This window comes from Cygnus olor, chromosome 7 (genome assembly GCF_009769625.2).
Source record: "Cygnus olor isolate bCygOlo1 chromosome 7, bCygOlo1.pri.v2, whole genome shotgun sequence".
NCBI lineage: Eukaryota > Metazoa > Chordata > Aves > Anseriformes > Anatidae > Cygnus > Cygnus olor.
In genome coordinates, this window is record NC_049175.1 from 16,431,922 (window position 1) to 16,576,100 (window position 144,179).

The following is a 144,179-nucleotide window of genomic DNA, read 5'->3' on the forward strand; positions in this document are numbered from 1 at the left end:
TCTTGCTGTGCCCCTGGGAGCAGGGTCTGGCCCCAGCATCTCCAAGACCCCTTCTGCACCATACTGCCTCTATGCCTCTCACTAGCTTTTCCCATCCAGATTTTCCCCTGGGCACAGGAGCAAAGTGTGGGGAGGAGGACAGGAAGATGCTGACGCGTGTGGTTGGATTTCAGTTTGGACACAATCCAGAAAGGAGCACCAAATATTAGTAAACAGTGAAGGAAACATTTCCGTGTTTGGTGATAACTCCACTTCTCTACGGCAGCAAGCTTCAGTGGTTTTTCCACTAGAAAAAAAGACCTGCTCAGTTGCTCTGCTTAAACTGGAGCAGCTCAGAGCCTGAACACCTTCAGATCCCAGCCATCAAACTCGTTTCTCTCTCCCTTGGGACACATCAGCAACTCCTGATGATGTGCAGGGAGCCAAGTCCTGCAGAGCAGAGGGTGCATGCTCTCGTCCAGGGGCTTACAGGACCCTGCAGCTGTCTCCAGCATCACTATAATGATCCAGGCTGAAAAGGAAAGGATCAAGATGGTTGGCCTATTTTGCTTCTTGAAAGAAGATTATGAAGCAGTTTTCTTGCCATGTGCTAAAGAGGGAATTATTGCATGCCAATGAGATCTTTAAAGCAATGAAAAAGGGCCTAACTAGTCCTGGAGGTTCAAGCTACACCACCTGTAAGGTTAGAAACGAGACCCAGGAGTGATTCAAGCACTGAAACAGGCAACTGAATGATGTTTCACAATTTCTCAACGTTCTCAGGTCAACCCTGGAAGCTTTTCTGAGAAGAATAGCCACTAATCTTGCAAAAACTAGAGGAAGTATAATGGCAAATGATTTTTGGAAAACTGAATTGATGGCTCCTAGCACAGAGAAGTAAGCCCTATGTTTCTAGACTCTTCACTGACTTCCCCTCAACAAGATCAAATTTAGGTCAGTGGATGGTACGGGGTCCTTGGTGGTATATGTTCACAGACCAGTTTTGGAAGACCTCAGCTAGGCACATGTCCCACACAGGCCCTGATGGATGTTGATGGGATGGAGGTGTCCCCAGCGTCAAGAAGAGCAAAACTGAGAGGATGAGGGTCAAAATGAGACTTGAAAACAATTTTTAATGAGACAGCCTCTATACTGGACAAAATGCTTGCCTGACCAACAAGGAACTGCAAATATAAATGACAAGAAGGAAGAAGCAGCAGGATTTGCCTGGTTTTATGCTAAAGTTTATGAGATGGTGTGAGAAATTGTATGACATAATAGTCTTTCTTGACTTGAAATGTCTCATCTTAGCATAGCTTATTAGCATGTCTATGGCTTAGCATCGCTAACTCTGTAATTTCAATGTGTTCTCCAAATAACTGATTTGTATAGCACTTAATATACTGACAGGAACTGGTTTGAGTCAGAGAAGTGATGTTTAAGGTAAAAATTCTTATTTAGGTAAATTGTGAGAGCTGGACCACTCTGGTTGTCCAGTCATGTGGCTGCTTATCCACACGTCAGCTTGCGGATTTGAGGCCAGAGAGCAGCAAAGTGGCATGTTCCACAGGTAAAGCAGTACCCGGGTACCAGCTCAGAGCAGTACAGAAGATTGGGAAGGTAAAAAGCACACTAGTAAAACATCATCAATGAAATCTGCAATAATAATTATCAAATGCTAATGTACCCTACCTCTTACACTAATTTGCTTTACGTGCTGCCTTATCCAGCTTTTTACCCAATAGTGTATATTATGAAAAACTAAAGACACACATTGAGTTGCTCTTTGTCTTTCTCAGATATTTGCAAGTTATAGCAGACAAGAATGAGAAGGGAGGGCAGCATGGCATGATGCTGATGAAGCAGGGAGAGTTTATGCTGGGCAAGCTCTCCTGGTCCTCTCTTAAGCATACTACATTTTGTTAGGATTAGGGTTAAGATTAGGGTAAGCAATGCTTTCATAGTATGACAGGTAGATTTACTCTAGATGGGACCTATGGAGGTCTCAAGTCCAGCTCCTGGTCAGATCAGGGCTAAATCCAAAGTTAGCCCTGAGTGAGGTTGCTTTGTAAATTGTCCACCTGAGCTTGTCTTCACTTCTGTTTTAAATGTTCCTTTTCATTTTACAGGTTGATTGTCTTGCAGCTGTGATCTGAAAGAGCAACAGGGGGTACTGTGGCCATATTTCATTTCATTTCATTTCATTTCATGTGGCTTTCCCAGTCTTGTGAGGAGTCCTGTCCACGCAAGAGAGCAGCTAGAGAAAGGAAGAAGATGACTGAATGTTTTCTGGTTAAATGAGTCCTACAAGTCAGGAGGGAGAAGACAGCGAACGACGTTGTCTTGCAAGGAATTAGCTTAGTGAAATAAACATCTGACCTTGTCCAAAAGCGAGGCAAAAGCCATAGATCATCTTGTGGTGGAGAAGATGGGTGGCAATTCTGAGTGCTACTTGGCAGTGAAGAAGTTACTGGATCTTTTTGGAGAACTGTCCTGAGACTACTGAAGTTCCTGGAAGGCCTTCTATTATCCCAGCAATTGAAGATGCTTCCTTCTTTCTGATTGTAAGCATTTCACCTAGCAGTGCAGTTACAGTGGAAAGCCTTGGTAAGTGGAAACCAGTAGTACGCTTGTAGATGGATCCCACCCAGATGAACCCATGCTAGTCCTAGGAAGGACCTTTGCAACATAAGTAACCTGGCGGAGACATATAGGCCAGTAGGAGCCTTGTTCAGCAGGTTAGGGAAGGTTTCAACCCTTCTTGTTTCTCCATAGCGGGTTTAGATGACCAAAGTCATCAGGAAGGGGTTCAACTCATAAGGTGGAAGGTAGAAGCTTACTGGGCTATGGAGCTAGGCTTCTTCAGGTGAGAGGAATCACCTCAAATATACACTACATCTCTGGTGATGCTAAACGATATGCATGTGAGGTCCTCGCTGACCCATCAGTGTTAGCTGTTTTGGTTCCTGTGGATTATCCACCTGTTGGGTCAACCACACTGATACACTGGCCATGATGCAATTATCAACAGTCGTTAATAGTAATTACTCCACTGTTATTGTTACTACTAATAGTGATAATAGTAATAACAGTAGCAATAATGGCACACTGCCATTATTAAAGGTGCTACTGACAGCCACCTTTGTGGCTGTTGCACGTATGGCTCCTGAGAGACCTCTGGGCTGGAGAGAGGGATTGTTTTGCCCAGTGATGAACAACATAAAAAGGATAAAGCACACAGCTTCCAAAAGAAAGGGCTCAGCTCTGCACGCATGGCTGGCTGAGATGTCTGGAAGAAAGACTTCAAACTGACACACATGGTATCTATCAGCAGGATGGAAGGATTTTTCCTTTGCAGTTATTGCTCCATCCCTACATGCACTGTCAATACGAACAACTCTGGGGTGGTATACATGTGAGCTCTGCTTGCTTGCTGACAGTTACACTTTTCTCCATCCAGGATGTATTCAGGTGCGTTATCAGACAGTTTTACCCCAGGCTGCTGGACTGGGTTGCATTTCATTTTTCAAGAAGGAGGGAAGGGAGCTACTGAATCTAATTACAAGCCAAAAAAATTGTACATCGGCTATTAAGGACAAAGTACACCACCGGGACCCACAATGTGCCTCTCTCCGATGTTTACCACCAGGTGTATAAGATTAGTGATGGTTTAGAAGATGCCATCAATGCTGCTAACAAATGACACGTCCCTTTGGGAACTACTGTCTCCAGTGAGATGACATCATGCAGATCACCTCCAGCTTTTGCCATTTGAACCTCCTTCCTACACCCTTGTCCTACTTTTTCTGGTTTATAAAGATAAAGGGCTTTGGGTACAGAGAAACTGCTAGAATAGCAGCTCTCCCCCACCCCACCTCCCGAAAATACAGCTCCTTCCTACTCCTTTGGAGGCTGGCTCCATCCCGCAGGATGCCTTCACAGAGTGTGGGACTGCCAGAGCCCCTGCAGCTGCCTGGTCCGCCTTATACTTCAGCTGGGTCGATGCATCTGGATGCCTTTTTATGCCTTTCCCTAATGTCAATGTTTTTGCTTTTTTATAAATCACAAATAAAGAGGAGTGTGGCACCTGAAGTCTCAGCAGTGCCCGAGAAGTGACACTTCTCTGTGGTTTTATTTCAACAGCCTACACGCTGCTGTCAACGTGGCCACCACCAAGGTGGAATTAGATGAAATACTGCAATATAGCAATTAATGGACAGATGCCCGTTACCTCCTTCATTTCTGGGTCTGGGTTGGCCAAGTGGGGCAGGACCCATGCCATGGGTCAGGGTGCTCTGAGTCACCCTCCAAACTGCATCTGGAGTGCCGCAGAGTGAAAGAGATGGATGCAATTTGGGGTTTGCACGGGTGGGCAGAGCACAAACAGCATCACCTGGAAGTAGCAGCCTAAGTAGATTAAGAACAATTCACACGTGTAATGGGTTAGACTCCCAGTTTCCCTTCTGTGGCTTTTCGTAATGCAAGAAATACCTGCAGGCTGTCTTAGCCCTTAGTGTGTTCTGGTTCAAGTATGTTTTGTTTGCTGTCCTCACTTGGTTGGCGTTGGGAGACATTGATGTTGGGAGGTGGAAACACCTTCTCATCCTGGGCATCCTTCATCCTAGGAGCAAGGGATTTTGAGTGTGCAAGCTGGCTGCCCTGAAGGATGTCCGCAGGACTGTTTTTATCACAAACCACCAAAAATCAACCCAGAACGTGTGGACTGGTTGGGGAGAGAAAAGCCCTGCTGACCACCCCACTCTGGATGGGTCCAAGCAGGGTTTTGGGAAGGAGACAGAAAACACAGCGCCCACAAGGGAGTAAATCCAGAAGGGAAATGTGGCTTCCAGAAGCTGGCCCTATTCACCAATCCAGAGACATGGAGCTAACACAGCCCAAGGAAATTCCTCACACAGCCTCCCCGCAGCTGCGGCTGGCCAGGGAAGCCGATGCTTGGATTTACGGAGCTTTGCTGTTCGCAGATTCCTCTTTCACAGAGCTCACCTCTGGTTCACCTGGCAGAAGATAAGTTTGCCAGTGCATTTCAATGAGGTTTGCAAACAGTTTTTACCCATCTGCTCCGCTTGTTGGGCTTAAACGCAGCTAACAAAAATGCACTAAGGCATAGATGGAGCCTGGCTCTTTTGCTAGCAATGGTCAACTGGGAATAAGAGCTACTTCTTTATAGCAGATGTGTAGCTCAAAGTTCACCATAAGTGCATTCATATCGAGAGCTCAGCGCACATTGTTCTGCAAGAAAACTAGGTTTAGCCCTTCAAGAGACTACAGAACAACTGATTTCATTATTCAAAGAATAAAGTGAGTGACAGAGAGCCAAAATTAACCCTCTGGTCACTCTCCTAGTGGGGATTTGTTTAATACCCTTGGGTTTTGGATGTATGTTTTGCTCATCTGTACTCACCAAGGGATGTGGAAAATCTGGGCATGCCATCCAGTGTCCCGTCTCTGCTTTTCTCACTAGTACATGAGCTAAGTATCATATTCCTTCAAAAGTCACTCATTGTGCTAAGGCCAGGTGGAGCACCACGCTCCACCACCAAGTCCTTTGTGTTTATGCTGCATCAGTGCATGCTGCTGGGGGTTTTCATCTACAAATAGGACCTCCAGGGAAAACCAAAGCAACAAATCATGCTTTTTTTTTCTTTTTTTTTTTTTCTTTTTTAAATTACCCATGCAGGAATGAATCATTTTCATAGACCAAATTAAAAAGTAATACTTGCAGGCAAGTAGAGCAAGAGGAGAAGTACCATGAGAAACAGGTATTCTTAGATGTCTTTGAGGAAAGAAAAGAAATATAAGACATGGATTACTTTCCTACAACTGCTAGCAAACAAAACCCTTCAACTTGTAGCTCTTTGCTAATTGTTTGGTCCCAAAGCATGGCAGCTGCCCCCAGGACTGTGAGAGCAGACGAGGCTGAACACCCTGGTGTTTAACAGTACCAGTGACTGGGAGGAAGGGGGTTTGGCTCCTGGGGGGATGGATGCATGCACCGCCATAGCATGGGCCTTGCAGGATGAGGCCCACCTGGCTTCATCTTGCTGGCTAGCCACGGCACTGCGATGCCAGCAACAACACTGGTAAGTCACGGTCCCTCCTGTATGCAGCCATGCACCTCCACTCGGGGTGAACGGGGTGGGGGGCAGGTACCTTTGCAGCGCAGGAGGGGCGCAGGGAGCAGACAGGTCCCTTGCATTTGTTGTCACTGTTTGCAGCACATGGTCCTGGAGATGCAAGTGCAAGGAGCCCTTTTGCATGGCAAAACATCTGGAAGTCACCTCCAGCCAAGTTCTGGTTAGAAAACCTGATTTTCTCCCTAACCCAGAGCTGTTACATTCTACAACCTCTCCCCCGCCCCCCCCGCCCCCCCCCAAATCCTCCAGCCAGGGGACACTGCCTTAAATCCTGGATCATGATACATTAAGGGTTTTGTTTATACCTGCTCCAGTCCTTTGTGGTTCACTTTCCCAAGCCGATCTCCAAAACTCTTTTACATAAAAGGAGAGCAGGCTTTGCAGTGCCCAGGTGTGCTAAGAGAGACAGAAAGGGTGCAGGGTGCTGACACGCTGTGTTTTGGACCACAGCTGCTCCACCAGCTCTGTAGAAATAGCACTTAGAATGCACAGCCTTTAACACATCTGCGAGTAGCTTGAGAACAAAAATCCTGCAGTAGATCTCTTTGTACCAGTGACGAAACTCAGTGAGACCCAGTTTCTTCTGCAATGGGGAACAGCCACACACACATTTACCGCTCACCCAGTGGCAAACTGAGAGTCTACGTTTCACCAGGTTTTGGGGAGCTGGGCTGGGATTTTCTGTGCACTGACAAGCTGGTGAATGAGGAGGGCTGATCTCATCCCCTTCCCCTCTGCCGCAGTGAGGAAAGCATCTGCCAGGGCAGAGGCTGTGACCTATATTCTGGTGCTGATCATCACTTGTCAGCACTTCTTTTTTTTGGGCTGAAAAAGGCAGAGGATGGCCAAATTTGCAGAGCTCCATGCATGTGCTGTGAGCATCAATCCCACGACCCAAAATGCACCAGGGAAACGAGACCTCAGCCCTTGCAGCAAAGCGTGCTTTGCTTTAAAGATCTTGACGTGTGTGATCTCCTGGAGGAGAGATCTGAGCGGCGATAGTGCTGAGAAAGGAAGGATGTTTCGGCACTGGCACAGGTGAGGGAGGAGGTGCCATTCGGTTTGGCAGGAACCCTGTGCCGAAAAGATAATTTCAAACTGAGCTGTGGTTTACCGCAGCGTCCTCGTGACTGGCGGGGTGCTCGGTGGCCAGCACAGCAGGGAACAGGCTCACTTTCCCACAGCCAGGGTGCGAGCAGGCACACACATGCCCAAGTGATGCTCGCCTGCGCAGCTCCACCGGATCCCCCAGATCTTTGGAGCCATCAGAGAGGAGGGTGAAAGCCACAAGTTGCTCAATGCACGAGGCTTATCCTTGCTGGGTTTCCATTTATTTTCTTCCATGTGAGGAACATTTCTCAGCCCTTTCTGAAATGAAATCCGGACCCACCTTGGGCTGGATTCAGAGTTCTGTCCTGCAATGGCTGCATCCCAAGCTGCCCTCATGGGGGTCATGCTTGGCAAGGACCCATTTGGTGTCCTGTGGCTGCACTGGGAAACACACCAGCAGTATCACCACCACCTGGCCTGGAAGGTGCAACCTAAGTATCATTTAAGCAAAATCTTGACGCGGCTCATACTGAGGCCATGTGGTGAGACAGGCGGAGTGGCAGCAGGCGGCTCTGGGATTTGGGGGTTTCAGCTCTGCCTTGCAAAGCAGCTTACAAACAGCATGTCCAAGCTGGAGCGTGGATTAGAGGCAAAAAATCATCTCTGTCCCCGCAGAATCTTGGCATGCCGGATCAACGCGCTCACTTGTCAGCTCAGAAAGTGCCCTTGTCCCACCGAGAGCTCCAGGGCTCCTGACCCCTGCATCAGCCTCCTGGTTGTGCTGCATTTTGCAGCATGGAACAGCCAAGCAAAATATCCCAAGGGCAGGAAGACCATGAGCAAATCCTGGCCTCTGCGAAAGCAGGTCTTGCTCCAGTGGCTTTGGCTGAAGGGATGTTTCACAGCTCAGCGCTATGGGAACCCACCAGGTATGTTCATCTGGGAAGTGCCTCCCATCTGCAGTCACCTTTTAAAAATAAAACAACAAAAACCACAAAGAAACAACAACTAAAACAACCAACCAAAAAAATCCTAAGTCAACCTCAATTTATTTTCATACGCTTGCACAAAAAATACAGCCTGGTTCATTAGAGACATGCAGTTTGTGAACCGAGGAGCCGGGCACCTATCACCTCTTCCTAGCTCTTTTTAGAAATGGGCTATGTTCCTACAGACTGCATCCATCACTGCATCTTTATATCTTCCCCAGGGGTGCGCAGTGTGTTTTACAGATCTGGGAGAATTATTCTAACTAACAGCCACCTCTGTTAGGTGCAGGCACAGTCACAAGAAGACATTTACTTTTCAGCCTGGCAGAGGCAGCCCTGCACAGAGCAGCTGGGATAGAGTTGCCCCTGCAGTGAGCAAGGTGTGGGGACATGTCCACTGGCCATGGCAGAGTCCTGTCCTTCAGGAGGTCTTCAGAAGGGGCTTACAGGTTTGGGCTACTGAACGCATCCACAGCTTCTCACCTGAGAACTAGCCCAGCCTAGAGCTGAATATTTTGCCCCCAAGGCTCACCTCTTCCCACCACAACTCCTATGGTGGGGGCTATCTGCTCCCATCATCTACCCACTCATGGGACACCAGACAAGCAGATCCGTCCTTGCTGGAACTGCAGGTGTAAAGCTGGGAGCAATGGAAGCTCTTTAAGCATGCCATTAACACCACTTTTTGGGGACAGGCTTTGTGGCACTGGTGGGCTCAGCCAAGTGATGTTCGCTGGGTGGAACTTAAAGCAACTGTGAGTTAAAAGGCTTCAAGCATTTATGACCCAGTCTTTCCCTGTGATGAGGAAGACAATAAAGCTGAAATCCTTTAATTCAGCTGAAGTATTTGGGCTACTGGAAGGATACGTTTTGATAGATTGGCACGCTATTGGGAATGCTGGGAGCAATTAGCCTTTGCTGCTCATCTTGATTCAAGTTCAGTCAGGATTCTGGCCTTAAAATCTCTGAATCTGTGATTTGTTTATTATTGGGTATTTTGAAGTCTAATAATGACCAAAGCTGTAAGATTGCTGAAAGGATGCGGTCAGAAACATCTCCACTTATCTACCATTTGTGGTATTTAAGTCCGCCTCTTTTACCAGAGCACTGTGAATGCATCATTACTCCTTGAAGCATGCCTCTTTATGAGGCAGCTAGAGGAACAATGCAGCATTGGGTCAAAGATGGCTTATTTTCTGTTTTCTGCATGTCACACACTTTTCAGGATTGATCTTTATTTGGATTTTCAGTAGTTTGGCTCAATTCCATTCAAAATTGAAGGAGGGGAAGGAAGTGCAAGTTTAGTGTGGTTTAATGCAAAATCTCTGTGTATTAAGGCTTGGATGAAAGGATATTGGCGGGATGGGTCCCCACAAACCATCACCATCATCACCACCAGCAACAGCTGGCCCCACTGTCATGGTGGCACCTTCCAGAGGAACTGTGTACCCAGTGGTAAACCCTCTTGTATGTTCCAGTACCACAGAATAAATGTTTTTCCTTTGGCAACCAATTCCTGGAGGATGCCTAGGCCTGGATGGAAGCTGAGGAGCAAATCTGCAAAAATGTGGCTTGGTTGGTTTTGTATGCCATCCTTAGTGAGCTATGGTTCATTAATTAAGGTTTTCCAGCACTGCAAAATCAAACTGCTTCAGCTTGGACTTTGGTTGCTTCTGAGCTCTCACTAGATCAAGCCAATACTAAATTCCTCACCAGATTAGATTTATTCCATGACCATGTGGCTCTTCTTGGCTACCTTCATCCTTGCAAGACAGGAGTTCATGTGTTCTTGTAAAAAATTTGTGCACATAAATGCTCACCACTCTTTCCTGTTTCTGAGCAACACGCAGTGATGGAAACCTAAGGGTTTGGAGCTGATTGATGCCTACACAATAATAAAATGTAGTTTTAAATTTGGGTTCTGCAAGGAAAGAAGAAATAAATCAATGAAACCAGCTGGTGGTGTCATGAAATATCCTTCAAAGATATTTTTAAAATTAACTTAAACCTTAAACTTTGGTGTCACTTAAAATACTCTATTAGAAATGGTCATATGCAGCAGTAAACTACTGTGTTCAGTTGCCAAGAATGCAGGATGTTAGATTTTTGTGAAATGTGAGGATTTAAGAAAGAGAGGCTTAACTGTACTTCTTTAGTGGATGCAGGGTTAAAATTTTACCTGCTGTAAATAATATTTTGATAATTTTAGTGCTGGAGTACAGAGAGGTGCTGAACTTGTGACGCATGACCGATGAGGAAGGGCAAGTTAAAATCAAATTTAGAATAAATGATTTGTTAATTTTAAGCACTTTCAAAATTAATTTCCCAGAAACACTGTTTTGCAGCTTAGAAATACTTGAAACTGTGACAGATAGTATTTTCAACACAATTATACTTGCTGTTTATTATTTTAGGATTTCAAATCAAATTCCTTGTTCATTCATTCACACGTGTATTTATGTACTTCCCTAGATCTGCCCCCGTATTTCTACATCAGTTTCACAAAAAAAAGTAAAAAAAAAAAAAGTAAAAAAAAGTAAAAAAAAAAAAAGTAAAAAAAAAGTAAAAAAAAAAAAAGTATAGAGCTTCCAGAATTCACCTTGCTTTCAAACCGACTGTTTACTTTAAGTGAGTTTTTATGGAGGCAATGATTTAACTCTAAGCCAGAAATGTCCGCAGTTTTCTTATTAACATGCTGCCATGGAATACACGTCAATTACCTCCCCTCCTCCTCCTCCTTTGCCAGAGAAAGCAGCTAACCCACCTTCCACCTTGGCTGCTCCTACCTGACTGCTCACTCACCTGGAGGGAGGAAAAAGCTGCTCCTCATGCAAGGCAGCAGAGAGCCGTAATACACTAGTGACTCTCCAACCTGGCAAATACTGAACTATTTAAAGTGCATCTCTTTTCTTGGCTGGCATGCTTTACTGTGTTAAACTCGTGTTACGGTCCAGATGTCAAGGTAAGTCCCAAGATGCCTTTGGTACAGCAGCCCTATTTCTATGAGAGCATTAGAAACATGGACAGTGTCTATTTCACCTTTTCTCCATCCTTTCTTCTTCCAGCACTGCTGGGCTGATGTTGCTTGGACCACAGCCAACACAGGTACCATCGTTTCAGTGGCACATCATTTCCAGCAGCAGCATCAAGCTGTTGAAATAAATGAGCTCTTCCACCACCCTGCAAACGGGGCTCCAGAACACTGTAGGTTAAGAGAGCTGGGTGGCAGAGAACTACAATCCCTCACTTAAAGTTTCCCATACTTGGAGAAATAGACTTTGAGTAGATGTTGTTAGACTTTGTGTAGGCCATCCAACTTGAGAAGCATAGCAAGGCATGCCCCATCACTGATTCACCATGGCCACACCTGTGACCACTGCTGATCTGCACTGACAGAAATGACCACGTGTCTATGACACCTCTGCGATCAATCACACGTGTTCCTTCTTGTCATGTCCAGAGCTCCAAATACTCAGAACAGCTGTGAACTTTGTAGCTCCATGGGTTTTTATGCTCCTTTAGGTTGGGCTCTTTTCCTTGACATAATTTTCGTATGCTGTAAAAGCATCAGGAGATCTGACAAGGCTGCTGGAACTTAGTGGCTCTGACTGGAGATTTCAAGCAAAGTAACCACTCATAAAGCACAGATCCTAGAAAATTCAATTAAGTTCCATTCCAAGAATTATTACAATATACCAATAAATCTTCCTCTATTACTTTATTAATTTCTGCAAGATAGAGGCTAGTGGTGTTAATACTAAACTAGAATGCAATCCGTCATAGTTAAATCCATCATAAATCTACACTATGTTTAGCAGATAACTGAAATTGTTATAAATGAGACTTCACAGCCTCTGCAAGACTCATGGCAGAATCTATGCAGCCATCAAAGTTGGAACAAGTAAATCCATCGCCCCCACAAATCAGGAGAGGCTGAGTATGAAGAATCATGTGTCCCGGACAATTGGGCACAGATTTTGTAACCTGAAAAAGAAAAGCATATAGGAGATGGAAAAGAAAGTTATTTTATTTACCTGAATTCCATGCCAGAAAGAACAGTATTACAGAGAAACGAGCCTTCATATGAAGCACTCCTTCCATCCAGATCTTAGTTTCTAGCATTAACAATCGAAGTGCTGTAGTAAAATATTTATCTTGTGGATTTAAATAATTAGAATAAAGCTTTCCTGCATATGGAAATTTTACAGCCCTGTCCCGTCTTATTCTCAATCTGTTGTAGAAGAAATAAAGCCTGATCCTGGACAGAGGAGGAGTGGAGATCTCTAAGCCAAAAGGAATGATGGTTACTTCCGACTTATCAATCAATTCCACTCTTGACCAAGATCTTGACCTGCTGGCCTCATGGCCTGAACTGTTGTTAGTACACATAAAATCAATACACTGAGTAAACAGAAATTCTGGGGAATTTGACTACTATGTTTCTATAGATGTTGGCTTTATTTGCTTTCTCTCAAGTTGAACTAACCGGGGTTTTGCTGTCCTTCATCATCTGAGAATACAGCTGCAGGAAAATGTGCAACTGTTAATACAGCTAAGATATTTAATCCAAATAAACCAAGTCCTATGCTCTCTAAACTCACAAAAAGGGCAAGCACAGGAACCAGGCACTAACAGCACCACGTTGGAAATCCGGCCAAGCACGTGGGCCAAATCTTGTGGTCCTACAAGAGCCACCACTCATGACACAGCAGCACAGAAAAGCCAGTGGATTTTTATATTATCCCAGGGAGCTCTCTTGATTTAGGATCACTGTGATGCCATGCCATGACTTAATGGACAGCAGGTCAGTAACAATGAACCACAGATAAGCCAACAGAGACTCACATAATCTGCCTCTGTTCCTTTTCCCTATGTATTTACTCTCTGTTGGTTCTTCTGAGATCCGTCGGGTGGGATGGCAGGGCTGGAGAAGGAAGAGGAGCCTGCCATTTCTGAGAGAGCCTGCAACGCAATCAGCTTGACCAGATGACCTTCCCAGATGGGAAGTGAGGTGGACTTCAGAGGAATGACTGTCATGATGACCTGTCTGTGCTCCATGCATACATCTTGGGACTACCCACGTGGACTCTAGCTCTCCTGCGCTGATCTCCTCTTTTATCAGAGTAGAGTAGCACAAAAGCTTTTTAGATATCACCAGAGATACAATCAACATTTTGTAAATAACATGATGACAAGTTCTGAACAAGCTTGCTTTGATAAATATTTAATGTCATTCTCAATGCATGAACCGTATTTATTTAAAAAATAATATTCCAGGCACTATACCCTTGATTAAACTTGTATTTGTGGAGTGGCTTTTCTAAAATTTAACAGACTTCACTTTACCAATATCTATTAACCTGAAGCTACATCTAACTCATGGAGAAAAGATCTCTTTTCAGTATTGTACTTTATGACAAATTTCAATGTGTGTCAAACAGCAGAGTAAACGCACAAAGCACTTGTGTTTTAACCATGCTTTGCTGTGTCACATGCCGTTCTCAACTGTTTCAAACCTATGTACAAAGACCAAATGTCCACATTGTACCAAGTCAGTACATCCTAGAGCAGCACTGATGTATCTCAGAAAGGAGGTAAGTAGCAGGAGCAGCACTGGTAAGCATGACACCAAAGCAGGGTCAGTCAGAGAAAAAAAAGGATGAGAAGATGATGGAGAGCTTGACAATGTAGTGATAAGGGGAGGAAGGTGGGAATTATGACAAAAGGAATGACAAAACAAGATCCATAAGGATGAAATGTTGAAATAGAAGAAAAATATCTAGAATGACAGAGAGAGAGGGAAAAAAGAAGCATAACAATAGAGTAGAAACAGAGATCAAACCACAGAGATCATATAGCATGATATGGAGAATGCAATTTTCTTTCCATCACTCCTTTATTTTCTTCCTTATTTTTGGTCCAAAGATATGTTTTGGATTCCTGTGCAGTAAACCGTTACTGTGTCCCATTGTCCAAGCATTAGCTCCAGTGAACGAGATCTGGAGTCCAAGATATCTTGTTGAGCCCAGGCGATTTTTCCATTGACTCACATGCAGATTACCATTGGCAAGAAAAAGACCCATAGCCTGAGAGCTGCCATGGAGATCAGTGCAGTACCAAAAATGATTCTCACTAAAAAAGTATTAGTTTTAGCCTGCACACATATGCATATGTAGAGAGGAAATGTGAGACGTAATGCACAGGTGTACATTGCCAACAGCAGACACTGAGTCTAACCAAGTCTAACCAAAAATTCCCAGACAGCCATAAACGCAGGGGAACAAGAAGCCAGCAGAATGGATCCATCCTCCCAGCAGCAGGAGGGTCACAAACATGGACAAGGAAGACACGCAGCATTACAGGAACTGAAAGTAGCAGGGGGCTGAATTCTAGCCACTGCCATGCTTCTAGTTGACTTTTCCAAGAACACATCATCTGCCAAACACCCACATTTATGTTACTGGCTGTACTGTGTGTTACCAGAGTGTTAGCATCTTCTTTAAAGGATGAAAGTACCTGAAATGAATTTGTAGCCAGTTGTGATCCATTCATTCATCTATTACTCAAGTTGATGGAGGAGTCTAGCTGTGTACTGTCATTCTGGCAAGAGATCTTCTTTCTCTAACTTTACATCAGCAGCTAATTTATGCCTACAATTTTCTAATAGATCGAGGGCACAGAGCACAAACAATGAAGAAAGGTTTAGCAGAAAAAGGCTTCTAGAGTGTTCTTCCGCCTTTAATACCCAATGCTTTTTCAATGCTGGCTGTACTAAACAGTTTCTGATTTGTCATATTGATCAAAGGATCGATACTTTCACATCTCAGACTGCATCTCTTTGCCTGTGTGGCAAGACTATGCTCAATATAGTAATATTATACAATAATAGTAATATAGGAGTAATCATAGATAGAGTGACTGGGAAGAGGACTGATTCTGTCCCTTCTTCGCGTTCCTCTAAAGGTGCTGTCCAAAATGAATTCCAAATTACCTTCAGCTACATGGCCCAGCCTGTTCCATCTCCAACCTTGGAAGACTTCAAGGCTCAGCTAGACAAAGCTACGGTGGAGCTTGATCCAGTGTTGCCAACAATTCTGCTTTGAGCAAAAGGTTGGACTAGAGACCTGAAGAGATCCTTTTGAAGGTCTTCTCTAAAGAGGTCCAATTTCTGTGATTCAGTGTTCTGCCAATCTCACTTATAAAGTGACTCTGTCAAAGGAACATGGTGGCTGGAAAGCTGCTGGCTCTGAATGCTAATAGTGTCTTAGTGCAATTAAAGCAGGGGATACAGAATTGCAGCTGTGCTGCTAAGTAGTGTCAGTAGAAGTTTGGAAGTCCTAATCCCTCATCTGCCATGGATAATTGTAATGTCTGTGCTTTAATCCCAGGATTGTGTTTGGCGATGTGAAGGATGCTACAGATGGATTTAATTAACAAGCAGGATAAATCCAGTCTGAAGGAGTCAGGGGAAAGATGCACCCATCTTATCAGTTCCCTTTGCTTCCGTGGCAACATCTTATTATAATTGAAAGTACAGATAGCTTTAAGAGAAAAAGGGAGCTCTGTCTCAGATATTTAATTTAGGCAGGGATTATTTTATAGGGTCCCCATCTGGCGATAGAGATCTCTTGTTGAGATAACTGATCTGACCTACGCTAACTTATTTGCAACCTAAGGTATGCCCACATTCACCCACCGAGTTAAAGATTGGTGATAATTCTTCCTGTAACACAGACATAAAACACAAGCAGATGCTGAAATAGGTGATTTTGATTAGTAGCAGCATAGTATAGTAGGCAACAATGGCAGAAGAAAGTGGGAAGAACTGTAAGTTGTACAGTGTTTTGGTCTTTGAGAAAATAACAGATAATTGTCCAGTAATATGATGTCTGAATCTAATTTTTAAATAGGGGAACCAGGATGCATGATTTAGAAAGATGACAAATTTGAAGCAATTGTGGAAAATAAGATTTCATTCCTGTTCCAACTACCTCTAAAAGATGAAGCAATAGGTATAAATTTATAATAAATGTTCTCTGACCATAAGGAAAGAAATTAATTTGCTATGATTCAGGAAGCATAGGTCTTTGATGAAATATTATTTTAATATGAGGAATCTAAAACATCACATTATACATTAAGATCATCTTTATACGTCAACTGATAACAAATACTATGTACTGAGAAGTGATTTGCAAACTACCAATACCTAACTCACAGAAAAATAAACTTTGTGCTAATGAGACCAGGTTCTTAGATTGGACGCAGATCAAGGGGTATGAGCAGACTTCACAGCAGTCATCTAGAGTAACTTTTCCAGACTTCATAAAATGAAAAATTTTTAGGGAACTGCTTTACGTAAATATTTTGCATCAACTTCCACATTCAATTTCACCAGTGTAATTTAACTTAAGAGGCTTTGGGTAAACATGTAGATACACTCCAATACTTGAGGAAATTGCCAACAATTTCCTTGGATTTTTAAGAGAAGTCTGTAAAATATAAACATTTTGCTATTATTACCCTTAGGTAGTTTACTTTAGAATACTTATTGTATAGCATACTGTTAAATTGAACTGGGCCAAATAAAATAATAACAAATTTGGAGTATGTCCAAACACAAGAACTTCTGCTACTCTGTGGTAGGGTGGGAATTTTGCTAATAATATCACATACTTTCGGATGCAGAAGAGACAGACTTAGTCATATTTTTAAATACCAACAAAAATCCCAGCGAAGCATGTGGGATTTACTTCCTTCCTGTGCACTGCTCCCATTCCTATTTATCAGGAGTGTTGCATAACCAAACACTAAGCCAGGTCCACTATGTGAAAAGATTACTAGAAATGGTCTGGCTGTACCTGGCCAGCCTTGAATGCTGCTCAAGGCTACGTGGAGGAATGCAATAAGGATATCGAATGACTATATTCTTTCTTCTTGCTCCCTGAGGATGAAAACCACTGGATTGTAGGATCTCCTGTTTCTTGTGATGCCCTCTAAGTCTGTACTACGGCATTACCCAAGTGGCACCCTCCCAGCCGCTTGTTCGCCCATGGGTTACCTGTGAGTATCTCCATTTCTGACACTTGACACTAGCTGGTTTGGGCAGGGATGGCACAACGCTTTCCAGGTGGCTGAGAATTAACTGCTGTACCTCTGCAGGGTCTGAATCCAGGTGCTCACTCCCAAATGTCACAGTTGTATGAACTACAACTGAAGGTCCAATTTCAGGAGACTCTGGAATAAAGAAGAAAGATACTTTTGAAAGATTACTCATTAATATTTGCCTTCCCTTGATACTGCCCATTGTGCCTCTAGCCTAGAAGTCACTAAGAATCTGCAGCACCACCCTGTTCTTCCAGCTGCAAAAACACAAGGAATAACAACACAAGCTGTTCACGAGAAGTACAACGAAGAAATCCAGGCTTTTTGAAGAATTTGCAGTGGTTTTCTCATTGCAGTAATCCTGTATGTTCCTAGAGGAACCCCAAGGTACTCCCACACCCCACAGCTAGCAGCTGGAGGAAGCAGTGTATGAAGTGAATACACTGGAAGCAAACTCTTCCTTTCCCCCAGAGGTCTGACATTGGCACAAAGGCTTAAAAGACATCAGGGTGGCAAGGAAGAGACAGTGACAACAGGACAGAGAGTCAGCATGACTGTATGCCCTTGCAAGTACCATGAAATGGCTGCCAAGAACTCGGGAGATCCAGCTGGCAAGCTGGCCAAATCCTGGCCTGGCTTCAAACCAGTCTGGCAAACAAAGTGCCACCGGACTCCTGCTGTAAACCGGGCTTGAAACTCAGCAACAAATTAAGGCACTGGATGATGTTTTGTTTTGTTTTGTTTTGAGATGAAAATGAAACTCCAAAATGACGATTTGAAATTTTAACTCAGAATTTTGATTTTTTAAACATTTCCTTTAAAAGGGTGCAAATGGGCAGGAGAAGGTGCGCCATGCTCTGAGTGCTGCCATGTCGCTGCCCACTTTCCTGCTCTACTCCCTACCAGCCAGCAGCAGCCACACAACTCAATTTTCACCAGGAGACTTCCAACCTGCCTGCAATTAAGCTTTGTGATGGAGCCAATGCATAAACAACTGAAAGCCTGTTGGTACAGTCCACCGCTTGTGCATGACCCGTTCCCCTGTGTGCTCTGCTCTTGCCCCATGCCTTACTCCTCTTGGGTCTGCTGCAGGTCATGGGAGCAATCAGGACCAGCAGGTGAGGACAACAATGCTGCAGGAGACCAAGGCATTACATGGGGCAAATGCCAGCATCATCTCTTTTGCCACTCAGCACAATCAAGTCATACAGAAAGTATCTTGTAAACAGCAGCTAGATATATCTGCAGTTACCAGGACACAGAGGAAGCAACCTTTCATGAACAACAATGAAGAAATTATCTCAGACACCTTTAATGGGACAATCTCTACAAGACAGACATACTAGAGTCGTGCACATGGAATCATCAGGAGATGAAAATGATCCTTAAGGCAAAGGACAAAAAAAAAGAAGTGTTTGCTGCATTATTGTGAAAAACATCTGCTCACTCCATAATTGGTTGCATATTGGCCATGCAACACAATTTACATAGTTGAAAGGCTACAATAAAGCTAATACTTTACTTTCAGGGATGGGGAGAGGGGAAACAGAAGCCAGGGCAGGTTGGCTTGATAAAATAGTGCTTCCTCTTGGCCTGCCCACATGAACCCAATTTTAGTTTTGTTGCTCTAGCAACTTCCAGGACATCAGCATGTGGTCTACAAGCAAGCATGTCTACATGCAAGTTTTGGGGAGCATTAAAGCTTCAACACAACTTCTCTCCTCGGGCAAATACGTGCAAGTGAGCAAAAGTCAAAGAAAGTAATTTCTCCCTTAAAAATACACCTAGCTGCAGCACAGAGGGAGGAAGCAAAGGCAGTTCAAGTGCTATTGCTAATCCCAGCAGACCTGGAGATAGCTGGGATTAGCAATAGCTTTGTTATTGCTGGGGTAGGTAGTTTATGGGTTCTCTGTAGGGAGCTACTTCTGTCCACACCAGAGTGTTGGCTTGTCACCTTGCAGACTTGCTCATTCATGCTACAGTCCCTGTATCTTCCCGTTTTCATGGATCTCCTTTATAAGATCCAGACAGATACCTCCTGCACTGTGAGCAGAGTGGGAACATGATGTCAGTCATGGCCATGACTGCATGTGTCTTCCTCTAGTCGAAACTCCTTGATATTTAAAAACATGTCAAATCATCTATCTTTCCACCAATAAAATCGAATGAAAATAACACAAGGGCATGAGGACAGCCAATAAGAGAATTTCCCTATAATACGGGATTTTAAGGCTTGGTGATTTCCCTGTGCCAAGGCACTATGAAGACCCAGCAGATCCTTGTGTTAGTCCTTCCTGCTGGGACTGTTCCACTTTGAATGAGCCAGGTGCATTTGGAGAAGCAAGGGCATGACCCGGATTCTGCTGTATTTCAGCTGAGGGACTGAATTCACAAAGCTGGTAGTTAAATTAAGTGATTCCCTCTCACCCCACTAACCAGAAACACCCTCCTTTGGAAAGCAGAAAGCCTTTTCCAGCTAAACCTTTGTTTGAACTACCACATATTCTTAGAAAATATACTTGTTTCAGCAAATGAGCATTTTCTGACCAACGAATCCACATGGGAAGAGGCAGTTGAACACTTTCCAACCAGTTCTGGCCATTGCATATCAGGCTTGATCAAAATCTTTATGTTTAATTTGTCAGTGAGGATATACAGGCCTCCTCCTTCAAGAAGACAGCATATTCCAGCTTTTAAAAGCAACATAAATTTCCTTCTCTGGAAAACTTTGGGCTGATCATTTCAGATTACACTACTGAGGCACAGCAGGACCAAGTCCCAGCATCACAGCTTGAATGAAAGTGATGGCTTTCGCTTCAACTGGAAGGATCCCTTCATTGAGTCTCTTTCTTGGGTGGGCTGGCTCAGCCAATGCTTACTCTTGAGAACTGGGAAAATGTGGAAAAATGGGTAGGGAGCTGTTTCCTGGTTGTGGTCAGGAACGCACTGTGAGGCCACATCTGAAAGCACCAAGCCATGGTGCTGCCTTTTCTTAACATTCTCTTTTTCCAAGTGAGGCACTTGAAAAAGCAGATCACTTCCTCAATTCGGCTTACAGGCTCTACTTTCAGCAAGTACTGCATCTCTTTTCCTGGGTGGTTTCCTGAAGCGTCCAGAGACTTTTAGTTTGTTTCCTATCTTAACAGAAAAAATAACTTAAATAAGTCTTAGCCATCGGGGGTGAAAAGGCCCATGATCTCCACATGAGACGGATTTGGGATGAGGCAGAGCAGATCTGGGGACTAAGACTGTATAGTGAAACAAGGTCTACCCTTGCCTAGAAACAGAGACTCAACCAAAGAAAGCATCTTCTTCCCCAAGCTCTGATGAACTGATTGCCTGAGTCTAACATCCAGCCTTAGGCTCGTCTTCCAGAGATTCCTCCTGCCGCCCCCAAGCCTGGTTTCGTAGGCTAGAACAGGACATACTTCTGTTCACATCAGCTTTTCCAAATGTCTGGAAAATCCACGGGAATGCTACTCAGTCTGTCCTTCTCATTTTCAGATGGAAAACAGGTATTCTAAATCTGACATTTCTACGCAGAGACTGTCAGGGACAGAAGACCAAGTGGGGAAGCCTATGGGGTACCTTGGGATTTATTAGAGTGCACATGGTATTTGGCAAATTCTTCCACGCGAACTTGGTAAAAAGGCTCATTAAAAGATGTCTAAGCATTTTAATAACATAAATATTCATTGCTTGCTGTGACTTGTTGTAGCCAATGATTCTTGGACAGGGCCTGCTTCTTCCAAATCTCTCATCTCTTCCATAGCATGTACAAAACAAGTTTCAGGAGAACAGGCAGTTCGCTGAGTTTTTAATTCCTCCTTCAAGCTACTCATAACTTGGAGAGCTTCCAGAGGCCACTGAGTCACAGCCTTCCAGTATTGAAATACGCAGACTGCAGGGATCAAGTTTAGCCTCAAGCCCTTTTCTTTCTTTCCTTTTTTTCTTTTTTTTTTTTTTCCTACAAAAATGCTGGCCAACAGAAAAGTTTAAAATAGATTTTTCCCTGAAAGCCATGGGGGTATCTCAGCTTTGATACCTTAGAGCTCTCACATCAGGTATGAATGACTGTTCATCTGTCGCAGGAGTAAAACTGGCACTTTCTTCCCAGTGTGTTTAGATCAGGCTGCAACAGCTAGTTAAAAAACCAAGGTTTCTGGCAGGACTTTTCCATGAGATTTTAATTTTCTTTATTTGTGGCAAGATGCGAGCAGTCTATGGCCATGCTAGCAGATGATGAAGTAGCATGCGAGATGTAGCAAGCCAGAGAACTCTCAGCAAAGTGAGGGGTAATGATCTGAAGGCAAATGGAAGCAGCATAAAAGCTTTCATCTGCTCCCAGTTCTCCCCCCTCTCATCCCAGCTGCACGGCAATTAATCCGATCAGTTGATGTGGTGGAAGGCATAAGACACTGGGTAGATCAGAGCGAGAGTGAGACAGCAGAGTTGGCTGGAGCTTATGCCTACTTAACTAGCAAGCAGCTCTTCAGCCAGTGTTGGCAGAGTCCTCGCCATCCGGAGTTGCTGAGGGATCCCATCAAAAACTCAGCTGCAGCAAGCTTGTGCCTGGTGCTCCTTCGTCTGCTGCACGGTCAGCCCAACGGGGTGTGCGCCTGCCCCAGCCACTCTGGCGTGCCTCCACTCGCTCACAGCAGGAGGAAAGGGACTTTACTTGCACAGACCCCCCTGAGGTCGCAGTCAGGGAGGGGAGTGCTGGCAACATCTCGTGCAGCTGCAGTGACTTGTGCCCCAAGTTCAGACTCTACTCTTCCCTATGGCATGTGGAAGATGGAGCGCAAATACTACAGGTTTTACTTTGTTTTGGTGTTGGTTTTCTTCTTTTCAGCGTGAATTTCTTTTGCTCTGCTGCATCACACAGGACCAACACCAAGAGATGAAAAGTGAAGAACATAAGGATAAACACTTTCATGCTTCCATGTAAACAGAAAAGCACTGTGTGATCTTTGGCATATTGCCCTATCCAGCCAGCATCCTGTCTGTGACAGTGAAGTTGTCACAGAAGTGACTACGTCCCTGCCTGGCCCCGCAGCAATGCTGGGGCTGTATGGAACTTGCAGATTCTGAAGCTGCTGGCTCATGGGGATGAGGAGAGGGGCAGAGCCAGCCTCTGATGTGGGATCCAGATTTAACAAAACCTTCCTCCTTGGGATATCTTGGCCACCTCGTTTTGGTTGCCATCACAGCCTACCTGCAGTCATTCTGAGCAGCTTGCAGGGCTGAACAGAGTAGTAGGAATGAAGAACAACTCTCTTTTTTTTTGTCTCAAAGTCAAAGTATGAAGCTCCACCAGTCCCCCAGAAGTCAAAGACATTAGGGGAGACACTGAAGCACTTGTGACCAAAATACAGCTGCACTATCAGCCTGACTAGCAGTATTTTCTCCTCTTAGCAAGTCTGAAACCATATCCATGGAAAAGGAGAAGGGATGAATTGAAAAGAAAAGAAAAGAAAAGAAAAGAAAAGAAAAGAAAAGAAAAGAAAAGAAAAGAAAAGAAAAGAAAAGAAAAGAAAAGAAAAGAAAAGAAAAGAAAAGAAAGGAGATGAACAAATAAGTGAGGAATTGAAAAGTGAGGATCTATCTGCATCTTCCACATTCTAAAGGTTACAGAGAAGACAGAGACAGACTTTCTTTAAAAGTCCAAAGCAAAAGGACATGAGCCTATGGGCACAACTGCAACAAGAGAAAATCCAACAGGACATGAGGAAGCAGCACTTCCCCGTGTGAGTGGGACTTCCCTGGCCCCAGGCAGCGTGGGGTCTCCATCCTGAGGGACAGCTCTGACTCACCTCGACATGGCCCTAAGCAACCAGGGAGTAGAAGATTGTTGAGCCTGGTGGGACTGTGAAATCTCTGAAACCAGATGAGGAAGGGCACCAACATGTAGTAGTGTGAAGTACAAACTGCCACAGGTAGAGGACGTATCAGCTATCTGGAAGGGGTGTCAAGGACAGGAAGCATGAAAGAAATTAAAGCTCATCACCCACTGCATTTCAGCCAGTTGTAACAGTGAATTAAGCACTAGCAGTCTGTCTGTTTTGAACTCTCTGAGGGAAGCTGGTGTTCCTCCACAACCTGGAGATGAGGGGATGGGTATTTGTTTGGCTAGCAAGCAGGAGAGGAAGGCCATCAGCTTCTTGATATTTCTGGACTGTCTCCACACTCTTCATCAATTCCCAGCTGGAGAAAACAAAGGCTATGGAAAGAAAAAGAAGAACCGACTGCTGACAGAGAGAATTTATGCAGTATTAAGCCTGCTAGGAGTATAATCATCCAGAAAAATATTGGGGCTAATAAAAGATGCTCTGGAGAAGAGGACAGAAAACAGAGCCCAGTGCCACTCCCCCACCACAGTGCTTGTGGCTTGTGGGTCAAGAACATCTGGGGTTAGAAAGGTGGCTTCTAGATTTGAATAACACAGTTAATGCAGATAAGATGGAAGAGCACAGTATCCTGGGTGAAGCTGCTCAGCAAAGCTGCTCAGGCTAGAAGCATAGCTGTCACTATTATGATAGGATAAAAGACTTGTGGGCCAAGTCCCTGCACTCACTCTGTACTGCAGGATGGTGACAATACGAATAGCCTGTGGTGCCAAGTCCTCCCACAGAGACCTTGTTCTGCCCTGGGAAACATTCACGTGATATTAAGGGCATCAAGACAGCTCCTGCAGTGGCCATGTCCTCCTTACCATCAGTGTCAGGGAAGGAAGGGGTTTAAGATTAAAAGGGACACAGATTAAAAGTTTGCTGAGAAAAACAAAACAAAACAAAACATAAACATCCCAATAAAACAAAGCCACACAACTTCTCAGAGAAAACCCAACGTGGATTATGTTGTCCACCAAAATCTTCTCCCTTGCAAAATACAAAAGCTACTTCTGTGCTGTGTACTTGGTGAATCCATGCCTAAGTCAGGGTTCAGAGTCCCTAAATTCAAAAGACATTTTAGAGATATAGTGCAATTAGCTGTGATCCCTGGGATCAACAGAGGCCTGAAGCTGAATGTTTCTTTAGCTTAGAGAACATTCTCACAGCCTGAAAGTTGTAGGATCCACTTGGCAAATGGTCAGCACAGCTATGTATATTGTTCTGGGAGTGTGATGGGTCAATAAGCAACCACAGTAGGGGAGGATTCAGTGGGTAACATGGATTTCAAGGCTTCAGGAAGAGGGCAGAGCACGGTGCTCCTGGGACTATTTTAATGGTAGAAGGTAACTTGAGAAGCATCTGCCTGCCCTTGAGACCACCAGTGGAGACTTGGCACAGACAGAGAGCAGCAGATACCACTTCTCTTGCCATCTCCTAAGAAAGCAGAAGCCAACTGCATTTGTCCAAACAACAAAATTCCAGGAGTGAAAATCATGTCTGCAGGCCATCAGGGAGCATGTCTCACAGCTACTGAGCTAAAAGACTTTGAAGCAAGAAACCCTGAACCATAATGGACACAGCTGCTCTCAGTATCCAGCAAGGTGCCAAGGACGGGGCACTCCGAGAGGCTGTCCAGCCTCATGCCTAGAAGTGGTTGGGGTAGCCTGGGACCAAAGCACACTTGAGAGTGTGAGGCAGCATGTGCTGCAGTTGGTTGGACTTGCATCCCAGTTAATGTATTGGTATGTTCAGTAAATAATCACCAGAACAGTCTGCCTCAGAACCAAAGGATTTAGGTAGGGAGGGACCTCTGGAGGTCTCTAGCCCAACCTCTTGCTGAAAACAGGGCCAGCTTCAAAGTCATACTGTATTGCTACAGTTCCAGGGCTCAGCTGAATGGCTGGGAACTCTTCCAGCACTGGCATGAACAGCACATTGCTCCTTCCTAGGGGATCTACAGATGTCGGTCTACAACCTAGTCTGCAGAAAAGATCTGTGTATGGATGCGATAGGCACACATCTTCCACAGGAATGCTTTCTTCCTTCCTAGAGGAACAGTGTCAAGTATTTTTCTCATGTTCCTGCCCAGTGACGCAAAACCTAGTCAGAACAGATATCAATAAAAAACAAAACTTGTTTGCTTCCTGCCCCTAAGGAATTTTTAATTTGCCTGGGGGGATGTGCTTTGCTATCCAAAATCCATTCTGATTCTATATAACATGAGGGGAAGGGAAAGGGTTTTATCACTGCCGTGTCAAACAAACCCTAAAAGCTAGGCTGTGAAAAAGTGCATGGAAATATTGTTGGTCAGTGCAGAGAGCAGCAGACAAGCTGGGCTCCTCCAGACAGGCCGGAGTGGTATCCCTGCTCCCTGGGAAGGACCAGCAGGATGAGTTTCTCTGACGGAAGAGAAGTCTACACGCAAGCCTCATAAAACCAGAACCAAAATGAAAAAAGAATAGTGAATAATTTCAGCACACCTAGAAAATAAGCAAGAGAGATGGAGATTTCCTTTCAAAATGCCACACTGCTGTTTTGCAAAAGAGAGAGATTCCTGAGTTATCCTTAGCAGTTTTCATGGTTTGTATGGCCACTTATTCTCCATGCTGAATCTGCTGTAATTCGCAAGGCACAGTTTGGAAGACTTCCTGTAAAGAACAGCATATATTATATTCAGAAATTCAGCATTTCATTAGACTTACAGATCGTTTCTGATTAGTTTTCTAAAAACAAGCAGGGTAGGCAGGGGATTACAAAGCAATTGGCCATGTAATGAGGGTAAAAACCTAAATAACTCTTTAACTCTACCAAACTCATATTTTGGTACTGAGAAGATAAAGGAATCTTTATTTTAAATTTAAAAAGGATACTCAGGAATTACACTGATCCTGAAAACCTATAAAATAAATCTTCCCTCTAAATTATATGACCTCACAATCCTTATGCAAAAGAAGTAAAGGAACTGCTTCCATTTTTGTGTGTCATCTATCTTTAGTCCTTCAACTGTAAAGAGATGCAAAGACTGCAGTATTACAGAAATGAGGCTTGAAATAATTTATACTGAAGAATTCCCACCGTTCCCCCGACCAGTTATAAATATTGATGGAGTGTTTAAAGCAGCCAATCACACAAATATTTAATATTCATACATACTGCACAGGGAATTCAACATACACTTCTTGTAGGCTCTTCCTTACGCAACTTTTGAGCACATTACATCTGTGGATGGAGACACAGTTTTACGATCAGCTGCTGAGATCCTCAGCTGATGCAAAAAGCCTTCCTTCTCAGAGGCCTGGTAATGGCTTATAATGCTCCAAATTACACTGGTAATGGCAGCATCAGAGAAACAGCTTTGTTACTGATTCCTCTGCATAAACTGGGAAGAAAACAGATGTCACCCACAGCTATCAGTAAGGAACTAGTCAGGGTCATGACAAAGCCAACTGATGGCAGCACTCAAACTGCAGCCACCTCTGAAAGACAGGTGCAGCCATCCTGCAAAGCCAGCCCTGGGCTCTCTGTGCTGCAGGGAAGAAAGGCAGGGGAAAGGGCTTGTATTTCTGGAGAATTACAGACCTGCCACTCTGCCCAGCCATTTGAAACTCACCACCTCTGGTAATAAACTGATCTTGCTGAGGATGTGCCACACTACCCTGTACGCTGAGGATGTACTCCTGATAAGCACTGCAGTCACATCTGATGTGCAGCAAAGCTAATTTTCATCTTAAGACTGAAGCAATGGAGGGAGGGATGCAGGCAGGCACATAAGAAATACACACCACTGAATATACAGGGACATTCATGCATTAAGCTGCTGGCTCTTTAGGAAGGATCACTGTCCCAAAAAAGCTCAGCTGCTTCACCCAGGACACTGAACTCCAATGTAAATCTTAGTCTGAGCATTTCTGATTTCTCTTGCTAACACTGACATTTTCATTGTTACCATCATCTTCCTCAGATGAACCAAGGTTGAAGAATGGAGGAATGGGGTAATGATGAGTGAGTGGAACATTGTGCTAAAAGATCAGCAATGGCACTGAAAAAACAGTGAGTGAAAAAAGTTGTTGCCGTTCCTCTTATTGAAATGTTCTGGAGGTCAGTCAGAAGCATGGAAAGAAAAAAAAAAAGATGCAAAATACTTGTGTATGTGCTAAAACAAACCTTAAGGAACTTTACATTCAAGTTGTCTGGCTGAAGCACTCCATACGAATAAGTAAATTTCATGTTCAGTACCCCTTGCCCAAGTTGTCTAATAGTGTTTGAGTGCCTGAGTCTGTGTATTTCCATTAAGAGCAGAGCCGTGCATGGGTTTGAAGAAAAGTGAATCATTTGGTGACTGCTCTTGCTTCTTCTCTTGATTGCTGCATTTCTGTATCTCAGCATATCCTTACTGAGCATGATACAGGCATGCTTTCCAATCCTCCTTTGCTCAGCTGGAATGCTCACAGCCACAGATACTGCTCCAGCTAACATGCACTGCTCTCTCACCCTAGTACTACTTTTCCTGGAACAAAGTTCAGATCTGCAAAATGCAAGTTCACCAAGAAAGACAGTACAGTCAAGGCGTCTGGTTGACTGTTTATATGTCACAAGGAGGAGGGCCTTACGGGAGAGAAATCATCTTCAGTTGCTGGCCCCAGTTTGTTCCAATTTGCTCTTCTTGGAAAAATTCACTTGTATAAACAGATCTCTCCCATGATATGAGGGAAATCTCAGTGAGAAAGGTATGTGTCAACACTGATGTTCTAGTAGTTTCTAGGTAGTTGTTAGTGATATGTCCAAATACTCTGGTTGAATTTCCTTTGGAACCATCAAAGATACTGCAGATAGCTATTTGATAATTTAATTATAATTACATATTCATTGCTCTCAGTGCTGGTGCTTTGAACCCACAGAATTGATCAGGTGAGGAAAGGATGGGTGATTTTCTCCCTTGGGCTGTGTCCTCCTCTTCTGCACAGCTAGAATCAGGTAGCTGGGATGGACAATACCAGTAAGTGCTGTTAACCATCAGGTACTTCCCATTTAACACAACAGTGGAGATATTATCTTAGATGTAAGAAAATCTCCAGCTGCACATTGTCAGTAATAAGGAGACAATGCCAGAGAAAAAATCACTTTGCATCTGGCTTTTCTTACTCTCTTTTTTATGTGTTCACTATTGGCCCTTGCAGGAAGAAGCATATCAGAATGGATGCATCTTTGTTTTGGCCACTTCAGACATTTCTTCATTTTCCGTCTTTTCAGACCAATAGGCCAAAGTCTTTGTAGAAACAATAAAAGCAGGCTTTCACAGTGGTGAGTTTATTCATCTCTGCAACAACTTTGCTCCCAGCATAAACTGCTGTTTCTGGAGGCACTTCAGGAGTTACTGGCACCCATCTGCAAAGAGGGGCACATCTGGAAGAGCTGATTTGAACCACAATATCACCACAACGCGGAAGAGCACAAGGTCCTGTGTCTGTCAAAAGACAGCCCCATGCAACAAACCATTCTGAAAAGATTCTTCTACAAGTTATGGTGGATCCACCATTGTATTTAAGCCACCAATGATGGCGAATCACATCATGAGAAGCACAGCCAGCAGATCTCAATTATTTATCAACCCTCTCTACTTGGCACCCACAGAGATGTACCTGCAGTGCTGTGTCCAAATAGTCCCTATCCCCTGCAGTGAATGAGGATGTGGAGCACTGAAAAAAAACAAAATGTGAAGAGCTCCCAAGGGCTGGAGCACGCAGCCTAGAAGGAGACATGATGAAGGGAGCTGGGCTTGTTGGACCTGGTTGGGGCAGGCTGAGGGAGCAAGGGATCTAAGAGCAGCTGCATTGGGTTTACATGGGGAGGGTTTGGTAGCAGGAGGGCTGCAGGGGTGGCCTTTGTGAGAATAGACAAGGAGATCTCCATGTTAGAGAAGAACCAGCTCCACCCATCTTCAAAATGGACCCATCACTGGCCAGAGCTGTGCCACTGAGCGATGTTGGTTGTGCCTCTGGGAGAGCAGATTAAAGGCTTAAAAACATTGTGCAATAGCACAATGCTGGGAGGGACGAGTGAGAAAATGTGAGAGAAACAGCCCTGCGGACACCAAGGTCAGTGCAAAAAGATGGCAGGAGATGCTCCAAGCACGAGAGCAGCAGTTCCCCTGTGGCCTGTGGAGAGGCCTCTGGTGGAGCAGGCTGTCCCCCTGCAGCCCATGGGTCCCATGGCAGAGCACATCTCCACGCTGCAGCCTGTGAGGGAGCCCACAGTGGAGCAGGTTCGTGGCCAGAGCTGCATCCCATGGGGGACCTATGCTGGAGCAGTCCTGTGCTGAAGGGTTGCACCCTGTGGTACAGGCCCATACTGGAACAGTTCAGGAAGGACTGCATCCAGTGGAGGGACCCTACAGTGGAGCATGAAGTTTAACAAAGGAAAATGTGAAGCCCTGCAACTGAAAGGGGGCTGGCCCATGCAACACTATGTGCTGAGACTAAGGGAACAGAAAGCAGCTCTGCAGACAAGGACTTGTTGTCCACATGGTTCAGAAGTCATCAGTGTGCCTTTGCAGTAGTAGTACTGCAGCCTCACTACATCTCCATCCCTGAAGATATTCAAAGGCCAGGGCCTTGAGCAACATAATCTAACTTTGCAGTTGGATCTAACTTCAAACCTTGAGGGGAGGTAGGACCAGACAATCTCCAGTGGACCCTTCCAACGTGACTCACTGCAATTCTGACTGGCAGGGGCAATCGACACAAGCTGCAATATCCACAGGCTGGCCCTTGGGAAGTTTAGACTGCAGATGAAGAAACACCTCTTTCCCCAGTGGAGGTGCAGCCCTGGGAAAGGTGCCCAGAGATGTGGGGTATCTGCATCCTGCTTTTTAAACAAAAAACTCAGCTAGACGAGGTGCAGCTGCTCTGACGTTGTGTTGGCATGGTCCTGCTCTGAGTGGGAGAAGAGATTGCTCTCATCATGTGTACCCAACACCTGAAACAGTGCGCGTGTTTGGATATAAGGGTGACAGGCAAGGTTTGCAGTGCCCTGCCAACAGGTACTAACACCACTGGTGTTTATGGACTACAGTGAATCCTGACTGAACAGGGAAGACTAGAAACAGAAGTTTTCTAGGTCTAACTTGAAACATGCTTTAGCACAGTGAATTTCATAATGTGTAAAAACTATCCCTTGTATTAAGCAGCATAAGATTATGGAAATCTTTCCTTAGTCTGTGGCAGTGCATCACAGTACTTCTTAGGTCACTCCAAAGGTGGAGAGATTTTCACCCCCACTTCACTAATGTGGCTAAACTTGGTAACCATCACAATGTGAGCAAGTAATAGAATTGGGAAGAATTTTAAGTTCCTAACTTACTTGATTAAACTCAAATGCTAGCAGATATTCCTGAGATACTCTATGCCAACACACTTACCAGACTGTTTAGTATATGAAATACGTTTAATAAATAAAACATATAGCTATTTCACTGCCATCTTCCAGAAACAGATGAGAAGCGTCTGAGTTGTGGGATGTTCTCCAAGCTTTACCGAGCAGCTGTACAACATGCAGCCATTTCAAGGATTTTCCGTCATTATAAAAGCAAACTAGCTAACTGTGAATTAGACCGAACAGCCTCAATTATATAACTTGTTACTACTTCCAAACATGCTTAGTGGAAAGAACAGGAGTTGTAAAGTAATAGATGACGGGAGATAAATTGGCATGTGTGTGAATCAATGTTTAAACAAAGGAACTCCAGTTCTTTCTTGGAATAGCAACATTTTGATGTTTTGAATCCCCTGACACTGGTTTCATAAATGCAGTAACGTAAACCATGTGCTGGGTGGTGATTTTCTGAGGACCTTCCCCTTTTCATTGTGTATTTTATTACAGGCCAAATGTGACATTAATTGCTATCCACTGCAGCTTGGAGTTAAATACTTGCTCTGTTCAGAATAGCAACACTCAATTAAACAGCATTTTTCATGATCTATACCCTCTATTGTCACTGTCTTTAAGGGAAATAATGGGAGCACTGACCTATATTGCGTTTCTTATTATCGATGGAGATGAAGCGTATGCAGGGATTATCGGTGATGTACTTTGCAGCCCAGGGGACATCAATACACACACCAGCTTCATAAAAAAGTCCCAGAGCGTAGCGGGAGGAGTAGCTTGTAGCTTCCAGTTGCTGCTTTTGCCTTTGATTAATTACTGTGGAAAAAACGAAACAAAAAACAAAACAAAACAAAACAAAAACAACACAAATCAGACAATTCCTTTTCTCTCAGAATGCTAAATGTATGAATCCTGTGGTTAAGCTTACTCCTTCCTGAATATGTCCAGGCTGCTAAAACAAAGAATCTAATACTAAGCCTAGTGTTTTGCAATACTTTTTCTGGGACACCTCTTCATGAAGTTTTAATGGCACATTATGTAACGTAGCCCCTTCATGTGCAACCCTCCCCCGTCTGTTGGTGGTTGGTTGGTTGGTTGGTGGAATCTCTCCACTAGTCACCTCTGATTAGAAACTTTGATGATAGGTGACTTTTTCTCAAATCTTTCCTCAAAAGGTGAATAAATATTTCTTGGTGGGAGTAAGAGATCACAGTTTGCCCCTAGTACATAAAGTGAATGATTGTACGATTTCACATATCAAAAAAAATCATAGAATCATAGAATCATAGAATATCCCGAGTTGGAAGGGACCCATAAGGATCATCAAGTCCAACTCCTGGCACCACACAGGTCTGCCCAAAAGTTTAGACCATGTGACTAAGCGCACAGTCCAATCGCTTCTTAAATTCAGACAGGCTTGATGCAGTGACTACTTCACTGGGGAGCCTGTTCCAGTGTGCAACCACCCTCTCGGTGAAGAACCTCTTCCTGATGTCTAGCCTAAACCTCCCCTGCCTCAGCTTGACACCATTCCCGCGGGTCCTGTCACCGGTGACTAAGGAGAATAGATCAGCGCCTTCCCCTCCACTCCCTCTCTTGAGGAAGCTGTAGACCACGATGAGGTCTCCCCTCAGCCTCCTCTTTTCCAGGCTGAACAGAACATAGGAACTCCTGAATTTCTGGGAAAAATAGTCACCCTGCAATTTCTATGTTGCAATTCAAATGGATGAAAAAATCTCTACAGCATAGCACTTTAGCACTATATTCTTGGATTATAGTGAAATATCCAGACTATTAGCATATTAGTGATTGAAAACAAGTGAAGAATTTATCCTAAATATATATATATATAACACAGTATCTATCAGTGGGGACAACCCAAGAAACTCTCAGAAAGGAGAAGACCTCACAAAGGGTTCAAAGCGAAGTCCAGTTACTTCAGCTGAAAGCATTTTAAGGTAGTTAAGAAAATTTCAGAGCAATTATGAATCCATTTCTTCATGTGATTAACTCTCCTATCTTCTAATTACAGTAAGATATGCTTTTTGCCTCAATTTTCTAATCTCCATAAAACACTGCCCAGAGTAGTTTTATCCCCACTGTGCATTCAAATACTCTTTTATTTCATGCCAAAGAAGAACACATCAGTTTGACCAATCGTGGATTTAGGTACCACATCTCTCTTTGTACTACAACATGGATGGCCAAAGCATCTGAGAGCTGGAATAGCAGAGGCAAGGACAACATCATGGAAGTCTCATACTCATATATGCAACTACAAACCCTATCGGCTTGTATAGAGATTCAATATCGAGAAGCAAAAGAACACCAATCAAAGTGCTTAATTTGATGTGAAATTTAGCCAAGCCTGGCATGATGAATGTGTTGTATGATGAAATTAACAGCTGATGGCTATATCCACTGGTGCACTTCTGACAGGCAGCAGACCACATATGGAATGCATCAGGGATCAGCCCTATCGTGATCAGGGCTCTCGTGAAAATGTCTGTACTCCCGAACAACGGCTACGTGCATTGAGGCCCTACTTCAAGGACGCGGTCAAGCATTGCTTGTTGGTGGGAAGTAGAGAGTAATTTCTTTCCTCTGTGCTTCCACATGGCCTTTGCTTTTTCCTTTTTCCTTTTTTTTCCTGTTTCCGCTTTCCCTTTGGTTAAATTATCTAATTAATAATAATGTTCTCTTAATAATTATTTTTCCCTTAATTAAATTATCCTTATCTCAACCTGTGAGTTGTTTCTTTCCTTTTCTTCTTCCCCTCCTTTTCTGAGGAGGGGGAGTGAGAGAGCAGTTGTGGTGGAGTTTAGCTGCCTAGCAAGGTAAAACCATCACACCTGGAGAAAAGGAGGCTGCTCAGGGAAGCAGTTGAGTCACCATCCCTGGAGATATTCAAAAGACATGTAGATGTGGTGCTTAGGGACAGGGGTTAGTGGTACACTTGACAGTGCTAGGTTAACAGTTGGACTTGATGATCTTAGAGGTCTTTTCCAACCTAAATGATTCTATGATTCTGAAGTCCCATGCTGGGTAACTAACATGGTCCTCCAGGGGGACTCCATCCTTGGGTACTGCTGCAACTTGCCAGCACCTTGAGCAACCAGCTGGAGCTGCAAGGGTGGCCATGCTGGGAGCAAGTTGGCCTGGAGACCCCCACCCTGGAGCTTCCAGCTGGAGCCTGGTGTGACTGCATATCTTGCCCATGCCACAGGCACCTCCATGTGACGACAACTGACACGCATCAAAGAAAAATACTGGCATGACTGACCTTGCTGTCACGACTAATTCTGCTGCTCAAAACTTGTAACTGGGAAAGCTTCATCGCATACTATGCCAGCACGTTTTTTCTCTGGAAACTGATACTTCCTGCTGTGCCAAGGTGAGACTCTAGGAACCACAGCCATAAATCAAACCTCTGCGTTTGGAGCCGTAACGTAGGGACTCCTGAGTCATGCCATGCCTGCCAGGGGCAGGCATCCAACAATGCTGGCATAGTGTTTTCCTGTGGGATGCACATCTGAGAATACATTCATTCACATTGAGAAGTCCTTGCAACAACTGCCACTGAATTTAAAGCCTACACACCACTGGTCTGCATCAAGGTCCATTCCCACTGCTACTGGTGTGCTCGCTTCTCAAGCAGCATCAAGGCTGCCTGGGTCTGGACTCTCTTTACCACTGTAGAAAACATGGCAGGGGTCTGGCTTCTGTTTTAACATGCAGGGGCTGTGTTTATACTAGTAAATGTAAAGAGACTGTTCTCCAGCACCTGATAGCAAACTCAAGGGTGCAGCCATCTCAAACTGGGATGGCCACATCCCAGCTTCAAGTTTGCTAGCACAGACACTTGAACAGAGCATATCATAGAATTACAGAATCATAGAGTCATAGTCATAGAGTCATAGAATGGCTCGGGTTGAAAGGGACCTCAAAGACCACCTGGTTCCAACCCCCTGCCATAGGCAGGGACGCCACCCACTAGATCAGGTTGCTCAGGGCCTCATCTAACCCAGCCTAAAACACCTCCAGGGATGGGGCATCCACCACCTCTCCGGGCAACCTGTGCCAGTGCCTCACCACCCTCTGAGGGAAGAATTTCCTCCCAACCTCTAATCTAAATCTCCCCTCTTTTAGTTTAAAACCATTCCCCCTTGTCCTGTCATTATCTGCCCGAGCAAAAAGTTGCTCTCCACCTTTTTTATAAGCCTCCTTTAAGTATTGAAAAGCTGCAGTGAGGTCACCCCGAAGCCTTCTCTTCTTCTGGCTGAACAGCCCCAGCTCTCTCAGCCTTTCTTCATAGGAGAGGTGCTCCAGCCCCTTGATCATCTTCATGGCCTCCTCTGGACCCACAGCCTTCTTGTGCTGGGGGCCCCAGACCTGGACGCAGCACTCCAAGTGGGGCGTCAGGAGGGCAGAGCAGAGGGGGACAATCACCTCCCTCCCCTGCTGGCCACTCCTCTGGTGATGCAGCCCGGGATGCAGTTGGCCTTCTGGCTGCAAGCGTGCACTGCTGGTTCCTGTCAAGCTTTTTGTCCTCAAAACTCCCAACTCTTTCTCTACAGGGCTGCTCTCAGTGAGTTCTTCTCCCAGCCTGTCCTCCTGTCTGGGATTGCCCCGACCCCGGTGCAGCACCTTGCACTTGTTGAACCTCATTCAGTTCACATGGGCCCACTTCTCAAGCTTGTTCAGGTCCCTTTGGGTGGCATCCCTTCCTTCTGTTGTATCGACTGCACCACTCAGCTGGGTGTCATCTGCAAACTTGCTGAGGGTGCACTTGATTCCATTGGCTATGTCATTGATACAGGTGTTAAACAGCACTGGTCCCAGGACAGACCGCCGGGGGACACCACCTGTCACTGGCCTCCACCTGGACATGGAGCCATTGACCACCACTCTCTGGGTGCGACCTTCAAGCCAACTCCTTATCCACTGAATGGTCCACCCATCAAATCCATCTCTCTCCAGTTTGGAGATCAGGATGTCATGTGGGACCATGGGGGTATCTGCTCCCTCCCTGTGTTTCTCTAGCTGTTACTTTTTTCTATAATGTCTCCACTCTATTCCTCTCCACATCATGAAGATGACTAACCCAAGAGGCAGATTTCTGCTCTCTCTCTTGATGTGACCTTATGTCAGAGTGCTGCTGATCCTAACTCAGGTTCCTGGCTGGTCTCCCCCACCCCATCACCACCTCTGCACCCACACAGGCTTTACCTAGTCACCAGCACGCCGGAGGATTGGAAGTCAGATGCCATCCCAAATCTCTTCTGAAATAAACCTTGAAATAACCCCCAAAAACCTGCAGACTTCTCGTTTCATGAATTTTAACATAAATACTTTTGGGGACAGAGAAAAATGGGGAGCAGATAAAAGCAATGATCCACCCATGAAAGCCGGGGAAGGGAAAGGAGGAGAAATAAGGCATGTGGCACCAGAGGTGGTGGTAGAGTTGCCAGAGGAAGCCAGAAGACAGGCCTGCCCCAGGAGACAAGACTAGCTGAGCAAAATGGGCTTTGAAGAAACCACTTTTCCTTCTCCAGTTCAATGCCCCCCTCTGAGTAGGTGTGGAGACATCTGCTCCTGGACTTAGATCTTTCCAAGGAGGACCCATTCACAGAATCATGGAATCACCAAATAGTTTGGGTTGTGAGGGACCTTAAAGATCATCTAACTCCAACCCGCCTGCCATGGGCAGGGACACCTCCCACTAGACCATTCCTCCTCATGGACCTCAGGAACTGCCTTGAACAGGCTTCTGCAGCATACACAAACACACACACACACTGTCCAAGGAAGAATGACCCCATACAACACACTCCAGAAAGAACAAGAAAGTGGCTGTTGCAAGAGCTGCTCTTCAAAGACATTTCTTCTCACTTGACCTTGATCATGTCCTAGTTGAGAAACCATGGTGTGGACTTCCCGGCTGCACATGCTGCCTGGATCGTCAGCGCTGAAAGCCCTGTACACAACCTGCCCTTCCACAGTGCATTCTGCCTTCCTCCAGGCCAGCTGCTCCCCTAGGACCCAGCACACTGACACCTTCTGGCTGTGCAGGGACTCCATGCCAAACCTCCAGTGCAGCCTGGTAGAGCAGCCACCCTAGGCTGCGGCAGAGCACTGGCTCCCACGCCAGCTTTTTACGCCATTTAAAGCTTTTACATTCACCCGGACACTGGCAGCTGCGTGCTTGCAGCCCTTGGCTGCTGGGTGCCAGGCTTCCTTAGTGCTGTAAGTCTCCCACAGGCTGTCATCTCCTTCTTCTTCCATCCTTCCCCTCTTCCACAGCTTTCTTTCAGCTCCTGCAGTCCCCAGGAATGGAATTTTTTGCGTTTGGCACAGCCTGCAATGAGGAGGGGATTACGCATGGATATAGGGCTTGCTGGAGGACTGTTCCAGAGAAAAGGATGCCAACGTGGCAGGGCCTTGAACGTCCTGCCCTAGAGGAAATGTTCCCTGGCCTGTGCTAACTCCCCTCTCAAGCTGTGATTTCAGCAGTACAGGCACTTGGTGCCAGTATCCAGGAACTGTCTGGGGGGGGCTCTTCATTGCCAAGTCCCAACAGCAACGTTATCAAATTCAGCAGTGGTTTGTCCCAGTTCCTCCTGGCAGACCACAAGAGCCCAGACAGGGAACAGGGCAGCAGCTAAACACACAACGCACAACGGAAGGCACAGTCAAGTGCTTGGGACATGTGTTAGTCATTTCTGTCCTATTGTAAGTTCAGAAGTGAGGGCTCCAAGGGCATGGCTGAACTCAGTGGCCCAGCAGAGCCCCTCTGGCTGTTGGGCATGGAGCAGCTATGGAGGCAAATGAAATAAGGGAAGGGCCTGTAATGCTTCCACCAAACTCTGCTTTGATGTCTACTTCCCTCTGCATTGTTGGGTGGCATACTCTTTCAGCCTGCCACTGTTTGCTCAGCATTCAGCCTTTCTGTCTGCCCAAGATGTACTTGTATGTCTTTTTTTTCAGGTAAGGACTCTGCACAGCTAGGTTTTGAGGAGTCCATCACCACCAGGCCCCTTTCTTCAAGCTATAATAAACAGAATCATAGAATCATTTAGGTTGGAAAAGACCTCTAAGATCACCTAGTCCAACCTTTAAGTAGTCACAGTGCATTACGTATTCTTGCTGTGCTTCAGAAGAATATAAAAGTCCTATAAATGAGCAAATAAATACAAAGCTGTAATATCCCACCAAAAGCATTGCTCTTTGGCCAGGTTACTTTAGTAACTTAATTCTCCTTGGGAGAAGAAAATAAACAAAACCTCCTTCAACCTGAGAAGCAAATTCCCATAGCAAAGCTCAGCACACAGAAACCTTTGTAATGCGGGAACGCATCTGAGATAGATGTGAACTGCCTGGCCTGGGGACTGCATGGCCCAGCAGAAGCTGAGAGCTGCCTCGATCCATATCCCACCCCTGGTCAGCAGCACATCTTCACTGCTGCATAGGAACATACCTTTGGGCTAAAATTTGCTTGTGCATGGTTTGTCACATGGAGCACTTCAGCAGGTACAACACAACCTTCACAACCTAAGTATTGCCAAAGCTTGGCCAGCCAGTTGACTCTAAGTAACTCATTTAAGATTCAATGCCACTTTATGGACCTGTCTTCACAGGCTATGAAGTTGCAGAAGGTCACTGGGGATGGATGCTGAACACCCGTGCAGTCATCAAAGATAAGGAACAGTTCCATTGACCTTAAGTACATATGTGCATGTGGAGCTTGGCAGGGGAATGCTGGTGTAAGCAGATGAAGGAAGGTAACAAACCCAGCTGAGCAAGCTCCCAACAGAGGGAAGAAGAGGGAGGGCAGGCAGTTTTGAGAGTGCGGGCACCAACCACAGTCATGGAGCAGTGTCTTGACAGACCACAGGGCTGTGAACAGCTAGGATGGCTTGTTCACAGCAAGGGAAGGAACAGGTTTTGGAAGAAGTCACTTTTCAAAGTCATGGGGTGATGGAACAGTTCATAAGCTTTCAGGGACAGTGGTAGCAACTCGCTGGTCATGGACAAAAATGAACCACAGACTGAGTTCTCCAGAATCAGTTCTGCTCTATGGGACAGGCTGAACAGGACAAGTTGTTTGACGCTCAGTGTGGTGGGGCCTGACCCCACAGAAAAGCCAGAGACTGAAGGGAACCAGTCCTAAGAAATGGGATGGAAACAAAGGGGTGGTGCTGCAACATTACCCACCCATCCTCTACCTCACACAAGAAGCACACTACACCTCTTTCCTCTCTCTACTTCCACAAACAAGCTTTTGCAGTCCTGGCCAGTATCAATCTGCATTGTGCACATTCAGGTGCACTGTGTCTAAATGTGCATGGAGTCACATCTGAGCTCAGGCCTGAGGCAACTCCCAGGCTGCTTGGGGTGTGCCAGTGCCTCTGGTGCTCTCGCTGTGCCCCTGGGAGCAGGGTCTGGTCCAGGCATCTCCGGGACCCCTTTGGGGCGGGGGAGATACCTGCGGGGAATTCCCCAGTGCCTCCTTGCCAAAGACACATTGTCCAAAGCATGCAGCTTTCTAACACAAAATTAAAAATTTTATTAATTCATTTGCTGATGTATGTTTGCTAACCGATTCACTTAATTATTTTTTAGTTTAAAAAAAAAAAAGCCTGTAGTTCACTGGATTCTAAACTCCTGCAAATTTACAGGGAAGAGGAATTTTACATAGCTTGAGAAGACAGGCAACAAAGTGACGTCAAGTTTGAAATCAAACAACAAAAAACCTGAACTGGTTTGTAAGACTGATGTTTTTTGCTTGTTTCATCCTTTTTATGTTTTAACAAGGACAACAAGTTGATCTAAGGACATGAACAGAGCTTTCATTTTGAATTTCCGTACTTTTATTGGTTTAAATGAAAACCAGACTGTTGTTTTAATGTTGTGTATGAAACCACAAAATAACTATTAATTTTTCCCATTCCAACAAAAATGGTTAAGATGATTTTAATAACACTTTGGAAAAAAAAACAGCTTTCAGACCATGGAATTGTCCAGCATACAAAAGTCAGCCATAGTGATATTTTTAAAGCAATGCATAAAGACATGAAAATTGTACATTTTCCACTGAAAAACTCAGCTACAGCTGCACTGGGAATGCCACTGAAGTAAATGTCCTCTGGAGATTTCATCACATCAAAGCAAGGGGTATGTATACTTTATTTGCTGTTTCTCTAGATGCTGACAGCAGAGTGGGTTACTTATCTATAGCACTCTATAAATATAGCCAGAGCCTTTTATCTGCTGTTCCAGTACTTTACTGTCACCTCGCTGCCTCACTCGTACTGTGGGAAGGAGAGGACCCAGAGATCCCATTAGAGCCAACAAGAAAGAGGAGAGCCAAGGCTTCTGCTGGCAGGCAAGGAGTACAGGCACCATGCCATTCAGGAGTCCAGGACTGAGCCCAGCCTCCCATCACTGAAGCCAGGGAAGCAAAAATAAACCCATCTGTTCTGGTGGCCAAGAATTGATGATGATGACCATGGTGTCACTCTGGATGTTCAGACATCTGCCAGGAAATAGAGGAGAGATTAAAATATGCACCTTTACCTGAAGAAAGACACTGAAGAAGTGAGGTAACACCTGAACCACTCGCCACCAGAATGTGGCAGGTATCAGAGGCTCTGGCAAGGACTGGACTTGCAACTGCAATTTTAAGCAAGCAGAGATGGGAAAGAGAAACGATGGGAGGGCAAAGGTTTCCGGTCAGTATGGTGACATTAGCAGACAGTTCTCATGAAGTTTCATGTACCTGTTGCTGTAGGTCACAGCTGCTGGGGACAGGGAGAACTGCAGGGAAAAACAGATGGTAAGATGAGATGCATTGAAAAAAGGCATGTTTTGGAAAGTTTTGCTATTCCTAATTCAATAATTGTAAAAGCTTGTGTATTCTTATCTCCCAATCATGCTACCATGTCACTTCAGAGCTCAGATGGGATGCTTGCATCCAGCTCTTGCATGCACATAAGGATATGCAGGCAAACTTGGGTAAACTATTTGAGATCTGGTTTGAAATACTTCCAGGGATGAGAGGGAAAATGCTCTATTTTGTTTCACTGTCCGGTTTTGTTTGGTGGCACAGAGGATGCTTCAGCCTGATGACTAACAGCTCTGAAGAGGATGACAAGCAGCCAGATATAGATTCAGCTTTGCCACTTTTCCAGTGTCCTCCCAACTCTGTGCAACTCCTGCTCCACATGGGCCTCCTTTCTGTGCTTAAGCCATTCCCACAAGCAGGTGTGTTCTATGGCACCAGTGGTTTCTGCTCAGCAGAGCAATCCTGCTGGGGCTGTAACAAACCAGGAAAAATGAAAATACTCTGAAGGACACCGATTTGTGTCAAGGGATGAAACAACCCCCAGCATCCATCCCCAAGAATCACAAGAGGCAAAAGGCACTTTTACAGCCACCTTTTATTGCTCTCTGCTTAAGTTTTAGTGAGCAAAATTTCAGCTGAAGCTTTGCCAGCAACTGTGGCTTACACAGTGTCTCCGCACTGATTCCCACTTCAAAGTATTTGCAAAGAAATGTCCCCTTCATCTCCTGAAAGGCTCAGCATCAAGGATGGATAGCATGATGCCCCCGTGTCCCAGGAGGAAGCCACCTAGTTTTCATCACAGACCCACCACTGACCCCCGGCTTTCAGAACCTGAGCTTTCCCTTCGTGAAGCATAGCCAGTCCTGCACAACCTCTGGTCCCACCTGTGGCTGGATGGCAGAAACAGAAATAAAAATGCTCTGCCACTGTTGATCTCTTTGCCACCTTCTGGAAAAATTTGCCAGACATATAGATTTAAGAAGATCTGCCTAATTTATAGATAATTTTGGTAGGTCTCACATGTTTTCCAGCAGATGGATTAACTGAAAATTGAACCTTTTACGTGGAAAGGAGCCCTGAAATCCCCTCATTCTCAATTTGGCCCTTGAACATGAAGGCTTCTTCCAACCTTCATATTTTCTATACTTCATTTCTATGAGCATACACTCTACTTACGGCTTTGCTCTTGATAACCCCGCAACTGATGCTATCCCCCTACAGGTTTTATTATTTGCTCAAGGTTTTATTTGCAGCATCTGACTTACCGATTTGCTGACACAAATCTAAATACATCAATCAGATGTCATCAGTGACACAAATATTTTTAAGTGGCTAGTGATCATCACTAGTTAGAAAGTTTAAAAGGAAACACTGTGGTTAAACGGTAACGTATATTTTTAACCTGGGCATCTTGTTAACAGATTTTAATAGAAGGCTCACAGGCAGCTCAGCTAAGTACCTGGAGATACACCATTCATTGTCACAGCTGACAAAGAGCTACCGTATCTCTGTTTGGGATATGCATTATTCAGAATGGCATGTTACCATACTCTGCACACAGTGAAGCCTTTTTGGCTGGCAACCCCTTTTCCTCAGCAGGCTTACAGAGACCTTGTACACGGCTCTCCAGAGCACAAAGGTGCTGCTCTGAGATCCCAGCTGAGTGGGGACAAAGGGCAGACTTCTCAGACAATCCCTCACTGCATGGTCATTGATGCTGGCACCACGCCACGCCACTGGCCCTCCACCATCACACTGACCATTTCAAGAAGCAGGCTGTTCCTGCTTTTGCGTTTGCATAGGAGGGAGCAGAGGTTATGAGAAAGACTGTGTTCTCAAGTTCAGCTGCCTTATCAAACAGCTTGAGATTTTAAACAACGCATCCTAATGGTTAAACGCAGCCATGCCTGTATTTGCATCAAATTAATGAACAGTTACATGTTGCAATATAGTTTTCATTTTCTTACTATGCTCAGCTTCTGCTAGAATAATCCTGTTTGGATACAGTGCAATGCTTCGTCCTGCAGGCACACTGTGTCCAGACTCAGGATAACAACTTAAATCATTATTTCAAATCACTGCAGACCTGACTGATGTGACAGAAAGCTGCTTTATCTAAAGTTTGGGGCACATGAAAGAAACACAAAGGTGTACTTCGAATGATTATTGAGCGGAAAAGAAAAATGCTTAAAAAAGAGATGGTATAACTTTTTATGAAGTCTCTAATGATTTTGAGAAGAACTAAGAGCTGTCCACCAGCTGCTCTAGACAAGATGATTAGCTACCCACTCATTATTAAACTAAAACCTCCATCAATTTGCATAAGAAACATTTACATCCATTTCCTACAGTGCCACACGTTGCATTTGAGTCAACTTTTGCTACAAACAGTGAAACGGAACTGTATCACTTTTAGAACAGTGGACAAGGCTGGCCCAAGGGCAGGTGGCCAGGTGCTGCTGTCACCTGGGGGATAGGCAGGTGGCAGAGGAGAAGGGATGGGGAGATCCTCTGCGGGACATTTGCTGAGGGAAGGGCAGTATTGATCCAGGAGCTGATGCGCTGGGGCGTGTGCACAGCCCCAGCTGCAAGATCCTGCCTTTCAGTGCTGCAGGAGACCCCAGCGGCTTGCTGCAAAACTGTTTGCTTCCCCTCCCCTTAACTCGATCCCCGATTTGATGCCTAGGTCATACTTTCTCTGAAAAATCCCTGACTCAAATCACTAATCTTTTTTGTTCCTTTTAATATAATTCATTTTTTAAATTTAACAATCTTGCATCCTCCTGCCCCAGTTTGGCAGCTCGTTCTCAACCTGAAGGCTGCACACACAACTGAGGAGCTCTGCACTGTTCTCATCAGCCTGTATGCACAGGGCCTAATTTACAGGATTTACAGGATTTAAAGCCTATACTGACATTAGATTCATTATTTTTTTTTTCATTTGTATTAGTATTTTTGCATTTGTATTAACTCTGTAGACTTATTCTTTCAATGACTGGGTTGTGAGTGGAGAAGATGATTCTTAACCAATAATTTACACATCTCCTTAGCAGTGCCATGGTAAGCAATACAGGCCCTGAAGATATATATACAACGATGCCATATGCCATTTTAGTCTCATGAAACCGCAGTGTATGTGATGTCCACACACAACATATCGTGGAAATGCTACTCACTGCCGTTTATTTTATCTACGGTCTTGATTCATTATGAAACCACAGTGTTTTGCAAAATTAATCACATCTTAGTTTATAATATTAACATCTGTCTAAGATTCCACCCTAGGAAGAACAGGATGTGATATTTATAAGCTATAAAATAAAGTAAAAATGAAGGGGCAGACGATAACTGACTTCACAACCAAACTACTTATGGTTGTATCACCACATACCTGAGGGATGAAAGCCAGTCTTGTTCAAAAATTCAAAATGGTTCAAAATTAGCATGTTTTAGCTAGGAAACTTCTTCCAGATTTTCCTGGAAGGGAGCAGAGAGAAATACCTCTACAGAGCCATCATGACAGACTGACTCCTTCTAAAAGGAAACAGGATACTTGGGATTTTCCAGGAGACCGGACTTACTTGCGAATTTGAGTCATTTACAAAGAATTCCAAGAAATTAGGCAATAAAGGCCAAATAAAATATAAATAACACACGCATATTGTAAATATATATGTAATACACATCTACATATACTACACATATGCACACTCCTGCTTCTACTTTCTAATCATTTATAGGTAGTAGAATATATAAGCTATACCATCATATAACTCTCACAAGCATGTCTGCAAACACCGTTTTCATACTATAGGCAGAGCAATACTTACTATGTGGTGTTCTGGCAAAGTCCGCTAGTTTCTGTGACTGACACTGAAGTTGACAGAAGACATCTTTGAGAAAATCCGTCTTATTTTATTCAGTTACCTCACTATAGATTTAAGATCTTATCTTCGGGCTAAGAGACTTGGAAAAGTTTAGCTAAAAAATATAAAATAAAGCTCATTGTCACAATTTGTCTGGATTAATTTACACATTAATCCAGATTCATCTTCCTGTTGTTCCACGTCATTATAGAGGACTCAGAAGAGCTTTCTTCATACATCATTACAAAGTAGTACGCACAGTTCTTTTACTCTCTTGTGCCAAAATGTAAAAGCTCATTACTTACATAATTTTAATCATAAAACATTTAGCAAATAACTTATGCACCTATTGTACGCTGCATTGAGCTGCATAATAAAGTGAGAGGATTTATTTTCTCGGAGTACGACACTAGTTGCTGAAATAGCATTAAAAGCTTTTCAAGGCAACAAAGAAAAATGTTGGCTTCCTGCTCTGTGTTTTGACTCGGATGGAATAAACACATAAATAAATTGAATTAGATCTGCCTGATGTTTGCGGCTTCTGTGCTGCAGCTCCCCGCTGACTACAGTTGAAGACCCTAATGGCATGCAAAGCTGAAACACAGCAAGCAGAGACTCATCCACAAGATCTTAGTTCAGACTGAGTCCCTGCAATGCGTTCCTATTACTAACCTCAAGTCAATACCTGTAGTACAATATTGGACAGTGGTAATGCATGCTCACAGAATCATAATGCAGCTTTACAATAATGGACAACAAAGATATTTCAATTTAAATAAATACTGGATAAAATGCTTTCAGGCATTAATTATTAAGGAAGAATTCAGTCAGCCACTGGGAAGTGACTTAAGATTAAAAAAAATAACTTTTTTTCCTCTCCTTTTCAAGCAGACAAGCATGTCTAGTTTATTATCAGGAGGACATAAAAGGAAAGAATACAGGCAGAGTTGGTGCACCTCAAAAAAAACAATAGTGTTCAGCTTACAAAAATCCCCCTGGGTGAGTTTTGAGGGGATTTCTCCCCCATTCAGGCCAGACTCATTGGTAAGTTCCAGCATTACCTCTGTTTAGAACTTTCCTCTTTTTATTTTCTGTATCAGTGCAAACAGCTTTATTGGACTTAAGTTCGTATACTGGAAGAGAGGTTTATACTTCCAGAGACTGCTAATACTATGCAGCTGTCTCTTCCAGGCTGAAGAATCCCAGTTTATTTAGTGATCCCTTGCAGGGAAGCTGCTCCAAGCCTCTGGTCATCGATCCCTGTGGGCATCGATCTCTGAACCTTTCTGATCGATGAAAACACAGCTGCACTCAATACTGAAGATGCAGGCACATCGGAGATGTATATAGCAGCATCATTACATCCCCTTCTGTTCTCTATTTAATTCATGTTTAACATTCACACACTCCTTGGGAGAAGCGAGCTTATATTTTCATTGGACCTCAGGCTCTCAATCAAGTTTGATGATGCTGAGATCAGGTCTCTGCATCTCCATACATTTACCAGGTGAGGAAACACCATCAGAAGAAACTTGGCCTTATGAAATATGAACAGGAGCCTGAGCAGACAGTTCTGGTCTACTTCCTTGCCTTTGTCACCAACCTGCAATGTGGCCTTAGGCAAGGCACGTAACCTTCCCATACACAGGTTTTCTAGTACTAAAACTAAAATAATAATGATCTTTCTCATAATCTTGTAGAAATTAATCAATCACTTGCATCTGGGGTCCTCTGAGGGCACGATGTCTAGTTTTCTGCAATTGCAGGCAACCATGCATTAAATGTTAGGGCCAGTGTGGTTAGCTGAACTTGCCTGAGTTATGTGACACATTATAAAGGCAAAGATTACTGTTTTTAGGCTAAGCTAAATTCCCTCCTAAATAGTATCTGTAGTAGAACTGAAGTAGAAGATGTACTCAGGAAGTGGTCTGCTGCCATCCCTTCCTCTTGTGATAGTGGAGCTATAGTTTCCGTATATTTTCTACTGCTAAGAAAAGCGTGTGTTAACTACTAGACCATCTGTCTGCTGCTTTAACTATTTAAGAAAAATGTCTGCTGGGGAACTTAATGACCTTACTCTTCTGTAGGGAATTTTTGGTCATCTATTCTACTGTTAATTCTCAATATAATAGCTTTGTTTACTCATTTCATCATAAACAGTTTCTTTTCATTACTATTATGACCATAAATTTCTATCTGCAACATAGTCAAGCTTAAATGTTTCCATTCTTCCAGCTGATTAGCTTGGCCTGAAGTTGTCTATGTATTTTATCATCGAATAGGTTACCTAACAGCTCTGCTGGTTTCCGCTCTCTTCTGCTGAAGTAAACCTGGACCTATTAATGAGGAACACAATGCATACTGATACATCTCTTGGAAAGGAGAGTTTTAAGCTTTTTTGGATCTGGTGAGAGCAGTGTTCTCCTAAAATGACTCTCCTGATGCATGGCCAGGCATATCTGCAATCACACTGACCTTGTAAACCACTTCACTGAAGAAACAAACTACACTGTATTCACTGATTTTGCAAAACCTTGAAGTAAGTTGGACACCTGAGGGATATAAGTCATGATGGTACAGTCAAACGTTTATATGGATACAAACATGATTTAGCGTGTGTTATTTTTTAATCTGCAAAGAATTATTCCATTAAGGGGAGGATGGTAATCAGCTGTCTAATCTATTCTGCTTCCAACAAAGCAAGGCAGGGACCAGTATTTAGGCAAACAAGTCCTCAAATGAAAAGGGATTCTGAAATGAGCCTTAGTATGTAGAGTCCTGAAATCACCCAAGAAAGGCAGATTTGCTGCAAGGACATGTTTTTCCCCGTTTGATAAAGTACTGCCCTCTCCTGTGGTTTGGTGAGCTGGAACCCCAAGAAATAACAAATCATATTGTTCATGTCATCGCATGCTAAGGAGGGTGTCTACTAATTAAAAGGAAAAGGGATCTTCATCAGAAAGCTGCTGGTGAGAAGCAGAGGAATGGCACTGGCACAGAGACAGTATCGAGGTGCTAGAAAATTCATGACAAATCACACAAATATTTGTAGAAAAAAGGGCTAAATTATATTCAGAGAAAGTCTGTGATTTTCTACTGTTGGGAGAAATCTTCTCATCATGAGCTTAAACACTGAATACATTTAAATGTAATTTAAACTCCCAATGAGGCTTTCAAGTCAATGTTTTCAAAGGCTTACAAATTATTTTAGAGGATAGGCTCATATTCCAATAAGCAAAGACTGAGAGAACTGTGCTAGCCTTGTCAATATGCTTGCTTATAGAACAAGTACTCGGACGATGCAATAGGTTTCAGATGGAAGACAGGAAGACATAAGGCAGGAAGTGTGAAAGATTCAGAAGGATGATACAAGGCAAAGACACTATTTTCTCACCTTATTATCAGAGAACACAAATACTTGCTAAATGTAATCCATCACAAATACATATGTGTAAATGCAATGCCCATACGAGGGCCTATGCTAGCACTAGCAGCTTTCTGATTATTGGCACTTTGCCTAATTACATCTAATTGCTACTAGTCTCAGAGGAAGGCTGTAATTCACCCCAAATTCTTATGACAGGCAGTCAGTAAAAGTACCTACCTGCCTGATCAGTATATTAGGGGATCCTAGATAAGGAAACAAAACTGTAACATTTATTCTTTCAGGAAGAAAATACTAAAACTTGCTCTTTAGAGAAGCTATTTTATATAACATACTATCTGATGGGAAAGTTTGTTTTTAGAAGCTGTCTACATTGTAATAATTAGTTCAATAAAATTTGGGACACAAAGTTTCAGGAATCCATATCCTGAGACAAAGCTATATAGCATTAGAGCATCATGAGTGATGCTTTTTGTAATCATGTCATAAACATCTACAGATGAAAATTTGGATGTAATTTAAAGCTTAATATTAACAATATTATGTACAAAATGTAAAAAATCCCAGTACATTTGTTTCCATTTCAGAAATATTCAAAAAGCTTTGAAAAATAATGTTAATTCACTTGCTAGGGAGGAAGAGTCTATTGGACAATGCGAAATGCCAAGACTTCACAACTACCAGCCTGGACAGACATTTCCTACACTAATAATTTGTCATTCACCACATCTTTCAGAACTCATTCCTCCTGTCTTCTCTAAAACTTTCCCTAAATAAACCACTTTCTTTTAATCTCATATCAACTTACATTGTCTTTAATCCCATCCATGAGAACTGTGAAATATACAATAAACCCCTTCACATAAGTGAAAAGATGCAGGATGTGAAATGTCACTTAGAACTACATATGCTACACTTACACCATCCATGTGAGATTTGCACTTTTTTAAACAAATATTTTGTGGCTATATTTCTTTTTTTTTTCTTTCTTTTTTTTTGTGTTGTTCCTATTTTTCCCTGCAACTGAATTAGTTGTAGACTTCATGGGGCTTTCCTCCCAGGAGATCTAATACAGCAGAGACTGGAAAAGCTGAAACAAACAATTTTATCCTTTTACTATTTTTAGAAGCATATTTGAATTCTTAAGTGCATATTTTTGTAACTAAAAGGATGGGGGAGAGAGAAAAACATACTTTCCGATATATTCCAGCACTGCAAACATAAGAATCTGATGTGGGGGATAGAAAGGGATAGGAAGGAGAGAGAAGAACCCGTAACTGAATAAAGAAATGCAAGCAAGAGAAGTAGAAGAGATGAGAATCCAAGTACCAGGAGGTATGTACAGGAGGAAGACAACATGTATTTACAAGGCAATAGGGAAGGAGGAAAAGACAATGTAAAGCATGGTAGAGATAACAGATTTACAAGGAAAAAGTTTAAGGAAAGTCACTTTTCCAAAAAAGTAAGGGATGAATTGAGAAAAATGTGAACTAAAAGAGGAAAACAGAACTGAAATAAGACAGAGGCAGAACAGAATAAAGGCTCACAACTAAGATTAACAGATACTTTTGTGCATTTCCATAGCAGATGTTCTGTCTCCCTAAATTTAGAAGAGACAATGGGATTAATCCTTTTACTGAACTGGCAGGGTACTTTATTTTCAATTATGTGGTTTAATAATTAAAGTTGCCTTGGCTGTTGCTAAATGTCTGAAAGCCTGTACCATATTCTGGTACCTTCACTCTGAGTACTGTGGTTTTTGGAGATACTGCTTAAGCTAAAAGCATTTTTCTACTTTCTTTAACTGTCCTAGGTTTTACAGCAGATGCTGGTTTGAGGGTCTGTGCATTTTCTTAAGGTCCAAACTACAGTCACATACCTAGGCAGGCTCTTCAGTTCCTGGTGTTTTCATACTAAAATTTAAACAAATATTTCATATTGAAGTAAGGGACACAAAAATGTGCTGGTGGAACAGATCTAGTTTGTTGGATACTGCTTGTTGGACATTGTTACTGACAGGAGTCCATCTAAATGCAGATATTTACGTAAGGTTCACAGACGTCACAGTGAACTTAAGAAAATGGACAACTAACTTATTTTGTTTCTGCATTTAGCTTAGCCTAAAAACAGTAATCTTTGCCTTTATAATGTGTCACATAACTCGGGCAAGTTCAGCTAACCACACTGGCCCTAGCATTTAATGCATGGTTGCCTGCAATTGCAGAAAACTAGACATCATGCCCTCAGAGGACCCCAGCAGCCCATGCTGCTACTGCTAGCACAGGTGTATCTGGAAAATACTGCTCTACTTCCCCAAGGATATTCTACAGGCAGCTTTTGCTTACACATGTTGCTCCTCACTAGCTCTGTATTTGGAACTCATGTGAGAAGTTCAGAGGGTTTATACTGGATGCCTCCCATTATCAACCAGATGTTAGCAGACCAGCTGTGTCTGTCATCTTCACAGCTGAGGGTTACAACTGGTAATTGCTTGAGCTTCAGTAAAGTGCTTGTATCCACAGCCTTTGGATTTCCTTGAAAGTTTATAGCAGTAAGTAGTGACATTTAATTTGTTAAGATTTTTTTGAAGTACTCTCTGTAACTTCACATTTGATAATAAAATATAAATTAAACAGAGAAATGATGTCACTCCCTCCCATCCCCCTCAAAAATAAAATAAAATAAAAAAATACAGGGAATACCTCAGGCTCTAGGAGACATTGTCTGAACTTAAAAAAGAGTCTTTAAAGATTTCCATTGTAACTGAAGAAAAGACTAGTCTAGGGAGCTGCTTTTCTTCTCCCTGTGAATATACTACGTGAGTTGTGATTTACTCTTCCAAAGCACAGGACCACATCAGAGCAGATCTCTTTCTCCTAAAGTATCTTAAAAAATATTATATTCTGTAATTGAATGGGCAGCACCACCACCAGTCCCAAACAAGTTTTGACTTCATTCTACATTTGCACAAAACATACCAAAATTCCAAGACAATAAATGAATAAGCCTTAACAGTGATTTACACAGATGCAGAACAGCAGATGCAATTGTAAACATACTAAAAATGCAATGAATGCATAAATGTTCATTTGTATTATTGCCCAAATATAGAACAAAAGGAAGAGGACTTGTATCACATAAAGATGGACAACAGAGCACCTTCAAATACAGAAATACAGTACAGAAAAAGCTCTTACTATTTATAAAGACTTGACCAGGAACAAATAATAGGTAGTTTCCATTTGAAACTACAAAAGCAGCTGGCTGATCTCTGTGGCCCCTTTGATGTAGACTTTTTAACATGTCTTGGAATTCTAGGGAAATTACAGAGATGTGAAAGGGTTTGAATATTGTGCCAAAAGGAAAAATAAAAGTGACTCAGGTAGGGGAAGGAAGGAAGATTGGCCTGACATCAGTCCCCAGGCATAGTGAGTGAAATCTGATGTAGAGTTCACTCAGTAAAACAGGCAGAATTAATGACAACAACAACGTGACTCCAAAATAGGTCTTCCTGAACAAATCTAACCTCTCTTCAGAATAACTGTCAATTTAGTTGACAAAAGCAACTACATATTGGCAATATGTGAATCTTTGTATGGCATGTAACTTAGCCCTCTATGCTTAAAAGAGAGCATAAATGACACTGAACACTGGCAAAACGTATGCCAAATGGGTTAGGGAACTGGTGGGCTGTCAGGTCTTGAAGTGCAGCTGTTGGTGGGTATTTCTAACAGATCTCTACAGAGACCAATAAGAAGCTTAAAAGTATACAAACAATTTAATTGCTGAAAAATTAATGGCAATGAAAGTCACTAATGGCAAAGTCTATCTGAGCAGGCAGCCTTGTATAATCTGTATCACTATGCAGGAAGCTAGAGTAGGAAGCAGGAGGAAAGCTTAAATTTGTGTACTATATTTATCAGATGGATACTGAAAAGCTGTGTTAAACTCTACCCTCTGACACCAATCCAGATTTCAATGAGTTAGAAGCCATTTCATGCTTACTTACCTAGGCATACCCTGCTCCTCACTGACTCTGAGCAGAAATTATAGGATGGAGAGTTTTTGAATGTTGGCTTTCACAGAATAGTTTGGGTCGGAAAGAACCTTAAAGATCATATAATTCCACCCCCCCTGCCACAGGCAAGGACACCTTCCACCAGACCAGGTTGCTCAAAGACCCAACCAACCTGGCCTTGAGCACTGCCAGGGATGGGGCATCCACAGCTTCGCTGGGCAGCCTGTTACAGTGTCTCACCACCCTCTGAGTGAAGAATTTCTTTCTAATGTCTAATCTAAATCCACCCTCTTTCAGTTTAAAACCATTACCCCTAGTCCTATCACTAAACTCTTTGATGAAGAGTCCCTCCCCAGCTTTCCTGTAGGCCCCCTATTAGGCACTGGAAGGCTGCTATAAGGTCTCCCTGGAGCCATCTCTTCTCGAGGCTGAACACCCTCAGCTCCCTCAGCCTGTCCTCACAGGAGAGGTGATGCAGCCCTTTGATCATCCTCGTGGCCCTCCTCTGGACTCGTTCTAATAGGTCCATGTCCTCCTTATATTGGGGGCCCCAGAGCTGAATGCAGTACTTGAGGTGCGGCCTCACCAGAGCCGAGTACAGGGGGACAATCACTTCCCCAGTCCTGCTGACCACACTATTCCTGATGCAAGCCAGGATGCTGCCTTCTTGGCCACCTGAGCACACTGCTGGCTCATATTCAGCCAACTATCCACCAGTACCCCCAGGTCCCTTTCCACTGGGCAGCTTTCCAGTCACTCTGCCCCCAGCCTGTAGTGCTGCTTGGGGTTGTTGTGCCCCAAGTGCAGGACCCAGCACTTTGCTTTGATGAACCTCATACAGCTGGCCTCAGCCCATCGGTCCAGCCTATCCAGATCCTCCTGCAGAGCCCTCCTACCCTCGAGCAGATCAACAGTCCTGCCCAACTTGGTGCCATCTGCCAGCTTACTGAGGGTGCACTCAATCCCCTTATCCAGATCATTGATAAAGACATTGCAGAGAACTGTCCCCAGTACTGAGCCCTGGAGGACACCTCTAGTGACCGGCCTCCAGCTGGATTAATTCCATTCACCACGACTCCTTGGGCCTGGCTACCCAGCCAGTTCTTAACCCAACGAAGCGTACACCCATCCAGGCCTTGAGCAGCCAGCTTCTTCAAGAGAATGCTGTGGGAAACAGTGTCAAGTGCCCTACTTAAGTCTAGGTAGAACACATCCACAGACCGTCCCTCGTTCACTGAGCACGTCACCTTGTCATAGAAGGAGATCAGATTTTTCAAGTGGGACCTGCCTTTGATAAGCCCATGCTGACAGGGCCCAGTCACCGGGTTGTCCTGTAAGTGCTGCATGATGGCACCCAAAATAATCTGTTCCATGAGCTTCTCCAGCACCAATGTCAGACTGACAAGCCTGTAGTTCCCTGGATCCTCCTTCCGGCTTCTTGTAGTTGGGCATCACATTTGCTTGCCACCAGTCAACTGGAACCACCCCTGATAGCCAGGACTGCTGATAAAAGGCTTGGTTGATTCATGCACTTGGTTGATTCATGCACACATAGACCATGCTCTCATAAGGAGAAGGAGTTCAGAGGAGGAACACAGAGTTTGCTGCACTGATGTTTACATCTGTACCTCTAGACAGGAGCTGTGAAGAAGCAGATGCTGCACCCTCCCACCCTCACCCTACTGGACCAGTCCATATGACCTACATAAGTCAAGAGAAAAACACGACTTCCCCGCATATAACAAAAGACCTAGTATCTAAGCTAGAAAAGGGATGCTCTATTATCTCTCTCTCAGTGATTCTGGTTCTTCACACTGTACACAGTTTGTCAGAGGAAACACAGTACTCAATTACTGACTAGACACTAGGCCATATAGATAAAATAGCTGCTATTATTTAACAAAACAGCTGTCAAGAACAGCTACCAAACAACCTCTCTTTTTAAAAGAATAACTGTCTGGTGTTAGGAAATAACTCTTAAGAAATGGGCAGGCCAAGGAAGTTCCCATTTTGGCAGCGGAGCCATAGTTAAAAAGAAATCTTGTTTATACAAACTTTGAAAGAGAGAGAGAAAAAAGAGAGGAAAAAATAACTTTTATTTCAAAATAAAATATTCAGTGTATCCCAGGCTGCGTAGTTGGTATGGAAATGTGTTGGCAGCAAGCTTCAGGGTGTGAAGAAAGGATGTGAACAGCAAACAGCCTCAATATATCGTGGCAACATCACCTACTTGAACTTGACCCTCTGGAATTAGTGCAGCCAGGTACCACAGATAGCTTGTTCTTCTTCTCCCCGGAACGGATTCACACACCCTTTCTGCCCTACCACTCGCAGCTTGGCTGACTGGCAAAGGGGAAGACGGGAGCCCACAAGCAGCTACGCATCTGAGTTCAAAAACCATGATGCCCAGATCTGTTCATGCATCAGTGCACAGACCTGCACAAAGCACTGGTAGCACTGCCATCTGCTGCAAGCGAACTGAATGTCAGCCAAATGCAGCACAAACACAACTCACAGAAAAAAATCACCTTCGGTTCTCAGGCATGGTTGATCACACAGAAAGCTATTAAGGGCAACTAACTGTCTTTGCTGTGCAAAGCACTATGTTGTTAATGTCATCACTAAACTTCAGTGTCCCCAGCTCCTGGCCAGGCTTTGAAAATAGGGGTAGGGCTCTGTCTATTTGCCTTCTGACTTGATTGTTTTCTTTCTTTCACACTTTAAAACTTCACTCACCAGTTACACAAAGCATAAAAGTACTTTTTCAAACATGATCAAAGCAGCTTAGAATTTAAGATGACTCTTTAAACCTGGATTTAAAAAATAAACTCAAACCAAACCCACCACATGTTGCAGAATATTATTATAATACCGCTATAACCACATGAAAAATACTATCGTGATTCCTGCAAAAATGGTATTTCTATCTGAATAACTGTCTGGCACAATCAAAGCTCTCTAGCAAAACATTGCCAGAGAAAACTCTCTCTGCCCCATAATAGCAGACAAACCTGTGACAGGAAAAGAAAAAGTAAAGGATTATAGTAGAATTATGTCAGCAGATTAAAAATCTTCTGTGGAGCAATATTACATTAAAAAAGACCAAGTTCTTGAATAAGCACTACAAAATTGGGACCAAATATCTTTGATTCATAGCAGAAATCCCCTCAATACTGTGGGAAGTCTGTCCCTGATGAACTGTTTACTGAAAAAACATCTAGGTTGCAAAGTAACTGCACCACTTCACTGGAAAAGATGATACCGATCTACTTCCTCAATAACATTCAACTCTGCCCTTTTATTATGTGCTGTATCATTGTTAATTCATATATAAGAAGGAAAGTAAGTTTCAAATGATCTAAAATGAACACACTGAAAGCTGACCAGAAGTGCCACCATGTCTTAAAGTTACCGTTCAGAAGATTCACTCTCAATCACTGGGAAATGACTTATTTTAGACAAATCCCTTCATTCTCTAGAACCTGAACTTGTCACAAAGGCAGCAGAAACCCATTAAGTGAGTGGTCCAGGCTTCTCAGACAATCATTTCACTTCCTTGGATCAACTTGTGTTATGTTTAAATAAAATCCAGAATAAGCAACTAAATGTTATCACGTTAACAGTAAATTAACAGCATTGCTTTTCAACTTAAATAGATAACCCAAAGTAGCAAAATTCTTTTGAAGGAATAAAAACCCAAAGAAAATCACATTCTGTGATTCTGTGAAAATCTTGTTACATTGCAGACCATTCTGCTGGAAACCTACCGGCACAGTTCCTTATCCTATAAGAATCTCAGAATGATCTGTTACTGAAGGGAAAATCAGTTACAGCTCAGTCCGTTCTACAAGAAATCAAACCATCTACCCAAAAACCAGCCCAGCTATCTTTAGTTTGGGAAAAATGTGCCTTTACATCACATGCAGAATCCTAAAATTAAGCAATGCGCACACATCTTCTGCAAGTCAGACACAAGTGTAAAGAAACCAGTATGATTTTCAGTGAGACCACTGCTAACTGCAAGGAAGCCATTCCCCTTTAAAGCCAGCTTTGCAGCTAACAGATTTGCTCACCTGACTCACCAGAAGTCATGAAAAAACAAACATCCTGAAACAAAGAAAACTTGTCCAGTTTTCTGGCAGCAATTCTTTCTAAAAATCATATCCTGGACCTTCACAGAAGGTCTCCTCTTTTTAGTTCACACATAATGCACCTACCTTATTAAAACACATTTTTCTAAGTTTCCTACTTACACATCTGGCTAAAAACAAAACTGAGCAAGTGTATCATAGCCACGTGTAAGGGTTAAGCATTGCCACCACACTCCTTTGCTTGGCCTAACCTATGTCCCTTTCTGCCCTTTTCTGTTGTGATTTATGGAATAGGTATAAGAGAACAGGAACTCTCTCTTCTTGGGTTTGAACTTGATCTAGCACACCACGTTCCAATCCTACATGAGCCTTTTCATCCCATCAAACAAACAATAAAGACACTTCAGTATTCACATGACATCAAGTTACATGATGACCATAATGGATATATCATGGTTAAAAATATCCTAAGCAACACAGTCAATGCTTGCCACTTAAATCTGCATTGTTTATTAGACTGAAATGTTTTATTTTTATTTAATAAAAAAAAAGCTTATACCTATATGATTTAAGAAAGACTTCTTTGCAGCCATACTTACAAAAGAAAAAGCTTTTCAAATTAAGAAAACACTGTAAGGTTGAAGCTTTCCTAGTCCAAGTCTCAGCCTGCAGCAAATTTTGCAGTTGAGTAATAAACCCTTTTAAAATACGGTTTATTATGGAAATACTGTCAGAGCCTTAATTAAAGTAGGCGCCACAACACTGGAGCTGCTTACACAACACATGGATTCTGCAGAGAACATCAGGCACTCACTGACCTCTGCATTAAGTGCTTTTATTTCACCCTACTGTTTCAAACAGCATTGCCAATAAAGTCACCTGAATGAGATCACTCCTATATCCCACAGCACAGCCCATGGAGCGCTCGACAGAATGAGAGTGATTAACCAGCAGCTGATGTCACCAGCAGTGGTCTGAAACCATGAATGTGCATACATCTCCCACAACAGACCAAAGAATCATTGTTGTCTGTGAAATGAAAAATGGACCTTTAAACCAGACTTTCAGGTCTGAGATTTAATTCAGCTTTGGCTCAAACCTGCTGCAATCACAAAGAATTACACTCTCATGTCAACAATACCTATGTCTCATCAAATTTTAATACAGGGTGAAATGCTGGCCTCATTGAAGTCACAGAAAATTCTGCCAATGGCTCAGAGCCCAAGTTTTACCCAATGTGAATTAGAGAATCACCTACTCTTCAGGTGATTACAGCCTCTACAGAGGCTGACAAATACAAAAATAATCTTAATATCCTTCTGTCAAAGAACTCAGAGACCACGTGTAAAACACATTTACTCCAATCAGTACCAGAAGCCGAGTACTCTGGTTTGCCCCTCCCAAGCAGGAATGTTCCCAGCACCCAGTGCCTCCCATCGTACTCCAGCCTTCATTTCGGCATGCGCACCATGTGTCTACGCTTAATCCCACAGTTCCTTATCCTGAGGCAAACAGGATTCTTTCCCAGTCAATTATGTTAATTGCAAAAGAACTTGTCTCTCCCTAGGGAAACTGTGGGAAGATGGCTACATCATCATGCCAGAGATTCTGGCCACATCCTCAACGCCACTGCAAAGCTGCAGGGGAGGACGGAAAAGAAGGGCCATTTGCCTCCAGGTTTAACTAACACTGTCAGCTGTGCAAGCAAGCTGCTCTAAGGAGGAAAGAAGCAGGATGGTGAATGTTGTCTGAACAGACAGTGTCTCTGAACACTATTTTGAAGGTTTTGTTGTGTTTTTGTTTGTTTGTTTTCCAGGCATATTCTCCTCTCAGTTCCTGCAATTGTTATCTGTGCATTAGCAAATGTCCCCAATGCTAACTTCCTTTTGTATTTGGTCTTTTCAAAAGCATTTAAAGAGAGTGCTGGACACCAGATATTTTGTGACAAGAAAACCAGTGGTATCAAGTATGTCTTGACATTCATGTTTATTCAGTGAAACAAAAGCAGAGTTAGCACATGCAACAAACCCTGTTCAGGAACATATGAAGACAAAGGATTGGAAAATGTCTTCTAATGAAAAGCTCCCAAACAGAAGGCCAAGGAACAAGCGAATTGCTCTGGGATTGCATATTTACGGGAAACAAACATTTGATAGCTTTCTGCTTTGGCAGACACAAGTCTAATGAGATCAAATGGCTAGCTAAGGCTAGACTGATTTAAAGGCCTGACATTTCTAACAGTGAGAGAAACAAATCATTCAAGGAAAAGGAATGGAATACCTCCTGTTCTTCCCAAAAACCTAACATCAAGAACCAGAGCAAACCCCACTAACATACCAAGAATTGTTTGGATCATTCAACATTGAAGATATATATGCCAAGATTGGGTATTTTTTACTTGACTGACCCCAATTAAAACAGTCTTCTGGCCTGCAGGGGACTGCTTTATCTGGTCATAGTGGTCCCTCTGGTCTTTCCAATCTATAATCTAATTTTCAATCACAGAACTGGACTGCTACGTACTCTCCTTGGTTCCATCCTTGGAAGTGTCATGCAGTACAGGATGTGGTAAATGAATGCACATAAAACTTATTTTTAAAGCTGGATGGGTTGAGATAGGGAGGAAAGACTATTTGTGGGTCATTCAAATGAATGTACTATATTTAATTCATGGCATTCATCAGATGACACAGAAAGAGGCACATAACAAGGATCAAACAATTAAGATTTACTGAGAAAATGCAGTAATTCTACTTATTTGGAATGAGTAAAGATGGCCTGCTCCCTCAGCCAGCCACTAGATTTTTCTTTTCCATTCATTGGTTCCCCCCAAAAGCCTGGGAGTGAAATACATACCTCCTGTGTCGGGTTTAGTGACATCGTATTTAAGGACATACATAATTGAATGCAGGTCTCTGTCTCCCACTGACAAATTCTGGTGTTTAAAATGGGGACAGAACTGAAAATTAACATGTCTGAGTGTGGTCTCTACATTCAGCATTTAACCAGCTCCAGTTTGCTTCTGATCATTTTTAATTTTTTATGTATTTGCCAGAGTGGAGGTGGCCAAGTGGCTCTTCTACCTGCCTAACACTGCTGGGCTGTTCATGATTTCAACAAACTTCAGAGTTGGCAGAATGGGCTAGGTCTTCTGAAAGTTAGGGCAGACTTTTATATAAAATAATAAATTTATCTGGCCAAAAAACGCATTCTTTCAGGAGTGTCCAAGTCTATGTCCAATTCGCCACATGATTAACAGACAAGAGATGCTTTTACCTTGCATATTTCTTTGAAAAGAACGTCTATGATCTAAAAGAAATTTAACTAACGATAAAAAGTTATCTCATTGGAAAACTGCAGGAATTCTGAAATGATCAACTTAATTCATAAAGACAGACACAAAAAAGTGAACATTTGCTCATCGTTTTCCAATGTGGCTTCAGAAAATAAATAGTAAAGAACATTTTAATAGTATGTTTCACAGTCTAGATAAAAACTATATGAAAAAAACTAATGACAAAACTTGGGCAACTTATCTGTAAAAAAAGTTTTTAATTCACATTCTGAATATAAATGAAAGTACTGCTGTGAAATCAACAGTCTCCTACTTTTTATATGATAAGCAGACCTCTGTTTATTAAATATGAAGCAGCCAATTTTCATTCCACAAGAGCTGTATGTGTAATTACTTTAAGTTTTTCTGGAAGGCAGCACTGCAGTGCTCTGGACAGACAGTCATTCTTTTAATCCATTGATGTCTGTACTTTATGAGCTTATGAGTGGGAGCTCCTTTAAAATTAACAGGAACGAACTATACACACAAAAAGAGCATACTTACAGCCAGACAAACAATAAATAGCTCAATGAGGTCAGAGTGTGATATTACAGCAAAGACTTGTCTAGCACGTGTGCATGTTATTTAAAAGTTCAAAAAGTCACATACATTTTTAACAAACCAAGAACACACATTATGTCTTTATTACTGTTGAAATTTTAGAGCAGTAGCTTAGCAGATGGGAATAAAAACCAAAGTAGAAGTTTACAATGTCCCATGTCTTTTTCTGCATGACAGATTTAAGCCCCATGCAGCTCTGTAACCAGACAACAATTCCCACTCTTCACTCATTCAATCTGGGATTCCCATAAGCTACAAACTTCCTTTACTATAACTAAGAGAAACTAAAAACAAAAATTATGCAAATCACTGCCCAAAACACATATCTGTCTGTATCAGAAAGGAAAATGAAAATAATGAATTTACTGCAGTTTAAATTATACATAATTATTTTCTCTCACTTCAGTTAGCATAAGAGAAACAGAAGAAGTCCGTCTGCTTTGTGGTTAAGTCACAATGCATTTCACAAATTTACACAGTTCCTGCAGTAGATTTAAGGCTCATGAGCTCTGTTCATGTTAAATTAGAAATTCCACAGTTTCGAAGAAATTAGTAACTCCTCAAAACAGAGAAGTGCAAATGTAGCTGTTTAACCACCCTACAAACCTGTTTAAAATAAATCCAGTTCGTTAAGTAAGGAAAGGAAGTAAAAATGTCAGCATCACCCCTACCACATTTCCTCCAGAGTGGTGCATGTGGGGAGCACGTCAACATGAAAAGCATGCAGTGTCGTCAGCCCACAGAGAGAACTGTGGTTATCTGCATCTCTGAAACAGCTGGGCCTGTGATCAGTGCGGGTCCTGCTGTCCCCAGCTCCCGATTTGAAAAGGAAATTTTGCTGCCAGATTGTAGTATTTGAGAAAGGCCCTGGAGGGGGATTCCATGGTAAGGGCCCAACTATGCTAAAATGCTGAACAAATTCCCAGGGGAAACTCAGCTGCCACTGGGTCAGAGCTCATTCCGGCTCTCTGTCTCACAGACTTTACATTTCTGGGATATGTAAGAGTAACCTCCACAACAGAATCTTACTGTTGGCCTCATTTCCCCTTATACTGTTGCATATCTTGTGCATCCATCAAAAGCTGACCCACTAAAGCCCTCTCTGTAGATAAACAGCTGAATTTTTCAGTGGGCGAGGAGGCTTAACAGGACTCTTTCCCCTGTATTTGCAAACGAAAAGGACCATCAAAATGCAATACCAAAGGGTGTCACTTCATCTGGGCCTCCCTGACAGAAGGAAACAGGACAAAGTAGGAATTAATGGTGGTTTCCACCAGAGCACATCTTCATACTGTCACATCACTCACAGCTCTGGGACTTGCAGGTATCCAGCTACAGCACCATCTTCTCCAGATGAGCAGAGCCACAGAGATGGAAGAGATCTTGTAATCCTCAGGATGAGCTTCAGAACAGGGGGAATATGCTTCTAATTCAACCAAGTATATGTAAGGAACAAGGCTACAAAGTCAGCTCACAAATTTTAAACTGATAGTGTTGCCAGCTCCAAAATGAAGCTATTAATTCTCCAAAGAAAAACAAAATGGCTGTTAAATTGCATAAAATCACTGTGGCAGCAGAAGAACCTGTTAATACTCTGTGTGGTATCCTTCATTTTACCAGTGGAAGTTACAGCGATTTTCATTTCCAATGAACAGTTCGCACTTACCCTACTCTGTACCTGAAACTACAAGTGCCTTTGCCACCTGCCTGGTTGTTTGATTTGCAGCTGGTGAGTCCCCTTGTAGCAGCACAGAAGCAGCTGTGAAACACTAGCATGCCTCTACTTACTTTACTTACTTTGGCAAGTTTCTGCCAATACCAGCAGGTCCTGGCAGCTGCTCAGGGATGTCTTAGTCCTCTCCAGCAGCCATTTCAGCCTGAAAGGCCTGCAAAGGGCTGTCAGAACAAGCCCCAGTTTTTTTATAAAAGCTTGTACTGGGGTTACATTTGAGAAAAGATTTCATGCATTCATATTAATCAGTAACTCAAACATGAATATTTATGGCATTCCTTTTATTTTTAATTCTTATGAACTGAAGATACAGTTTTTAGCCTGACTGCAAGGAAGACTACAAAAGCACAAAACCTGACAATTGGGGAAGTGATTCAGGCTACCTGAAACACCGCAGGCTTCCCCAGGCAGCCCTCTGCATGCAACCCACAGTACTACTGCCAAATTAAAATTAAGACTAAGGCCGACACTCACAGATAACATCACTGCATCTCAGCTTTGGCACCATCAGACTGAGCATGCCAGCTGGCAATTTTTCATCTGGAAGATTGTGCACATCACAGACAATTTTCAAGTTAACGTGGATCTGTGTACACATGATGGAGGGAAGAGCGAAGCCGATCAAAGTTCTTTTTACTTGTCTAAACAGGCCCGTGTTTAAAGGCAACATGAATAAATCTGATGCTGATCTACATGCAGTGGTTAGCTTATTCTAAAATGAAATCTCTCTCCTGATGTGATCTGATCACTGTATTGTTTATCCAGTCATACTGGATTCACTCCAAAATTTCAGTTTGTCTGTTCAAAATTACCTGAGTTGAAGCTTGCTATTATCACATCTGGTTTACCCTACAGCTGTGTCTTACCAACTTGATTAAAAGAATTAAAACAAAGCCCCAGTACAAACTGAAGTCACAAGTAGACCTCACCTTCAAAATACTGAGCCAGATTTGCCCCTCCCACAGTTCTTGTGCAGCCCAGCTGGAGTCACTAGTATTTCTCATGGTCGTAAGGGTGGACCTAAAGGGAGGACTTCATTTAAAACAGTCTGCAAGTGATAAGCAATAGCTAATTAGTGTCCATCTGATCTGCTTAACAGAAAAACTCAAACAGCTCATCGTACTTGAGGGTTAAAGACACTCAAAGTCCCTGTTGTAAAAAAAAGCACGATTAGATCCCACATTAAAACAGGATTAAAATCACTTCTAGCATGCTCTATGTTTTGGGCTTGGCAGAACCTAATTTATCAAAGAGTATGCAAGATTTCCCCTTGCAATTCCCTACTAATTACAAAAACTATGTAAATTCAATTTAAAAAACAAAACAAAAAACCTTTACATAAGAGATTTCGGTTTACTGTGCAGTCCTGTTTGTTTTAATCTGGTTGCCACAAACCTGAACTTCTCCCTCTCATCTTCTGGCTTATATCCTGCAAATACATTCCACTGGCAACCTTGAATCCCACCTAAAAGGGGTTAATTTACTTCTGTTCTCCTTGGAATCAGTGCAGAGAAGAGACTGAAACAGATTAGATATACTGGATAACAGAAAAGGAGAGAGGAAGCTATATAACATGATTTGTGAGGAACTTTTCATGGACAATCTTCCTATGAAGAACTATTGGCATTCCAGATGTTTCTGTTCAAAACTGTAAGACTGTTAACAGGCAATCTTCAAATATCACATGCACACTTAGCCAACCTTGGGAAATTCTCCAATGAACTAGTGAGTCTTACAATTTCAAATTCCATATATACAGAGATATGTGCATTTGTGTATATATGGACACATATACAAACAATGTGTATATATACGCATATATAAAAACACACACACATTATATATATACTTTTAAAACCTGTGCAAACCTAAAGCACCCCCAAAGCTAGTGGAAATCAACCAGGCTCTCTCCAAGTCTTTCCACAAGTAGTCATCAGGGCTCAGGTACTTTCAAAGAAACCTTTTACAGAATGAGCCTGCTAAGCTGCATCAGATCACTTCATACGGAAGCACGCTGAAAACTGAAACAACGGCTCTCTCTGAAATGGCCAGCACACTCCATTTTGCAGGGGTCATTCCTAATACTCCGAAACTGTCGTTTCCAACAGTCTGAACAGCAAACCTCAGCAGGTAACTTTGCATCTAGATCGCTGAAGTGCACAACTCTTACTATGGCTCAAGGAATGTCTGAAGAGGGCGAGAGAAACCAGAGGTGTCTGCTCCCATGCTCAAACGTAACAGCTTTTAGAGCACTGCTCCATTCCTGTGCTAAATGCAAACTGTCATACGGGCCGCCTGCACTGTACAAAACCCCTACATACTACAGCCCAGACACAAGTACATTTGAATGATCTATAAAACAAGAATATGCCAGAAAATTACCCACAAACTTGTTTTTGCTCTAGTTTCCAGAATGCATAATCCCCCGTTATGTTTGTGCATATGAAGAATATGCAACACTCTCTTCATCGTTCTGAAAATATGTAGAGGAACATCTAGCAAACACCTTCAAATCTTGCGTAAGATTTGTCATCCTAATAAAATTGATGACTCATGATTTGTAGCCTCAATAAGTGAAACTGCTGACTTCAAAATCATTGCCAACAGTGAGCTGGCATGATAATTATGCCCATTTATTGTTAGCTAGCCACCTGCCTCCCAAAAATAGAACCAGAGATACAACGTCTAATTAGAAGTGCCTGAATTACCAGGGTTCCTGTATGAAAAAACTGATGAGAATTCAGCAGAAGGTTTCCACTGCTATGTAAGAATTCAGTAAAATATTCTCTCTGCAGTATTCAGAGTATTAAAACCTTAATTTAATGACTGGCCCCATGAAAAACTTACTACTTGCAAGTTTTGTCCTTTGATTTACAGATAATTCTTTCCATTTTGTGTGAGGGTGTTTTAGGCACCCTGAAATGTAAACGCATCTCAAAAAGGATCACAGCCATCAGGAATTTGTAAAGAGAAGATAAATGTTATAAACTGCACTGAGAGTTTTTCAAGTAAAATCCAGTGTAAATCTCAACAGTTAATGAACAATTAATTAGTGTGCATTCCTAAAAACAGTTGAAAGTTAAGGAAGGTCAGATTGTACATAACTATTTGTAATGAAAACATGCCTACCACATCTGTGCAGTACTGGTTTACTTCCTACTTTGTTAGAAAGATCTCAAGAAATTGCAGAATTGTACATGACATCAGAGGCCATATCTAGATGCACCTTCTAAGTCAATACAAGTCCAAACTAATTCCTTCAGCAAGGACCTGATGTCCCTTTCTGTCCCAGCCAGTTGCGAAGGAGCGGTGGGTTCCTTAATGAAAACCTGCATTGCCTGCTTTTAACGAGTTTAAGCATCTATGTTGTGGAGCCTTCTGCGTTAAAGATGCTGAATTTTTTCTCTAACATTCTGTTACATCCCCAGCACTCCTGTTTAAGAGTCCTTTTGCCATTGTCCTTCTGACTCTGACAATAATTACAATCACCAACTGTAAGCTGTCCCTTTCAGCGTTTTTTTTTGTAGCCTCTCCTGTCTCTGTGACTGTCTCCTTTTGCACACTGTCTCCTGCAAGTGAAGGCAGCTCTCCTGTTCTCAACCTGCAAGGTGAGAACACACCAGCAGGTCAGCACTTACCATAAATTTAATAGGGAGATTTGTCCTAAGAGGAACAGAGCAGCCTGGATGAACAGCGTCGCAACAGGATCACCACAGCTTGGAATACATCATACAGGGAAGCTTGAGATATTGCTTGCTGTCTGAGTGGGACAAAGGTCTTCTAACTCTCTCACTCCAGCCTTTGGTGCCTCTCTTTGTGGTCTGCTCCCATGTTCTCCTTGTTCTACCTCCATGTCCCCACACTGCTCATGGTACCATGTTCCACATCACATATTCCCACCAGGCTTATTTCTCTGACTCTCTCCCACACTTCTGCCAATTGTGCTACCATACCTCCCATAGCTCTTCAAGCAGAGCTAGCATATAGCGAAAGGACTTTCAGACATCTCCCAGAAGTAAAACATGGCACTGGGGATTACACAGAGGAATGAAAGCCTGGCAAGTGGCTGGGATGCAGAACAAAGTCTGACTTCACACAGGAGAATCAATGCTTCACTCTTACATGTGGGCAGGATTTATTTCTCTGCCATTTAGACACAGCAGAAGATGAACCGCCACCAAAGCAACAAACCCAGAGAGCTGAAACACGCAGCACGAGCATATCTTTGTACAACATACCCAACCCACCTTCCTGGAGTTGTTCTGTGATGTACCACGGCATCTTAGCAGAGAGACAGCAGCCAGCACGGACAGTTTAATGACAGTTAAAGCACAGGGTGTACTCACAGTGGGGCTGCCATTGTCATGAACATGGGATTTTTTCTAACCATTAAAATTCTCCCACAATGGCTACTGAAATCACCAGGCTAGATTAGTACAGGCTTACTTTTACTGGAGGTTCTCCCCCTGCCAAACCCTGCCATATATTGAAGTGCAAAAGGTGATAGATGAGAATGTAATCACATCATAAAACATTTTGAGATGAGAAAGGATCTGACTCTCCTAGACTGTGATACCATAGCTATTGCTTTTCATGCTACTGCAGAGTTGATGAAACAGACGTAACACACACACACAGGGCACAATCAGTGTGTCCTGCTCACCAACCTACCAGCATCTTCCGTATCTAAGTTCTGGTAACACTAATGTCCACACACAAATCCACCACTGAATCTTCTGATGATTAGACTTGCTTTCACATGTGGATGGAAACAGAACTTTCTTGTACAACATCAACTGAGGATCTAGGGAACTGGTCTGGAGGCTGTGCGGCTCATTTCCCAGGCAAACTATCATGAAGATGAGAGCAGTAAAAACTGTTAGTCAGCATGACAACCTTCAAGAGCACTGCCTCTCTCAGAAATGCAGTTCTTATTAAAGCAGAAACAGCTGGTAAACCATCCAGGACTCATCCTGGAGACACCTGTAAGCACAGCTTCATTTTATACGCAGGGAGTAGACATCATAAGGGAAGAACAAAACCTATCATTTCCTAAAGGTACTTGTTTTGCAGCCACTGCAAAATTCAGCAAAGTTTTTCAGGCACTCCAACCCACAATGGCGCCATTTGATTTAACATTTCCTTACAGATCACTATTTTCTACAGCATAAAATACTACCATTGAAAAACTTTACATAAAGTACTAAAATCTAGTCAAGCCACAGAACGCATTACTTGCACCACCCCGAAAGGAACATTTATGAATACCAAAATGAAGCCAATTTTGGTACCAACTGTTCCTACATAAAAGGAACACTCACTCTGATTTCCCCAAACAGAAAAAAAAATTAGGAAAGACATTTTTAGATCATATAAAAATACAAAGAACTGATAACCAACAAGGAAGTGTGGCTTGTGTGTGACACTATTAATCTATCTTGACTGAACAACTATATATATATATTTCACTGTTCCACCTCCCCTTTTTGTTTGCTGTTGAGGACAGATAAGTGTTACTTGCAATATCTTGGCACAGGACTTTCACTAAGCACTAGGTACTGCAATAGCAAAGCAAAATCTCAGTCCCTCAGGTTTTGTAGAATTTTACCTCAGGCCTATTTGACCGAAAGCTCTCAGCTCCAGATACATGTTGGAAAAACACCTACTTGGAGAACTAATGTTTTCTCTGTAGGAAGTGCCAGCTTGGTCAAACAAGGTATTTTTAAAATTCTGACAAAATCCCACGAGCTTCTGCCAACCATATACTAGGAAGGCAAACATGAACTGAGACAAAGAACACCACTTCTGGAACGTGCAGGGTATTTAAAATCAGAAGCATGACTGGTTAAGTGAGGCACATCTCTTGCGGGCTCCTAGCACAGAGACAAAAGGACCACAAGAAAGTTAAAAGTGCTGGTGCTGGGGACTGCTTACTAACTGGAAACAGGAAGTAATTTTTATACAAGCAAGCATTTAGGAGAAACACATCCAGCACAGAGCCAGAAACACAAACTAGAATTTTGACACCAAGCAACTTGTAGCTAGTAAGCAGCAAAAGTGGATTCAGCTTTCTAGCAATGAAATTATTGTTTGTCCTTCTTTAGTGATGGTGTAAAAGCTACCAGAGGACACAAAGAGCTTTGCTAAAAGTAAGATCATAGTTAATGATTAACTTGCCATGAAGTTGACCAGACTCCATTTCTGAAGGATGAATCTCAAAGGGATTCAGCAATGAATGCGAACTTTTCTAAATAATATTTTATTGAATGCTGTAATAGACTCAACAGTTGTACAGGCTATTGCAAATAGCAATAAATATTAATCAAATAAATATTGCAAATAGCTAAATCTGTGGAAATAATGACTGTACTTTAAGCTTCAGTCTCAAAATACGTGGGCATAGAAGGGCTCGAGCACCTTTATTGATGCAAGACCCAACTTCAGTCAAGAAGAGATCTCCTCCACCATCCTCTCCAAAAACAGGGCTGACAGCACAGAGAACCAAGCACGATTCAACCCAAAATGTCAGAAATATGCCTTGTTGCACACAACTTGGTCACCTTGCTCACACCTCCGTGGAACAGCTAGTCAGCAAGCTGAACCAAAGCCCTCAGTGTGCACAGCAGAATTCATGGCGACTCCATCTCTTCATGCCAAGATGATGGTGTCAGAGATGACAAAGAGTGGAACAAGTGGCATACCATGGTGGCAAGAGCTGGGAGAGCAATGCTCAGTCAGAGCAGTGTTTCTAACATTGCCAGCGGTAGACAGAAGAGCAGGTGAAAGTCTCCGAGCATTTTGCAGATGTAAAGACGGAGTGGTTCAGCACTTAGAACATCAAAATAACCTGTGAGAAGAGAGTGCTTTAACTATCATCCTGTGGTAGACTGATCCTGGAGGACACACAGATGGCTTGACCTCACGTGGCTTGACTTTTGACCAAACCCCCGACTGGAGAGGTGTCCACGAAAGTCAACCTGACACCTAGACAGGTGTTTGAGGTAGCTTCAAGGGCCTAGGAAGACTCAGTCAAATGTAGCATTCCGTAAAGGCAAGAAGAAGATGGACATTTGCTGGAGATGGTTTAGTCAGTCTCCCCTGGGGCAAGGATGCACTGGAGATCTAGGAGGGATTGTGGACAGAGACTGAGATTACAGAGTGGATAGGAAGATCTTTCCTTATTGATGTGAAAATAAAAAGCTAGTCATCAGCATCTAACACATTAGAAATTTTCATATGGAGAGAGACAGAAGGGACTTGCTCTTTCTGATAAATATTCAGAATTATTAAGTTTTCTTTTTAAGGGACTTTTTTTTCAAAATTGGCTTACAGCTGTGTCACCTTTTGTGCCATTTTGTCAGGTTTACTAAAATAACTTTTTATTTACTCCAAAGTGTCTTTTTAGAGAAGACTTAAAACTGTGCCAGGAAATAAAAGTGCTAATTTTTTTAGATGTGAAGGTATCTTAAAAAACTATGTTGCTGTGCCTTTGATCATTTATGGGTGTAAGGTACATGCTGTTGAGAGAAGTCATACCCTCTGTTAGTTCAGCAGATACGGCACAGAAAAAAACAGACATGCTTTCAGGCTCACTAACCTTCTCTGTCTTTTTCAAGTCTGAAATAGAAGCCATAATTGGCAAGCTAAGTACTAATTGAGAGCAATTGCTCTGACTGTAACTTGATTATGTTAATCAAGTAACAGTTTAGAAAAAAAAAAGGATGATGGTTGATAGTAATTATCTTTCTGTTCTGCAATACTAACACATTTATCATCCTCCTCTTTGCTAACATCCTTTTACTAGACGGGCATCAACTACCTTGTCTTTCAAATTGTTTGACTGAAATACAGCTGTGCCTTCCATAGGCAAGGTGTTATGCAGGCAACATTCAGATTTGGTTTTAATTTTGCTAGTGTTCTTTCTCCCTGTAACAAACCCAACTGAGTCCTTCTAGGCAGAGCGGGGATTTCAGACATTCTTTCCATGAATCCTATAAATTGTACCGAGTCTCAATCACACCTGAATGTAAGGACACAGACTCTGAACTATAATTTAGCTAGTTGTTTCACAGGAAAATTAACACCTTCTTCCTCTCCCACCCTCAGCTGGATTTATTTATTCCGTTACCATTCTCAGTACTTCTGTAAAATTAATTTCCTTCTTCAGAACATACAGGTCTTCATGTTTTGGCTTTCTTGAAAAAGAAGAGTTAATTGCATACTTCAACACTTGATATGATTGAAGAATGCTCTCAGTGAAACCTAGTTGTGCTAAAAGAGTCAGTGGGCACTTTGCTATCAACTCTCCGCAGGATGACATGAACAAACTATGGAATCCAACATCCTCTTTCGTTGGTGGTGATTAATTTGTGACAGTACTATTTTAACAATAGGGTTTTTTTTGTTTGTTTTTGCTATATACTATTCCAGGATTCTCCTACTCCTGCTTTATTATGTTTCTGAGAAAGCATACATTACTGCATACTCACACAAATATCCAGCATAAACTGGTAAAATGCTTTTTTTCATTGTTTGCTTTTTTAAGATGCTCAACATTTTCCATCAATTATAAGACCCATAATTTCTTCTGCTGACTACTTCTCACTTCTTCCTTCTATTCCTGAGTTCATGGATTCCATAATTTATTTCCTCTTTTTCTTTCTGTTGGGACTTATTTTTGTATGGGCAGTTCCTTATTTTATTTTATTATTTTTTTCATTTAACAAAGTTTTCCCCAAGATAACTACCTAAAATTAGAAATCCACAGTTACTCAACCTGTGTTGTGTCCTACCAACTTGATGTCAGATGTTTGCTGCACAATTAAGACAGACTGATTTAAAATTATTTTTGAGTGAAACAAATACATGTACCTAAACTGCAACTAAACATGCAAAAAAAACTGCAATGTCTTTTTTCAATGAAGGACATGCTATGATGTGTGCAGAAGTGACAGAGAGATAAGAAGCTCAAAATACTTTCCCATAGGAAGAAACATGTCAACTCTATTGCAGTCCAAAAGATCCTGCACCTTTTGATTCAAAGACAATAAGCTTAGACTGTCAGTATCACAGAACTGAATAACAGAGGACCCAGCACAAATTCTTACTAGAACAAGCTAATAACATTAATGGGGAGAGAAAAAAAAACACCACCCTCAAATAGGGTAGTAGATTTCCTACAGCTAAGAATATAAAACTATAAGGCTGCAAGTAGTGATTGTAACAAAACATGATGTGTCAAAAGTTTCAAGAAGAAACTCGTAAGGCCTTCAAGACCCTGTTAATAAATTCTAAGTGAGTAATTTTTAATCTGTTCTTCTTCATGCAGAGAATGGGTTGACTCAATTGATTTGAATGTAAAACTAAATATAAGGTTTTATTACACTACAGGCTTCCTCCCCCTCACTCCCCTGATTTCAAGGCCATTCAGCAGGCGCAATTTCTCTACAAGCTCTGTTAGTGTTAGGGACAAGGATTTAACCGATCACAGCATCACACAAATTTCATGACCCTGCAATCCAGTTGCTAGCATCAGCCAACATTATGCTCTTTAAAAACAAAGTTTAGACTCCACAGCTTTTAAGTGGAACAGATGCCAAGTCCCCTATCCCACTGTTCTTTTGTGCAAAAGCAAGGTGGTACCCAGAGCATTCTTTTTTTTTTTTTTTTTTCATTTCTGCCGTTTTTCACAGTATCACAATTACGCACTCTTCTAATGTATCATGATTTTCATCGACTTTAATTCTAGGTAATATAAAAATTTTTAGCTGTATTGTAAAAGATTTAAATTTTATTTGCACATGATGGCTTCATGAATATTACAACATCTATCTTATACCACCTTTTTCACGGTTCGTATCCTATTACTATAACACACTACTGGCTGCATCCCTCAAATATGAGTTGTCAATGAGTTGTTAGCTGCATTTCAAAGCAATGAAATAGAGAATTATGCACCACAAAAATAACAATTTATTATTACTCATCACCTTGGGAGATGATATGCTTTGGACTTGTGAAAGCTGATCATTGTCTTCCGCTTCCCTCTTTCATAAAAGAGATTTGTGTGAAATGCTCCAAAACATGCAGACTGCTAACAGTCAATAACATTGCCGCAACTGAAAGGGAGAACCCTAATAACAGAGCTTAGGGAAAATGTGTGCACGAGCATGCATGCCAAATCATATTGCAACTCTAGGTTTAAGAAAAAAAGGAGAAGCAAGTACAGGGGAGAACTTCAAAGTCAAAACTGGAACTAGAAACAAAGTGTACTAACTTTTTTTTTTGTAGCTGTCTGTTGTTCTGGAGTGTGACTCAGCTGAACAAAGGCTTTTGTCTTCATTTAGAAAGAGTCCATATTGCACAGGAAGTGGCAAAATCTGCTCTCTGGAACGTGCCCATAGTTAAATTTGTTTTCATGGGAATGTAACATAGAAAGTCAAAGTCCCCAGCTTTATAAACACAATAAATCACAATCCTGTTTCACAGAAGCTGATGAGACAAGGGTAAGATGCTGGTTCACTTCAGAATGAGGAGGCATTCAAATAGAAAAACTGCAATTTGTAGGGAAAAAATGAGTGAAACAGTTGACAGCATTTGATTTTTAACTTGTGTTTAAGGAATCTGTAAATACCTGTATTTATAAGTTAAAATAGAAAGAACAACCTGAGAAGCACAGGAGTATGTGACAGTCTGTGCTACCACTATTAATCCAAAACTGCGTAACAGTCACCACAAAAAGTACCACCAGGTTTAACAGTAGCATCTACATTTGAAATATCTGTATTTCCCTTTTTATATCATACCTGCTACAGAGTGCTGAAAATGGAACATAAACAGTTTCTAAATAATCTATTTCTAAAAATCTGTTTTAACAGTACCGAGAGATATTAAGCACTTGGATGTGACCAGACCAAGAGGCTGCAGTTTATCAGCATTTTTAAGTTAAACATCATGTAGTAGAAAACACAAAGAAGCAATACGTTCATTTAAGGACAGATTTTCCTGTTCATTCGGGCACTTCAGTACCTGTGTTTGGACTAGTTCCTGTCACTCTCATTCTCCAAATATTCCCACATCATCAGTGAATTTTCTGATGGAAATCCACCATTATTCTACATACAGAGATCTCTCAGGAATTACCTGCTCTCATGCAAAGAAACATATTTTCCATCAAGGAGTATATGTTTTTTCTACCATACAAAAAAAAAATTTATTTACCTTAGTGAAATAACGTTTATCCTCAATTTAATAAACTAGTGCCACCTACTTTCATGCTTTTTTTTCCCCATAAAAATATGAGCACACACATCGGAAGTTTTTGCTTGCTTGCAGAGTGAATGAGAGGGAGTGTGCTGCACAAGTAAGTCCTGTCTATGTATGCCACAATCATGAAACATGTTATAAATAAAACCGTATGAGAGAGAGTATCATCATTCTCCTTTTGCTGTATGCTGAAGGAAGCGTTGGGGGTAGATACCAATACAGGAGTGAGAGCCTGCACACACGTTTATTAAACGCAGAGAAACAGACATAAAATGGAATAGTTTCTCTCATTGTTGGGCAGGCTGAGTGCATGAGACACTTCACATTAACAAGAATTATAGGATCTGGTTTCTTTTCCTATTTTCTCACTTGAAATAGTTGTGAATTTGTGTCAACCAGTACCTGCAGTATATGTCTGATGTTTTCATGCCTGTCTAATACTTCAGTGATCTTCAGAGCACATACCTGAAGATGAGGAGGCAAAAAAAAAAAGATCCATTTTGCTAGTAAAAATAACTCAATAACAAATGTAGTCTAGAGTTGGTTAGAAAGTGCCGCAGTTTGACCTACCAGTTAAAGCCGTTAATGATACACTGTGCAGTATCAGTTCAGAGAAGCTATGAAACCACCAAGCCATGTTGTTTATACACAGCAGTGTTCTGTAAAACATGTCTCTGACACACAGTGCTAACAGTTTCTTTTACTGAAGCCATGTTCTTCTTTTTCCTTCCTTATCTTCTTTTAAAATACGTGCTTTGGTGACAAAGGAAGACTAACACAGAACGTGGTGAAGAAAGATAAACTACCTCATTTTTCTCTTGTACCACGACTTCTTTTAGTGATCTAAAACATACCAAAGAGAAAATAACTCTTCTTAATGTAATATGCGTCTATTTTATTTCCAGTTCTGAGTTATGCAATGATCTCTCCTGTGAACAATGTTCTTTGCTTCACAGGTACTAGATAATGTGCAGAGATGTAAGGCTGACTATATATTGCCATCATGGCATTGTTCTACCCTTGTGTATCCCGCCTTTTATTAAGGTTGCCCTTAATGAAAGTGCAAAACAAAAGCAACACTTTCTAATGTTGCGGTTCTGCAATGATGGAAAAATTCATATTGGGAAAACAAGTCAGCAAGCCTAAGATGTCAGAATATTATTCAAATGCTTGAAAAAGATAGTGATGTTCCTCAGGAGTCAGTACTGGGACCGACACTGTTTAACATCTTTTTCAGTGATACAAACAGCAGGATTCAGTGCACCCTCAGCAAGTCTGTGGGTATCACCAAGCTGTGGTGCAGTCGACATGCTGGAGGGAAGGGATGCCATCCAGAGGTACCTCAGAGGGACCTGGGCAGGCCTGAGATGGCCCTTGTGAACCTCATGAGGTTCAACAAGGCCAAGCGTAAGGTCCTGCACTTGGGCCTGGCCTTTTCCAGGTGGAGACCAGATTGAGAGCAGCCCTGGGGAGTACCTAGGAGGAGTAGGAGGAGTACCTAGGAGTATTGGTGGATGAGAAGCTCAACAAGAGCCGGTAACGTGCGCATGCAGCCCAGAAAGCCAACCGTACCCTGGGCTGCACAAACAGCAGTGTGGGCAGCAGGGTGAGGGAGGGGATTGTCCCCCTCTGCTCTTGTCAGACCCCACCCAGAGCCCTGTGTTCAGCTCTGGGGCCCCAGCACAAGAAGGACATGCATGGACCTATTAGAGTGAGTCCAGAGGGCGGCAACAAAGATTATGAGAGTGCTGGAGCACCTCTCCTGTTAAGACAGGCTGAGGGAGCTGGGGTTCAGCCTCAAGAAGAAAACGCTCCAGGGGGACCTGACAGCAGCTGAAAACAGGGTAGATTTAGACTGGATATTAGAAGAAATTTTCACTGTGAGGGTGGTGAGGCACTGGCACAGGCTGCCCAGAGAAGATGCAGATGTCTCATCCCTGGCAGTGCTCAAGACCAGGCTGGATGGTTTTTTTTTGCAGCTTAGTGTATTGGGAGGTGTCCCTGCCAATGGCAGGGGGCTGGAACCAGATGAGCTTTAAGGTCCCTTCCAATCCAAACCATTTTGCGATTCTGTGATTCTACAAAAACTCCTCAGAGACTGTGAAAACATAAGTGGCCACAGCACTACACAGGGGAAAGTGTTTCTTTAGATTAATTCAAATATATGTAGTAACTTTTGTGAATTTTACTAAAGGTTATGCTACATCACCATGTATCTAGAAATCGGCTGGTTTGTAGAGCAAGAATGCAGAGAAAGCACCAGATAGGCTTTCTTGTCTCAAAATCTAGTCCTAATTGAACTTACCCTCAGTAAGTATCTGCATGGTAAGCGTTCACCTCCATTTGTACAGATTGAAATACCAATAAAGAGAAGTTAACCTTCCCTCAAAGCTGAAACAGCATGGGCATACGAATCACATTCACAGTACAACAGTTGTTGTTAGACTACTTTTCCATTAATAACAGCGTTTTTCCTTCAGACAATTTCCTTGCCTGATATTTGGATATATCTAAAATATAAACCATGAACAGAAAAAAGCCTGTAATGGCTAAAAAATTAAAGCAACATACATTTGTTATGCCTCATCCACAATCATTTAGTTCCTTCATATAGCTTCAACTGTATCACGTGCTCTGGATGTCTTGCCTATTTACTTGCTTTTGTTTTACCACATATTCTTTCAGTTTGCATGTCTAAATCCTTTAGAAAGTCTGATATGAGAGATGGGGTGCAACCAAATATGCATGTGTTATGAAAGCACGGATAAATGAAAGCACAGATAAATTAAGCAAATTGTACATGACTACAAATGGCCTCTCTATGCCATGATTTACCCAACTTTCATAAGTGAGAATATGCATATCATGCACACAATTTTAGACATACAATCAGGTACATAATGTAAAAACCCGTTTTCCCACATTTTCTTTTGTTTTTGTGTGTTTTTTTTTGTTTTACTTTTAAGAAAGTAAGCCTCCACTGCATATTATCAGTATTCAAAATGCAACACAAAAAAAATTCCTTGAAAGTTATTGACAGATCAGCTACAACCTAGCAGAGGATAAAAAAAATACCAGATGGAGCAGAATGAAGAATTCCTTGACATTAGTACATGATACCAAATGCTGTACTTAAAAGCCAAACTCTCCCCTCCCCCGGCACAACAAGCCTTTCCTTGGAAAACTGTTTTTCAGCTATTGATGGTGACTATTGTCAGTTTGCTATTTTAGTCAAAGGCAAAAATAGTAGAAGTTATGATCTCATAAAATGCTGCTCAGACTTGCTTATCTGCCTTGAAAGTGCCACTTAAAAGAAAGAAAAGGCAGGTACTCACTGAAAATTGAAACCTAAACCCCATAAACCATTATAATACTTAGTATTTTGACATTTGACTTTACAGAAAACTGTAAGCTCTGACAGGGTGATGCAAAAAAAAAACCAAACGCAACACAGGGAGATGATATTTACAGCTAAAGGAAACATGACAGAAAAGAATAAACATGCATTTAAAAGAAACCAGGTATCTATGTATCTCATTGCCTGTAAACACATACGTATCAGCAGCAGTTTCACTGACAGGAGATTTATGAGAGCTTAAGAAAAAATCCAAAGCCAAAAACTTAAAAATAGTATTGATATGAAATCCACGCCAGTAAGTCATCTGAAAATCCTGCTTAGGTTGTTTCCACAGCCCCATGCTACCATAGCATTTTTAAGCATGTAGGAGATGTGAAAGTTAACCATTTTCTCTTACGAACCTTAACTGAAGCTGTCCACAAGGAACTGTCAGACTTTTTCCCCCATGGGATTACTATGGCATTTTATCTCCTCCTAAAAGTTAAAGAAAAAGAACTGAAGTGTTATGTTTCCCTTCTAAAGATCTGACTGTATTTCTACTTCTTGCAGCATATGGGAAGCAGAAAGTATGGCACTGTGACTGCTATCATAGAGGAGAGCTAGAAAAAACACACATACTCCTGAAGAATGAAGGGGCAAACACCTTGAGGAGTTGAAGTCAAAAAAAATGCTACCACCTTTGCTTGCCAAAATTATGACCTTTCACAGGATTTTAAGCAATACACAAATCAAGAGTAGAATGCCTTCCTGGAAGTGTTCTGACAGCATCAGAGAGCATTTATTAGTATACCTTTTTCCAGGAAAACAAGTGCTCCTCTTGCCAGGGTCCTGTAGCACAGGCATGACATAAACAGACTTACTTTTATCTGAAGATATCCATTATGTGATGCCTTAAGAAAGTATTTGGGAAACACTAGCAACCTATGAAGTGCTAACAACACAGAGATGAAGAAACGTCAATATTCACAACTTATACACGCAGGAGACAATTTCCATTCTCTCTCAACCTTGAGACTCTGTTTAAGATTCCATGCCATACTGTGAAGGGATGATATGTTTCTGTAAATGCAAAGGAACACTAACATACAAAATACTAAAAATTACGAGAAATGTTTGTTTTTTTTTCTCCCCAAATTTAAACAAGCATTTACTTCATAAATCACATTGCTTAAATGCATGTACGGTAAGGACACTGAGGCTCCTGGAATTTTGATTCAGTCAGTATTTAATCCTTCCAATGGTTCGTTGCAGATAAACATAAAACAAACATTCAAAACCCAAACTTGAAGAAACTCTCCTCGTTTTGTTAAGAATTGCATGGCATTTTCTTCAGAGCGCAAAATTAAGCTAGTTTCGGTAATTGTATCTTATGGAAGCAAGGAACCTTTTTACCTGGTCAGTCACAAATTCTAGCAGTAGTTCAGCTATTTAAAAACAAGTGTTCATTTCAAAGTTGTTTTTTTTTGCCTGCTTCCAACTTGTCTTTGAGTATAACATGTTATAAAATGGGAATGTTGGTTTTGAGCTTATTTTTGAAACAAGCATCCTAAATTCAAAATAAATGAGTGCTTTTGATGAATATACTTCCTATTGTGCTGCTGAGAAAAGAACATGCAAACAGCCAGAAAAGGCTATTTCTTTTATGCTTCATAAAAACATACATTGCTTTCTTGTTCTGCAGTCACTTAACAGTCTGCAACACTTAAACCACTTGCTGTCTGCACATTGTACACTTAAAATTTGACTCCCTGTGTTTCCATAGGTAGCTAATCTGTTCAGCCTTTAGCTCATGCGCTGTTTGTTGTCGTTCCCTTCCGACCACTGGTTTTACAGACACTCACAATGCAGCAGAGACTTTGCTGCCATATGCGGCTTAGAAATACTATGTTCAGCTATATTTCAGGGTTTGCTTATTCTGTACAAGGCAGACACTGAATTTGAAACAAATCATTTTATGACTGCAGTTACTGTATACCTAAGCGACCAAGAGCTCAGGTCAAGTAGTCATAAGATGTTGAAGTCCGTGCATACATTTTGTTTTGAGTCACTGTCCAAAAGCTAGAAATAGTCACAGAATTATTTATTTAAAGTCTTTTAGCTATCATTAAAATAAAACAGAAGCATCTCCTATAAAGCACAAATCAATGAGAAAAATCAATAAATCCTTCTTTACGTACAGGTATACACTTATCTTCTTATATCTATCTCAGAGAAGCACCAATCAGACACATTTCAGCCCAGTTTTTATTTTTAAACCATTACTTCTGGGAATAGACTCAGAGGCTACTGGTGCAACAGAGCTGACTCCGGACAGCCTTATTTGCATATCCCTTGTTCTTCTGAATAAATTAAGTAAAAGGATAGCTTTAATCCCTTTAAATAAGATAAGGTGTTCTTTACATTTTAATAATTTGTAGCAACTGAGTTTGTTGATGAAGCTCCCTATGTTACAGCAAAGTCAACCAATCACGTCACCTTTTCTCACCTAGCCTATTCCATTTCCTATATTAATTAAGTGTTGGGATTGTGTGACTGCCTGCTTACCCTGTTAGACAACAGTGGATTGGGAAGACTACGATGCAAATGGTGCTTCCTAATCTATATTTGAAATGTAACCAACATTCAAGCCCACCTTGATCACCCTACAGCAAGTCTTGACCAGCAAGATCCACGTACAAACACCCACCTGACAACTGCTAATAAGCTACAAACTCGTGTTTTAAATTTTCTTGCCATCGAGTTTTACACACATGATGGCTTCTCATTTGGAGCAAAGTAATTCATAATTTCAAAGATCAAAATTTCAGTAGTCAATCAATAAAATCAGGCACAAAAACAAAGCCCAAAACAACCTTGGCGCAAACAGGAAATGTTTGAATCTTACAACATTCAACTGCTATGCTACTATTAGCTAGTCCAGCCATTATGAATGATAGGAATTAAAAAGTGAAGCAATACTTAGAGTTGTTCTGCCAACCACATCTGAAATAAAGTTCTCAACCCGTCAAAACATCCATAGATGAAGAACTCATGGCAGATGCTAGAACAGTTCCTAAAGAAAATAGAAATTATGATAAATGAACAAGACCTGAAGGGCTTTGGGAAGTCTCACATCTGATTTTTATTATGAAGCTCCAACAATATTTACATTCTTCAAACAAACTATTAAGGTATATGACAAATGAAAGACATCACCTCCAGGCACACTACTTTAAGAAGCGTGGTCATTAACACTAACTTCAAGCTCCATTCCCTGTCATCTGATTTACGAATCAGTCTGGTGACCACCGATGGTCATCTGCTAGCTTTCAGGAAACTCATGTGGGTCAGAACAGTGGGCTTGGTCTTGTAATTAGAAGTCCTGGAACAGAGTTCATTCTCACAAACATACCATGGCCATGAACAAAGTTTTGAAAAAAATCATGCTACAATGAAATTGAAGTAAAACTGAAGAACACAGTATCATCAGTAATTTCTGAAACACTGGGTAAGGAAGCCAGATTCTGTCTTCAAATGAGGTGAGAACTACACTAGTCTGAACAAAGTTAATCGGTTTTTTTTGTTTGTTTATTTTTTAAACGGAACACAGTCACAGGAGACCCTCACAGCGCTTTGAGTATCTCTGGAAAGGTGGAATTCAAATAAGGCTAGTGTCAAGGCAGCCAAAAGTAAATGTGGGCTTATAATACACTGCAGCTAAAATACTATCAGATTATAATATTCTGGATTGAAATTACAGAAGAAAGAGGCCATTGTTCAAGAAGGAAAGAACAGGGTGTAAGAAGGGGTACAAAGGAAACGCACCTTTATCCTGAAGTTTCAGCTTCAACTGTCCTGACTGCAGATTTCTCACCACAGAGGGCATTCCCATCTCTCTCGGGTTGCTCAGCTCTAGAGCTCACACAACCACCGACTAAATAGGACCGACTTGCTGAGGCAAGCACAAACCTTTTTTGTTATGGGATGTTTCCCCTAGTGCTAGTTTTCAGCCACATCAGTGAGCTGACCCATCAGACACATTCAAGACCAACAATATTCACTGCAATACTTCTGCAAAATAAAGGTTTACAGATGTTATCAGTGTGAGGTAAAGAGAATCTTTATAAAAAACAGTCTCAATTACAGTGGTGTGAGTAAACCTCAGCTATTAAAATTCCCTAGAAATCCATGAAAACCCATCTAGTCTAGGGGCACTGCACATAGCATTAAAAAAAAAAGTGTTCCAGTGAAGACTTCCATCTGCCTATCTGATTGTAATGCAATTATGTGATGATAATGTGATTTTTTTGGTAAAAAAATAAAAATGCAACACACGCAATTAATTAAGACTACTGCAAACATACACTAGGCTTAAAAAGATTTTCAACTGCATAAAAACATTCAAGTTTTAGGTTTCATTTCAAAATGATGGCTATAAAATCCTCAGAGGCAGCCTAGGGTCACCTTAGCCCACTTCTCTCCCACATATGCCTAGCAGGTATGGTAACAGACAAGGAGAGAGATCTTTTCTAAACGTGTTTCCACGCAAGTTTAACCACTCCCCCCACCTAAAGATGAGCAAAATTTCAAACAAAAAGACTTCACTCAAAGTGAGAGGTGAAGAACTACATTATCACTGACTCCCAAAAATCAACTGTAAAGAAATTTACATTAAGGATTTAAAAATTTAAGTCTAATATAAATCCCTTGGCTAGACTTACTGAAGAGCAAGTTCTCAGTAGCACATCCAGGCTTCTTACAACACAGAAACCATCAGCTCATTAAACACATGTACCATGAAACACGAATGAAGGAGTTTCAGAACTGTTCAGTTTGTTCACATTTTGTGGCAGGGAAACTTCTTTTCTTTAGGCTCACAGCTTTGGAAAGATTTCTCTGTCTAAACACAATCCCTGGACAGTACCAAAGACTGTCTGTTGGGAAAAACTGAGAGGTATCTGTTTATTGTTCAGATAAACAAATTTCAGAGCATTTATTTCTTCTGTTCCAAATACGTCCTGTGTTCAAATACCATCACCTTTATTATTTAGAAAAAAGCTAACGTGCATATACACATGGGCTCATGTTTAGCTGATCTGATATTCCTGGGGTGCCAATTCTCCGTTTGGAGATACACTACTGGAGCAACATAAAGTTGCTAAACAGGCATTAAATAAAGTTTCCATGATTACGTCCCCTGGTGTTGCAGCATTCTGCCAACCAGCACAGACAGTAAGGGCAGGAAGAGAAGCATGTTCAGGTTACAATACTTACAGATAGCCAGAGCATGATAAACTACATGTTTCAACACAGAAAAGCACCATTGCCTCACATGTCAGAAGTAATTTTTTTTTAAAGCAATTCAGCTAAATCAGCACAATCCGCTGCCTGTTTAAGGTGCAGGTGCTCTGAATCTCTCCTGGGACTACACAGGAAACCTAAGCTTAGAATTCAAACCACAGATTCATGAGCATTTCTTTGCCTATATGGCTCAATCAGTTGCACAGATCCTGTGCTGCTCTCCTCCCCTTGCTCAAAGCGCATATTGTGCCAGTGAGTCTGCGGACCACATGGTGAACTGAAGATCTCACACACAATCCTGCTAAAAATAACTTTTTGGGGCAAGGGCAGCGGGGGAAGCTACATTATTGTGGTCCCACAGACAGTTGTGCTGATACAACTGCCTTGCTGGAGGAAGGATAGAACAAGTAATAGAAGACTGCTGAAGGAAACGTTTCTGTAACATTACAAGGCACCAAAGAGAGATGCTCTGCTGGTGTGTGACCCCTCTGCAGGCTTCCTATTAGGAGCTGTTACCCTTGTCAGGCCAAAGGAAACTGGAGCCTCCCCTGGAGTGGGAAGCAGCTGCCCCACTCCCTTCCATTCTGAAGACAAAGGCAGCAGGCTTTTCTTTTCCACCACTGTATCCTTGTAAAAAATCCATTGTATTGGATTTTTTTCCCCTCCGGATTTGAGATCTGTCAAATCAAAGTTAGAGCTTTTTACCAGACAAAATTGTGGCAATGTTAACTGACAATAAAACGCAAAGTAGTCCTTTATCTAATACTACACTATTTCATTCTTCTTTGCAAACCTCTCATGCTCACAAACATCTGGCTCAATCCTCAGACTTCTCAGATAAAGAGGGTCACTGGAATCAGTGTGGCAGCCTGTTTGACTTTTGATAGGCATTTAATGTGTTCTATTAACAACTGTGGGAAAAAGAAGTCTATTATAATCACTCTGTATTTAAAAAAAAAAACAAAACTAAAAATAGGCTAGGTAAGTTAAGCACTCACTTAAGAGCATGCACGGCATACTGTGATTTTTCCTGACATTGTGATTTCAGCTTCAGTAGTTTTTTGCTTGTTTTTTTTGTTTGTTTGTTTTTAAGGTATTCCCTAAGCAGGAAGGCTATACCTGAGCTGCAGAAGGCAGAGAGCATATAACAGCTTAGCCTGATTTAAAGCCAATGTTGTGGTTCTTAACTCCTCAACCCAACAAAAACAATCTCATGTGTACATTTATAGATATACTTCCTAGATTGGCAGGTCAGATCTACCTACAGGAGGGAACAAATTGCTGCAGCGGAAAGTAAGCACCAGAGCTGGCACCAGCAGAGGGAGGTAGGGACGGGACCTTCACTGAATGATAGGTAAAATTCACAGCCAGAAACCAAACACACTGTAAGAGGGATGTTACAGCTAAGGAGAGCTGTCCTGTATCCTGGCGCATCATTCCAACAGCTCTCCCTTGGGCAAGGGCAGCGGGTTTCACGTCAGAGTAAGACATCGTGCATTTCTGCCAGAGCACTAAGAATCCCAACAGCCACTGTCACGTCTCCATCAGTGACAGCAGTTTTATCCGATTTTACCAACACTGATCCTTCCATTATGACAACCTCAGTCAGAACTGGGATGCACCCATTTCAAATGAATGATGTGTTTTTAAAAGACCGCATTAATATCAACAACTACCCTCACGCAAAATTAGTAACTACTTGTATTTCCAGAAAGCACAAATATTTGCACTGTGTGACCTCAGTTCCTAGGGCCCAATAAGTAACTAACAATTCAGTGTACACGTTTACATTAGACGTTTTAGATGTTAGGTAATGAGAGTAAACTCAAGGTCTGGATAAGCCCTGCTAAGATTGCTTGAAACTGGAATTACAAAACGGAGAATTTATCATCATCCTATCCAAAAATAAACACATACACAGAAAGTGCTCAGCAAGAACTTGGGACTCATGAAAAGTTATCAAAGTTTTGCATTCGTAATTCACATTTTAAAGCCTCCCTGTGTAAAGGTAGTCCTATTTTATTCATATATTCTCATCAGCTTGTATTATTTAAAACATGTGGGACATTTACACTGATGAAAAAACAGGTCAGGCTTAAAACAAAACGAACAGCGTTTCTTTTTATTAGCAGATTAAACACGCAGAACTGTAATTTTAAATTCCAAGTAAAGTAACTTAACACAAACATTCCGAACACACAAATATTCCGAACACACATATAAAAGCTACTTGAGATCTTCAATTGCAAACCTCTTACTAAAAACAGAGCTGAAAGATAAGTTTGTTGATCTCATTTGAAAATGCACAAAACTGTGACTATTGATTGATTCTTCTAACATCAGCAGCCAATAAAACAGCCCAGCATGTCTGAAATACTATTAGATACGTATTTGTAAAATCTAGACCTTTCACTTTCAAAGATTCTGCTTTTAAGCACGTTTATTCTTCTTTTGACGCTGAATTTACATTACAAAACTCAAACACATTTATTCATCTTTAACTTCTACATAACCACAATAATTACTACCAAAATATGCAAAGTCCAAATACATGTAAGCCCAGTAGATACAGTCATGCAAACGGAATGTCCTAAACATTATTTGATTGCTGCCACCTACTGTTGTTCCAAACATGTTGCAAGGAGCTAACCATTTTCCCCTTCTGCCTCAACCTAATACTAGAACTAAACTATTTAGAAAGCTTTGAAAGTCACCAACTCTTGCCGTACCACATGTTATGTAAAGAGAAAGCAGAGGAAAATGAACACACGGCAAAAAGATTTTTTTTCTTTTGATTACTTTTGTTTGGCAATTCTACTGTAATTTCAAATAAAGACAGAACACATACAATTTCTGAATTGAAACCAACCAAAGCAAACCAGTGAATGGTAACTTCATCAGATACCAGTATACCAAAGAGCCCTAACAATGCCCATTTCACAGCCTACCAACTCAAGAGACTTTATGACTTACAGTAGCACTAGTATTACTTCTCTCTCTGCTGTTTCTAAACATGCAACTGATATGTCCATCTAGGCACGATGGTTGTAGAAGGAATGAATAAAGATTGAAAATGAAGATGAACAAAGATGAATAAATCTAAAAAGACTGACCATAGCAAGTCACTTTCTTCACTTAAAAAATTGATAAATGCTGGCCCAATTCCAAGAATACAAACAGAAGAATACAACAGAAAAAAAATATTTTTATATATACACACAGACAAATATATATATATATATACACACACACACACACAAAATAAGAGATTTGTATACAACACACACAGTTCTCCATTTATCAGACTAAGTTTTGGCATGACACCCATAAAACAAGGAACTCTGGAAGAGCCATTTCTCACACACACCATTGTAAATGGTAATTCTAGGTTGCCAAAGGCCACCTATGTTTGTCTCCTCCTAAATGTGTATAGCTTCACAATGACAATGTTCAGTCTCATCTAAAAGGTTAAAAAACAGGGAAAAGACCCAAACTAATATACTAACCTAACAAAAGATTCTGTCTGCAGAGCTTTAAGTATTAAAATGGAAACTTTGCCACTGAACATAAAATTGGGGATGGGAAGGATGCATCTCCCGCCATTTCAAAATCTTAATTCTCTGAGTATCACATGAATAAAAGAAAGTGATTTTTAGAAGGACTTGGGATGGGAAAGAATGCCTCCCTGAAGAAGGTGTGGTTTTCCCTATTGCTCGCCTTCATTTCTGAAGCCAGAACACAAATTCAAGAACTAGTAAGTCATCTCACTAAGGGTAAAATTTTGCTGTTTCAAATTTATAAACCTGATCTCATTCGTTTTCTGCAACAGAATACTGAAGATGTCTAAAATAATAACCAAGGAAAACATTCACCAGTCTAAGCCCAGATCAGTCACCAGACCCAAAGGCACCTACGTTAAGGTTAAGCTGATTGCCAGGTCCCAGCTGTTCAGCCCAGTCATGCACAGCAGCTCTGCCAGGGAGAGGAACCCACAATGTGCACCTGTAGGATGCTTTTGTTGAAGCACTTATCTACAAATACAGGGGCCTAATTTTCAGGACGCATCTCTGAAAGCATTGCCATAGGTGCCCAAACTATTCTGTTACTAAAGAAACATACTACACGTTTAAGGCAAGCATTTATGGGACCACTGTTTTAAAATACAATATTGAAACACTTAAGTGTTCTCAAGCAGGGGAGAGTACTAGCGTGAGAGTTAAGCTCCAGACTCACACAGCAAAAGGGTGAATTTCTGCGAGGGGTGACTTTCCACTTCTGATTAGCCATTTGAACACTCCAACTTGGGTTCTTAAACACAGGTGTATCAAAGGTTAATTCCAGTGCTTGCTAGTGGATCAGAGCCTCACCTATTCCACACAGCTGCTCCCATGCACCATCACTTATTTTATAGCCTTTATCTTTACATTAATGCTAACAACCCCTCAATCAAAATACATTTAAAACTTAATTTTTCTGTGAACTGAAAGATCCAATTATACCTAAGTGGCCAAAATGGAATCTGTCATGGGTCCATGGGGAGCACTTGAGTCTCCAGCATGTAGCAAAACTGATGTGAAAAGACTTCTCTAACGGCAACCTCACAGAGGAAGTGGTGGAGGAGAACAGTCAAGGATATTGAAGATCTTTGAAGTAGCTGCCGCCAATTAAGAAATTGTCAAAACAGGGATGGCAACACCAAGGCAAAGCAGAGTATCTAGTGAAGGCTGGTTGTAACACGGCCTACAATCACGGCTGGGGTAATGGCCAAAGCGCTCTCTGTTGACACCGCTCATCACAACCAGAACAGTGGCAGAGTTAACATCACCACAAGTTTGCCAGTCTATGTCTTTAATTTAGCCCCAGTGTCCATCTTCTATATAATAAAGGCCTCAGGATCAACAGTTAAGGTAGAGTTACTCCTAAATCCCCCCTTCGCTTTAATCCTGCAGTCTCAGAGCAGTTGCACTTGCCATCTGAGCAGACCTGACAGGCTCCTGTTGCTAGAAGCAGAAAGTCGCCCCCTTCCTCTGGTTGGATGTATCTGAGGCACCTCCTGCTTCAGCTGTGGCAGAGCACAGTGAGAAGTGAAGTGATTCCTCCCACTCTGAGTGACAGCAAAGGGGAAGTCTGCAATGAGAAGCAGGAACCTCCCCTTCCAGAAGGAGCTGCAATTGCCAGTTCATGCATTGCAAATGTACAAATATGTTTCTTGTTAGAAGAGCAACATCTTTTCTCCACTCTTGGAACGTCAGATCACACAAGGGACTGTCCTCCTCTCCTTGCAAGGATGCAGGTTCAGAAGATGTGCAGGCTAACAACACTAGCAAGCAGGCAGACACTCATCAAGTCAGGTCAGCTCATACAGTCAAGTGAAAAACAATGCATTTTACACTGTCACAGTCAGCTCAGGGTCAGAACAGGAAGCAGATCTGACTCGCAGTGTGACACCCACTCACTAATGCTGACAGAGGCAGCAAAAGCAGGACAATGTCAGCACAAAGAGAAGAGGACTATTCTTTTCTGCAGCTGTCCAGTTATACCAGCCTGAACTCACCATGAAACTGCATGTTAACTCTCAAGTGAGACAGATCCAGGAAACCCTAATTCTCTGTCACCAAAACTCAGCTCTTTGACATGCAGTCAATATAAGGCTGAGATCTGGAGATACAGTAATGCACCCTGACTCTTTGGAAGTCAAGAAGAATCCGATACCTAGACCTTGTTCAGGCACTGGAACATCTCCCTTGTATTCTCCTGATTATTTTCCCCTCACTTCTTAGCCTATAGAAACAGTAGCACAGAAGCCAAGAGATCTAATGCTGGGGAACTCCAGGGTATGGGGAGTCAGCCCTGTTGCTTGAGGTGAAAAATTAACGGTTGGGAATCTCTATTTGGCAAAGAAACTAGTCCCACACAGAGTAAAGGCAGAGAGAGAAAAAGAACTGGGGAGAAAGAGAGAAGACGACAAGACTTGCTGGGTTCCCATGGGTAGAAGTTAATCCTGCAGTTATACAGAAGATAAAGATGCTTTTCACAACATCTGACAGTTCCAGCACCGGAGCAGGTGAAATGAACCGTTCACCTTAACTACATCTTCTGAAGGGGACTTGCCTTCTTTTTGGACATGAAAGGATTCAATTTTCAAAACAAATTGCCCTAACAATGTTTTCAAAAAGCGGCAGAAATGCACAGTTGGTACATACTTGAAGGTTTTCTGCTTTCAGTGGTTTCTGGAAAACGTTATCTTTTTTTTTCTTTATATTACCGTTATTTCAAAATGTTTTAAAGCATTCTCAATCAATGTAAGAGCCCCAGAGTGCCCACAAAGTCATATGATGTACATATGCCACAGATACTTAATCATCATTCAGTCTCCATCCACTGAAACTGCTTGGTAATTAAATGTGTATTAAATCCAGTTTATTCCAGAATACTCATCTTTTACATGGTCATGTAAATCTGAAATTATTTTCAAGATGCCAGGGAATATACACCTAACTCCACTAAATCTGCTCCCACATTTTCACTTGCTGCTTTAACAAAGCGAGCAATGCAGTCTATACCCAAGCACGTTCCTCTAGACACTGCTCTCGGTGACATTGAGCAAGTAGGGTACCAAGTACGTGATTTTCATGAAGCAATACATTTTTACCTTAGTATATTAGCAGACAGTACTACTAGTTACTCTGTTCCATTCCCAGGACATTCAATATCAATCCCTGTTGGAAGGGACACTGGACAGAGCCACCACAGTGCATTATTTGCCCTTTTAATCGCACCACCAAGCAAACTGCTACCTTCTTAAGCCTGTCCCAATATATTTGTAGAGTCTGGACTGTTGAGGTGCTTGAAGCCCTGACACATTGTGAGCTGACCTAACTGAACTGGAGTAGCTTGAGAGTTAGCCATGATGACAAACACCTTCAAAGCACACATGTATTTAAACGCATTGAAAGCCAAGATACAGCACAACACAAGGAGCCAAGGTCAGCTCTTCATCTTTAGAGTGCTGGCAGAGCTGCTACAAGCCAGAGAGTGGAAAACCCACAGATTTTAAAGTGTCTACTTCAGGATCTGGCAGCAAAGAGGCGACGAGCCCTGTCAGACCAGAACTGACTCAAAACAGAGTCATGTGGCTGCCCCACACTGCTGCCAGCACACTCAGTTCAACGAGAGTTTATGAGCCAGATGCAGCACGTCCTTGGTACAACACTGCAGCTGAGGTGATAAATCCACCTATCCACCAATAAATGAAGCCCAGTGCACTTCACATGGCTTTGCCAGAGCCAGCGCAGGCCTGGCTAGGCCTCCTGGCCTCTGCTCAGCATAAACCGTAATAGCTGCATTGAGATTCCTCTCCTGGAAATCCTCAAGGCCCTTCTGCAAGGACTCCTTAATGTGGATCAGGTCCGTGGTAACTGCATCAAATTTGCTCCCCTGCAGGGCGGCACCTCATGCTGCAGGGAGCATGCTGTGGACAGGCACTGACCAGCACAGTGCCAACATGGCTGAGCAGGGCTCATCAGCTGAATTTCAGAGAAAAGCTGGCGCTGCAAGCCACAGGCCAAGATAACACACCTAAGCTGGGAAAGCTGTCCAGACTGGAACTTACATTCCTTTCTCAGCACAGAGCTGCTCTTTCTAAGCCTCCATGGCACTGTTAAACACATTCACCCCAATTAAGCACCAAAGGTTAATTGAGACTTAATCGTGTTTGGGAAATACAACCCCCAAGGGGACAGCCAAAAACAGCAAACAAGCTGGAGGGGCTGAGAGGCTTTCATCTTCTAGATCAAAGAGCCCTGCTCCCAGCTTTTTTGTCCCCTGAAGGCCATATGATTTTAGTCCCACTGAATGCCCCAGGGATTTTCCCTGCAGTGCATATGTTATTCAAGTCTTAGTCCCTGGATCATCCCAAGTGCAAACATACCAAGGGCAGCAATGAAAAAAAAAATAAAAAAATATCAGACTTCCACAAAGAGGTAGCAACAAGGAAATAATCACGTGCAGACTAGCTGAGGATCTTGTCCATTTTGATAACTATTTTCAAGTTACAGAAAGACTATCCTGTTTTGGAAGCCCCCCCAGAATTAAAGCTCAGATGAAAAGTGACTCAGCAAAAATTTGCAGAGATTTTTTTCCATCTAGTATTAGATTATTGTGCTCATGCACAACACATATAGCCTCACAACTACCCATCTCCTATCAGTTTGAGATTCATCATGTTCTGGCAGAAATCAACAGGCAGCTCAGACTGTTGAGGACTTTTTTACTATACATGAAGCTCAATCACCATTTCAGGCTCAATACCTGCAGTTCTGAGGTACAAACTTACTGTTTACAATGTCACCTTGTAGCTGAAGAACTTGTGGAACAGGCATTGTGAGAATAACTATATCAAACAGTTCTGGTGGTCCCATTTTCCTGGAGACTTCCCATTTCCCATCTCGAAGAGAGATGTGAGTTACGTGGTATCCATAGAAGACGTCTGCACCTGGTTCAAAAAAGAAGAGTTAAATACATGTAACTGGATTCCATGGAGAAATACACAGTAGTTTCCCTTAGTAAGTGGATGGCTTGCAAACAGCAAAGCACACAGATGATCTTTGGGCAAAGTTTCACAAATCAGGTTGCTGAATTTAACAGCCACCATAGGACATTTAAAGAAGAGATCCTCATTGGTTGAAAAATTCTTGTAACTCTCTTGTGTTAGGGCTGGCATTCATCTGACTCCTTACTGACATGATTCAGCTCAGTAAACAGGTCGAAAACTATCAGCTGCTCTCTGACAGGTTCGCTTCCTGTGGCTTTAGTGAGCTGAACTGCCTCAGCATGAAATCGGATGAGCACAGGACGTGGCACAGGGTAAGGGACCAAAGCATACATCCAGGAGCTTAAAGAGAGAACTGTCCCCCTTAGCATATCCCACATATAGGGAGACAGGACCATAATTATTTGAAAGATTAGGGACTAAAAGAACAGCTAATTAAAAGAAAAAAGTCCCATGAAACATGCAAAGCTTGACTGCTCATAAAACTAACGTCCTTCAAACCAGAGTTAAATTAGTTCACTAAGCAGTATATTGTGGTTCTGCCACATTCCACCTACTGTGGTAGTTACAGTTTAAACTAGCAGATATTCTTCTCTTCAAGTCTTTTCGGAAGAGCTTTCAACACAGGAGGTTTACATACTAAGTGCTCATTTCTTCGAAACACAGGATGTAACCCACCACTGTGCTCCCAGCTGCTTGTGGAAAAAAAACAACACTCACTTTATTCAAGCTGTATGCAGCTTAAATATCTTCTCAATCATCTGTGCAAACACAGTGTCATCTTACTCCCACTACATTATTTCTGTCCTAAATGCATAGGACTTGCTAACCAAACAGGATAAATATAATCTTGGTTATTGGTCCTACAGTCCTTACATCTGTAGACATTTTTCATATGCCTGCAGTGCAGCTGAAGTCAGTGAAGTGCCTGCAGGACTTGGAAATTTCCAAAGCTCACAGACATGTTTAACTACTTAAGTAACTTCAAGACATATATAAACAAATAAGGAACTTGAACAGTTTTTCAAATTTAAATCTCCAACTAGAACATTCAAGAATGCCGTCAAAAACATCGTAATTAAAAACTTTAATTTCAAACAAATGCATCTAAAAATTACCTGACTGTTTTAAATAATACTTGACAACTGAGGAGATGCCCTGAGGTGCCATGTAATTGCAAGAGCCTTCCTTCTCTACCATTCCTTCAATGGGTGCAGTCAGTGGTTTCAAGATGCCATGAGACAGAAGTTCATCGTAGAAGCTTAAAAAGAGCAAGTGACAGAGATGAAAACTCACTGCATGAAAACCAACACCAGCTGCCATTACTTTTTGCAACTAATGATGAGAAGCCCAACTTTTGAATCAATAAAAACTGTTCTGTAGTCTCCCTGTTTTTCAGGCAGACTATGCACAACCAGGAACCTTAAGCATAAAGACAAACCATGTTGCTGTTTTACTGGGGGCTAGCCTCTTGTAAGACAGCAACACTACCTACTGTGCCTGTAATACAAACTGCTAGAGAGCCGTCTGACCAGAAAGTTTCACGACTGATTGAAACACGGAATACAGGGCTCTTATTAAAGCTTTGAACATCAGTACAAAATGAATTGCCATCTGTTCACTGTGGGGTGCAGGAATGCTCCAGGAGCTGTATGCGGACGTCTGAAACATGCGTGATTTTTGCTGGGTTTTGGTACAAACGCCCCACTTTGCTGACAGCTTCCCATCGTTACATCACTGTTCCCCTCCCAAGCCTACTGGGCACAGCCCCGTGCCACAAGCAAGCCCCAGCAGGCCTCCGATCCTAATGAACGCGATCTCTCGCTATCCCCGCAGTCAATGACAGCTTTTCTTAGAGGTGGAGACTTCACAGCCCCAAGAAGCTAGGCACAAAATACAAGGATCCCTGATTCTGCTTTCACACCTCGCTTTTCCCTGGCACCTAAAGCCTTTTTCATGAGGTCTAGGGGACTCCGACGTACGTCAGGCATTGAGAAAAAACGCCCCTGTGCGCAGAGGGGCACCGGACTGCCCCCACCATAGGTGTGCCTGCGGTGGGCACACCCGTCACCGCGGGCCCCGTGCAGCAGGTGCGACGACGACCCACGGGTGCCATTCTGAGGAAGGTCACTTTGCCCCCAAGCCTGTCTGGCCCGCAGCGAACTCCCGCTCCACCCGCTCTGCCCCCGACTTCCTCAGCAGCACCTTCCCAACCGCCGCGAAGAGAGAAAAGCCTCCGCCCGGCCACAGCCGCGGCCCCAGAGGCACCGCAAAAACCGGAGGGCCGCTGCCAGGAGCCGGGGGGCCGCCGCGGAGAGGCGCGGGGCGCTCGCTCCGCCCGCTCCCTCGGGGGCCGGGGCCGGGGGCGCTCACCTGCCGCGCGGCCCGGCGCGCCCCGCCCGCGGGCTGACGTACTGCGCTCCCAGGTCGGCGCTGCAGGCGGCGTCCCCCGCGCTGCGGCTCGTGCTCATGCGGCCCCCTGCAAGCAACGCCCGCTCGGCTCGGCTCGGCTCGGCTCGGCCCGGCCCGGCCCGGCCCGGCCCCGGCCCCGGCCCCGGCCCGGCCGCCCGCCCCCCGCCCCGGCCCGGCCCGCCGGGCCCACCTGCGCCGCGCGCCTTGTCCCACACGACGACGCGACCCCGCACCGCCCCCCGCAGCAGCGCCGCGCAGGCGCCGCCGGTCAGCCCCGCGCCCACCACCAGCACCCTCGCCATCGCCCGCCCCGCTCTGCCCCGCCCCGGCCCGCCCCGCCGCCGGGAGGCACCGCCCCCCTCCCTTCCCCTCCCGGCTGCGGCCCTGCCCGGCCTGAGGGCCCGCGGCAGCCCCGCGCCTTGCCTGGCAGGGCTGCCTTGTTTTCAGTTTGCTTGTTTTTGAGTTTTTAGGTTTTGTGCAGTTGATCACGCGTGGTGTTTGAGCCAGGGGAGGCAGTACTCTGTGATTAGGAGCACGGGTGGGATGTGTGCTAGGACTCATCCACGGAGCTCGACCTGCCATGGGAAACTGTCCCACAGCATTCAGCCCGGAAAGTGGAGCGTGACAATGTAGAAGTCTGCGAGTTCGTGAAGGATAAGATGCATGCTAAGCCAGCCCTGCACCAGTTATCCAGGAGTGCTCGGGGCTTCATCCACCCTGATGAAGATCAGCTTCTAAAGTAATCAAAACCCGCCCACCTGGAGGTGCTACCCAGCAAGAATTACTCGAGGGTGTGACAGCTTCCAGAAAGTGCTGATGGGCCATCTCCAGCACCTAGAGTTTTGCTGTAACTATACCTGGCAGTAGCTTGAATTTTGCAAGAAGCTATGGCTTGATGTTAGGAAAGAGGGATCCCAATGTACTGAGAGTGGAGTAGATAATGCTGAGGGGTGGTGGCAGGTATGCACCTGGAGAAGGATGAAATTTTCTCAGCGATGGTCATAGCACACTAGTGGATACCAGTAGGCGACAACCAGCATTTTCTAAATTTATTAGGTTGCTGCTGTGGCTTCTTGGAGTCCACGGGCAGAAGCTGAAGAAACTTCACCTCACCTGTTGTCTTTGCAGAGCTGCCCCTTCCACCTTTAACACACTGCCAACAGTTTGCCTCGTGGCCACAATTCAGGAAAACACATTTGATCCTGCCAGCCTGGAGAGTGGGCGACTGTGAAATGGTTGGATTACTATCCTTACTGAGCTGCGTAGGTGAGGGAAGAAGTACCAGAGAACTGCAGATAGGATCATGGGAACATGGGAGACACTATAACCTGATGCTTCAGCACACGTCTTGCAACAGATTGATGTAAAACCCCTTATGTGGAGCTCATTGCATCTAAAGGACTGGGTTTGCCTGCTGAGGGTGTTGATGGTACCCACTTTGAATGGGAGCTCAGAGTTGGCCTCGAGGCAGATGTTGTTTAATAGGCACTTCTTTGAGAGAGTTTGGAGCCCCTGTCGCCCTTTGCCGTGTGAGTTGTGGTGTAGTGCTGTTCAGTCTAGGGCTTCCTCAAGTTTGTTTTTTTTTAAAAAGAAATTGACCACTCAACTGACCCTCCAACATGTAAGTTTCAGGCTGTGAATTCAGACTGCTGAGAGGTTTCCTCTTCTTGATACCATTGGCTACACCATTCCATGCTGGAGGATATGTTCCTCTCCACAGCACCTCCTGCAGGGAGCACAGGTCAGCACCTTGCTCTGCACTCAGCCTGCTGTGAGTGCCCTCCATCTCTTGGTGCACTGTGCAGATAGCTCAGGAAGCACTTCACAGCTGTGCCTTTCTTTTTGGTACTTAGGACATAGCTGTGGCAAAGCTGTAGTCCCCTGTGGTCCTTGGGCTCAGGGTGCTGCTGAGCTTTGCATTCAGCGTTGCTTAGAGGCATGAGAGGTCCTGAATGGAAATTGATTGTAGCTGCTTTCCTCTAAAAAAATCTGTTGGATCATGCGATTATATCTCTGCCGGTGGGCTGAGCAGTGGTTTGTTGCTTGTTTATTCAGGAAAATGAGATTTCTCAAACCTCATAAACGTTTTGTGTAAGACCAAATGACCAAATACATTAAGTTCGCTTGGGAATGGTTTATTTTACTGAAGGTTTGTCTGGATTCTCACTGGCAGCTTAATTTGTGAGAAAGTTAAGTAGAGTTTCTTGATAAAGAAAGTCTACATTGGTAGAGTTTCTTGGTGCATTTTCTTGGTAAATTGTGTCCTGGTGGAGCCAGATAAGAAGGTATTGACAAGAGAAGAGTATTAAGATAACCAGAACAGAAATATTAAGGATCAAGACAGAACCTTTGGCAGTGATTTTATAGAAAAAGATTATTAAACTTGAGTGTGATAGGTGGTGAAAGCACCTAAACAAGAACAGTACAGAGCACTCTCTGCTCACTTGGTGACCATTATGGACTGTTAGCAGAGAGAGTAAATGTGTTGCAAGAAAAAGCTCCATGAAGTGGGTGAGGACTCTTGGATGTGTGACATCTTTCTGTTTCAGGACCAAACACCTAACTTAAGTATGTGTGGGTGACAGGAAGCCCTGGATGAGGGCAGGGCATGATAACACACTCATTAGGAGCTGTAGCATAACAGCCTTTCTGGAAAGGACCTGGGAGTGGTGGTGGATGTCAAACTGTGTATGAGCCAGCAGTGTGCTGCAAAGACAGAGAACTTCAGACTAGGCTGCAGGAGTGGAAACATGGCCACCTGATCTCAGTCAGTTATCTCTGGCACAAGGGAGGTCACACCTGGATGCCAGGTCCAGTTCTGCTCTCCCCAGTGCAAAACAGTTGTGAGACACTGGTGAGGCCCAATACAGGCTGGTAAAGTTGCAGTGTCTCTACGAGAGGTGGACAGAGCTGAGTTTATTGGGTCTGGCCACAGGCGGCCTGAGAGGGGTCTGCGAGCAGCTTGTGACCTCTGAGAGCGCAAAAGGTGTTAGAGACAAAAGCCGCTCTGGTGCAGCACACAATGTGGTAAGGGACAACAATGTTGTGCCTTTGGATGTTGACAGTAGAACTGTGGTAATGCTTCTCAAGAGTGGGGAGCAGCCCCAGGACAGTCACCACAGAGCTGGGGGATCTCCATCCTGGGGAGTTTCCAAAACGTGACTGCTCAAAGCCAGGGCCACTCTGATCCAGTACTGGGGATAGTCTTGCTTCTAGTGGGACACTGCATAAAGATCTCTGGAGATCCATTCCCACCACCATTTCTTTGATGCCACGATTATGTGATCATTCTCAAGGGCCTCTCCTTGATGTTTAGCAAGAGCTGTATATGAGATTTGAGAGGCCTAAGTATCTTGCAAGACTTGTGATAATGTTATCACTTTTCAGGTGCCGTGGGACTCTTGGCTATGAACAAAACTTTAGCCTTACATCCTTCAGGGAGGACAGTGCCTCTAGATGAGCCCAACCAGAATTGCCCTGCCACTGCCCCAGAGTACAGACTTCCATGATCAGTTTCCTCAGAAGGTGAAAGACAAAGGTGTCTTACTCCTGGAAGTGTGGCTTCTGTACTGTAAAAGTAAGATGCAAGAAGCAACCTCCAAGTCTCTAAATGATGAGCAATTTTTTTTTTACTATGGCTATGTTTAAAGAGCGGACTCATTGCCACACCTTGTAACGTGCCTTGGGCACATACCAGGTCCGCTCCAGTTTGACAGTCAGGACCCATCTGTCCCCATTGATCCTGCACTGTGATTTCAAGGCAAATCAATCCTTGAATGTGGGGCAGAAGACAGCCAGAGCCCTGACAGGGATGATGGGGAAGGATAAACGTGAAGAGATGCACCTGTCTACCGTGTGTACGTACAGTAGAGCTTAGGTGCTCTTTGTACTTTCCCGTACGGGTGTGAAGAACAAGGATGTTGCAGTGGGTCAGCCCTGGCCAACAGCTAAGCACCCACACAGCTGCTCACCCGCTCCACTCCCTCTGCCCCCAGAGTGGGACAGGTGGAGAAAACAGGAAAGGCAAAATGACGGGAAGAGAATAAAAACAAGCAATGCGAAGACAATCACACACCACTTCCTGTGAGCAGACCAATGCTCAGTCTCTGAGCAATGGCTGCCTTGGGGAACAGCCGCCCTTCCCCATTTTTTATTGCTGAGCATGACATTATATGGTATGGAGTATCATTTTCGTCATCAGCTACCCTAGCTTTGTCCGATCTCTGCGCTACGAAGAAAGTTAATGCTGCCCCAGCCAGTCCAACTACAGATCTTTTTAAATGGTTGCCTGGGATTTAAACTTAAATTCACATTTACCAGCTCTGTCCATACTGTTGTAAAACAGAGGGTTGTAATGCTCTGTCTGGCATATCATCGTTTCTTAAATACAGTATCTGCTATCAGAAAGCCATTTCAGATGCCGATTGTCCCTTGCAAGAACTTAATAATTTCTCTTGTAATAAATAAGTAAAATGGTCATTGGAATGTGAAGCTGGGAACTTTCTTCAGGCTTATCAATTAAATCACTTTATTGATGGAAATCACCTTTAAATTTACATAATTATTTGCTGCCTAAACAATATTTAATAGGCCGGCATAAACAAATTCTGGGCAACCATACTTTCTAAAGTATGGTATTGCCTAATGATTTATGTTTAACATCTCAATGTGTTTACATTTACTCTTCTCTGTTCTTGCTACCCCACCCTCGAGATGGTTCAAACAGAGTTGTCTTAAGAGAGGTGACGAGTGCTGTGCAGCACACCAGTGTGGAGTGGGGATTGGTCCCCAGCTGCCACTGTGTGCCACATCTTCATCTCCTGCCGACTCAGCGTGCCTGGCATTGCTTTCGTGTACTGCCCGTCCATCAGAGGGACTGACGTCTCACTGGCTCCTTTCACAGGAGCTGTGTGACCCTTCGGCCAGGCTGGTAGCCTTCACTTTTCTAGAGGTGGGTCTGGGAAAAATACTTGTACAGCTGGGCTTCTGTCTAAGCATGCATGTGTATGTGAATGGTGCTTATGGCTCTGGCTGAAGGAAAACGGCTGCAACCCAACTGTCTGTGTTTGGCTGATGAGAGGGGAGTGAAGCCTGGTCTTCTGGGTCAAATCAGGGATTGGTCTACCCCAGCTTTCTCTGCCTAGTACAGGTGAAATGACAGACTACCCAGGGGAAGCACAGGGGAAGAAGTTCCCATTTGCTTTCATCACTCCTTGTGGAAGGTTAAATTTCCAGTGCACAAAGTATTTTTAAACGGTTTTCAACCAGTCTCCTACCAGTATTATTGAGTGACTCCTAGATGCACTGGAAGATATGTTGATCCCAAGTAAGGTGATGCAATTCACATACAGATTGGCACTTACAAGTGTCCTTTTCTAAATGAAATGTAATTAATTTCATCATTTTCACTATAATCAAGGAGAAGAGCAAGTGACTAGCGGCTTTCTTTTCATTATTTCTGTTTAGGGAGTGAATATGACGTTGGCTCTTAAAAGATTGATCAAAATCAACCTGCTGTCCTTACTCTGCCTCCTGGGTAGACCTGGACAGTTGACTTAATAGGTGATGCAAACAGCATTGCAATGTTACAAAGCTCTCCCTGGCAGAGCAGCAGCTCAGTTATACCATTTCCTGTAATGCAGTTGGGAAGAGATAAGGAGAAGTGGCTTGCACTGTCGTAACTTCTATGACAAATAGACCCCTACATCCTTTGTGTGCTTATAAAAGAAGGTCTGGCTCAGGGTCTGAGAACTGGGAAACAACCTAAAACACATTTTAATTACATAAGGGAGACAGTCTTTCATCAGATGTTGTAGTGGCTATATCATAACTGTATCATCCTGGCACCAAGCTGGGCTGTACTCACTGCTGGACGCTGGTCAAAATCAGAAACTCACTCACACAATAACAGAAGAACTTAGATTGAAGGCACCCTGGTGGTTCCCTATCCAACCCAGTATCTTGGAACCCAAGACACTGTAGTGGCTCATTTTTAAAGCCGTGACTAAACACTTAGCAAGCATATATTTGACATGTCTTGCGTTGTACTCCTGAAATTTGTGCAGAAAGAGCCAAACATCCCTTGATCCCCACCATGTCAGGGTCTTTGCATGACAGGCGGGGGCCCAAAGGTGTCTTCTGGTTTCTATTGAGCGGAAGAGATACTTTAATCAAAAATAACAGGAAAAAGATCAGGCATGTGATGTTGTATTTTAACACACTTGCAATTTCCACTGGTCTGTAGAGACTACAAGGATTGTTCCCTTGCCCCTTACTAGAACTCCTGAAATCCCACTCCACCTCCCTGAGAATATCCCAATTAGCATGAGTTTCCCGAGCCACTGCACACACATTAATGCTTTAAGACCATGTAAACCACCATAATAAGTCTGAGTCCCTCCCTGAGGTATTTTCCTGCCCATGTCTCTCCTTTCACTGCTGTAAATCACCTGTTGATGGCTTACAATGAAAGCACAGGTAGTACTTTACCGTGTGTGTGTTTGTCTGTGTGTGTCTGTGTGTGTGTGTGTTGGTGTCTCCTGAGCTTTGATCAGTGAGCAGTGTTTCTCTCTGACTATCAAGTGAGCATCTAGGTGGTATGAAATCAAAGCTGTTAGTGCAGGCGTGTTATGAGGCTCCCTTGCTTCTGATAGCAGTGACACAGTGAATATGTTGTTCTAGGCAAACCGAGGATGTGGCTGGCTCTAGCTCTGATGTCCTTGGTCCATGGGATGGTATCTGGGCAGCAGCTCTTTGATTTTCTATTTTCTAAGAATCCAGAAGCACGTATGAACATTGTAAGTATGACAGAGATGGAACAGAGGCAGTAGTTGTGTGGGAACAGTCATATAAATTATCAGTAGTTAAATACTAATTTAACTTTTTTTAAACTTTTTAACTTTTTACTTACAGATTACATTGATGGTGAGCACCACTACACTTTGCTTTTTTCACTTACAGAGTGAAATGGTCTCCTTCTGGGGATACCCCAGTGAGGAGTATGATGTGGTGACTGAAGATGGATATATCCTTCAGATTAACAGAATTCCTTATGGGAGAGGAAATGCTGGAAACAAAGGTAAAATTAATCTGTACTATACTGGAAAGCCATACCTTAAGCTGTTGTCTTCTGACTGGGATACTGGGGCTTGTGCAGGAGGTTTTTCAAGATCCTGAGGACATGCCATGACTTTGGTATCTGTAATGTCTCTTTTGATCAACAAGACTTTGTAGGGAGAGTGGATCCCTTACAGTGATGTTTTCTCCCCTGTGTGGAGACCTGAGAGTGGGTGATGCTCCATGCACACAGCAGGTTGCAGTCCTGGCAGTGAACAGTGGACCATCCATCTTATCTACCAGTGCCCCGTGCACACCTTGGGTTTTCTTTGTGAGCCTCTCTCCTAGTACGTGGTCCTGCAGCTGTGTGGCAGATTGGCAGAGCAGTTTGATACTCCTTGAACAGCTGTCATGGGGCCCTGTTGTCCTATGAAGAGTGACAATGAGGGGAGAGCAGAAGTCACAGTACCTAAGGGAGCTCCCTTTGCTCACAGGGAGCAAGGAGAGGGGAAAGAAAGGATGAAAGGTTAGGGAAACGAGGACAAAGAGACTTGAGCAAAACTGGGAGGCTCTAGATCCAAAATTTCAACTGAAAAGGGATGTCATAGAGTTACAGAATCACAGAATGGCCAAGGTAAGAAGGGACCTCTGAAGATCATCCAGTCCAACCCCCATACTGAGCAGGATGACCTAGAGCACATTGTGCTGGATGGCATCCAGGCAGGTTTTGAATATCTCCAAAGGAGACTGCACAACCTCTCTGGGCAACCTGTTCCAGTGCTCTGTCACCCTCACAGTAAAGAATTGGCTTCTCATATTCAGCCAGAACCTCCTGTTCTTATCCTCTCACCTCTCCAGGCACCTCCATGTTTGCCTACAAAGTTACCTGGGCACCCAAGTTCTACTAATGCTCCCAGCAAAGCAACTCTGCCAAAAGCCTGCTGAGATGCAGAGCATAGGTACCTATCTGCTTGCATCTCTGAAAATAGTTGACCAATTGTGCTCTTGGAGATTGGAGACAAAAGAAGATGCTACGAGATGTCTCTGAAAAGGCAGCACCAGCTGCTTTTATCTAGAGTAGGGAGAGTAATGGTGTCTATTGCTCTTATAATAGTAATCACATATTATGTGTTATACATATTTATGATAGTAATTAGGGACCTGCCACAGGGTGTGGGAGACAAAGGTTTGATTCTCGTCCCTGCCTCTGGGTGTTCATCCTCCCAGCCCTCAGAACGTGTCCAAAGTAAAGATAGGCCAGACAGGAAAACTTATTCTGCCTCCTTCTGAAATTCATCGTGACAGCAAAGAACTCACAAGCACATCTTTGTAGCTTGGTGGGACATCTCTGAGAGCAGAGACCTGCCAGCATTGTTTAGAGGTTAGAGAAAATAAGGAGAATGGGAAAACTGTTTTGTTTTGTTTTGTTTCTTTGTATACTATCCCCCAGCTCTAGATGTTGACGTACCTAGTGATAGGTTAGATACAGAAAAGATGAGAAAGGATGTTGGGGAATAAAGGGCAAAGCACTTTGAGGTATAGTGCACTTGGTGCATCTACTACCTAACGAACTTGTTTTACTGAAATCAAGGGAAGCAGAACTGCAAACTTCTGTACACTTAAAAAGTAAAAGAATTCCCAAGCTGTCTCAAATGCTGTCAGACAGCATTGAGGGGAAAAAAAAAAAAGTAAAAAAAAAGTTGTCATGATGCCTGTCTTTCAGGTCCAAGGCCTGTTGTATTTCTGCAGCATGGTTTATTTGCAGAAGGCAGGATGTGGGTTACCAATTTGCCTAACAACAGTCTGGGCTTCATTCTTGCGGATGCTGGCTATGATGTTTGGATAGGAAACAGCAGAGGGAACACTTGGTCCAAGCGACATCAGGTCCTCTCTCCCAAACGAAAGGAATTCTGGGCTTTCAGGTAAACAGCGGTACTTCGAGGAACTAAGATACAAATGGATTCTTTTGTTTTCAAGTGATGCTGTTCTAGCTTGGGGAGGAATGGATCACGCTAAACTGAAGAGTGTCCTCTTATTTTAGGTGCATAATACACAGTTTTCAGCAATGGTGAAAAAACATGTGCAGTTCAATGTCTTTAATACTTCCAGAAGTCAGACCCTTACTCCATTGGCCTGCACTTCCCATACTCACACCTGAAAAGATTGTCTTACTGGACCTTCTTGTCTCTTGCAAAATAATACGTTTAATTGGCAAGGGGAAGACAAGTGTTTTACACAAAATGTTAGGAGCGGTCTCAGAATGGACACAAAATACATCTCACAGGCAGTATTTTTCCATGTGTTTACCAAAGGACATATTAAGTAGCATGGAGATAGTTGTGGGATTGTCCTGCCCTCCCCAATGGTTTTGTGCTTTGTTGATGATTGTCATTTAGATGTAGGTAATCCACATATAAGTAAGATAGCAACTGTTCCTTCTGCAGCTTTGATGAAATGGCTAAACATGACCTCCCAGCAATTATAAACATTATTGAACAGAAAACAGGACAAAAGCAGTTATATTACATTGGTCATTCACAAGGCACCACTATAGGTAAGTTGGTGGGGAACAGCTTTCTGCTATATAACATTTCTAGTTTTAACTAGATATGCCATACTCTCTATTTTTTTTTTTTTTTTCCTTGCGCTGGAAACTGAATACGGATATAAGCCCATCATCAATAAAGTGGTACATGCTCTGCATTGCTCACAGAAATTGCAGAACAATTTCTGTTGCTAGCCAGATCAGAGTTTTGGCCAATATAGTTAGAAACATAATTAACTCTTGGAGTGAGCAGATGGCATTTCAGCATCCACTCTTGGACCTGTGATCAGGAAGGTTTTAAGCCTGCTACTTTCCAACTAGTAAAGGTTCCCAGGCAGCCTTTTGTGAAGCAATGCCAACAGCAAACTTTCCTGCAAGAAAGGATTGGTCTGCAAATGTCATCTTGACCCAGCTATCGAGCAACAGGAACACATGAAAGTTGGGCTGGATCCCCACCCTGAGATGGTGAGACAAAAGTTCTGCAGGAGTGACCCTATGACAATGTAGGACTGACCCTATGGCAATGTAGGATGTCTCTGTTATCTTTGGGATCTGTAAAGCAGTTCGTACTAAAGTTAAACTATGTACCTGAATGCCTTGAAAGAGTAAGCCACTTTTTTTCTTTGTTTCTTTTTCTTTTTCTTTTTCCAGCTTTCATAGCCTTTTCCACTATACCTCACCTGGCTCAGAAAATTAAAATGCACTTTGCTTTAGCACCTGTGGCCACAGTCGCATTTATTCAAAGTCCATTTAAAAAGCTAGCATTCTTTTCTGACTATGGTCTCAAGGTACGTTGGTCCTTTGCACAGACTGTATTCCACATAGCCATAATGAATGTATTTTTTCATAGGGATTCTGAAATGACCTACATAGCAAATTTCAAATCATTTACAGAGAGATAACTTTTTGCTCTGTCTGTTTTCATAATGAAGGGAATCATACATATCAGTCCAGAATCTTTCTATCCTGTCCTAAATTTTGTCTCCACAATATTCTGTCAGAGTCAGAGCCTAGAGGGTTGAGGTTATGGGCAGATGTGCAAGCAGCAGGTACCAAAATGTTGGACAATAAGACTAATGTGGAGACTCTGATCTGTGTCCTGCCTTTTACTGCAAAAGTACAACGAATGTAAAAGGTCATGAACGTAAAATCATGAAACAGAAACTTTTAACAGACTGCAAAGAAATGTCCACACATGGGCAACACAGATAAAATAGAAGCTGTGAAGTAGTAGTGCTTTGAGGAAGAGTGTGGTGAATCTTCATGTTTTATTAGCTTGCTTGCAATTTTGCAGGAAATGTTTGGCACCAAAGAGTTTCTACCACACACTATCTTGGGTGAGCTGGTCCTTTCGAAATTCTGTACCCATTCAAAGACCTGCAGGAACTTCTTGTCCATGCTCTTTGGGTTTAACTGGAAGAATGTAAATATGGTATGTAGGAACAAATCTATAAAGTGTCCTTGGTATCCTTTTAAAAGAGGAAGCCTTGCCTGCCCTGTTTCATGGAGCCAAGTGAAACCTGTTGTGAAATGTGTTTGACACCTTTCAGAGCCGAATAGATGTGTATGCAGCACACGCCCCAGCGGGAACATCAGTACAAAATCTAATCCACTGGTTGCAGGTAAAATTCCCCAGCTACTTTCCTGTGCAAAACAGTATGGGTTATCATAATAGTTCTTTGTGGTCAGTCTCTTGTATTGGTCTGCTGCAATGTATTAGTGATATCTTTGCTGGTTTTGTTTTCACTCCATCATAAAATGCTACGTGGATTCTTGAGTTACCTGTTTATCAACAAGTGGGCCAGAAGCACTGGATCTGCAGGGAGAAACATTTGGAGCTGAGGACCCTGTATGCCCAGCAGGCACATTTCAGGGATCTTATTTCAGACCAGCTCTAGTCTTGCCCTGCAGCCTGAGTGCCATTAGAGGTCAGACTGCAGCAGAGATTCTCCTGGACAGCATCTGCAGATTTACTGGGTAGGTCAAAATGTAGGGATAATCAGGCTATCAAAAGGTAACAGTCCTTCACCCTGTAGATCCAGGTAAGGTAGAGACAGCAGCCAGAAAGATTGGGTAGTACTAGGATTTATTGGATTGTGAATCAAATACTCTCACACAAACTATTACCTGCTACAGAAAGAAGGGGAAAAATACCTGTTGGATGCTGACTTGTTCTGAGCACTAACCCTGTGCAGGAAAACAATTGTCAAGGATGGACCAATTTTGCCCTTAAAGGAAAGTATGACAATACCACAGCCTCCTTTGGGACTCAATTTCTATATTTCCCTGTGCTTGTAATTAGAAATGTTTTTTATAATATATAACACAGATTCTCTTACTGCCAATTAAAATGATTATTTCTCATCCTTCCCATTGTGGACGTGGACAACAGTCACTACCAGAGCCTGTATGACACTGAAATTCTGCTATGTTGCCCTCAACCTCTCTTTCCTAGGTTAAATTCACCCAATTGTTTGTACATTTCTTTGTAGAACATGGATCAAAAAACCTCTTCTTCATCTCTTCTGGTTTCTCACCAATTCATATATCTTTGTAGTGTGTCCCGCAGACTGTATGTAGAGCACAGTTTGTTGCTAACATGCTACTGCTGTTTAGAGACCCAAAAACAGCTTTGCGGTTTCTGTAACACACTCCATTTTCTAAAGTGGTGTGGCTCATCCATGTTAGTCTGCATTCTCTATATGACCATTGGTTCTGCTTTTCTTGATGTATGAAGTTTTACATGACACATTACTGAATTTCAGCTTAACTGGTGAATATTGGCAAGGAGAAAAACTAGGAGTGATGGGTACAAATTTCAGCTCAAGGGGTTCTGGTTGAAAGTGAGAAAACCTGTATTCCCTGGAGCAGGGAGCAGCCCTGGGGCAGATCCCCAGAGCAGGAGGGGGTCTGTCTCAGGGGATTGTTCAGGGCTTGGCTGGGCCACCCTGACTTTGTGTTGCTGATAGTCCTGTTCCAGAAGTGGGAAGTTAGTTTAGAGATATTCAAAGGCTCCTTCCAACCAACATGTCTTTGGTCATTTCAGACCAATTCTTCAGTTTACAAGCCATATTTTGAATTCTAATCCCATTTTCATATTTTCATTTCCTCCCATCCTGGTGTTAATCACAAACTATATAAACATAATCTGTGTTCATTTATACAAAATAATGATAGTAATTAATTGTACTGGACCTATGGCAGACATGTGAGATACACTTTAAAAATCTTACCAGCTCAATGATGAAAACTAACTTTTCAGTTTCCTCTTTTGAATTGATTGCACCCCCACAGAACTGTAATTTCATTTAGACCATGCTCCCATGTTTGCCCCTGAAAATTTAATGTGCTATCCACTCCTAAATTTATTAAGCCAAAGATGTCCCTTTCTCTTTATTCCATACCACTGCAAGGAAGTAGAAAAGAAACCAAAATGTCATAATCAGAACAAAATTTGGCACTCAGTGCTTGTGATCAATATTTCTTTTCTGAAAGAACCACAGACCTTCATGAAGTCCTTTCATCTTTGGGAATCTGTCTTTGCTGTCTGTCTTCATGCTGTCCTTCAATTCACTTGAAAAGAGAGGAAAAATTTATTTCCAAATCTCAAAAAAAGACTAATATTGACAAATAATTCAGGAGCTTACTTTTCCGTGATTGCTCTGACCATTTAAAACATTTCCTTCTGAATCTGCTGCAGGGAGTTCGAAGTGGTGCACTGAGAGCTTATGATGGGGGAAGCATCTAAAACAGTTTTCGCTATAGGCAGGTGAGCTGCTTCAAATGGTTAAAGTTGTGGTCCTCCTTTATACGTACATTCATACTTGCATGCATTAGTCATGTATGATTCCACTGAATTTATTGTCCTTTATTGACAAAGCAAATTGGGCATACAAGCAGCAAGTCAGCAGGATCACCTCTTGGAACAACAGTATTTTCTATTTTAAACTTTACTTTACAAATACCTTCTAAATGGAATAAAGTATTAGATACTTTCCACTTAACCAGCTGTTTTTTTGTTTGTTTGTTTTTTGTTTTGTTTTGTTTTGTTTTCTGGAGGCTATAATCTGGCATGTAAAAGCAACAGTGATAACCATGTGACCAGTTACTTTCTGAAATTTGTGAAACTGAAGTCTGTATCCAGATTGTAATTTCTCTCTAGCCATGACAGAAAGCAAGGTGCTGGCACCCTGATCTAATGTTGCACGACAAATGGTGAGCAGTTAAATCTGTGTCCTGTGGGAGCTTGGGCAGTTCTTGTTCTATGGCAAGAAGAATATCAGAGGTAGAGCGTGATTAAGAAAAAAACCTTTTGCTTCCTTAAGCAAGAAAAATCAAATTCTTCAGAAACTAGCATGCTTTTTAACTGGAAGAATTATACTGTAGGTGAGGAGGTATGGTGCTGAAAAATCACCTGATGGCAAGATTCTGCAGTGTTGAGCTAAAGCAACACTCCAGATATGTCTTGTCTTCACTAACTTGCTTCCAAACACTTTCCTGTTATTACTTTCCGTCTTCTGTGAAACTGTCCTTTTCCATTCATTCAGATGGGTCCACCGCTCTACAATGTGAAAAACATGACAGTGCCGACTGCCATCTGGAGTGGCGGAGCTGACTGCCTGGCTGATCCTCGCGACGTTGCCCTCCTGCTCCCACAGATAGCTAACCTAGTTCACTACAGGGCAATTCCCGAGTGGAACCATATGGATTTCTTACTGGGTCTTGATGCAACAGAGATTTTGTATCACGAAATAGTCCATATGATGAAGAATCCATAAAGCTGCTGTTTTGAGGCTACAGTTTTGACACATTTTTGCTGATATGTCTTGTAAGATTAACATTATGTTTGAAGTATTTTGAAATGTTTGACTATTTGGACCACCTAAATGTAGTAGACTAAAATATTCTGCCTTTAACTAGAGCAGTGATGGGAGTGAGGAGAGGAGGCTGACTGCTGAGGCCGACATCCGGGTAGGCACTTCATTTCCTTTCCTTTCCCTTTCCCTTTCCCTTTCCCTTTCCCTTTCCCTTTCCCTTTCCCTTTCCCTTTCCCTTTCCCTTTCCCTTTCCCTTTCCCTTTCCCTTTCCCTTTCCCTTTCCCTTTCCCTTTCCCTTTCCCTTTCCCTTTCCCTTTCCCTTTCCCTTTTCCCTTTTATTTTCATCAGACATGTTTCATTCACAAGGTACAGAAAGGTAGAGGAAACATAATTAAGGAATCTGGGGTTTCAGACACTTCTACTTAGTCTAGAGTCACAACTATGTTTCCTCTGAGACACAATGAATCTCATGTAGCCTTTCCTGTGTGGTATGCTTTAAAGTGCTTGCAATTCCCCTAAAAGCACACGGACTTATGAAACTGGGAATCTGGACCCCATCGTAAATGAATTTATTCCTGGCTTCAGCAGGGACAAAAAATTCAATATTGCTGTCTCAGGACTGATACTGTTACCCCGGACCTTTAAGACTACCAGCATGGGTCAAAGAGAGCTTACAGGTCTGTGATGAAAAAAACACTACATCTCCTGAGAGGCATCATGGTTCTAGTGGCTTTAAAATTCAATAAAAATTGCAATTAATCACTTTTTGAATGTGTTTTTGTTGTTGTTGTTGTTTGTTTTTTTCTCCCAACAACTGAGAAGCCAGAGGATGAATTGAGAAAAATATATTCTGAAAAGCAATTACAAGACAGACAGTCCAACAGTCCTGTGATTCTGATATGCAAAGGAAAAAGGGCTTAAGGAATGTACACAGTGCCTATGTCTTAGTCTTTTTCTGAGATATTTTGGTAATAAGATTGAGTTATTTATTTTGAGTTGCATATTTTCTGACTAAAGAGCTTTCTTCAAATCCAGTATGTATACATGTGACAGACCAAGCAGTGCCACAGAAATCATCCCTGATAGTGCATCATCTATACATGCATGCTGGTAGTTGCCAAATGGCAGAGGGTTCAGTCTACATTTCAGTGAATATTACTGTCAATATCAGTAATTCATAAACAAATAAGATAAAGTCTGTCTACATTAAGAAATGGGTCATGTCTTGACAGGTTTGGGACAAATTGTATTAAATTCATCTCAGCCAACTTGCTAGGTTCTGAACATTTGCGCTGAACAAAATGATGTCAGCATTTCTTTGTGTGGGCAAACACCTTAGAAAAAGTTTCTTCATTCCAGGCTCCCTACTTATATGGAAAAATAGAGACTGAGTTGTTAAGAATAACCATCTCCCATCCTCACAAGCCAGCTGTGATATTGTATATTACTCTGTGATGGATGTTGCAAGTCTTTGTCCACTAGCTTTAGCATTTGTGGGATCCTTCGGAGAGAAGCTTCACAGAGTACCTGCTAGTGAAAAACACAAGAGCACACCATATATTTATGCTGTGACACAATGATGCTCTGTGCTTTATCCTCTGCTGCTTTCTTCCTGTCCTAAGCCTTTCTTCTGTGAAGAACAAAGTAAGTCAGCAGAAATGAAAATGTAATGAAAGTTATTTATGAAGAGAAATTTGCATTTGTTATGGTTTCTTGTGTATTGCAAGGTCACATTGCTTGCAGCAAATAATTCATGCTGTAATGGTTTTCCCACTGTTTTCTTCCTAAATATGCTGCTTCTGCCTCATTTCAAGAAATTTTCTATAAAATTGTCTTTTGAAGTAATACTCTTTGTCTAATCTTATTTTTCAGTTTGTTCAAGAGAGTCTGTTTCCAGAATCTTTCAGTAAATACTTCTGTCTCCTCTATAAAAAAAAGATTTCTAAATTTTATCCCATGATCAGATTATCAGATTATGCAATTGTTGACTTTTCTATCTTTAAGAGATTCATTAAGCATCTTTCAGTAGTACAAATTCTAGCTTAAATTTATCCTGTTTAAACACATTTTTTAAAAAAATTCTGTTTCCTGTTCCCCAGAAACAACTTGGTCATAGCAAATATGCAGCTTCACTTGGTGTATTGCCATCAGTACAGAAGGGATTTCTCCTAACTGCTTTGTTTCTTTCATTGTGTCTAATGATGAGACGCAATATTTTCTTTCTCTTTAAAAATTGTGAAACAAAGCCATGACCCAAATCCTTATTGAAATTAAAATAAATTAGCTTCCAGTAGTGAGAATCATTTGTAGATGAGAGACACACGGTACCATGCTGGACACAGGTGGTGTCCTGCATCTCAGATATCGCTGACCACCGCAGAAGCACAGTATTGCTGGAAGACCAGGTATGTCTTGAAAATCACACAAAGGTTGTCCAAACTTTGGAACGAGGACCTCTGTAATATGTTGGTATTTCCTCAAGAATATACATTTGGGGACATTTTGTGCAAAGGAACATAACTAGTATTTACCAAAGGACCCTACACTGGCGTGCAGCACTGCTATGGAGTTTACGCATGCTTGTATGATGGCAGAGAGATGGGGTGCAGTGTTTTACAACAGTGTAGCCTGAAGCTGCTTCTGGGATTATTTCAGCTCACTGATGCAAGAGAAGCTGGGGATTATGGCAGGCATAATCCTTCCATGCTGCGCTGAGTCTTCCTGGGGAAAAGTGCTACACAAAGCAGCATTTTGGCCCCCAGGTCTGCTCCTAATAGGGTGTGCAAGACTCTGCGAGTGTTCAGGCAGCCAAAATAACTGCTTCTGCAGCATGCATCAGCACGGGACTAAAACAGAGGCTGGGGCCCATCTGGGTTTGGAAACAGTGGTTAATGTATTTTGTGGCTTGGATGAGCTTGCTGGTGTTTGAGGCGAGGAGGATCTGGGCTGCATAACTGTGAATTTGGGTATCTTGACCCTGGCTCCACAAACACAAAATCCAACACAAGTGGGTCCCCAGTTCTTTGTGCTCTGCAGATACATGGGGCTATGCGCCACACCAGGGGAGCTGGGGAACACAGCACAGACCAGAAATCATCAGCACACTGATTACCACCCTGGGGTGATTTTCCTATTCTCCAGTCTACTGATGCTATTTTCCACCAGCACTTTTGCTTGGATGCTGCTCTGCCATTGGACAGGTTCGGCTCAACCACAGAGCCTCAGCTGCCCCAGCCTGGTGCTGGGCAGCAGATCCCAAAGGCTGCCCAGCCTCGTCTGCTGTCCCTTACTGGGTCCATGGACAAGCGGATGGGTGCCTGGGGCTGCTTTCCAGTGTTTGGAGCTGCCTGGTGACTTTGGGTCCCTCTGTTAGTGTTTGTCACTTGCTTCTCCATCAGTCATCCTGGAGGGATTAATCCGACCACAGAGAGACACCCACCTTGGGCCTACCCCACAAGGACTATCACCTCTTTCACCCTGCAATGTTTCCAGCAAAGGTTTAGCAAAAGCAGTGGGCTGATTCCATGTTAAACACAATGTCACATCCGCAAACCCTGCCTGGGTTGTCCTCTTAGAATCATGGAATCGTCTGGGTTGGACCTTCAAGACCATGGGTCTGGCTATCAACCTGATCTACCGATTCCCATCTCCTCCAGGAGCAGAAGCGGTAGCTTCTCCCTCATGCCAGCTGGAAAATACCAGCATGAAACAAAGGAGTGAACCTTCCTGAAGCGCAACAACAGCACCTCTCTAATGTGGATGCAGCCGTGATGGGAAAGGCAGATGCCTCACAGTGCCATGATCCCTTTCATTGGTCTTCTTCTGCAAGCTGCATCCTTAAAAGCTGCTTTCTTCTGAATACAGTTATTGGCTTGGGAAGGGATAGAGAGGATCTTGGTTTAAATATCCCTCTTTTCTCCCCAGCTACCCACCCCCCAAAAGTTTTCCCATGTCCTTTATAACCCCCATGAAGATGCCAATTGCTCGCTTTTCCCTTTGGCCTCCTAGGAGTGACCAGCTCTGACCTGAGACATGCGCACACAGTTAGGACACGGTGTGACATCTTACACGAGCAAACCGATGCTGCTCAAGTGCTGGCCAGGTTACACCCTATCCTACCTACTCCTATTAAAGAGTTTCATGGAAAAGGTGACATAGAGGCACATACTTTCATAACTAAAAATTCCTTCCATTAACCATGTATTTTAGCCAGAGGGCTTTTGTCACAGAAGATCCCAAACAGAAATTAAAGTGAACAAAAGTGGTCTTGTGCTGACTCCTCCTTTTACGCACTGGAATGATCATAGTAGGAATGGAACAGCCAGAAGGAAAAATAGGTGGAAGCCAGAGGACTGCCAGGGGAGACAGAAAGTCATGAGTGTTGTGAGAGGTTCAGTTTCTTTCTGGTGTTGGAGAAAGATGGAGGCATTGCCATCCAGACAAAGGGATCATACTGGGCACAACAGTATTTCACAGTTAGTATCTCACAGAATCACAGAATCATCTAGGTTGGAAGAGACCTCCAAGATCACTGAGTCCAACCTCTGACCTAACACTAACAAGTCCTCCACTAAACCATATCACTAAGCTCTACAGGGATGGTGACTCAACCACTTCCCTGGGCAGCCTATTCCAATGCCTAACAACCCTTTCAGTAAAGAAGTTCTTTCTAATATCCAACCTAAACCTCCCCTGGCGCAACTTTAGCCCATTCCCCCTCGTCCTGTCACCAGACACGTGGGAGAATAGACCAATTCCCACCTTGCTACAGTCTCCTTTAAATGCTTCAAAGCTACTTACTACTAAACTGTGACGGGAGAGAACTTGAGAGTAAAAGTAATAGTAATACATTATTTTACCTACACAGTGCAGTTCTTTTGAGCTACAAATATTATTTTATCTTCTGAATTTATGATAGTTATGGAATACAATTAGTTCTTTGTAGTGTTGCTTTGATTTTCCATGATCTCCTGTTGAACTACGTTTTGTTTTTTATAGCAATTAGGTTTTATTAAATACATTCCTTTGGATATGGCTGACTTGCCTGGAACTATCCCTAGACATGTATTTACTGTTGAACACAGTAGTGTTGATATGTTTTTGTTTCTTGTTTGTTTGCTTGAGCACACATAGGCTATTTTCTCAACTTCAGGAGGTTTGGAGAAGTTTCCTTGTGTTTAGCTGTTTCAGTACTTCACACTAATCTTATACAAGCCCTCACTAGAGAAAGAAATTTGTACCAAATATTTAGCATGTAAAAATAGTTGCAAAAAGTAACCAATGGAACAAAAAAGCAAATGCTATTCTTCTTTATATATTCCTTTACTATTTTCTAATTGTATGAAGATTGGGATCAATATTTGCTATTGATAATGGCAATTGGTTTAAAGCTTTCTGTGTCTGGTTAAGTAATGGCAGGCTTTATTTGGAAACAGTCAAGCTAAAGCAGGCCTCTGCAAACAGTTTAAAAGTTCTGACTGGTATATAACTCAGATTGTATGTCATGTGGAACCAGGTAGATAAGGCTGCAATTTGCTAGGTCCTGCATTTTTGCCACCCAGCCTTACCCATAAAAGTGGCCTAAAAGAAAGCTGGAGAGGGACTCTATCAGGGAGTGTAGCTATAGAACCAGGAATAATGGCCTTGAACAAATGGAGGGGAGATTTAGATGAGATGTGACATGAGGAAGAAATTCTTCACTTGGAGCACAAAGCGCACATGGGAATTAGGGCTGAAGATGCACCTTGCTTCTGTTCTTTTCCGTAAAGAATAGAATGAAATTACCTAAAAAACAGTGTCAAAAATAAACCCAGGGCACAGGATGGGAGGTGCAGGGCAGTCCCTGTGGCCAAGGGGCAGCCTTTCTCTCTGGCAAGCCAAACGGCCCGGGGGAGCCAGCCCCAGAAAAGGGGCCCCCAGCTCCCCCAACCCTCCTTGTCCACGTGAGGGCATCTTCCAGGCTGCTCCCAACACAGCCGCCTTTGGCCACGCATGGGCCACTCCATCGCAGAGGCTTGCTGAGGTCACAGTGGCCACCACTGCCCCGCCTTTGCTGCGGGCCCTATAAAACAGGCCCCCTGCAGCTGGCCCAGCACTCGCTGAGCATCTAGGCCCTCTGACTGCCAGCTTGTGCGGCAGGAGGAAGACTAGAAGAGCAAGGCGAGCAGCAGGCCTCCTTGGTGTGCGAGGACGGCGATGCCGTCTGGTGAAGCACCAAGAAGGAATGCACCTGAGCAGAAGGAGATGTGTCGTGGGCGGAGGGATAGCGCTGGCGGCACAAGAGACACCAGTGCCCAAGGGACCTCTGGCGCCCAGCCCACAGACACATACAGGCGGTACCACTGGCACCACAACGATGCGGGGAACAGGCTGGCCCCTCACACACACAGCGACAGGGGGCCTGGGCCTTACCATAGGAGCAACGGTGACGTGGGGCGAAGGCGGGAGCATCAGGCAGACAGCCGCGGGGAGCAGAGGCATGCCCATAGTCCGGAGCACAGTGCGGGACCCAGTAATGGCCGTAAACCAGAGGGCACCGTCAGACCCATGTATGAAAATCAAGCCGACAGTGGCATGGGACCGAGGCGTGGGACTGGACGACCCCCTGGTTCGGCACCCTGGCCTGAGAACATTCCGGACGGAAGGCATCCCATTTGGGCAGTCCCGGGCAAGGACTGGCTTAGCCTTCTGCCCAGCACCGTGGAGCCCATGGAGCTGGATCCACCAGATGTGGAGGAACGGATGGAAGTGGATCCACCTCTGCCGGGACAGGCCTGGGACTACTGTGGCATGTCTTTGTGCTCTGCCATCCGAGAGCACCAACAGCATCGCAGGAGTGCCTGGCGAGCCCCCTGCTCGTTGCTCAGGCTCCATCGCAAGCATTAGCTTGGAGCCACCAAACACCACGGACATCCCGCAGGCTTGCCTGCAAGATGTTCCGGCAATAAACAGCTCTTGCCGATTCTCAGGGGTTGTGTGAGTGCTTCATTTTTTTTGGGGGGGGGAATGGGCTAAAGTTGTGCCAGGGGAGGTTTAGGTTGGATATTAGGAAGAACTTCTTTTCCAAAAGGGTTGTTAGGCATTGGAATGGGCTGCCCAGGGAAGTGGTTGAGTCACCATCCCTGCAGGTCTTTAAAAGATGTTTAGGTGTAGAGCTTAGTGATATGGTTTAGTGGAGGACTTGTTAGTGTTAGGTCAGAGGTTGGACTCAGTGATCTTGGAGGTCTCTTCCAACCTAGGTGATTCTGTGATTCTGTGAAACCTGTAGAGAGCGATAAGGTCACCCCTGAGCCTCCTCTTCTCCAGACTGAACAACCTCAGCTCCCTCAGCCGCTCCTCATAAGACTTGTTCTCCAGACCCCTCACCAGCTTCGTTGCCCTTCTCTGCACTTGCTCGGGCACCTCGATGTCCTTCTTGTAGTGAGGGGCCCAAAACTGAACACAGTACTCAAGGTGCGGCCTCACCAGAGCCAAGTACAGGGGGACAATCACTTCCCCAGTCCTGCTGGCCACACTGTTTTTTATACAAGCCAGGATGCTGTTGGCCACCTCGGCCACCTGAGTACACTGCTGGCTCGTATTCAGCCGACTATCAACCAGTACTCCCAGGTCCTTCTCTGCCAGGCAGCTTTCCAACCACTCATCTCCCAGCCTGTAGCGCTGCTCGGGGTTGTTGCGCCGCAGGTGCAGGACCCGGCACTTGGCCTTGTTGAACCTCATACAGTTGGCCTCAGCCCATCGGTGCAGCCTATCCAGATCCTCCTGCAGAGCCTTCATACCCTCGAGCAGATCAACACATGCACATAACTTGGTGTCGTCTGCAAACTTACTGCGGGTGCACTCAATCCCCTCATCCAGATCATTGATAAAGATATTGAAGAGAAATATCTCCTCTTACTTCACCTCCACTTGTGTCTTTCCCTTCATCTTCTCATCAGTTCTCAGCTTTCTGCTCCTTTGCCATGAATTATTCCTGTTTCAGGTACTTGATTTATTTTTAACAGCTATGGACAGAAATTATAGCTGACTATTTTTTGATTTATTCATCTTTTATCCTTCTCAGAGACATTTGAGAAAATATAGATTTGCAGGTGTTAAATACAAGCACATTTCCACTTTCTTATTGAGAAACAAACACTAAAAAAAAAGCCATAAACAAAACAAATTGTGTTTGTACAATGTCCCAGTTTTGACAAAATATGTTGGGAAGAATGGTTGCACACAAGAGCCTGACAATAGCTGGAGGCTGGAGAGAAACAAGGAGGGAAACTGATAACCCATCCCATTGCTGCAGTGATTTCTATACCTCCCTAGATTTCTCTTCATCTGTAAAATTAACCTTCTTGGGATGGCCTGGAAATCTTTAACTTTATGGACCGTGCTTTTATTTTACTTCCTTTAACATCAAACACTTTAGAGACATGGGTGCATAAGCAAATCATCTGGTCTCAGAAAAAGTGACCTGGGCAAATTCTAGTTGCCAGTTCATGTGTCATAGAATCACAGAAATGTTTGGGTTGGAAAGGACCTTAAAGCTCATCTGGTTCCAGCCCCCTGCCATGGGCAGGGACACCTCCCACCAGCCCAGGCTGCCCCCAGCCCCATCTAGCCTGGCCTTGGGCACTACCAGGGATGGGGCATCCACAGCTTATCTGGGCAGCCTGTGCCAGGGCCTCATCACCCTCAATTTAACACATATTAATTAAGGCAGCATTTCCTTTATGCATTTTGTTGCACATAAATGTAATAAATTTTCCTTGGAAACATTTAGGGAGAGATAAAGAAATGAACCATGCTTTGGAGCATTCACCCAAGCAGCTCTTAGGAGTATTTGTAATTGATCGAAGTTGTCTGAGGGACAAATTGAGGCTACTGCTCTTCTCATGAGCATTCAGCTCTGAAATAATTAGTGCCCAGTGCCAAGACAAGAGGCAATGGGCAACAAGCAATGCACAGAAGGCTATGTATGTACATCAGTTAGCAGTTTTTGCTGTGTGGGTGATGGAGCCCTGGCACAGGTTGCCCAGGGAGGTTGTGGAGTCTCTCTCCTTGGAGACTTTCAAAAGCCATCTGGATGTGGTCCTGGGAAAGCTGCTGTGGGTGGCCCTGCTTGAGCAGGGCTTGGAACAGATGGACCCAGAGGTGCCTGCCAACCTCAACCATTCTATGACTATGTGGCTTCTCTCCTGTCACAGAACCCTCATGTCACCGAAGAAGAGCTGTGTCTGGGTGAAACTGGTGATGGTATGGTCCTTCTGAAGCCAGCAGTTTGTATATAAATCCCTTTAGAATTACAGCAGTTAAAATGTGAGTGAAATTTTTGCTTGTGCAAATGAGACGTCCTTCACAGTGCATGTCAAACAGTGGTGAAGTGTTTATTCTTGAGATGGAGGCAGCATCAGCAGGGCCCTGCATTGTGGGGGCATATATACTCCCCATCCTGCAAAAGCACGGCTGCTGTGGAGGCATTTTCTCAATGCAAAAAATGTCCATGTTGTAATGCACTGTGCGGGTTGGAAGGAACGTGCAATCCGAATAGAATATATACAACTTGTCTATATTGTTGACAGAATGGGTTTTGCTCATTTTATCAGCAAATTAATCAGCCTGGAGGGTCTGCTAGTGCACAGTTTAAAAACTTCTCAATCACCTAGTTTTTCCCTCTTGTCTCCAAACCAGTAACTCACAACATAAATCTATACTAATCCACTGTAAGGCCAACATATTCCCTGTTATTTTTACCTCCTCACATGGATGAGGAGCAGGATGCTGCCTGCTCTTTTTGACAGCTATCCATAGATTCAGACTGATTAGTATCCATGCGGGAAGAAATACACCATCGCCCCAGTTTTATTATTTCTTAAAAATTAAAGCAGTCAAACCATAACAGGGATAAAAGTCCAAAATGGGATCATGAGCACATGGGTTCAAATTAGCCATTGACGGATTTGGGCTGGAAATCCCAGCTCCCATCTGAGCAGTCAGGTTTTGCTGCAGGCTCTGTAGAATCAGAGGGCAAAAATCTTCCAGGCTGTTTTTATGTGGATCTCAGCAAGCTTATAACTGTGTTTGACGTGGCATCTGTGATAGCAGGGGCTGGACCTGCTAGTCCTTGGCTCCTGAGTTCCTCTGATCTGGTGCAGCAGGCCCAAGCACATTTCACTTGCAACCTGGGATTTGAGGAGATGGTGGCATGAATTTGGCAGCCTTTTCAAGAGCTGGATGTCAGCCCAGAAAGCGCTGAAATCTTGGTACCTCCAATGGTGAAGGGAGCATATCTGCTGCCATCTGTGACTCAGACCCAGACCTCCTTCTAGCACCTTTGGAAGGGTGTTGAACCTGGTGTTTCAAATACAGCTTCGGTGAATCACTGCCTGTTTGGTTTTGCTGACTGCTTCACTAAAGGGGATAGCAAAGCTTTTGTTCTTCAGCCCTGTTTCCCAGTGGAGATCAGAAGACTTCGGTTGTGGAGCAAGGCCCTTTGAGCCCCTAGTTCTGCTGTGCCCGCCCTGCTCTGGGCAGGAGGTTGGACAAAGTAACCTTCCAACCTGAGTTTTCCTGTGATCCTCTGTTTCAGAGCAAGATGCAGTAACAAGTTAGAGGTGGAACTGAACACCTAACAGACTCCCAGCAATGTGACCACGTTGCGTTCGTAGAGGTGGGCAGAGGCTCATGCTTCATTCTTCACGAAAGATCCAAGTTGGAAAAGCAATATAAAATAGTGATTAGAATTTTTTCCAAGTTCTCAGCATTTTGTTGATGGGATAACATGAGTCTGACTTCATTTCATTTGAAAGAGGTACCTGAAGTGTGTTATTTGAAGGTGCAGTCTTAAGTATGTGTGTGATTTGTCCTCATTAGCCTCAGCATTGTGTTGCAAATGGACAGCGAGAGCATCCAATCCCACATACCAATCTCTAACAGTTGTCACCGTTTTATTAGGCAATCTATTGATGGACTGACTTTGATGCTCCTTGGAGTGATGTTTTTCTCACTCTGTTATTCAGACACACTTTAGGAGCTCGTACACCTTTACAGACACTGAACTGTGTGCTCCAGACTAAGCACAGTGACAAGGAGATCCACAGTGTGGCTGTTGCTGGTGGTGGTGATGGCACCACCAGATGCCTTATGACAGTCGATGCTTTGAGACCAGCTTGTCTGTCCTACAAGCTGCTTGGCTGATACCAGTTTTCAAGCTATGTTGTATTCATTAAATGTATTTTTCTCTCTGTTAAAGGTGGGGCATTCAGAAGTTGCAAATTAATCTCACAAGCTTAATTCTACTTGTACTATTGTTTTCTTTGAATTGGAGGTGCTCAGAATTTTTGGAGTTTCGGTTATTTTAACTCTGTGTTTCAAAATGAACATTTAACCTGGCAAAATTGCAACCATATATTACTACACTTCTGAGCCACTATTGAGACAGTTAAAGCCTTTTTTTTTTTTTATTTCAAAAAACAAATAAACCAGTTCTACACCAATACCTCCTCTCTGCTCTCTGCTGACAGTGACAGGACCTGAGGCAACAGCATGGAGCTGTGATGTGGGAGGTTCAGGCTGGATGTTATGAAAAGATTCTTCACCAAGAGGTGGTTGGGCACTGGATCAGGCTCCCCAGGGATGTGGTCATGGCACCAAGTCTGCTGGAGCTCAAGGAGTGTTTGGACAACTCTTTCAGACATAGGGTTTGGGTTTTGGGTCTTGTTATGAGGAGCCAGGAATTGGACTGAATGATCCTTGTAGCTCCCTTCTAACTTGGGATACTCTATGGTCCTATGATTCTCCTAAAACCTTCAACTTTTGTGGATCACTGTGCGCATCTTTTACTGTGTGCAGAGACTTGCAAGCAGGGTGTACACAATTCTACAAGCAAACAATTAGCGTATTTAATAAATAAATGGGGCTAACATGTTATTAGGCTGAGCACTTAATATGCTCACCACACCTGATGCAGGCACTGATAAGTGTCTCTCCTGGCTAAGCAATTATCAGTGTGGTGGGGAAATGCTGGCTTCTTGGAAAACCTTGATCTTCCAGTGTTGCTGTATGCAATTATCCATCTCTTTAATCAGGTTTTCTTGATGAGATTTCTCTCCTGAGTCCTTGAGTTGCTGACAAGAACTCTAGAAAAAGCTCAGTTCTGTTCACTGGGAAGGTTATTAAACATTTTTTAACCAATTCTTCCCTTTCTAAAGTTACTATCTCTATTTTTTATTACTGAATTTGTAGCAAATTTGCACACTCTCTGGGATCTGTTTCTGTGCAAATGCCCACGCGTATATTCAAAACACACTTGTAAGCTCAGCAGGGGCTGAGAGGTGATAAGATTGCTCTTCTTCACCTGTGGCCAGTCACTCAACAAAATAAGCAACAAAGGCCTGACGTGGCCATCAGACCACTGTTTTCTCAGTGGTCTTATAATAGGATAATTGAAACATTGCCTCCAGAGGTCTGAATTCCAGCCTCCCGCAAAGTTAACATGCATAGGTAGATATTAATGGTGAACAACATCATGTTTATTCAAACTCATGATAGGCTTTATATAAAAAGGTAGAATTGCAAAAGTGCTATATATTAACCTGTCATTTCAATTCTCTTTTCTAAAGGTATTGCACTTGGCTGTAAGAAACAACACTGATCTTCTCTGAGACCTGCACCGCTTCCCATAGTAGACCTGTCCTTTTTGTTATTTAATCATCTACTGATGTGTCCAGTCTGACAAATAAAATGCTGATATCCCATTTCTTCCTCCCAGAGTTGCTGCTAATGGTACGGAGATGGCAGTGGGAGTCCTGTCTTTGGGAAGCACCAGGTGAAACACCTTCTCCAGGTGCTCCTCTGTAAATGCTGTGAGGACCAGCAGCTGGTCCCTGATAGCCACACTGAATGTGTACAGGCTGGGCTTGATCAGAACCATTGCTGGGCACACAGCTGGTGTCAGGAGGCATCTCAGTAAGCGATGCCACTGCATATGGCCTGGAAGCAAGATGAAGTCAGAACTGAACAAAGGTGAAGCCAGATGCCTCAGATGTTATGGCACACCTTATCATAGAATCATAGAATATCCAGAGTTGGAAGGGACCCATAAGGATCATCTAGTCCAACTCTTGGCACCGCACAGGTCTGCCCAAAGTTTAGACCATGTGACTAAGTGCACAGTCCAATCACTTTTTAAATTCAGACAGGCTTGGGCAGAAAAGCCTGTGTGGAGCCTGCAAAATTCCCTTTTGTTATCTGTAATGTCCTGCTACATCTCACATCGCTGTTTTTGTGGTGCCCCATCTCAGCCTTAGCCATTCACATATCCATTTTTCCACCTGCGCTATCTGTAGTATCCTGCAATTCATCAAGCACCTGTGTTGGTGGTGATGTCCATAGCAAGGGTTAGGCATTACCATGCACTCCCTAATGTGATACCTCCACCATCATGAAGCAGAGAGTGTAGCTCATGACACTGAGCACCTGAGATAGTGTCCTCTGCTCCAGTCTGTGGCTTGTTGTGGAGTTGCAGCTCTGCACCAGTGGGAAAGTGTCCTCCCTAAGGGTCATCCACGACATCTGCTCATGAACCTTGTGGTGCGCTCGTTGCCTCATGCCCAAAGCTCTTTGTCATCTAACCCCTCAATTCACCATGCTACAGATTTCTTCCCTCTTTAATGTTGCACAACATTCGCAAAAAAAAAATGAGTGTTGGGTATAATTTCGTGCTGGGGAAAGAACCATGAGCTAGTTAACCTCTCCAGGGTAAACAGAGTTGCTGGAATTTGTTCTTGTCTTGATTTTTCTTTGTTTGTTTAGACACTGAGAAGCTAAACAGGATAAGCAAGAAAAGCTTGGCAAGAAATAGTTTGATTGGAGAGTGATAGCGAGGTGGATTTACGAGGTGATGAAGGGCTCAACCCCACCTAGCTCCTCTTGCACATCTTTTCAGCAGAAATTCACCTGGTTTTGGACTTTACTGGGAGCAGAGAGCAGGCTCTGGTGAGCACTATCTCCTATTACTTTTACCTTTTCAAAGATTTGCTTTGAGTTAGTTATTTTGAGAAAGATCACCCATTTCCTGGCTATCCCATTTGCTCTTATGATACAAACGTGAAACCTCCTGTGGTGGAACAGCTCCATGCTTGTGGAACAGCTGGTGCTAGAGAGGGATGTGGGAAAACTCCCCATGAAACCCATGGGAGGAAAATTGCTCCACACAGACACCTCTCTTTCCTTGAGCTGTCCCTGGGACATGAGGGACACAGCACCATGCTTTGCCGGAGGCTGAGCTGCCCAGGATGGAACAACATGGCCCAATGGGCCCCAGCACTGGCGGAAGGAGGGCCCTGGTGGCTCCTTCCCTTGGGCGAACCCATGGCCCTGGGTCAAGGTTTCCTTACAGCTCAGGGACAGGGATTGCAAAATGTTTCAGAGCAGAGGAGAAAAAGCACCATCAGGAGAAGAAACTGCAGGGGAATCTACTTACTGTCATGCTGAAAAGTTTCCATTTGGGATATGAAAGTACCATATTCCCATGGGCTGGACATGAAGACAGCTCCCTTCCCAATTCCAGGCATTCTCATCAAACAAACATTTTTTTTTTTCCCTTTTCAGGACCCAGGTTACCGTTAGCTGCATTGCTCCATCATGGCTTCATTTTAGATGGTAGCAATTGGTTTTCCCATTTCCCCAGTATTCCCCAGTACCAGCCTGGGCTCTGTCCTTGTGGACACAGGCTACAGTGACCTTCATTCTGCAGCATACCAGGCAAGAGAAGCTGAACTACTTTGGCCATGTTCAGGGCAGCTCTCTGGGTGATTTTGGGTCAGAGCGTGGATTCATGTGCTTGGGCCAATGTGGCGGTTGATTGTAGAACATGGGAAATCTCTTGAGTTTGTTTGGTTGTTTGTTTGTTTTGTTTTGTTTATTTGTTTCCAGGTTTATAGCATTTTATAGCACAGCTGGCCGAGAAAATCAAAATGTTCTTTGTCCTGGTTTCAGCTAGGACAGAGTTAATTTTCCTCCTAGTAGCTGGTATGGTGCTGTGCTTTGGATTTAGGATGAGAATAACGTTGATATCACACTGATGTTTTAATTGTTGCAGAGCAGTGCTTACACTAAGCCAAGGACTTTTCAGCTTCTCACTCTGTCCTGCAAGTGAGCAGGCTGGGGGTGCAGCAGGAGCTGGGAGGGGACAGACACAGGACAGCTGACCCAAACCGGCCAAAGGGGTATTCCGTACCATCTGACAGCATGCTGAATAATTAATATGGGAGGGCTGGCCGGGGTGGCGGGACCGGCTGCTCGGGGATAGGCTGGGCATCGATCAGCGGGTGGTGAGCAATGGCATTGTGCATCACTTGTTTGTACATATTAGTAGTAGTACTATTATCATTATTATTATCATTTTCCTTTCTTTTCTGTCCAAATAAACTGTCTCAATCTCAACCCACAGGCTTCATTTTCCTGATTCTCTTCCCCATCCCAGAGAGGGAGGTGAAAGAGTGAGCAAACGGCTATGTGGTGCTGAGCTGCCAGCCGGGTTAAACCACAACAGTCCTTTTGGCACCCAAGGTGGGGCATGAAGGGTTGAGACAATGACAGATCTGACCAGAGTGTGTTAAAACTGAATTCCTATAAGCATTACATCAGTTTAATAGTTGGTAATCACAATGCCGATTTTTGTGATCTCAGGTCTGCTGTGCCTGTTTTCTGAACTGAGTTATATGGCACATTACTTAGTGTATGTGTTCCCTGTCGTGTTGTTTATCACTTCTGGGGGTTGGTACAGGGTTATTATTTTGCTGTACTGTGTAACACTGGCTTATGGTATCATAAAATTACTGGCCATGAGACTAACCTGGTATTTGTACTCAGCATTGCCGTCAACTCTGTATTTTGGGAACCCTACCTCAGAAACTGTTAATAATTATACCTTTCACGCTTTTTCTTTAAGGAGCCAATCTACGGAGGGGTTGGGGAAGATGTTTTTTCTCACTTATTCACTCTCCCTTTCGCCTCTACCCCTTTCTTCTCCTCCAGGCGAGTTATGGTAGCATTCCAAAACTTCAAATACCCTTGGGATGTTCAGACCAGCATGTTCTTATTGTTATGCCTCCTGAATGCGCTTCAGGTTTTGTTTAAGGTTAAACAAATACTTAAGAGTGTCATCCAGAGATCTGTCCTGAGGCAGGACAGTTACAAATGGCAGGGAGAGTGGGAGGATATGGGCAGGCATCTAGAGCAGTGGGCATCTCCAGTGCTTTGGAAATTCACCCCTGAACAACTGAAAAATCCTAAAAAACTGGTAGAGTGCTTGAAAAAGTGTGTCACCACCCTGGCAATACCAGACATACACAAATCACTGCAACGTGCTGGGACTTGGCCTATGCCTACCGAGTTGCAATTGATGCCACTATAACCCTAGTGACAGACCTGCGGCCACTCCAAGTCCTGTGACAGGCCCAACGGCCACTCCAAGCCCTATGAGGGGCCCCAACGCTGAAGCAGGGGGAAAAAAAACTGTACCAGTGTCAGTTGCACCCATAACCAAGATGAAAAAATGGTTTAGAGAATGTAAAGATGTAAAGTCTACACCACAGCTGGGGAGAATGGCCCCACCTGGAGCCTCTGGAATAAAGAACCTGGGGAAACTCAAGGTCGACCCCTAGGGTTTTGGAGTCAGGGATACGGAGGATCTGAGGCCCACTACACTCCAACTGAAAAAGAGATATTGGCAGCATATGAGGGAGTTCGATCCGCTTCAGAAGTGGTTGGTACTGAAGCACAGCTTCTCCTGGCACCCTGACTGCTGGTACTGGGCTGGATGTTCAAAGGAAGGACCCCCCTTTACACATCATGCAACTGATGCTACATGGAGTAAGTGGGTGTGGTGGTTTTACCGTGCTAGGCAGCTGAACACCACAACTGCTCTCTCACTCCCCCTCCTCAGAAGAGGAGGGGAAGAAGTAAAGGAAAGAACAACTCACAGGTTGAGATAAGGATAAATTAATTAAAGGGAAAAAATAATTATTAAGGAAAGATTATTATTAATTAAACAATTTAACTAAAGGGAAAAAAGGGAAAGGGGAAAAGGGAGGGGGAAAGGGAAAAAAACAAAACAAAACGAGTAAAGGCTATGTGAAAGTGCAGAGGAAAGAAATTACTCCCTACTTCCCACAGATGAGCGATGCTTGACCACGTCCTTGAAGCAGGGCCTCAACGCACATAGCCAATGTTCGGGAGGACAGACGTTTTCGCAACGAGAGCCCACCCCTCCCCTCTTCTTCCTTTTTCCACCTTTTATTGCTGAGTGTGACATCATATGGTATGGAATATCCCTTTGGTTGGTTTAGGTCAGCTGCCCTGGTGATGTTTCTTTCTCACTTTTTTGCCCACACTCTAGGAGGGTTAGAGAGAGTCCTGACGCTGTGCCAGCACTGCTCAGCAGCAGACACAACACTGGTGTGATACCACTGCTGTTCTAGCTACAAATGCAGAGCACAGCACTGCATGGGCTGCTGCAGGGAAAGTTAACATCCCAGCCAGACCCAGTACAGTGGGTTGCACTGATTATTCATCAGGCTCAAATAGGAAACCCCAGTCACCCAGGAATCCTGGAAGTGATTATGGACTGGCCAGAAGGCAAATATTTTGGGATATCACCGGAGGAGGAGGTGGCCCGTGCTGAAGAAGCCCCACTGTACAACAAGCTACCAGAAAATGAGAAGCAATGTGCCCTGTTTACTGATGGGTCCTGTCGTATTGTGGGAAAGCATCAGAGGTGGAACGCTGCTGTATAGAGTCCTACACGACGAGTTGCAGAAGCTGCTGACAAGAAGGTGAGTCGAGTCAGTTTGCAGAAGTGAAAGCCATCCAGCTGGCTTTAGATATTGCTGAATGAGAAAAGTGGCCAGTTCTCTATCTCCGTACTGATTCATGGACGGTAACAAATGCCCTGTGGGGGTGGTTACAGCAATGGAAGCAGAACAACTGGCAGTGCAGAGGCAAACCCATCTGAGCTGCTGCACTGTGGAAAGATATTACTGCCTGGGTTGAGAACCTGGTTGTAAAGGTACTCCATGTAGATGCTCATGTGCCCAAGAATCGGGCTACTGAAGAACATCAGAACAATCAGCAGGTGGATCAGGCTGCTAAGATTGAAGTGGCTCAGGTGGACCTGGACTGGCAACATAAGTGTGAATTATTTATAGCTTGGTGGGCCCATGACACTTCAGGCCGTCAAGGCAGGGATGCAACATACAGATGGGCTCGTGATCGAGGGGTGGACCTGACCATGGGCACTATTGCACAGGTTATTCATGATTGTGAAACATGTGCTGCAATCAAGCAAGCCAAGCGGTTAAAGCCTCTTTGGTATGGAGGACGATGGCTGAAATATAAATATGGGAAGGCTTGGCAGATTGATTACATCACACTCCCTGAAACCTGCAACGGCAAGAACCACATACTTACAATGGTGGAAGCAACCACCGGATTGCTGGAAACATATCCTGTGCCCCATGCCACCGCCTGGAACACTGTCTTGGGCCTTGAAAAGCAAGTCCTATGGAGACATGGCACCCCACAAAGAATTGAGTCAGACAGTGGGTCTCATTTCCGAAACAACCTTATAGACGCTTGGGCCAAAAAGCATGGTATTGAGTGGGTGTATAACATCCCCTATCATGCACCAGCCTCCGGGAAAGTTGAGCAATACAATGGATTGTTAAAGACTACACTGAAAGCAATGGGTGCTGGGACATTCAAAAATTGGGATATACATTTGGCAAAGGCCACCTGGTTAGTCAATACTAGGGGATCTGCCAGCCGAGCTGGACCTGCCCAATCAAACCTGTTACACACCGTAGAATCACAGAATATTAGGGATTGGAAGGGACCTTGAAAGAACATCTAGTCCAATCCCCCTGCCAGAGCAGGAACACCTAAATCATGTCACACAGGACCGCACCCAGGCGGGTTTTGAAAGTCTCCAGAGAAGGAGACTCCACAACCCTCCTGGGCAGCCTGTTCCAGTGCTGTCACCCTCACTGTAAAAAAGTTTCGTCTCATATTTAAGCGGAACCTCCTATGTTCCAGCTTGCAACCATTGCTCCTTGTCCTATCATTGGGTGTCACCGAGAAGAGCCTGACTCCATCCTCCTGACACTCCCCCTTTACATATTTATAAATATAAACGTTAATAAGGTCACCCCTCAGTCTCCTCTTCTCCAGGCTGAAGAGACACAGCTCCCTCAGCCTTTCCTTGTAAGGGAGATGCTCCACTCCCTTAATCATCCTTGTGGCTCTGCACTGGACTCTCTCAAACAGTTCCCTGTCCTTCTTGAACTGAGGGGCCCAGAACTGGATGCAATATTCTAGATGTGGTCTCACCAGGACAGAGTAGAGGGGGAGGAGAACTTCTCTCGACCTACTAACCACACCCCTTCAGATACACCCCAGGATGCCATCAGCCTTCTTGGCCACAAGGGCACAGTGCTGGCTCATGGTCATCCAGCTGTCCACCAGGACCCCTTGGTCCCTCTCCCCTTCACTGCTCTCCAGCAGGGCAGTCCCCAACCTACACTGGTGTCTGGGTTTTTTCTTGCCCAGATGCAGGACTCTACACTTGCCCTCTTTATATTTCATTCAGTTTCTCCCTGCCCAATTCATCCAGCAGGACGCTGGATGGCAGCACAGCCTTCCGGTGTGTCAGCCACTCCTCCCAGTTCAGCGTCATCAGCAAACTTGCTGCCGGTGCACTCCATTCCCTCATCCAAGTTGTCAATGAATATATTAAACGACACTGGTCCCAGGACCGACCCTTGAGGGACTGCACTAGATACAGGACTCCAATTCAACTCCGTCTCATTAACCACAATCCTCTGGCTTCTTCCCTTCAGCTAGTTTACAGTCCACGTCACTACCCAATCATCCAGATTTCTTTCTCAGTTTCTTTCTCAGTTTAGCTGCAAGGATGCTGTGGGAGATGGTGTCAAAGGCTTTACCGAAATCAAGATACACCACGTCCACTGCCTTTCCATCATCTATCCACACGGTTATATCCTCATAAAAGGCTATCAGTTTGGTCAAGCATGACTTCCCCTTGGTGAAGCCGTGTTGACTGCCCCTAGTGACCTTTTTATCCTTGATATGTCTAGAGACAATGCCAATGATAAATTGTTCCATCACCTTACCAGGGATGGAGGTGAGGCTGACCGATCTATAGTTACCCAGGTCCTCTTTCTTGCCCTTTTTGAAGACCGGAGTGACATTTGCTTTCTTCCAGTCCTCAGGAACCTCTCCCAATGCCCACGATTTACCAAAGATGATGGAGAGTGGTCTAGCAATGACTTCTGCCAGCTGCCTCAGCACCCGCAGATGCATCCCATCAGGACCCATGGATTTGTGCATGCCCAGCTTGCTTAATTGGTCCTTAACCCAGCCCTCATCAACTAAGGCAAACTCCTTTATTCTGACTTCATCTGGGGCCTCAGGGGTATGGGGCTCCTCAGGAGAGCCTCTGGCATTATAGACAGAGACAAAGAAGGCATTCAGTAACTCCACCTTCTCTTTATCTTCTGTCACCAGGGCACCCACCTCATTGATTAGTGGGCCTACATTGCCTCTAGTGTTACTTTTATCCGCAATGTATTTGAAGAAGCCCTTTTTGTTGTCCCTGACCCCTCTTGCAAGGTTTAATTCTAGGGAGGCCTTAGCTTTCCTAGTTGCCTCCCTACATCCTCTGACAACAGCCTTATATTCCTCCCAGTTGGCCAGCCCCTCCTTCCACAATCTGTAGACTCTCCTCTTCCACTTGAGTTTGCCCAGCAATTCCCTGTTTAACCATGCAGGTCTCCTGGCTCTCTTTCCTGACTTCCTACCTGTTGGGATGCTCTGTTCTTGAGCTCAGAAGAAGCAGTCCTTGAATGCTAACCAGTTATTTTAGGCCCCTTTTTCTTCAAGTACCTTGTCCCATGGGATTTCCCCTAGCAAATGCTTGAAAAGGCCAAAGTTGGCCCTACTGAAGTCCAGAGATGCAGTTCTGCTTAGTACTCTGTTCCTGCCACATGAGATCCTAAACTCCACCATCTCATAGTCACTGCAACCAAGGCTGCACTCAACCTTCACCTCTTCAACCAGCTCCTCCTTGTTAGTGAGGACAAGATCCAGCAGCGCTCCTCTCCTAGTTGGCATGTCCACCATTTGCATCAGGAAGTTATCATCAATACACTGAAGGAACCTCCTGGACTGCGGATGGCTGGCTGAGTAGGCCTTCCAGCAAATGTCAAGGTAGTTAAAATCCCCCACAATAACCAGGTCCTGTGTTCACAAGGCTGCTATCAGCTGCCTGTAGAAAGCCTCATCAACTTCCTCATCCTGATCTGGTGGCCTGTAACAGACATCCACAACAGTATCCCCCATGCCAGCCTGCCCCTTAATTCTCATCCACAGACTCTAAATTCACTCCTTATCTGCCCCTGCACAGTACCCAATACAATGTAGTTGCTCTTTCACATAAAAGAGCAACTCCACCACCCCACCTTGCTGGCCTGTCTTTCCTGAGCAGGACTTACCCATCCATGACCACATTCCAGTCATGTGAGCTGTCCCACCATGTCTCTGTAATTGGCACCAGATCATAGTTTCCTGACCGAACACGGATTTCTAACTCCTCCTGCTTATTCCCCATGCTATGTGCTTTGGTGTACAAGCACTTCAGGGAGCAAGCTGAGCACACTGATTTCACCCTAGAGGGGTGCAAGGTCTCCCAGTCTTCAACACTGCTAGGGCACTGCCCCAACGGTGCAAGCCTGGCTACAACCTCATTCCCCTTCGGATCTAGTCTAAAGCTTTCCAATTGAGCCATGTTAATTCCTGTCCCAGAACCCTTTTGCCCCTGTGAGATAAAACTTTCCCGTGTATTACTGTCAGGCCTGCTGTCTTAAAAAACCAGACATTATCAAAGAACCCAAAGCCCTGCCTGTGCACCAGTCACGTACCAAATCATTTATGGACCAGATCCTTCTATTCTGTCCCATGTCATCACCCCAGAATGGAAGGAGGGAAGAGAAAATGACTTGTGCTCCAGACTCTTTCACCAACTGTCCCAAGGCCTTGAAGTCTTTCTTCATTCCCCTCAGACTATGGGATGCAGCTTCCTCCCCACCTATCTGGAAGATCAGTAGTGGGTAGTAGTCTGTGGAGTGCACCAGGTTGGGGAGTATCCTGGTGATACCCTGATCTGGGCTCTAGGTAGACTACAGACTTCCCTTCGATGAGGGTGAACTCTGGGCACTCTGTTCCTCTCAGAAGGGAATCTCCTACTACAATTACCCTTCTTTCTTTTCAGACGCAGTCTTGAGGCGTGGTGTCAGCTGCCTCTTCTGATGTGACCTCGTAGGCAGGCCTTCCACCACATCCTCACCTAACTCTCCTTCAAGATCCAGGGCCTCAAACCTATTATGGAGGGGCACCTGGGGAAGCAAGGTAGGTAGTGAGGGGAGTTGCCTGTGACGTCGAAGTGGGACTCGCTTCCAACCCTCCTTGTCTTTTTGGCCCCTTCCCTCTACCTGACAGCGACGGTGCAGGGGCTCCACCACCCTCTGGGGGGCATCCCCCCAGCACCCTTCCCTCTGGCACACCAGGGAGTTACTCCACCAGTCAATCTCCTGCTCACACGCCCCGATGCTCCTCAGTCTCTCCACCTCTGCCTTGAGCTTAGCCACCATGGTGAGCAGACCTTCTCCCTGAGAACAGGCAGTCTCCCCGCTGCCCTCCCCTGGCGGCAGCAGGCTCAGGCATTCCCTGCAGCCAGAGGCCTGAACAGCCGTGTCTCCGGGCAGGTCCTCCGTCTGGGTCGCCACAGTCTTTGGAGTGAGCTTTCTGCCTAGTGGACACTATGGTAGGTGTGTGACCTCGCAGAATGCCAAGAGTTGGTGTAGAGGTCCCGTGCCCTACCACACCACCTGCACACCAGTGTGCACGCGCTACTGACCCCTCCCTGCTTGTGGTGTGAGTTTAGGGACTGCAGTGTGGGACACACAGGGCATTTCTAGGCTATTTACCTACAGCATGAGCTCAGGCCATGCCTTCACTCCTCATCTGGGTTCAGTGGCCTACATGCAAACCATGCAGTTCTGCACCCAGGTGCATGCACACTCCTGGCTGAGTCAGCCTGAAGCCTCATGGCCCTTCCTGGGTCCTGCAAAGCATGTCCCCCCTCTGGGAAACAAAACCACCCTTCCCACGATGGTGTAGGAGCTGCCCTGGCCATGGGGACATGGGAAGGTGTAGGGAATGAGCCGGAAGTGGCTGTGCTCTGACCCCAGGTGGCCGTCACCCCAAGAGACAGACGTCATGGGGAAGGGCCCGGTGTCACTCCCCTTGATTTGCCCTAAAGGTATGGAAAAGTGCTGTGTCCCAACCACTGCCAGAGCTGGGGCCAATAAACAGGGGTATATACTTATCTGTAGTGGGACTCGCTCTAGACCAACTACCATCATCCAACACTGGATCCAGGATCTCTGTCTTTCTTTCCTTTTTTTGTCTCTTTCTCCTTCCCTCAAAGCTGCCAAGTAACCCTAGGCCTACCTCGATTTCCCATAAAGCTGCATAGCTCAGGTGGATATAACTGATAGCGCCAGCATTGACACATTGACAGAATATTTGTTCTCTGTGTCCCTATTACAGTTAATATCTATGCACATACCTTGAATGTTATCTCACCTTAGTGTGCACTGAGTGGATTTGCGAATCTGAGTCACTCTCCCCACCTCCCCACAGGTGGAACGTGACAGAAGGGAGCTGCAAAATTGGGGGGCACATCCCTGGGCAGGCAGGCTGTCCTCGGAGCCAAGCGGGGCCAAGCCGCCACAGCTCAGGGTGCCTGAAGGAAGGACACAGCCAGCAATCGCAGCAAATGCTACCCACTGTGGGGGAGCAAGAGAGGGGTGCAAGGAGACTTTGTAGGGACCAAAAAGTGGGTGCTGAGGATCCAAGACCCCAGGGTGCATCAGAGGGGAACTTTCTCCTATCTCCACACAGTCACACGGTGTGCAGTGTCAGGGAGACAAGCAGCCAGTCTGAGAATGTTGTACAGAAACCACCTATGATTTGGGTGATCCCTTGCCTTGAGCCCCATGAAAGGGCAAGTCCTGCCCTCTCAGTACTATGGGGCTGCCAGCCAGAGAGGAGAATGACACCTACCCTGGTCCCACAGCAAAACCTGGGGCAGAAACAGTGCCCAGCAAGAGCAAGGTTGTATAAAATATCTGGGGAATCTATCACGCACAGGTTCTTCCTCTGTGAAAATAATTTCTCTTTTCAATCCCTGCCTTCTGTTCACAGTGCTCCTCCCACACAGCTTTAGCTTAGATAGGCTTCATGGCTGAGTATCACACAGCACAGGAGGTTAGGATGGATAAGTAGATACATAGATCTATAGAATGGATGGATGGATGGATGGATGGAGAGAGAGAGGGAGAGAGGAGGAGGGAGAGAGAAAGAGGGAGACAGATTTCCAACATACATGTTAAGAAAATAATGACATTCTTGGACAACACTCCATGCCATGTTAAATTCAGCCTCCTAGAAAACACTGCTGGGTTTTTGCCATTTTTGCCAGGAGGTGATGTGGGACACTGTTCTGGGTGAGTTATCTCCCAGAAAAGACTTAGCCAAATGCTGAGGCCCAGATGTTGCCCTTTCACAACCTCTTGGGCTTGTGGTGCCTATCTACCTTTCTGGTTTTCTTCCACTTCCTTCCAGGAAAAACATTCCTCTCCTTTAATCAGTGCTAACTCACGTCAGTCTGTCCAGAGCCATAGACAAGGTCACTTGCCACCCTTCTTTCACATAAGCCCATACTCCAAAGTACATGCTCAATTCTGGAGTAAAATTTCAGCCCAAAATGTCTTTTCATCAAACCGCGTATAATGGCAATGCATTACAAATGGCAAGGGACTGTTGATTTTGTGGCTGAAGACACTCCCCATTGGCAAGAGGAGGGATGTTTATCAGTGTTGCGTGTTCCTCAAGTTCTCCAGATCATTGTGGGGACAATGCAGCCAAGGGAGAAGATGTGTTGACAGGAAGTCTGGGGCCAGCCAGATCCCAGTGTGTCCCCAGAAGGTCAATGTCTTGAGCCAGGAAAAGGGAAAATGAAAAAAGCATCTAGGGTCTTCTGCACACCTCAGCCCAGCAGTGGGATACAAACACAGAATCACAGAATCACAGAATCACCTAGGTTGGAAGAGACCTCCAAGATCACTTAGTCCAACCTCTGACCTAACACTGACAAGTCCTCCACTAAACCATATCACTAAGCTCTACACCTAAACATCTTTTAAAGACCTGCAGGGATGGTGACTCAACCACTTCCCTGGGCAGCCCATTCCAATGCCTAACAACCCTTTTGGAAAAGAAGTTCTTCCTAATATCCAACCTAAACCTCCCCTGGTGCAACTTGAGCCCATTCCCCCTCGTCCTGTCACCAGGCACGTGGGAGAATAGACCAACCCCCACCTCGCTACAGCCTCCTTTAAGGTACCTATAGTGAGCGATGAGGTCTCCCCTGAGCCTCCTCTTTTCCAGGCTGAACAATCCCAGCTCCCTCAGCCACTCCTCGTAAGACTTGTTCTCCAGACCCCTCATCAGCTTCGTTGCCCTTCTCTGGACAAAACCTGGCAATGCCCACCAGGCAAAGAGTTGGAGTTAGGCTGTGATATGAGAGTTTATTTTAGTCTCTAGTCACAGAAAACAGGCAGAAATTAGACAATTATATTTAGCCCATTAAATCTGTGTGGAATAGGGTGATAGGAGACATTTTTAAGAAGGGAAGAAGAGAGTGGCAGACTTCACACAAAACTCATGCCCCTGAGCTTGTGGGAACAAATGGGTTCTCCATCCCAGGGCAGCATGTAGAACATTCATGGATTTTTCTCCATCAGAGCAACAATCTGCCTGTACATGCGCTGTGGTGCATCCTGGCCCCAGTGGTGGTCAAAGTGGTTCCAGTCAGGAAAATGCTCATGATGAATGATGTTGGTGATGCGGGGGAGCAAGCGCTGGGTCTCTGCAGGTGGATTCACCCAGTCCTCACCACCACTCCACAGGGCAGTTGGCACTGTCATGTCTTCTATCCTGTACAAGGGTGGGGTGGTCTGGGGGGAAACACTCCAGTTATTCACAGCTCTGACCCTAATAATGCTATTAGATGGGGTGTGCTGTCTGGGGCACCCTGGTGTACTCTGGATACACCAGCCACTGGAGGATGCAACCCTCATCCCGGTCAGCCAGCCTCATGCTCTCCTCCTCCTCCTGCAAGTGCCACTGACCTGGTTGTACTTCTCCTGATTCTTTTCCCTGTAGTCAAACTGCTTGAAGTCCCCAGTTTTGGCAGTCTGAAAGGCAAGAGCAAAGAGTCAACTCTGTGCAGGTAACAGGTGCCCTGGATCAGCCCCACCAGAAGGAAAGGACAGCTGTAGGGGACAGGTGAGGTTGCCCAGCACAGCTCTGGTGTCCAGGTTTGCACTTGCTAGTGCTCACCCCACATATTGAAGCAAAGAGAACATCCAAAAAACACCTCCACAGGGTGCTTACCCAGGACTGGAGCAGGTATCTGGGTGGCCCTGCCTTGGCCAGCCTGAAGCAGCAGCTAGCATCTGTGACTTTTGGGACACTTCAGTGTAGTAATTTCAAAATATATTTTATTGGCTTTGTCCAACTCTACCACCTTATCTGTCTCCAGGGTGAATGAAGGGTCATTGTAAAATATCATATTCAAAGATTAAAAATCATAGGTTGTAGTCATCATAAAGTCAGAGTCCCTACCTGTCCCCAGTGGAGAAGAGTTTTTACTGATGTATAGTCTGGAAAATGAGCTAGGTATACATCCAGTCGGCTCTGCAGGAGAAAGAAAGTTTTTTCTAAGTGATTTGAGAATGATGAAAATCTGTCTAGGCCAAAAAAAAAAATCATTCTGTTTTATAACTGCAATGTAATTTTTTATATGCAAAAGCAGCTATATTCTATTCAGAGCTAAGAGTAGCTTTTAAAGGTATATCATTTAACCATCTCTTTAAAATGGAAATGCAACTGGTACAGTCAATTTTTTTTTCTTCAGACTTGTTGCATGGTCACAAGTCAGCAGAAAATAAGGCAGGAGTTACCTTACCTTTGCAGACAAGTCCACAAGTGATTGTTACCCACAGCAGCATTTCTTAGGTTTAACATCCCAACCCAGGGAATGCCGCTGAAATACCCCCAAATACCCACTGCCTTGAACAGTGATTTTTGCACCTTCATTTTTGGGGGTTTTATACTTATTCCTTATTCTTGTATTGCTAACTATGCAGATCATGCATTCAAACATAGGTTCATCTTACATCAGGAGAGACATTTTGATCGGTAATTGATACTACCTTCCCATGCCATCATCTCTCCACTTTCCCATGCAGAGCATATTTACCCAACAGCATCCAGGTAAAACACTTGTACCCAGAGCAGGCTGGGGAAGAAGTACCTACCAGCACTCTCCAGGCATGAAGAAGCCTTATTTTTTGTAGCTCATTAGGTATTTCCACGCGTCTAGGAAAAGTTCATGGAAATTGGAAATTACAAGTGTGGGTCACTGTGACCTGGAAGAGCTAATATACCTACCATGTTCAAGTTCTTCTTATTGTATCCACCAATAAGGAATATTTCATTTTCACAAACTTCAGCTGTTAGCAGGTTGCTGCATGTCTTGGCAAGTATGGCTCTTTCCTCCCTTCCCACCAGGGTCAGTTGTTTTGTTCCAAATATTGTCTGCAAGAGCACAAGGAAACAGGTCACTGTGTGTCCTGTACCCCTCTTCACAGGAACTGCCTGTCCCCAGCCAGCACTGACAAGTAACTCCTGAATACGGTTGACCCAGAGTCACACCTGGGTCTCAGAGCAGCATAAATACATCACTGTCCTTTCCACCCCATGCTGTTGTCCCCATCGTCTTGGTGTACCGCTTCAGATGTACCAACTTCAAAAGCTCAGCCTAGCTGCGGTCTGCCTGGGATAGCCAGACTCATGTAACTGGTCTGTCACCTCTGTTTATAAACAGTAATGATGGACGGGTAATGATGTTTTAGAGTGAAATGTGGCCGTCCTAAACTGGAAAGAGAGGGACATCCCAGCTGTCTGGGATCTTCTTTCTCATCTCTCCACACACCTCTTCAAGATCTGGTGCAGGCATGGGCTCAGTGCACAATGGCTGGAGAGCCACTGAAACACAGAGAATGTGACTTGCCTTGCTGAAAGTTCTTGAATTTCATTAATTCATTGGGAGTAGACAGGGTAATAACACAACAAAATATTTGCATACCTTCAGCACTATGTCTGGTAAAAATGCTATCTTTAACACAGGACCTTTAGCATGATGAAAGGTGTAAAGAGGAGCCAAGGCAAAGAACACTTTGATTTTCTGAGCCAGCTGTGGCATGCTTGAAAATGCTATGAAACCTGAAAAACAGCAAGCGTTCACAGTAACCCCAACAGCAACAACACTGATGCAGCATATGTCCCAGTGCCCAGTCTGACTGAGGAAATCTCTGATGTGTGACTGAATGTATTTTTTTTTTTTCTAGAAAATAAGCTTACAGAAGGAGGTGGTGGCTCCTTGGTTTGACTAGCAGCTCAGAGCTGGGCTGGGTGGGGAAAGACCTCTTCCTCTGGAAAAGTGAACTTCTGCTGTGAGGGAAGGGAAAGGGGAGCATATCTGAAGCAAGGGTAAGACATAAAATGTAAAAAGTTCTTTGCTGGTTGTAGCTTGCCGTTAGTGTTTCTCCTTCACTAAGAAGTTTAGGTAAGTTCACCTTGGCTCTCCTCAGCTGTGGCTGAAGTTAAACCTCTTGAATCATAGAATCATAAAATCGCAGAATGGTTTAGGTTGGAAAGGGCTTTACAGCTCATCTGGTTCCAGCCCCCTGCCATGCACAGGGACACCTCCCACCTGCCCTGGCTGCCCAAAGCCCCATCCAGCCTGGTCTTGAGCATTTCCAGGGTTAGGCCATTCACAGCTTCTCTGGACAGTCTGTGTCAGTGCTTCACCAACCTCAGAGTAAATAATTTCTTCCTAATGTCTAATCTAAACCTACCCTCTTTTAGTTTAAAGTTTTAGTTTAGTTTTGAAGGCATGGGGGGACCTGAGGGGTGGCAGAACCCTGGAGATCCCCACCAGCCAGAGCCTGGTGTGAACATGCAGTGGCAGAAAAGACCCAATCTGCCTGATCTAAAGCTCCTCCCGAGGGCAGCAATGAACCCAGCACAGACCCAAAGGTTGCCTTCAACCTGGGTGTGCCATGGGCCAACACAGCTCCCACGCGTAGCTGGCTCCTCCTCACCACTCACCCAGAGAGTTGCCCTGAGCGTGGCCAATGTAGTACAGCTTCTCCTGCGCGGTGTGCTGCAGAATGAAGGACACCATGGCTGGCACATCGTACATGGCCATCTCGTGGAAACTGGGAAGCAAGGGGAGAAGCTGGAGGGGATGCCTAGTTACCATCCACCAGCTGTCCGCAGCCTCCCATGGATGTAGGGTGGGTGGTGCTGGCAGCCCCACATCTTGGCCATGTCCTTGTGGTCCTCCTCACCTGAAGTCCCAAAACTCCTCCTGGTTGACAGAGAGGTTCAGGTGCCGCTGAGACCAGCTGTTCCCCCGGCAGTTTCCAATCCACACGTCATAACCTGCATCTGCTAGGATGAAGCTCAGGCTGCTGTTGGGGAGATTGTCCACCCAGTCGCCACCATCTAAACTGAACCCGTGCACTACCAGCACAGGTGGCCTGGATCCTGAAGGAGAAGAAACTGGGTACTTCACACAAGAAAACCCCTTCCCAAATGGAAAGGAAAAGTCCTTACACACCTCAGTGAGCATTATTTTCTGCAAGCTGTGTATTAAATATTCCCTTCCCCCATAATTTGCTGGTGATTTTTCACTCTGAAACATTTTGCAATCCCTGTCCCTGAGCTGTAAGGAAACCTTGACCCAGGGCCATGGGTTCGCCCAAGGGAAGGAGCCACCGGGGCCCTCCTTCTGCTAGTGGTGGGGCTCATTGGGCCATGTTGTCCCATCCAGGACAGCTCTGCCACAAGCAAAACATGTGTCCCTTGTGTCTCCAGGGAGAGCTCACGGCTGCTTCCTCCCCAACAGCACTCACCAAAAACTTCTCTTTGCTCTTGGCTGCCAAAACCATCTCTAAAGGTGTGGGTGCTTCCACTGATTTCCTCTTGGACACTGCCCTGCCTCTGAGCAGGGTCATAACTCCACTCCACACTTGGTGAAACTGAGCCCACCTGAGTCCCCAGCATCTCCTTTGCCGTGGGGAATTCGGTTCACACTGAGGAAATAGCCATCGTCAGTCAGCACATCATACTCCTCACTGGGGTACCCCTGGAAACGGATCTTCTGGCTCTGCAGGGACAGAAGGCCGATGGGAAAGGAGACCTGCTGGTGTCCATCAGGTCATCCAGACATGCTGCATCTGCCCTGAGCCTGACCCAGAGCCACCATGCTGTCTGGTGTCACCTTCACATGCACATGCAAGACCTGGAGGCCCGTCTACACCAGAGGAAGGCCAGAGTGGCCGATTTCAGGCTGAGAGCATGAAGTGAGTGACACCAATAGAAAAATAGGGAAAACTTGGTTCCTGTGCCCTCCCCACCACTGTCCCCTGGGTGCTGACAGCGGGCAAGGAATGGGGAGAGGCTGGCAGGTTCCTTGGGGAGGACTCTGCCCTGCAGCACTTACGATGTTCATGAACTGCTCGGGGTTGTTGCGGCTCACTCCTCCATGCGGGGCGGCGGCACACAGCCCCTGGGCCAGGCCCAGGGCCATCAGCAGCAACCACATCTCGCCACTCTGGGGGATAACAGGGCTGGTGTGAGCAGGCCAGGAGCTGGAGGCACTAACCCACACCGTCCTGTGGTGTCTTACTATGTCAGCGTTGCTTCTTGGCATGTCCTAATGCTTCCCACCCCACCCTGCAGTCAGAAGCCCCCCCCACCAAGCAACTCTTGCTGACCCTACTAGCTCCTCTGTTCTGTCCCTGCCTTATATCATAGAATCATTTAGGTTGGAAAAGACTTCTAAGGTCATCTAGCCCAACCTTTAACCTAGCACTGCCAAGTCCACCGTTTAACCATGTAACTAAGCACCACAGCCACACATTTTTGAAGACCTTCAGGGATGGGAACTCAACCACTTCCACAGGCAGCCTGATCCGATGCCTCACAACCTTTTTAGTGGAAAAAAAAAAGCAACCACCATTGTGGTTGATAGCTCATCTCCAGATGCTCCTACAGCAGCCCAGAGGACTTCAGGACAGGACTGAAGGAAGGATGGGAGGGAGAGGAGAATGGAGGGATGGATTACAGTGGCCTTATTCTCACCTGGCCCAGGTGTACATTGACTCAGGAGAGACATTGGAGGCCATGCCTGAGGGCATCAGAGACAACTCATATTACTGAAATAACCACCTCGACAAGCAGCGTGGATTACAAGGGACTGAGAAGCTTGGCCTGCATAGGAATTAGCAGATGCCACACATGTCCTCCCTAAGCCAGTCATAACAATATGCTTCCCAGCACTATTGTCCTGTCGCAAAACTCACCGTGAGTTCTCATACCAATTGCATTTTCCTGCTGCACGTGCCACATAGGAAACAGCTGAGGTGGGCAGCATTGTTTGTATTCCAGTATTTTGTGGGGTATATATATAAAAATAAAATGTGACCCAGTTTGGTAGTGAGTGAGACTGAGTGCCTATCCCTTGTCCGGTGAGTTTGATGTACTGCGACATCCCTTGACATATCTTTAAACAATGATGTTCTGTCTGTAGTCATTGACATTGAGATGGCAAAAACTGTCAAAGACCAACAAAGCTGCTTCAGAAATGCTGTGCTGAGATAACCTGCTTGTCAGAAGTGGTCCCTTTCTGGTACAGAAGAGCTGTGAGCACAGTACTGCTTTTGGCCAACTGGTTTGAGTTTGGCCAGAAAAGAGGTAGATGATGTAAAGAGGAGCAAAAGAAGCAGACAGCCACTAGGGAGTTTCAGACTGGACACAAGGAAGTGGGAGGTGGGGGCTGCCCCGAGACACCGGGCAGCAGAGGAGGAAGGTTCTACACCTTGGTTTTCAAGGCTGGGCTGGACAAACCACAGGTCTATGGTTTCCATGGCTCGTGGCCAGCTTACAACCCTGAACATTTTGTGATGAGGATTTCCTCCACCTACCACCCCCTTGCCCAGCTCCTGAGCAGTGGGCTCTGGCAGCAGGAAGAAGCACTAAGATTTCCCATATTTCTTGGAAGACACCACCATAACTGAAGGCTCTGCTGCCCAAGCCAATGTCATCCAGGTATTATGGTGGCACAACTCAATAGCTCAGACCTGGAACAGGCTCTGCCACAAAGCCCGCACATGTCAGTGAGATCACTGGCACTCAGCCGTTTATCAAGGCAACTTGTCCTGGTACCTCAAGAGAGTAAAGCCTCTGTGGCAAAGGAGGAAGGAAGGGGATTAGTCACATACCTATGGCATTCAGCAAGCATTAATAGGGTAAGATAACATACAGACCAAACAAAACGACAGTCTCCACCTCCTGCACCCAAGCCTTGGGAGCGCACAAGTTATCCAAGTTGCATCCATGACTCTGGAAAATTCCCTAGCTACCCAGCACAGTCCAGAGCCAGCCTGCAGCAGAGCATCCCCTGCTCCTGCCCCAGAAGAAGTCCTAGCAAGAGGACTTCATCTAATTGGAGCTTCCACATCACATGATAGCACCCCCAGGCTCAGACCCTGGGTGTTATGAATCCATCAACTCGTCTGTGGGTCCTGCCAGCATTTGCCCCCAACCACCAAGCCAAAGTACCTACCAGAGCACGACAACACACTTGACAAGAGCCCAACAGTCTGACCAAGAGGTCAGCAAGTCCATGAGGACTTGCATTGCTCCTAAGCTCACGGGGAAGCACCAAAGCTCATGCTCACAAAACCCAAAGACTTCAGATGCAGAATTGCAAAGCAGACTCTACAAAGGAAACTTTAACTGTTATGATCACCAAAAAGCCATGTGTGTCTCTAGAAGCAGAAATGAACAGCCAGAGCTATAAACAAAGCCTTATGACTCAGTCAGGAACATTTCTTCCAGCAATAGCCTGGGCTAGAAGGAGAATAGATGTTACAGATCAACCTGACCTTCTGCTCCAGGCCCGTCTGTGCAGTCAGGAGGGACAGCGGCACCAAGACAACTGGTCGTCTTGGCTTATAAAGAGGAACAGAGAGGCTGGGACTTGTCCATCAAGCACCTGAAAGACCAATCTTGTTCCAAATACACCACCCTCTCTTCCTCTCCAGCCCTGTGAGTCAGACACAAGTGTCCTAAACCTCAGGGAGCAGTAGCAAAGCACCACATCTTGAAGGCAGATAACAAGCTGTTGGGTAACAATCACATCATCAGGAACACCCAGGCCTTGTGGCACCCTGCAATTGGGAATTGCATTTTTGGCATACCTCCTCATGGATATTCCAGCCACCTCATCTGTAATCCAAAGGGCAATGAATGTGCTCTGGGGTTGGAAGAGGTCACCAGCTGCTCATACTTGGCTTTCCTGTTGCATGCACTCACTAGCAATGCGTGTCAGCTCTGCATGCCCTCAGCAGGCATAGGGACAACCACATTACCTAGAGAAGGTGACGCAACCATGCCTGGGTTAAAAGGGAAGAGACAGAGGCTCACCCAGGGAAGGAGGAATACCAGCTTCACGCAGCACTGACAGTCTGATTTTTATTGGCATGGAAATCCAGATTGCAAAGCAAATCTCATGGGGGCTGGCACAACCATCAGCCTTCTGTGATAGCTCTGCATTCACAGGCCCCTACAACCACACATCTTCCAATCTTACCACCACTCCTCCTGCCAGGGGAGCAATGGTGGCAGGACAGAAACTCTGGGGTCTACAGCCCAGCCTCCCACTCGCAGCAGGACTGTCACCAGAAGCCATGGCTCTGGCTGAGGTGGACCTGTGTGAGTGCAGAGCATCATCCAGGCAAAAAACAGGTGGAGGAAAACAAGCATAACCAGACTGGCACAAGGGATAGTCATCCCTGAGCCAGCAATTAGTGCATTAACGGTTCCTGGTCTACACTGCGTTTTTCTCATGCAGTGCTCACTAAGATTGCAGTACTGGGGTCCCACTTTGGGGCATTTCTTCCATCTTTCTCATAGTTGATATATTGGACATCTTCCACTTTCCAACAGCTGGGGAAAGCAGGACAGTCAGCATGGGAGCTCCAGAAGTTCATGGCCCAGATCCTCCCTTCCTTGCTTCATCCAATAGATCCGCAAGAGCTTGCTGTAAGGTTGAGACCCCCTCTTCTGCACAGACCTCCTTGAGACCTTTCCCTGGTGCAGAAGCAGCTGCCCAGCATGAACATTTCTGCTCTCTGAGATGGGACCAGGGTTGCATTCTGCTTTGTCCACCAACCTCTGCAGCTTTATTTCTGAATCAAAGATGGAGAGACCACCATGGGTCTTCTTCTGGGAACTGCTTTGGCCAAGGGTGGTAGACAACCCACCCATTTGGCATGGCAAAATCCAGTCACTGTCAGATTTGGATTTTCATTTCATTTTATGTGAAGTCAAATAAGAGCTAAAAATAGTCACTGTGACGTTTGAAAGCCTTCCCTCTGTGCCACTACCTTGCTCATACCCTACCTAGGTATTTACTGCCAGCCACTGCCAGCCACTGCTGGAGACATGTCTGCCCTGGACATGCTGATGTGCCCTGGTTTTTGAACTGTTTTTTGTTGTGTCTTTAATGGCAGCAAAGACATTAAGTGAGAAGGGTTCCTCCTGCCTGCAGCTTGTGCAAGTTCTAGGAACCACCAGCCTGACTGGGGACTTCAACTTCGTCTGAACAAGCAACATCTGTGTTTGGCCAATGTTATGCCTCCTCAGAACAACTAGAAGTTCAGGTCCCTTACAGTGAGCTTCAAGTCTAGAGCTTGTGTTGCAATGTCTCATCTGGGTTAGAAGAAAGCTCAGACCAGGACTAAATTTGAACCTGCTCATTTCACAGCACGGCCATTTGATACCCAAGTCAGGCTGCATTATTTCCAGAGCCAAACCTGCCTGACCAGAGAAGGTCCCTTTCATGTTCTGCTCTGCTCACCGCAAAGAGACAAGCATGTTTTATGTACTGGCTCAGCGATACACAGTCCTGAGCTTTTGAAGGCTTTGATTTGTCCCAGTTACCCTGCAACTGCTCTTTTCCCATTTCATCTTTCCTGTCCTACACAAGCTTTTCTCTGAGTTCTGACTCATCAGTGTTAAATGGCAAAATTTGTATCAGGAGGTTATTCAAGGTCATTGCTTTGGAAAGCAAACCGGACTTCTGTGGCCAGACAAGAAGTGATAGATCTATTGCAAACCATTGCCTGCAAGTTTGCCTGAGCAGCTTGCTCTTCCCTACAGCTAGGAGCCCTGATGCACTCCACATGAGAGCCAAGGAGCTGCCAAGAACAGAGATTTTAGAGGAAGGACATGGCAGGGGACTGTCCTGGCAATCCGCAAGGCTGAGCCTATCCTGGGGAGCACAGCCCCAGAAAGACCATAACAGCTTCCCCCTCTTCACAGAGTGTAAAGCAAGTCTTAGAAGTGGTAGGAAAAAGCTTTTGTGCACAGGGCAAGTGCTGAGGTACAGAGCCAGGAGGGCAGAGACCATAGAACTATGTTGTCATCAGTGGGTCCTCCTCAACACGGGAGTGCTGGAAAGGCTTGGTCAGGAAACAGGTATCTCAGCGAAGGCTGATGAGAGATCTCCAAGTCACTAATAGCTGGTTGGGTAGCAAAGATATGGGAGAAACCTTGAAGGACAAAAATAGACACCACAACCTGTCCTCGCTGAAGATGTAGCTGTATCACACACGCAATGGCAGCTTGGTTTTGACTGGAGTTTCCACCCCACGGAAGCTTATTTCTTGTTGAAACTGGGTGACAGCACAACCCCCCCCTCATCCTCCCTGGGAAACTGAGCAACCCTTTCCCATAGAGCAGGAGGATCTCCGCCTTAATGATTGATATGTTTGTTCAATGCTATCCGAACAGCTAGTTTTGCTCTTGCTCCAGCTTGCTCTGAGGACATGACTGCAGACCACAGAGATCTCCTGCCCGAGTTTTCCATGGGCCAACCTGATCCACAGGTCTGGAAGGACATTGTCACCTTCGCTGAAGGAGTTCAAGTAGTGACCATCTAGCACAGAGGAAGATAGAACAGGGCACAAAGTGCCCCTAACTTTTTTGGGGTGGTATCACCAGTGATAACAGTTTTTCTTAGTGTATTTTTCTCTGTCAGCATGAAATACCTCTGTTTTGGATGTACCTATGTTTATTGTGGTTTTCACCAATGGGATTATTTTTTGTTTGTTTTCCTAAATTGAAACACACATGCAAGAGCAGGATGTGGCACTTTGTAAGAGATTTGTTTAATGACAGGTCCTTTTCCCCACACCCAGCTGAGGTCCTGGAGGAAGAGGGCTGATTTGGTATCTCAGTGGGAAGCTAAAACCACTCACATGGCATTTTATTGAGCACAAATGTCAGGACTCAGATCCAGGGCTGACAGCACAATCCAAGCAATCCAAAGGGCAGCATTCATTTACCTGCAAACTCTTCTAATTGGCTTGTGCAAACCAGAGTATGTTGTGGAAAACAGAGTATCTGCAATGCTTTTGGTGGATATAGCATGTAGCAGAGGAGCTGTAGTGTTTTGAAGAACATAGAGAGGATAGAGTGCAAAAATAGTTGGGGTTTGTGTATTTCTTTTTATTTTGTCTTGTTGTTCTTTGTTTTGTTTGTTTTGTTGTTTTGTTTTGTTTTGTTTTTGAGTCACCTGGGGTACTGAAGAAAATGCAATGAAACCCAAAGAAGTCTAAGAAGTATAAAATATTTTCAGGAACTTAAGCACCTACAAACACATACAAGAAAAGAGTGAAAACCATGCTGAGAAGTGCCATGGAATTAAGTAGGTATTTCATTATCAACTTGATGATCCAAGGCTCCTTTTATGCAGTATGATGTTACCATGCACTGACAGCCTTAACCACAGGTATCCAAGAAAGAACATAAATACAAGTAAAAGGTTAAGAAGTGGCAGGGAAAGCCACTGGCATGCAATTGCTAGAGCAGAAGACATGCAAGATATTACTGGTTGTCAAGAAGGGGAAACTTTCGTAACAGCTTCCCATTTGGGGCAAGCTGCTTATGTATGGAGCAGACATTCTAATGACTTCTAATGGCCCTACAGTGTTACATGAATGGTATTTCCTGTCTCAACACTCCTAAAGTGTTGTCCCAAGAAAGGCCAACATAATAAGTCCTCTCTTGTTCAGTGACCTGCAGAGTAAGATCAACAGTTGGTGAAAGGTCTTGCAATGCAGCAGATGTCAGGGAAAAAAAATCTTGTAAGTGTAATTAAGCAATAGAACAGGTGCCCAA

The 144,179-nt window shown here is 43.9% G+C and overlaps 3 protein-coding genes across 9 annotated transcripts; 1 reads left to right on the forward strand and 2 right to left on the reverse strand.

The window, feature by feature from the left end:
* Nucleotides 1–8,022: 8,022 nt before the first annotated feature.
* Nucleotides 8,023–92,552, reverse strand: RNLS (renalase, FAD dependent amine oxidase). Of its 7 annotated transcripts, XR_005821459.1 has the most exons (9): nucleotides 92,440–92,551; nucleotides 92,211–92,316; nucleotides 90,956–91,098; nucleotides 89,622–89,780; nucleotides 31,195–31,368; nucleotides 17,235–17,410; nucleotides 11,213–11,323; nucleotides 9,887–10,094; nucleotides 8,023–8,151 (listed from the first exon to the last, which is right to left on the reverse strand). XR_005821459.1 is itself a non-coding variant. In XM_040563423.1 (8 exons), the coding sequence occupies exons 1-8, from the start codon at nucleotides 92,549–92,551 to the stop codon at nucleotides 10,059–10,061; spliced, it is 1,017 nt and encodes a 338-aa protein (XP_040419357.1). In that variant the 3' UTR covers nucleotides 9,387–10,058. The 7 variants fall into 7 exon arrangements, 5 of the variants coding, with proteins under 5 accessions (XP_040419357.1, XP_040419360.1, XP_040419356.1 ...); XR_005821460.1 differs by lacking the exon at nucleotides 8,023–8,151 and having other exon boundaries at nucleotides 9,387–10,094; nucleotides 10,976–11,323; XM_040563423.1 differs by lacking the exon at nucleotides 8,023–8,151 and having other exon boundaries at nucleotides 9,387–10,094.
* Nucleotides 92,553–98,941: 6,389 nt separating this feature from the next.
* LOC121073244 (gastric triacylglycerol lipase-like) lies at nucleotides 98,942–107,387 on the forward strand. Its single transcript, XM_040564016.1, has 7 exons — nucleotides 98,942–99,046; nucleotides 99,210–99,327; nucleotides 101,029–101,227; nucleotides 101,750–101,859; nucleotides 102,502–102,638; nucleotides 103,401–103,472; nucleotides 106,392–107,387. The coding sequence occupies exons 1-7, from the start codon at nucleotides 98,942–98,944 to the stop codon at nucleotides 106,626–106,628; spliced, it is 978 nt and encodes a 325-aa protein (XP_040419950.1). The 3' UTR covers nucleotides 106,629–107,387.
* Nucleotides 107,388–132,373: 24,986 nt separating this feature from the next.
* LOC121073399 (lipase member M-like) lies at nucleotides 132,374–139,991 on the reverse strand. The gene is made up of 10 exons (XM_040564241.1): nucleotides 139,880–139,991; nucleotides 137,434–137,544; nucleotides 136,980–137,097; nucleotides 136,277–136,475; nucleotides 136,035–136,144; nucleotides 135,010–135,146; nucleotides 134,313–134,459; nucleotides 133,485–133,556; nucleotides 132,989–133,054; nucleotides 132,374–132,814 (listed from the first exon to the last, which is right to left on the reverse strand). Exons 2-10 carry the CDS (start codon nucleotides 137,533–137,535, stop codon nucleotides 132,581–132,583), a joined length of 1,185 nt encoding a protein of 394 aa, XP_040420175.1. The 5' UTR covers nucleotides 137,536–137,544; nucleotides 139,880–139,991; the 3' UTR covers nucleotides 132,374–132,580.
* Nucleotides 139,992–144,179: the final 4,188 nt, after the last annotated feature.

Coding starts and splice junctions, on each gene's coding strand:
- LOC121073399 (XM_040564241.1), bottom strand. CDS start 137,535: ATGTGGTTGCTGCTGATGGCCCTGGGCCTGGCCCAGGGGCTGTGTGCC. Junction 136,145..136,276: donor GAGGAGTTTTGGGACTTCAG/GTGAGGAGGACC, acceptor CTTGCTTCCCAG/TTTCCACGAGATGGCCATGT. Junction 133,557..134,312: donor ATAAGAAGAACTTGAACATG/GTAGGTATATTA, acceptor TTTCTCCTGCAG/AGCCGACTGGATGTATACCT.
- RNLS (XM_040563422.1), bottom strand. CDS start 92,551: ATGGCGAGGGTGCTGGTGGTGGGCGCGGGGCTGACCGGCGGCGCCTGC. Junction 89,781..90,955: donor GTATTATTTAAAACAGTCAG/GTAATTTTTAGA, acceptor TTTTTGAACCAG/GTGCAGACGTCTTCTATGGA. Junction 17,411..31,194: donor TAATAAGAAACGCAATATAG/GTCAGTGCTCCC, acceptor TCTTTATTCCAG/AGTCTCCTGAAATTGGACCT.
- LOC121073244 (XM_040564016.1), top strand. CDS start 98,942: ATGTGGCTGGCTCTAGCTCTGATGTCCTTGGTCCATGGGATGGTATCT. Junction 99,047..99,209: donor CAGAAGCACGTATGAACATT/GTAAGTATGACA, acceptor TTTCACTTACAG/AGTGAAATGGTCTCCTTCTG. Junction 99,328..101,028: donor AGGAAATGCTGGAAACAAAG/GTAAAATTAATC, acceptor CCTGTCTTTCAG/GTCCAAGGCCTGTTGTATTT.